A 117,306-nucleotide genomic window follows, 5' to 3' on the forward strand; every position below is an offset into this window, starting at 1 on the left:
TATAAAACCCCATTTGACTTTTAGTTTGGTTTTAATTATAAAACCCCAATCCATTTTGTCTCTCATATTTATGCATTTTTTTCCAAGATAGTCCTTCTAATAATGATAGTTCTAACCAACACACTTAATTAGTAAGGATATTTTAGGAATGATAACACTTATTTGTTACAAATAACTAACTTAACTTACTCCTTAATCTCCTCAAATTAGTCAACTGGGTCTTATAATTAAAACCGGAAGTAGTAGCTAATTACATAATTCCTCAATCAAGTTTTCATATCAGTGTCAGCATTTGAGCTCACAACGTTAAGATGACGACCATCATACTTATCCCTCCAGTGAGATACGCACTAATTATTCAGCATTATTTTCCATGTATGTACAGCTACATATAATATTTTAAAGTATTTTGTAATATGTCTAGTAGTTTGAAATATTTTTTGAGGTGCTAGAATATTTTTTTAATACAATTTTATCTTTGACGGTTAAAGGAGCTAAATACACCAAAAAATAATATAAATACTCAATGCATCTGAAAAAATATTTTAAGATACTCGATATATCAAAATATAATTTAAATTGTTAGATTATTTGAAAAAATATTTTATGGTACTAGATGTACTAAAATATAATTTAAAGTGTAGGACACATTTGAAAAAAAAAACTTCAAAATACTGAATACACCACGAAATATTTTAAAATACTAGATGGAATTAAATACTTATGGATGCTTAAACACCTTAGCCCAATTTTTTTTTTAAAAAAATTATATTTAAAAACTTACTACCAACAAGTAGTTGAGTCAAGCGAAAGGGATTAATCACTCACCTCATAGTAAAAAGACATATGTCCATATTTAATACCCGTCAACATCTCAAACATAATTGTCTCCAATAAAAAAAAATTGCGCCTAAAGAAAAAGATTATTTTTATTTACAACGTCACACACTAAATTTGTTTTTTTGTCTTAATGGGACCGAAGCCAGCTCCCGGGATTAGAGGGATCAATCTTTGGTTTATTTATGTTTTTGGGCCAACAGCATTTGAATTTTCTGAAACGACCTCCAGGAAGGAAACAGCCACATACCTTCCCCGCAAAAGCCTAAACTAACTCGGCACCAACTTTTAGGCGTAAGCTATTGGATACGGCGGCCACCCATGCTGTTTGCGTCACTCCTTGAATCTGCACCGTTCATCGCCTTTGAAATTCCCGCCCTCTTATCTGATTGGCTCGTCCACGGTAAGCAAGTTACCACACATTTCAGAAACAGCTGATGCTTCGTCGTACTGACACTTGTCACCATCTGAAGATTCCTTCTTTCTGGGACCCGCTCGCCCGATCCCAAGCTATACGTTTTTACGATCTCGTTCATTCTTACACACGACCTGAACATGCGCGCGACGACGGCGAGCCATCACGTGATTCTTCGTTCTTTCACTGCCATTCCTAGTCGCCGGCGTTTTCTTCATTGCTCCGGTTGCCGGAATCTAGCGTTCCGACTATGAATGGTTTATGCTTGAAGTGGTGTGTATTGACTTTTTGTGAGCAATCACGCCAGCTCACCGCTTCAGCCTCAGGCTCCTTTAACGAACCAGAATAACATCCCATACTTTCCGAGCATTTAAAGATTTAAAGTTGCTTTTCGTCTTCATTCTTTCTTTATTTTTTTCCCTGCACCTTTTTCTCTGGCTCTTGCTAGAGTGGTCGGAAACGATGTCGTTCTTAAGACGCAGAAAGGGTCCTGCGAATTCCACTCCTGATTCTGATCAAGATGGCGATAAGAGGGAGAAGGAGAACGAGAAAGAGAAAGAGAAAATTAAGAGGAAGGGAAAAGAAATCAGGAAGACAAAGAAATGGACTTGTGTTGATACTTGTTGTTGGTTCGTCGGTTTTATTTGCTCACTTTGGTGGCTTCTGCTGTTTCTGTATAATGCAATGCCGGCATCGATTCCTCAGTATGTAGCGGAGGCGATTGGAGGGCCATTGCCGGATCCACCCGGCGTGAAATTGAGGAAGGAGGGCTTGACGGTGAAGCACCCGGTGGTTTTCGTGCCTGGCATTGTGACGGGAGGATTGGAACTTTGGGAGGGTCGTCAGTGTGCGGAAGGACTGTTCAGAAAGAGAATGTGGGGTGGCTATTTCGGAGAGATATATAAGAGGTACTGGAATTTTTACGTTTATTTCTTTATCAATTCCAGAAAGCTACCGTTCCAGGTTAAATTATGAATTCGATGTCGCGCATATTAGTCTTGAAAAGCTTCAGTGGGCGGTTTGCTCAATGCGAAAAGCTATATTAATGCGTATCCTTCTTGATCTGGAAGTAAAAAGAGCCGTTCACGACAAGCGATAAATTTGTTTTGGTTTCTTTACTGACATAACAAGAATGGGAAATGTGTTTAGGGAGTAACTTCCACTGACTCAAATGAAATAATTTGTAAGAGACAAGCGACATCGGCTGACAATTTTTCTTCACTGTTCCAGAATTGGTTGTTGGTAAAACTCTGTAATATAGGGGCCTTCAAGATTTACTTGTCTTCATTGAATGATGATGGCACAAAAAACTGATTACGACCTTATGTTGTCTGTTGAGCATGTTAGTACGACGCATTACATAGGCTTTGATGATAGAATAATTGTTTTTATAACCAAAAAATAGAATAATGTTCATATTGCGACTTGTTCATCATTTGGTAGAATAAATTAAGTCCTGTCCTTCATGCCTTTGGTTGAGACTTGGGGAACTTGTGGAGATGTCCCGTTGTCATGAAAGTTTACGAGAATTTAATCAAATGTTTCAAATTTTTGATAATATCTAACATTTATCTTCCTGTGTAGATTATTGTGTATTTCTCTCGCCATTTTATACTTGTTTCAAATTCCTGTTTTTTTGTTGTTTAAGGGCACTAACACAATTTTTCTTGCTAAATTGTAATCTAATCTAATTCTTGAATTTCTGCAATCTGCAGACCATTATGCTGGGTTGAACACATGTCACTTGATAATGAGACGGGACTAGATCATCCAGGCATAAGAGTTAGGCCTGTATCTGGTCTTGTAGCAGCTGATTATTTTGCACCCGGTTATTTTGTCTGGGCTGTTCTAATAGCTAATTTAGCTCGCATTGGTTATGAGGAGAAAAGCATGTATATGGCTGCATATGATTGGAGAATCTCATTTCAGAATACAGAGGTAATTTGAGTTTAATCAGTCCTAGTTGTTGTGTCTACTTTATGGACCCGTTTCTTGTTCAAATTGCATACAAGGTTTTATCATTTTCTGTTTAACTTGACCAGGTCAGAGATCAAACTTTGAGTAGAATGAAAAGTAATATAGAACTCATGGTGGCTACAAATAATGGTAAAAAAGTGGTTGTTATTCCACACTCAATGGGTGTTCTGTACTTCCTTCATTTTATGAAATGGGTTGAAGCACCAGCACCAGTGGGTGGAGGAGGTGGATCAGATTGGTGTGCCAAGCATATAAAAGCAGTCATGAACATTGGAGGGCCGTTTCTTGGTGTTCCAAAATCAGTTGCTGGACTTTTCTCCATAGAAGGCAGGGATATAGCTCTTGCCAGGTTCTTGTTCTAACCACTTTAATGTGAATGTGAATTCTTGATCCTATATTTGCTTTTTCTAAAATAAAAAGAAATTTCAGGATAAGTAGGTTTTAAATGCTCTCAAGCAAGTATTGTCAAATTACAGGAAATGTGTGGGTAAATCTTACTTTACCTTCTGAAATGGCAATGGATTGAGGAATGAATAATATGCATGAGATGGGCACGTCACCATTGAGTGCCTTTTTTCCATTGGCCCTTGAAAGCTTTAAAGTTTTAGTCAAAGCTCACTGTGATAATTCAATTTTTGGTTGATGATAAAATTATGGATCAACGAAGCAATTTATCCAGATATATGCTTTCATTTCTTAAGTTATTCTTAAAGAATTTATCTGTGTGTGTGTGTGTGTGTGTCAGAGGGAGAGGGAGAGAGATTCATTGTATTTTATGTATTTTATCATATTGGCTTGGTGATAACCCCCCCCCCCCGGGGGTATTGCACTCTTTTAACTGTAAATGCCTTTTTCTCTTGAATAAAGTTATTCGCGAATAGAAAACCAGTTGCTTGATCTTAATGCCTTCCCTCATTTGCTAGAACACCTAGAATTGATTCCTCTGTAATGGAAGTCTAAAAACATGGTTGTTTCCATCATTCTTTAGCCAGTAAGTGGACTGCTAATTCTTTACAGGGCTATGGCACCAGGCTTTTTGGATAAGGATGTTTTTGGACTTCACACTCTACAACATTTAATGCGGATGACCCGGACATGGGATTCAACTATGTCAATGATACCAAAAGGTGGAGACACCATATGGGGTGGCCTTGATTGGTCTCCTGAGGGTTACTTTGACTGCAGTTCAAAGAAGCAGAAGAATAATATTACAGACAATGTAGTTCAAAATGGCAACCACCCTGGACGAGCCAAAAACGTGAATTATGGAAGAATTATATCATTTGGGAAGGATGTAGTTGAGTTACATTCCTCCAGGCTTGAGAGGTTGGATTTTAGGGTAATGTTTCTTATAATGTTTTCTAATATATAAGTTTTATTACTTTGTTTGCCACCTCTTGAATTGATTACTTTTTTTCCCAAATGATTAAATAATACAGTATTTGCGATCTGTGCTGGACATACTTCGATAATAACTTGGCTGTAAGTGTTAGTTAATCATTCTTGAATTGTGCACATGGAAATCATTTCATGGTGCTCAACTGATCACCATCGCAATGCTACTGTTCTCTGAAGTTATTCTGACAGGTAGCATGGATTCTCTAACATGCAAGAGAAACAATATTAGTTTCAGTTTGCGATCATATTGTTACTCTCAAATTTGATCTACTTTCAAGCAAAATTTTCAACGCAATGCTTAGACATCGACATTTAAATATTGCTCTGCATTGTATATTGATATTCACCAATTGTGGATACTTGCTACCCTCATGCTCATGGAATCAGTTGCTTTTGTGAATAGCATTGTCATATTTCTTCGTTCATTTTTTGTTGTAATTGAAGGGTGCGCACAAGGGTAGAAACCTTGCCAACTCATCGTACTGTGATGCCTGGACGGAGTACCATGAAATGGGTGTCGAGGGAATTAAAGCTGTATCAGATTACAAGGCTTACACATCTGATGAAATTATTGATCTGCTCAATTTTGTTGCTCCAAAGATGATGAAACGTGGAGATGCACATTTTTCACATGGGATTGCTGAGAACTTGGATGATCCAAAATACAAACATTACAAATATTGGTCTAATCCCTTGGAAACGACGTAAGACATTTTATTCATATTTATTCTTCTTGGTTTCCCACGAAAGTTAGAAAGCAAACGTTGTAATTTGTTTTCCTTAAACTAAAGTCTTCCATGAACAAATCGTATGCATATTTTTTGAAACGAGTACACCTATTTAAATTTGGCAGGTAAAAGAGTCCCACTATTGTGATACGCTTGACGGCTTCTTGGTTATTTCATTACCTAGATTGATGGTCCCAATGGATTGCCGCATGCTATTCATCCAAGTCTTATAATTTTTATTATTAGATTTTGTTTATCATATGCTATCCTGATATGAATGTAAAATTCTTCTTTTTCCTACTATTTCTGATTATAGTCTGTTTTCCTCTTCCTTCTGCTGCAGATTACCAAATGCTCCGGATATGGAAATCTATTCAATGTATGGGGTCGGGATTCCTACGGAAAGAGCATATGTCTATAAGTTAACTGCTCCATCTGAATGCCACATTCCCTTTCAGATTGACACATCGGCAGAGGGTGGAGATGAACATTCTTGTCTGAGGAATGGAGTTTATTCTGTAAATGGGGATGAAACTGTTCCTGTTTTAAGTGCTGGCTTCATGTGTGCGAAAGGCTGGCGGGGAAGAACACGGTTCAATCCTTCAGGAATCCGAACTTACATAAGGGAGTACGATCATGCCCCTCCAGCTAATCTTCTAGAGGGTCGGGGAACTCAGAGTGGCAATCATGTTGATATATTGGGGAACTTTGCATTACTTGAAGATATTATAAGAGTAGCGGCAGGAGCCACTGGTGAGGACTTAGGCGGAGATAAAGTGTACTCAGAGATCTTCGAATGGTCTGAAAAGATCAACTTGAAGCTGTAGATTCGCATTGTGAGTTACTCCCTGGACTTTCTAGCATTTGAATTTTAGGCTTTGGCTTTAATATAACATGACAGTTTCAACTCCTATGGCATTACTGACGTGATTTAGATGACAAATCTATGTTAAAATCAGCTTGTTATTATAATTTTAATATCTGGTGCTATTAAGTATTTGGCTGAAGCACGCTAATCAGAATCTTTGGTTAAACTGGTTTTGTTGGCCTCTGGACTCTTCAGTAGTTTTGCATGTCTATGAAATTATTCTTGGGGCTCATATACATATTTTTTATTGACATCATTATCCAAGAATTTCTAATTGTACATATTTCAGTTGCTTCTTTTTATTCCTCTGAAAAGATTCTTTTTTATTTTTTGGCCTTGTCATTATTTCAGAAGAAGCCATAATCCAGCTTGCTTCCACCATATTGCTTTGAGAAGGAGCTGGTGGTATGGGCTGCAGAGGTGAGAAAAGCCAGCCTAGCCTGCTTTAGCCTTTAGTTATTCTCTTAGGGAATGCCGAATCAGAAAAAGTAAAACGAAAAAAAAGAGTAATTAAGGTCCTAGTTTGATAATTCCATGTAGATTTGGATGACAAGAATTTTGTTAACTCTATTGTTTCATTTATTTTTTTTCCCACTTCTGTTAATATTATTATGATTGTGATAGTGTCTTGTGTCAGCTGAATGGCTATTTTTCCATATGAAATGAATTTTTGTTCTTAAAATTAGGAAACTAAAGGTTGCACTAATAATTCAAAATATTTTTTGTGATTTAAATTTGAAATATGTTACTCCTCCGGTTCTTAATATAAGACCCATTTAACTAATTTGATTAGATTAAGGAAGTTAGGTAAGTTAGTTAATTATAAGAAAAGTGACACATTTTTTCCAAAATACCATAATCATCTTTCTTAATACCCCCTCTCCCTCTTCTACTTGATTATGGTTGAGAGAGTATCTAGAGGGGTAATTTAGAGAAAATTGATAAATATGATAAATGAGTCTTATATTTAGGACCAAAACCAACTCAAGAATTGGGTCTTATATTAAGGACCGGAGGAGTATTAAAAATATATAGATTACTATCCATAGATATTTTGAAAGTTATTTTGGCCAAAGAATTGAATAAAACATGGATAATGTGTATCTATTTGCCGGAGCAAAGAATCCTAATTGACAGATTGAAGTAATATGTTTCTTCACAAAAAGAAAACCAAAATATGAACAAAGATAAGACCACAGATTTTTTTTTCCCAAAAGGAAAAAAAGTATAGAACAGAGGAGCAGAAAAGGCAGACAAAAGCACCATTAAAAAATATCAAAACTGAAAAAGCCACAGACTTATTTAATTGGCTTCAAATTATAATCCGATGTTCTAATTGATTCCCAATGTGAACATCTGTTGCGTTTATCTTTTCATTTTCATGTGCTTTGGGATAAAGAATTGATCAATGATTATATTTTGCTAATCTGCTAATCTAGCCTCGTTTGTTTAGCTTTGTGACAACCGACATTCTTGTACTAACCCATTTCTTAATCTCTTTATTTAACTTTGTTATAGATTCCTTCCAATCTGCTAATTAGTGTCACTCTTATCCTCACCCCTTTTTTTTGGATATTACTTTACGATTTCTATATTTAATGAAAGAATCTGGCTTGTTTGCTACCTAAAATAAGATGGAATGGAAAGAGATGGAAAGTAAAACAATTTTTTACCTTAAAACTATTTAATGCTTCTTAATTAAGTTAGTTATTTTAAACTTGTGTTAATTTTCTCAAAACATTCTCTTTAGTAATTTATATTGAAAACCATATGAAAAATTGTGTAATAAATGTAATTGATAAATTGTTTGGAAAAAAGATTGTATTATTTTGTGAGACAAAGCGAAATATTTAAGATTAGGATTGGAGGGAGTATTTAGTAATTTCAGCTTAAATTTGAGTATTATTACTCAAATTAATTATGATAAAATTAAAATTTAGTCGTGCTGTAAAAACTATTATATCTATTATTTAATTTTATTAATTTCAAATTTACAAAAATTATTTTCACTCATAAAAGTATCTATCATTTTTATTTTTTATCATGTGTCTCACCTAACATCCACTGTGATAAGATCAGATTAAAAAAGATGATGATGTTCTATGCTTCTCTTAAAATAACAAAAATTTCTTATTATATTATATTTTATAATGATTGTGAATAAACCGAAATAAAAATACTGTTTTCACTTCATGTAAACCGACCCTAAATGTAAAAGTGTTAAATATTTGGGAAAAAAAATTATCTTAGCCCTACTATTTGAAAAAAAAATTAAAGAAATTTCTCAACCAAATCAATCAAGTGATAAGAATCGGCTTCTTGCCTCTGGAAAATTGCTTATTATATTTTATAAGATTATAATTATAATTAACCCGAGTTAGTGGGCAAAAAAAAGGTTAAACCGGGTTAAAGATACCATTTGTTTTATTTTAAATCATCAAAGTCAATTCACGTACACATCCACTAAATGCAAATGGGTTAAATATTTGAAAACATTATTAAAATATCTTAGAATCCTATTATGATAAGAGTTAATAAAATAGTCTAAAGCATTGGATTACTCCACATGAGATAAGCTTGACGCGCTATTATATTACCAAGTGCTATCCAATATGAACGCTTTACATCATTAGGTTGAGGAAAAAAAATTAAAATATTTTATCACCAAAATTAATCAAAACGAGAGTAAGAAGCTTGAATCCCACTTTTATTAAATATTTTTATCGCTCTCGTTTTTAAGTTAGGAGACCCCTAATAAAATTTCAATTCAATTCATCAAAATTTTTATTTGCATGCTCCTTTAATTTCATTTACAAAGTAGAGGAATATTTTTTGTTTTTAATGTAAGTCATGTTATTAAATTTATAATATAAATTACCTCTAATTTATTATTTAGGTTAAGGTATGTCTATTAGGTATTTTGCAATACATCTAATACTTTTAAAATATTTTTTCATATGCATTTAACACTAAGATATTTGGGGGTGAAATTTTGCCATTAAAATATTAATGTTTTTTGTGCAATTATGTCTCGGAAGTATTTTTTTCAAAAGTAATTTTAACTTTATTATTGACTTTTCAATAAGTCCATTAAATAAATGTCCACCAAATATTCCAAGATATTTGTTTCAATATTTTAGATGCATTTAAAAAAATATTTCAAAGTACTAAATAAATTATAAAATATTTTAAGTTGTTGGATTTACTTAAAAAATTAAACATAGATACTAAATAAATTATTCTTCTGATTCTAAATATAAGACCTATTTTGTAATGTAATAATCTATTTTATAGTGTAAATTATATTACAAAATAAGTCTTATATTTAGAACTGAATGGATCACAGCATCTGGCCGACATGAGGAAATACTTAATCAACCTCAACACTTTATTGTTTTGGGGGTAATGATTACTTTCAAGAATATATATATATGTTAAAGAGAAGTGAAATTAAGACAGAGTTAGTGGCGTCAAAATTTTTTTTCTTAATTTCAGAAAAATATTCGAAAAGCATCTTGTGAATGAAATTAAAAGAGTAAAATGATAGCGTGTGGGTAGGAAAAATCCAAAAGGAAGAAAAAGGAAAAGGGTTTGTTTTGGTCATCCCTAGGTCTTCGCTTGTCACCCACAATCCCAAGGTTCACATTAGTCCGTACAATAGTTTAAACTTTAAAGATTCCGAGGACAACCATAAATCCAGTAATTAACAACAAAAGCCAAGGGCAAAATGGGTATTTCGATATTCTCAACCACGTGTCACACACAGAGACGAATACGAAGGTGGCGGGACGTTTTCGGAATTAAAGCAGCTAATATGGTTAAATTGTAAGAAACTCAAGACATCTCGTGGTTTTATCCAATGCCCACAGGGACCTTCCCGACTCGCCAGACGCGCGTGAAAAAGTTGTTCATTGAGAGGATGAATCGGACGGTAAAAGCAGCGAGTTGACTCCGTCTGAACTTCACGCATAGGATTGGAAGGTGGGTAAAGAGTGAACAGTCAAGGGCGGCTGGAGCAGAGTGAAGAAAACGAAGGCTCTAGACCCAAGGGTTGAGGAAGGTTGGTTGTGGGCCCATAAGAAAGAGACCCTCAGTAAAAAAATTTTTAAATATGCAATTCAATAACTTTAAGAATTTAACTTGTATTTATTAACTACTACAGTCAGTTCTTAATATAAAATCTGACTTTTATTTTAATCATAAATATTATATTTTAATCTATTTGGTATATTATATTTATTTATTTTTTAAGATAATTTTTGTAATAATAATAGTTTTAATAAATACACCTAATTAATAAGAATATTTTAAAAAATAATACTTATTTATTATAAATAAATAATTTAATTAGTTTCTTTAATATTTCAATAACAACATCACGCATATGATTAAACGAAGTTTTACTTTTGAAATTTAGTTGGTGTTAACGTTTTTTGTGTACTTAGATTTTATAAACAAAGGAATCTAATTTGTATTTTGTCCAGAGAAATTTAATTTATATATGTAATATTAATTATATTATATTATTGTTTTTAATATAAAAATATGAGCATATCTGTTTTTTTTCTTTTAACCGGCAGCATTCCTTTTTCATCAACGCCTATCAACCAAGGCACGTTAATATAATGAATACGTTTGTGCGCGTTTTTCTAAGTTGAGAAAAAAATAAAGTAATACTATGAAATTTTAGTCATTAAAAAATTATAAAGAAACCAGGTGGAGGAAAGAGAGAGAGGTGGTGACAATGGTGGACCTGTTGCTGGTGGGTTTTGTGTGATCTCCTCATTGGCAGTATTTATAGGCTGAGTGAGTAAGTTCAGCAAACCCAAAGACTCATCAGAGAGAAACAAGAGTGAAAGCTTCTGTTTGTGTGTGTGTGAGAGAGAAAGAGATATTGGCTTTGGGGCTAGTGAGGGTTTCAACGGAGGAGACATGCCCAAGCTCAACCCAGCAGCACTATTTCTTGCTTCTTCATTCCACCACTAACCAGATCCCAAAGGTATATTTCTCATCCTCTCTCTCTCTCTCTCTTTCTCTATATCTGTATCTTCATCCTGCCTCGTATCATATCCTCTTCCCACACTGGTCACCTTTTCCGTTGCTTCATGGCCTCTTCTTTTTTATTCTTCCCTTTATATCTCTTTTACTTTTTGTTTCTTTTTTCTTAGTATTTTTTTAAACTTTCTATTCCTTTTACATGCATTGTGGGTGTCTGTGCTTTGTCTTTTTCTCTCTTCTCCAGTTATTTGTGAATAACATATACATGGGATCCGAAAGGTTAGGCTTATGATTGTTGTTTACCGTTTGCATGTGAAGCTTAAGGTCAGCTGATGTTGTTTAGGTGTCTGAAAATTTTATTGTTAAGTTAAAGTTGTTACTGTCGTTGTTCTGTTGATCTTCTCTGAAGAAGATGGGATTTTGATCTGCCATTTGAGAGTTTTTTCTTTCATATTTTTCCCTTTCTTAGGGTGTTCTGATTTTTTGGTGATCTCATGATTACAACCATGTTTGACTTTTATGGTCAATCCTTGCATTTTGGATTTGGGATTCGTAGGTCTCAGAGTGCTTCATTAGTATAAAACGACGATATTCAGATACTTTAGCGGTATATGAAATGGGATGTTGCGATCGATTTGATGCTCTGTTGTGATGATTGATTTATTGCTTTTGTATTATATCACAGAGGTTTATGTTCTATACGGATTTCATATGTTGTACATTGTCTGTAAAGGCATCTCTTTCTATTTTAGTCTCCTAGTTCATTTCTGAATGATGAAAGAGGGAAACTTGAAAAAAATTTGTTCTTGGAATCTTTTGAATGCTAGCTCATAACTGGAGACTTGGTTGCTTCCATTTACCACAGTTAGAAATGTTGATAATCTTCTGGGGCCAATATCTGGCACAATAATTTTATGTCCTCCATAAGAGTACGTCTTTCTGCAGTTTTCATTGTGTTTAAGTTTCTGGGGATGTGTTCTTTTTGTAGAACTTGATTGGAGGTTTCAAGAATCAAAGGCTGTAACACTGTATTCTTTGTACCCAACACATGGTAAGTAATAGGCCATCTTGAAAATCCTTTGATATGTTTAATATCTTCTGATGTTGCTGTATTTTACTTTTTAATGTTCAACATCACCATACAACATTTGTTAATGGTGATCATGTGGGGAATCCGCATACCTGCAAATTGTTCTAAATTCCAAAAATAAGAAACATTAGACTTCTGCATTTGCTGGGACTTTTGAAATTCTTCAGATTTCAGATTCAAGTTTAGATTAAATACGTACTTTAACTTCCATAGTTAATGCTCTGACTTCACCAATATCTGATTTTTTATATGTAAGCTTGTATGTTTTGTTACATAAACAAGCAGCTATATAACAGAATCCATAATGTTTTGACTTTCCATGGCAACTTGGTTAGCGTTCAAGAATTTCTGACCTTTCTTTCGTTCATGTTTGTACCTTCCATGACTTAGTCGTATTTGATTCTTTGATCTTGGTATTGAAATTTGAATATAGAAAGCTCTTATGGGTCTGGATGTAGCTTATAGTCATCTTTGATTTTCGTACTTTCCATGAATTCCTGTTTGGATGCGTTTTCTCTAGCTAGAGATAGTTATGTGACATGCAGAATGCCAAATCTACTGTCACTTCATATTCAAGTTTTTTCACCAAATCATTTCCCACATCCGCAACTTCTATAGCATGGGTATGACCAATATTTCTTGGAATTTTTATTTGTATATACCTGAATAGTAGGAAACATCAATGGCTGAATCCCTTTTGCTCTGAGTTTTTTCTTCTTATGCTAGAATTTCATTGCTGATCCTTCTGATGAGTATTCATCTAAGTTCCCTCATCAATTTTCTCATTCCCAGTTAGAGAGAATTCCCTCCTTGAAAGGAAATACAAGACTTCCTATGAGGTTTTGTCGTATATTCATAAAGCTCACAAAGACCTTTTTCCCTAATTGGGTGTCATATGTTCTCATCCAGAAACAGCTGTCCAATTGAGTTTAAACTTCTGCCACATCTCCATATGGAGTATCCTTTTTGCTGTTCTTTGGTGCATTTGGTAGAGGAAATGTATATTTGATTAGAGTAGAAGAAAAACTGTCCTATTTGTTACTGAATAGGGATGCGCTTGTCTCTATGGCTTCACATTAAATAAAATTTTATTCCTTTTTGTTGCTAAGGATTAGAGAGAGGGCAAGAGGTAGAGACCAGTTGCTGGCAATTACTTGTTTTTGGTGACTCCTCAATCTATCATTCCACGCTTGATTTAAACTGATTTTAGGTGTAGGAACTCATGTTCGATGCAGTCTTCTGTGTTGTTGCCCTTACCTGTCAAGCACATAATAAACTTTTTGTTTTAAAGTAACGATATTCCGTGCATCACTTTGCCTCTAGCCTGATCTAACATGAATCTATTTTTACTGGTCAAGATCTTTGTAATGGTTAGTGGAAAGCTCAATGAAGCCATTTCTGTCATTGAATCATACTGATACTGACGTCAATTGTTCACACCTTGATTCTAGTCACTCAATGGTAGGTGAAATTACTGTTCATTGATTTCTTGCTTGTTCATTAAGTCATTAACAACTTGTCATCCCATCTCAGGCTCGTGTTCCTTATCCGTATGGTGATCCTTTTTATGGTGGCTCTTTAGTATCGTATGGATCACAGGCTATTGTAAGTTCTGTTCAATACATCTTTAGGATTTTTGCATGGTTATAATATCACCAAGTAATTTACGTCACTTTGCTTTTGTTTGTGAAAATTTTATCTTGCAGTCCTTTAATGTGTTAATACTTGGAGTTTGATTTTGTTATTAATTTTACCAGAATCAACCCCAAATTGTTCCCCAACTGCTGGGGCTCACATCTACTAGAGTTGCATTGCCACTTGATCTTGCAGAAGATGGGCCCATTTATGTCAATGCAAAACAATACCATGGAATACTGAGAAGGCGACAGTCACGTGCAAAGCTGGAGGCTCAAAACAAACTTGTCAAAAGCCGTAAGGTATGTTCTGAGAGTACCAGTAAAAATGTGCACTTTTCATCAGTCTGATACAAAATGTGGAAGTTCTGCAACCATGAGGTTACTTCGGGAAGAGAGTTATTTTTTGTGGCCTTTAAGAATGGCGTTTGTTATGTGAAAATCTTTATTTCTCAAGTGCTTGGATGTAACAAATCATACCAACCTGAGATTTATAAGTTGTGTATACTAAACTATATAGGGATGCTGATTTTCTTAAATAACTTTATAAGTCAGTCAAATTTGTATGAATAAGTTTCTAACAAGTTAATATATGTCAGTCAAATCATTTACCTAACAAACCGGCTGTAATTGCATTATTGTGTGAACATGTTAGTATTGTGTTATAGAACATGTAGAATCTGTTTTGCAAAGCTGTTGCCTACTTATCCATGTTTCCATTGCACAAGGGAAAAAAGTGATTTTGCCTCACTGATTTTTGCTCCTTTTGAAAATGATTGCAGCCATATCTTCACGAGTCTCGGCATCGCCATGCTCTGAACAGGGTTAGGGGATCTGGAGGACGCTTCCTCAGCACCAGACAGCTTCAACAGTCCAATGTACAAGTTGTGACTAGTGCCAATTCTGGTTCAGACTCTGTCAACTTGTATCAAAAGAAAGACATATCAGAGGTGGAGATTCGTCCCTTAAGAACCGGCACTGGTGAAAATGCATCTTCTATCTCGACCTGCTCTGACATGACAAGTGGGTCCAGTAACAATGTGAATTTTAGGCAACCAGAGTGCAAATTCTTGGGGAACTCTACAAACATGGGCAGTGCATCACAGTTTAGCGGTGGACTCACCTTTGGTGGGACCCAGCAACGTGCACCAATCGTCCGGTGAGAGTTGATTAATGAACAATATCTACTCTCCACGGGGCAGGCAAATCATCCTTGGCTTCATCACTTTTACTACTACTTTTGTTTTAAGTTGTCACAGGAATGGTGTTTTATGATCCTAGACTCTGCTAAAAAACACTCAAGAACTTTAGCATCACTGCTTTGTTGTGTATCTTAAAATTGCTGTTACTTACACGAGACTGCTTTAACAAAGTTTGTGTTTGGAACTCTTGCAAGCTTGTAACCTACCACCTGTGGTTCCATGAAATATCCCTACTTTTGTGTTTGATGTTAAACTTCTAAGCAGCCACATGAATATGTTGATTCTTCATCCTTGGATTAGTTGCAGTACCCTATGCTTTGCAGTCACTTGAGCGAAAGGAATAAGCAAAGGCCTATGGTCTTGCTTCTTTCTATTAATAACTACTATACGCAATATTGTTGAGAAATTTGCTTTGCTTCTATTTTATCTAACGAACTTTATTATTACTGCTTAAACCCAACAAAACTATTGTTTATGTCTCGGATGAAAGAGGATCAAGACATTTGGAAGATGGTGAAAGATCAAAGCTTTGAACGTTTCTTTAACCACGAAGGAAGTAGTGATGTTTGAAGATGGTGAAAGATCAAAGCTTTGAGTTTGAGCTCACTTGTAGTTGTTAGCTTCTCAAGTGTGGTGCAATTCAAATTTCAGATTTTGTTATAAGAAGTCTCAATAGCGCACAACGGTAATGATTATGTATTATAGGCTTTTTGATAATTATGGTTGTTAATTCAATTGGTAAATATTTGACACATTATTGTCAAAAAGCCTACTGTTTGTCTTTGACGATCACGAGAAAGTAGGTTTGAATTCTGTCTTTAATGTGTCTGGGGCAAAAAAAGAGGGAATTCTGTCTTTAGTGTAAAGTCTTATTGATAATTAATTTGTAAGTATTTTGCTCCTTTTTTCCCCTCCCTCTAAAAGCATTAGAGGCTTTCTTTTTGGCATTGCTTGGAGTTGTAGGTGGAGTCAACAAGACTGAAGGGAAGGTAAAGGAATGAGAAAATGAAAGATAACAACTTTGTTGCTCTTTGTTTTTCAATATTTAATAACTTGTATGAAAATATTCAATAACAAGTAATTAATTTCTTCTTATTAATTAAGAAAGGATTAAGGTGCAAATTTACTAAGAAATTTAAAATTGTGATGATTTTGTGTCTTGCTATTAAAAAAAATATAATGTTGATGGTCAAAATAGTAAATTGCTAAGATTATAAATTTTCAAGCAAATTTGTACCTAAATAAATTTTTGAGTGCTTAGTGTTGCTGAGTAAAACTTTTCAGAGTAAATTTACATCTTAACCTTTTTAAAAATTTCCAGTATATGAGGACTGAGATTTAAATTACATTTTTTTAAACCATGAATTATCAAAAGCACAAATAATTTTTTTCCAGAGAAAAAAAGGGTCCCCATCACACACTTAAAAAACAGTCCCAATTTTTACTTTTATCTGGGTCTACATATGTCATATTTATTTTATTTATTCTTTTTTGGGGCCACATTTATTTTATTTAGATTTAGAATGAGAATTATACAAAGCTTTTTTATTTTTTTCACCAGAGAATTCTATTAAATGAGAATTCAGGTAAGCAGCCGGCGCCGCTCTTAAACAGAAAAAGATAAATTATGTTTTTTAAAAGATAATTTTATTGGTAAGATTTTAAACGTCGCTATAAATAACTCCCTCTTATCCTGAACAATGGGTCCTTTTGAATTTCATAAAACTACATCCATTTATCTCGTATTAAATATTTTTTTCATTAAAATACCCTTAATTAATACATTTTCTTAGAAAATAAGTCATTACTAGGTAAAACATCACATTTAGTACCACATGGTGCTTAAATTTTTAACTATGCTTCTTCTCGCATGATTATCTCTAATAAAAAAATACCTGTGTAAAAAAAAATCACATAAAATGCTAGGAATAATTGTAACCATGCAGCACAAATATTTAACATATTATTTTTTATTTAAATGTAAAAAAATCTCATTAAAATATGTTATTTTTTAAAATATTATTTTTCATTTATATTGAAAATTACTCTCTTCATGAAAAACTTTCTTGATAGGTACAATTAAATAAGCAGAGTTTTATTAAAAAAAATTATAATTTTGGGAGATTAACAAATATTTAAGTCCAGAAAAAAAAATCATTTCACTAAATTTTATATTTAGAACCGAAAAGAATATATTTTTAGCCAACTTTTAGTGTCTTCTGAACCAAATTTATGTTTTGTGGGGAAAAGAGTCCCTCCAAAGTATATTGGGAACTATTGAACCACATATTTTCAGGCTTCAAAGTATGAGATGATTAGGAAGTATTCATATGGATTAAGTTGTAAGAAAAAAGAATAAATAATTATAGGATAAAGTGAACTAACTGCATAATTTTTAAGAAATAATAATTAATATTCACACAGAAAGAAAAGAAGTTTAATACTCCTCCGGTCCTAAATATAGGACCCAATTGTTGAGTTAGTTTTTATCTTAAATATAAAACCTATTTCTTATATTTATCAATTTTCTCTAAAATACCTCTATAGATATTTCTTCAATCATAATCAAGTAGAAGCGGGAGATATGGTATTAAGAAAGATGATTATGGTGTCTTAGGGAAAACATATTACATTTTTTATAATTAACTAATTTACCTAACTTTCTTAATCTAATCAAGTTAATTAAATAGGTTTTATATTAAAGACCGAAGAAGTGCTACGTATAATAATCCTTTCTTCCTCGCAGAAAGGCATCGCCAAATAATGAGAAAAGAATATTAAACATAACAACAACAACAACTCTATATTCTTAAGTCATATTCAAATTAATAATTAACTATAGTAAATTCTTCAAATCTTACTTGCATGAATGAATTATTCTTGATACGGTCCTAAACTTCATCACTAATAAATGCTCCGAATCTAACAGCTTTGCTAAATACCTCAATTTATTTTTTTATTGGTCAATAATTTTTTATTTTAAAACTCCTTGGATTCTAAACTCAACCTAATTTATAAGCAACATAAAAGAATATGCATGTATTTAAATTCTTTGTATTTTCTCTGGCTCTATATAAAATATAAAAATGAATCACATTATTTATAACTTGTGGATAATATAAAGCTCATTATATATATATATATATTACTTTATTACAATATTCTAAACATTGATATTAACTTGACGTGACGGTCTAATTAAAAAAGAATCAAGAACTTCACCGGAAAAAAAAATTCAAGGAATGCATAATTACCGTCTCAGAAACTTATATATTTAGAATGATTTATTAAATTGTGCTAATTAATTTATTACCATTAAATATAAAATCTTATATTTGACTAACTATTATAGTGTCAGAAAATCATGCATATAATTTCCCAAAAATAAGGAACATAATCCTATGAAATGTCAAATGGGTAAGAAGTTTTCTCCAATTACATTATATATATATATATATATATATATATTCAAGATCATGATTTTTTTTTAATTTTACATAGTTTAAACTTTAAACCTACATACGTACACAAATATAACCTAGGATTTCATCTAAACATAATGGCTGGCATTGCTGCTGGAGCAACTTATCCTCATTTAACTGATTAACAACACATATCATTACTTTGAATGAAACTAAACAAAGTTTTATTTTGGAAGATCGAAGAAATTATAGGGCTTGGATCAAACTTTTTAAATTGTTTTTTTAGTTGATATATACTTAAATAATCTCTTAAAATGAGGATAATGCATCGTGAATGGTCGGGATAGCTCAACTAGTAGAGCACAGGATTGAAAATTCTCATGTCACCAATTCAGATATGGTTTGTGACACATGATTAATTTGTATGATTATCTATGAACATGGGTCAACGTACATATTTCTCAATAGAAGATCATCATACATATTTATCTGTCTAGGTGCCTGGAGATATACTCTTTCTAGATGAATAAAGAATGTGTATGTTCTATGTATATAGAAAGTATGTCAAAAAATAACTTATTCCTTCCCCCCCTCCAAGACTCCCAAAAAGAATGTTAATACTTCTTCAATAATATTCAAAAAGTTAAATTAATTGGTTGAAAAATCCAAAAGTCTAGTTTAGGGAAATTGAGGGGTAGAACTAGCCAAATTGTTTGCTCGAAAATTATGATTTTAATTTTGTTTAGAAATTTTTTATGTATTTAAAAATATATGATGAATTACCTATTGTACTGTGGGTTTAGCGATTAAAAAGGATTGGACACTCTCACAAAAAAAAAAGAGAATTCAATTCCTAAAATTGTAGCTAACATAGCTAAGCGAAGCGAGAGTACTACCGGCATGAGAATTAATGATGTAAAAAATACATGATGAATTGGTCTTTTCACAAGCTGTGAATGAACTCTTTTTTACAAAAATTGGGAAATACATTTTATAATTAGATCAAAACTACAATCAATAATTCTCATTTGAAATGCACAAACATGTCAAATACTACCTTCGATCCTAATTATAAGAGCCAATTGATTAATTTGAGGAAATTAAGAAAAGAAGTTAAATTAGTTATTTGTAATAAATATTTATTGTCTTTCCTAAAATATTCTTACTAATCAAGTATATTAGCTAAAACTATAATTATTAGAAGGACTATCTTAAAAAAATTAAGTAAATATGAGAGAAAAAATAGATTGGGGTCTTATATTTAAGACCAATATAAAAATCAAACAAGACTTTATATTAAGAACCGGAGTAGTATAAGATAAATGAATATGACAGTTTGTATTTTCGGCTTTCTTGCAGCAATCGGTAAGCTAATTACTCCTCCGGTCCTTATTATAAGACCCAATTTGACTTTTTATTTGGTCCTAATTATAAGACCCAATCCATTTTCTTTCTTATATTTATGCATTGTTTTCTAAGATAATCCTTCTAATAATGATAGTTTTAGCCAATATACTTAATTAGCAAGGATATTTAGGAATAACAACACTTATTTATTATAAATAACCAACTTAACTTACTTCCTTAATCTCCTCAAATAAATCAATTGGGTCTTATAATTAGGACCGGAGGAGTATTTATTACATTCTTTAGCCCCAGAAGAAGAAAAAAAATAACTATTTCATTTCATTCATTTTAGAATCAGTACATTAAAGTACCAACTAGATCTCAGTTTAACATGTTTAATTGTCGAAGTTAAACATGTTCTTCAGTCTCACCATCAAAATTGAGCTTTTCTTCAATTCACAAACCTTAAAACTATTTAAGAAGCTAAGAACTTTCTCCTTCAATTTTTTCTTTCATAAAAGAAAGTGTGACTTTATTAATCTTCTGCCGTGAATTTTGATCCTGCGAGGCCACAAATACCATCGAATTCGCCCTATTCGCTTGACGTTTCCCGAGAAATCAGCTTCAAACTCCAATCCCTCTCAATTTCTTCTCTCCTCACCTTGCTTTCACAAAAACACAAACACAGACGCCCTTTTTTCCCCCCCTTCTGCCACAAAACGAGGTGAGAATAAAGTGCGTGGTTTACGACGTCGCCATAGACTGGAAAGAATCAGAGAATGGTTTCCTATGTTAACATTCTGCTGTACGGAGTTGGGGGCTTAGTGGTGGCCGGTATGGCATTGCTGGTGGCGTTGCAGGAGAAGCTTGTGTACGTGCCCGTCGTGCCTGGCCTCACCAAATCCTACGCCATCACTCCCGCTCGCCTCAGGCTCACTTACGAGGACATCTGGCTCAGATCCTCCGATGGCGTGCGTCTTCACGCCTGGTTCATCAAGCTCTTACCTGAGTGTCGAGGTTTGATCTGACTGACTCACTGGGTTCAATTTTTTTTTTTTTTGCCAAACCTTTTGTTTCGCCTTGCCAATTTAAGTAATTTCGTTCTGATTGGTTTGGTGAAGAAATGAATGTTCTTGACTGAGGGAGTTAAGATGTGGATTTTGGCCCTTCTGGGGATACGAAGTTTAGCCTACTTTAAATTTGTCAGCTTTGAGCTCAATTTGGGGCTAGGATACAGGATTTAGGTTGTTTCGCGCTCGACTAAATTAATACAAATCGATTTGGATTTACATTTTTCTGAAATTTGCTTTGGGTTAGAGATATCTGGCTTATTTTGTTGTAGTTTTAGCTGGGTAAATGATTTAGCGTCTGCTTTGTTTTGGGCGTGCATTTGAAACTTAGATGTGCTATTTGGCATTTTATTTCTCAGAGTTAACTGAATATGGGGAAGTCAGTATCTTCTTGGAATGAAAGTTTTGGGGTGGACTGCTGTTGATTAAATGAAGCAGGCTGTGTTGCGTTTGGTTAAATGGAATAATCTCAAATTGGATTCCCTTCCCTTTTACATGTGCTTCTTTTAGAATTTAAATAATACTTACTGTGTCAGTGACCTATGGTCTTGGGTCACATCTTCTCGTCTTATGCATCAAAAGACTTGGTTGAAGGTCTTATTTTCGTCACTTTTATAACTATGCAGTCTAAACTTACCGCCTTGACTGTTCTAATTTAGTTTTCTTCCCTCTTTTGGATAATGCGGTGCTAATTTAATAGGCTACAAACTAGTCATAGAATAATAGGCCAATAGTGATCAGAACAACAGAAGGAACAAATTAATGTTCAACGTTTGAAAGTACAAATTCTTGGATGTAATTAGATCTAAATGCACCATGATGCAAGCTTTTGCGTTTGGTATGTTTTCTGTTAATTGAACCATTTGGTACTTTCTGTATGTTCATCAATTTACTGTTATAATAGATGCTGTTCTTAGAGGTTTTATATCCTCATGTTTCATTTACAGGTCCAACCATTTTGTTTTTCCAAGAAAATGCTGGAAGTATCCTTCATATGCTTTTTTATTTTTAATCTATACATCTTCACTTGATCAGGTTCATTATGCTTTTTAGAGGCCTTGACTACTGGCTTTTAGATATTGCTCATCGTCTTGAAATGGTGCGCATAATGTTGCAGCGGTTAAATTGCAATATTTTCATGCTTTCATACCGAGGGTATGTGCTAGTACCTCAATGTTATTATTTCATCACCTTATCTTTAACAGATTGATGCCTTCTAAAATGCACATGCAACTTTCTCTCTAGATTGGTACTAATATATCATTGGACTAAAACAGTTATGGAGCAAGTGATGGCTATCCTTCACAGCATGGTATTACTATGGATGCTCAGGTGTGCACAGGCATGCTTAATTTATTGATATCCTTATTTCAGTTGTCAATCTATTTCTCATAGATGTTTGCCATTGTGAATAACCTCTTTGTTCTCAGGCTGCATTAGACCATCTTTCTCAAAGGGACGATGTTGACACATCTAGAATAGTTGTATTTGGAAGGTCACTTGGCGGCGCTGTTGGAGCTGTGCTAGCAAAAAATAACCCTGATAAGGTATCTGTCTAGTAAACTTTGCACTTTTCTTTTGTTGTAGCCATTTCAGGATTCGTGAGTTTTTAGTTTACTTTTTTGCCATTGACAGCAATTTGTAGTGTGGGAATTTGGTCATCACTCTGAATCTCGATATGTTAAGCTACTATTTACTTATACCCTGCTAGATTGACAAGGGGAATTGTATGGAAATTCTCTATCAAGTAGCTCCAACCAGGTTTCTGAAATAGAACTGCAAGAGTTTTATAGCTGTATATGGATTTATAGCAATTCTCTATCAAGTAGGTCCAGCCAGGTTTCTGACATAGAATTGCAGGATTTTTATAGTTTTATATGGATTCATGACTTGTTTAATGATTATCTGAGAAATTTTATTCCTCTTACCCTGCCACTCTCCCCCCCCCCGGGGTGCCAACACCCACCCTGCAATAAACTAACAAATGAAAGAGTTGTACGGGCACTAACAGTATCATCTTTAAATGTCATTCATCATTCTGTTGTTTAAAAATATCATTTTGCCAACCAGTGAGCATTTTACTTTATGATGGAGTTTTTATCATGACGTATTTTACTAGCATTTTGGTCTTTAGGGAAGTATTCATTTTGAACTTTACTTTCAGAATATATTCAACTTGAGTAGTTTAACATACAGTCGTCATTTCTTTTTTTGTATTCATTATATTGTACTTACCATTGAGCGAGTCATGAAAACAAAGGACTGATGCAATCTTGGATCCTACCTTTTTAGATTCATCCCTCCTTGTTATTATCAACAAGAGCTTGTTCATGCCCCTGTAGTTTACAAATATTTTTGGCCTTCTTTCTGCATCATAGGTTGCGGCACTGATACTGGAGAATACTTTTACATCAATATTGGATATGGCTGGTGTTTTATTACCTTTTCTGAAGTGGTTTATTGGAGGAAGCAGCTCTAAAGGTCTTAAAATTCTCAATTTTCTTGTACGCTCTCCATGGAATACTGCTGAGATTGTTGGCCAGGTGAGGAATACTTCCATTTTCATATTTCTCCTGTATGTATAAGATATGCATTTATTCACTTGCTTTTGCGAGGTTTAGAAGTGAGGTTAAAGCCCCTCAAGTCCATGGAGGATGCTGATTTTCGATTTTAGAATTTCTTATTTATCTCAATAAAAAGTATCATTCAATGTTTTGCTTCCAAGCCATTTTTCTTTTATGTGTCTCTTGCTGGATTTGCAAGTTTGGGCCTCACCTTTTTTCTAAATACTATGTTAATGCCAGGTTAAGCAGCCCATCCTTTTTCTCTCGGGGTTGCAAGATGAGATGATCCCACCATCACATATGCGAATTCTCTATGCCAAGGCAGCTGCTCGTAATAATCGATGTCTCTTCGTGGAATTTCCTACTGGCATGCATATGGACACATGGCTAGCTGGTGGCGATAACTACTGGAAAACAATTCAGGACTTCCTTGAACAGCATGCTTCAGGGGAAAGGGAAAGCAGTTCAACTACAAACAGTAACGGTAATATTTTCCTCAGACTATTTTCATTTTCAACCATAGGATGGATTAGGAAATCAAGACACCTTTGCTGAATACAACAATTAAATGAATTTTACCCAATCTTCCCTTTCAAAAGACTTTACCATGTTTTATGCTCTTATTCAAACTTCATGAAACTGAAACCATTCTTGTGAACAATAATGTTGCTCCATTTTAACACCAGCTCTAAACCAACCACCATTGTTGCATGCTTCCCTTTTGAATTCTCAATCAATTGTTGTTTACACTGCTTCCAGATATTGGGGCGAGGTGATTGGCTATAAGTAGATTATTTCGATGATAGTAATTCGCTAACTAAGGATTCAAACAGTTTCTGCCCTATGAAGTTATACCCGCCTTGAGCTCTCTGTGATGCCGGTGCCTGCCGCTCCAAGTCAGACTTTTTCATGTCACAATTTGGGTTGTGGATTACAGAACTTGGAAGATGTGAGGCAATTTATGATTCCTTTTTCTTTAATGTACTGCTACCTGATGGGGTCTGGATCCCTGCTGAACTCTGACAGATGACAATATTATATATAAAATTTTGCCAAAGGTAATATGTATCTTAGCCTCATGTTTGTCTATATACCTTTTGTTTTCCTTACGTTTTCACACTATAGATTCCAAAGCACACTTGGGCTATTATGGTGTCTACTATTCAACTTAGATTCTAATGCAGGCGCACCCTGCCCCATAATGTCTATTTTGTTTGTTTCATTTGATTCTTATGAAAAAATTTTGAATGCCTCTGTTTGAATCAATATATAATCTTACCTGCCTTGAGGATATGAAAACTCTGGTTTGTGAACCGCATATGAGTCTCATGAACGTTGCTGTCAAATGATCATTGGACCCTTTGGTGAAGTAATTCACAAGATTGTTATTGTTTCCTATTATTTTAAAAAGCTGGAAATTTCATCAAATTTTTCCTTGCTACTGATGCTTGAATGCTTATTAATATGCATATGGACCCATGTATAAATACTGCATGCTTGTTGTCTGTAATCTATGAAACATAAATTGATTTTGATTTGTCTTCAAAATAGAGGCACCCATGTCCAGGGGTAGAAACTCCACTTATGATCCATTTAAATAGGATAGTGTAAAATATATTGCAATCCTGACTTGATCTGAAGATTGGGTGGAATACCTCAATTTCTTAAAACATCTGAAAAGAGTACTCTTGCAAGGTGTTTGATGTTAGGATTTTTCCCCCTAGAAACACTATATAAGTGGAAATTGCTGCAAGAGTAATATTTTGGTTTGATCCAGTATTGCTATTGGCTTCCGAGTTGAGTGGGGCATTCTAACCTAACCCTCACTTGGAATAAGATGGGGATGCTTTAATATTTTAATAAAAAAATAATTGCAAGGGACCAAATTATCCTTCAAGTAAAAAAAAAAAAAAAAATTGAACTAATGAGAAGATTAGGTTAGTTGTACCAGTTTTTTATGGAGAGCTACAGTACTTTTCCCTCACCTTAACAATGGAATGATATTCCCCAGTTTTATTGCCAAGGAATGAGCTTAGAGAGTGGGCCTTCATCAAAGCAAACGTTGGCGATAATGGCCCCACAACATATTCATAATTAGAAAAAAAATCTTTTAAATGTATTTTCTTTTCGGCTTAATTTTTCTTTTTGGAGATTATTTTTCTATTGCCTTGAGCTGCTTTTTAATTATTGATCAGATCGTAGTTACGACTATGACTCCTCTGAAATTAATCCTACTAAAAAGACCATGGAGGAATCACTAATCATTAGAGCATGCCAATATTGCAGCACCATTTTCTTTAGTGTGAGCGAAAACGAAATAAATTGATTTATTTATCAATAAACATTTATAATTTATTAAATTAGATTTTAACCCTCCGTTACACGATGAATTGGAGCTAGAAAAAAAATGTGTTGTTAGCATATAAGATGGTTTGTGAAAATTTTCAACACTTTGGCGAGAGTCATTATGAATGTTGTGCAATTTAAAGTAGTAATGTTTTCTTTTAAAGAAATCGTTATTGTATATTTTCTATCATTAACTCTGTCTGGTTATTCTAAAATTAGAATGAATAAAATTATGACAGAACAATTAAAGGATAAAAAAAAATCTTCAAATGCCAAGGTGTTAAAATTGGACTGACCGTTGAGTCGGTCAAAGTACTAATTTATATTTCAATAGTTGGTCTATAGTTCAATCGTTTATGATTAAATTAATGTTTTAATTATATATTAATTAATAATTAATATACGGAAAAAAGGTAACAATAAAATGTATAATAACAAAATAATTATAAGTTAAATATATAATGTATACATCCTTTTTTTTTTTCCTCCCCAAAAAAGATATAAACACGTTACCCGCTGTATCATGGAGAAGCATACTTTTCCCCCAAGATCAAGAAGCCTAGCTTTCCAAAACCAAGAAAGGAATAAAAAGAAAGCAGAAAAAGGCTTGATACTATGAGCTCATTCAAACACTTCCTTTACACTGCGCATTGGACTTTCTTTTCAAAGCAATATAATTTAGCCAATGTGTATAAAATATACACACGCTCCTTTCGGAGGACATAAATACAGCAGATGCAGACAAAGGAATCTTACAAACGGTTCTATGGAACAAAAATGAGCCTAATTCTGATTTACTTCTGTCTACATCCCTCATATCTCAATTAGTCTTGTAATTTTTCAAGGGAAGGTTGCTTTATTCGTGATCTGACAAGGATAGGACCTAACCAAGAAAAATCCGAAATGCAGATTCACTTCAATCTAATGGTTTTATCTGATATAATGACGTTGGGGTTTCTGATATGCGGATTTACAGCTGCCAATTCCTTCCATTTTGATCCCGAACCATAAACACGAGATGATATGCTCCACAATGTATCACCAGGTTGCACTTTTGTTGTAGAGAAAGCACCAGATTTGGATGCAACTTTTGACTTCATTATCGGATGCTTATTGCTCTTCCCCATTCCATTGGCAAGTAGCCAACGGGAGCCAGACTTTTCATTGGTTGAAGTACCCCAAAGCTTCTTCTTGCGGGGCTCAGGTTCGGTTGACAGACCAGCAACATGGACTTCAGTTATTTTAAACTGAGGAATGCCCTCCTCTTCAGAGATTTTCTCTTCTTCCTTGTCATCCTTTGACTCCAACTTGGCGCTAGTTTCACGCTCATCATCTTCGTCATTATTGTTCCTTATCTCGGACACATTGCAGTAAATTCTTGGCTTTGGTGGGACAAACACCCTCTCAACTTGTATCAGAGCAAGCATTGGTGTTCCAACAGGCTCATAGTCGCGCAGAGGATCACGCAGTTGCACCATCAAAGCTACTGTAAAATTATTTCCCAATAAACCACACTTTCTGCCATGGCCTTTGCCTCTTTTCTTCTCTCCCTTAGAGGTCCCACGAATGAAGTCAAAGGAGTTTGCATGATGAGCAGCAAGAAGTTTAGAAGTATGATCACTGATATTCTCTATATCATCAATATCACCAGAATCCAACCTCATCCATTCATCCAGAGTTAACGATAGGCCCATTATCCCATCAACAGATTCAACGCCATCACTGCTGTCCTTTAGATCCAACAACTGCAAACCTGCAGCTCCATCCAGGCCAAGAGACCCACTGATATCAGCCCCCCTGCCCTGGAGAGCTGAAACATCCCCAATGGATTGTGCAATGATGTTTGATGGTGCATCCTGGTCAGACATCCCAGACTGTATTCTCAAACCCTCCATTGAAAGTGCTTCAATTTTATCCATAGCCAGTGGAGCAAGATCTTCCAATGAAGCGAATTCTGAACTTGTTTGATTGCCTAATGAACTTGTATTAGACTTTGCAGTCTTTGGTCCCGATGATGTTCCTTTCGAGCCCCTCTGTGCAGAACTAGTATCTTGCCCTGCCACCAAATCATGCTGCGAGAGACATTGCCTACATAGATGAAGCAGCATTCAATAAATGAAACATGCATGAAGAAACGGCTCTGTAAGAATTCTAATTGTAACAAATTGATTGAAACATGATTGACAAACCTCTCTGTTCCCTCCAAGAGAGGCATAGCTTCCCAAGCCACTTGCTGCATTGTTTTCCCTGTGATGTCCTCCAGAGGCATTAACTTATTCGCCTGCATTGAGAGCTTTTCAATTCCCAGTGAAGCCAGACGCTGCAAAATCTCCGTTACACCAGAACCCATTTCTGCAGGTACCACGACAGGATTGGATACTTGCATAATCAAGCTTCCACCACTTTTAGCATTCCTGAAAAGTGAGGGATCCATGGTTCGTAAAAATCCCCCATCCTTTGTCTGAAGAAAAGGACCTAAACCTTCTGCAAGAGGAGGCAAAGTAAGAGGTTCTTCAGGTGATGAGTGGATGGGACTTCCAAAACCAGTAGGGTCTTTCGGTGGAGAATTCTTGAAGGCATCCTCATTCAAACCCCACTCACGCATCAAGGCTTCTGTTTCCAAGTCTTCTACCATCTGAGCCCTCTGTTTGCTCCTCACATCCTGTGTCTCGGTTGGATGCACCTCCTGCAGCAGATCTTGGAACGGTGATGAAGATCTGCAGCCCTCAGAGAAGTTCCACTGCTCAGATCCAACAGGAGCATTATAGTCAACTTCAACTTCATCATCACCCATTTCAAAATCAAATAAAGAAAAACCCTCGGCTAGAGCCTCCTTCTCAAATTGCCTTAAAAGGCGCTCTCTTGGGGACTCGGATTCACTTTCAGAACTCAAACCAAATGGGCTATGGTCCGCACCTATCATGCTTAAAAATTCACTGGCGACTGATTCAGTAATATCATCCAAGCTATGTGATTTTTTCATTTTATATTCAGATCTGGTTTCAACATATGCCTCATCTTTGGGAGATTCCAGTGCAGCTGTCTCCAAATCAGAGATACTATTTAAAGCTGATTCTAATTCCTGCATGAGCAGCTCTTTAGTGATAAAGTCATCATCTTCAGAAGTGAATTTGTTTGGCGTAAACTTCTCCTTAGAATCATCATTTTCCTCACCCAAGGAATCACATTTAATAGCATGTTCAGAAGATAACTGGATACCAGCAATATCATGGGTATCAACATCAGAATCAGGAGCCTTTGTGGTGGATGCCTCCAAGTTAAGACGTTCATTTGATGACGATTCTATGCCTTGATCAACAACAGAAAATCTACCTTGGCATTCTTCAGGGTTTTCATTAACATCACCATCACCATCAGAATGGACTGGTTCCAGGTTTTCTTGAAACACACTAATTTCAGGATTGCCAGGAACTGGGCTGCATTTTTCATCATTGCCAACACATTCTTCAGATTTTTCTTTCCCAGAATCAGTCAAGTGAGACTCATTTGGTTTGCTTTCTTCAAGATTCTCAGAGCACAAATCCAGTTCAGGTTTGTCATGCACGGGAGCATTTGTCTTTTCTTCATCAAATTTCTGATATAGAATGTCTATTGAGCTGGCCAGTGCCGACTTTGATGTTGGCAAAACCTCATGAAGATCCTTTACCTCATCTATAGTTCGAGGAGAATACTGCTTGGCAAAACTAGGCACACTTCCAACTCGCCTAGAAGTCAAAGCATTAGGAACAGTATGGTTGTCCTTGGTAGCATTACTGTTATCACCAACCACCTCATACCCAAAACTGACATTCATTACAGCACCCCTGGCAACTCCAGATAATCTAAAACTAGTAGTCCACTTCCCTGAGTTCTTCTCCTCCTCAAGTTCTTCCAGTGTAAGAGGAAGCAACCTTGTGAGGTCTACCCTATGCTTCCCCAAATCGAGTTCTGGCGCACTAAGAATACAAGCATAGAGTAAAAAATGCTTAGCTTCATATTTAGCTGAATGGTGAGGTCCACTCCTACTACCATACACTGAGCAAGTGTAGGTCAATTTCTCTTCAAATTCTGCCACGCCTTCAACTACCTTGGCTGGACGGGTCACCAAAACCCCATCCCGCCTCTTCCAGTATACACTAAGGCTAGCATCATTAAAAGTTGAAGGTAACTTCTCGATCAAATGGACTTGGAGAGAAAAACTACAGTCAAACCTCCGATTGCGGATATGGGAAAAGGCCTTTAACGGTCTCCAATTCCATATGGACTTCTTATCCTTGCGTGAAGGATCTTCATTACTAGCTGCAGGGTTCGATCTGGGATCAGGCAAATGAGACTTCCCGGCAGACTTGGATCGAGAATTAGCGGAAGAAACTGTTTTCCTCGGAAATTTTTTATCCAAATACAAAGCCTTGCTAATAGTTTCAATCTCTTTTAACAGCTTCCCATCCCTCGAACTTTCGCCAGTCTTCTTACGAGCTTCAACTTTGGACAACATCATCTGTAGTTCAAAAACAAAAACCAAATTGAATCGAACCAGCGAGGAAAAATCCCTCATAAACCAAGAGGAATTAACATATACATATTCGTAAACATGTGGGGAAACAAAAGAAAAACCAGCAGATTCCATCAGCAACCCAAAGAAATCACAAAATTGATTTACCGGATGATGTTAAAGATGAACCAAAGCATCAGAAGAAGCTGCAGCGAAAACCCTAGATCACCCAGCCCGAAAAACCACCACCCTCATTCTGAAATTCAAAATGGAAACTCCATGCCAATCAAAATAATCCACCTTTGACTCCAAAAGAAAAGAGCGAAATAGAGAGAGAAACTGAGCGAAAGAGATTGGAAAGAGATGAGAAACAGAAAATTGATGCAATAGGCAGTGAAAATGAAATCTTACAGAGTGTTCACAACATTTGAGCAAAAGCTTGTTATCTTCACGACTTCACCAACCCCTCTCTCTCTCTCTCTCTCTCCCTTCAATTGCCGCTCCCTCTTTCAAAACGGAATAAAGCATAAACTTCCAACCAAAAAAGCAAAAGAATTTTCAGGTGTAAAAAAATATATATACTCTATATATATATATATATATATATCACATGTTACAATATACTAGTATTATATATTTGTTCTCACTCCCCATAAATTCAATACATTTTCCTTGCAGTCCTCATAAAATTTAGATATAAATACTCTTAAGTCTTAACAGATTACTCCTTTTGCTTCTTAATGTAATAATTAATTAACTAATTTAAGTAGATTAAAAAGTTAGTTAAATTAATTAATATGATATATCTTTTTTAAACCCCTTAATCATCTTTCTTAATTTTTTCCTCCCTTTCTTATTTGATTATTATTATGATAATATCAGTAAACTTAATTTGAGAAAAATTGATAAACATGTGAAATAAACTTACATAGGATCAATATTAACTCTTCAATTAAGTCATATACTAAAGACCAGAGTAATATATTATACTATTCATAATAAATCATAAATAATACTCCTCTGATTTTAAATATAAAACTTAATTTTTAGTATATGGAGGATCAGAGGAGTATAACTTTTTTCGCTGATTTTACAAAATATGCAAAAATCACACACATTTCAGATTGGAATTATAAAAAAAAAATGCATATGACAAATATAGTGGAAATAAAAGGAAATGATGAGTGTAATGATGATATTTGAACCTCATGTCTGTTTTTTTTTTTGTTTACTTCTCTTTGGATATGTAAATATATGAATTTTATTGGCCAATTAAATATATAAATATTGAAAATTCAATTTATAATTTTTCTTGCCTCTTCTTTTTAACCGTGGGGCAAGACTTTATTTGTAGCCTTGACTCTTGATGAAATATAATGATTTTCTTCTTTTAATGTTTATTGATGGGTATCTTTGTATTTTTAAAACTATTTAGCATGACATTGATTCTTAATATTAAAGATACTAAATTTTTATCCCACACATATTAAATAACAAGTCAGAGAATATGAAATGCACAGTTTATTTGATTTTTAACTGTGTAGACTTTAGAACATTTTTAATGAAATGTAGTTATAGTTAAAACTATAATATAACTGCGGCCAACTCAAATTGGCTCGAGTGATGAAAACTTTTCTTATTTAAATAAGTCATTAGAAATCCGAATCCTAACCCTGCTATATATATATATATATATATATATATATATATATAGAAAATTGTAAGGAAATATAGTTAATTAGTTATATAAGGAAATGTGATTCAGAACGCAGAACATTCATATGCCAAATATGGAAAAATGTTGATTGATTAAAATATGAAATCCAATGTATCAAAAATTTATCAAAGTCAAATCATGAAGAAATGATGTAAAAAAATTTTTTATTAAACAACTAGATAGAGTTAGATGAAAAATAAAATAAAATTTGAGTATGTTTTTATAATTAAGTTGAGAGATCACAATATGATAAAAATTAAATGATGAAATAAAGCATCAATCAAAAATAAAAAATTATGTGATAAAAAAAATGTAGTTTAGCCTCTAATCAGATTCAAGAGACAATATTGGTTGGTCCGCCGCGGGAGACAAGGGATAAGATGAATCAAGCCTTAGCTGTCTCAAATGAATGTGCTTTTGTTCTATTGGCGTCGATTCTCTTTTACGTGTACATATCAATCTTATTTAATTTCTTCAATTTTCTTTTTGTTTTTTTAATTAATTTCTTCGATTTTATTTTTTTTAATTGTCTTCTCATAATCATGTCTCGCCATGCCGGTTTCCACAAGCATTGGAAAAAAAATTCTAATTTAATTGATTGATTTTCAATTTAAATATTACATTATTTTTTAATATTTGTTGATTCCCAATTTATATAAATAGCTCTCATGCTATAGTTCATGTCATATTTTACTGGAAAATTGACTCATGCAAAGTTAGTTGTATGTGGATTAAAGCAAAAGAAATTATCTACACATAATTTAAAATTTAACGAGATTATACGCACATCATGGCTAAAATATATATTTAGTCCTTTATTTTTATACAGAATTTTAATTTAATTTATTAACTTTAAAAGATATATTTTAAGTCATTTAACCCTAAATCTTTTAACAGAAATATTGACATTGGTATCTTAAATATTGATAAAACATTCTTAAATACTAATATGTTAATTTAAATTTTTTAAATAGTCATGATTGTTAAAAAAAATCATTTAAACTTAAAAATTTTAAAGCTAAAGGACTAAAAATATATTTTTTAAAGCTAAGCAATCAAATTGAAACTTTATATAAAATTAAAGTATAAATATATACTTTAGTCTAACGAAAAGTGATAAATTAGACCCCATAATACGAATATGATATATTGAATTAAAAAACGACCAATAAATGACAAGAAATCATCAGCATAATTAAAAAAAAATATTGTCAAGTTTTAAAGTTTGAAAGTTAATTACGTACAATTCAACGTTTAAAAGTTATATATAATTTTTTCCTTGGAGTCTCTATAATTTGACTTGACTTTTTTAATAAGATTTCTATAGTTTTTTTTCTTTTTATGAGGTTTTTATAATCTTATATGATTTTTAATTAGATCCTATAACTTAATAAATTATTCATGTTATTTATAAGTCATGAAAAATACAATTTGTTAAAATAATTTATTATATGTAAATATATAGATAATGTCTTGTTTATTTCTGTTTTTTTTCTTAAATAAAAAATTTCTATTACTTCTCTTTATAGTTTAGAGACAATTCTATTTAAGACACAAATACAAATTTTAAGCATTTTTTTTAGTTGATTTGTGGGTAAAACTCAATGGGTTGGAAAGAATATTTTCTCCTGTTAAGTTTAATATTTTCTCACATGAATACATATAAAATACAAACACAAATTTTATTACTACCATCCTTTCTCTTTTTACCTAAGTTACCATTTTTAAATTTGTAAAATGGAAAAAAACAAAAAGAAAAGAAGATTAATATTTTATATAAAAATTTTAGATGGGGGTTTAAACTCGAACCAAAGTAAGGGCGGAGTGTTTGATCCCACTCCTCTTAAGTGATATCATGTTAAGTAGGATGAACTTATAATAGACTCTTAGGGGGTATTCGGGAAAGAATAAAATCATAGTTTTATAAGTACTTTTACAGTATACGAAGTAAATATGTGGAGGAGTTTATCTCTATTTGTAAAAAAATACTTCCGAGAAGCACTTTTGGGGTTAGCCAAAAAAACACCCCCTTTTATGGTTTGCCTAGGCACTCTTAGATCCAAATGCCTTCACAGGTGCCAGAATGGAAAATCAAACCCTATTTTTGGGTGAGAGGGTTTAATTCTCAGGGTTCATTTGAAATAGTTTATAAATAATTTTTCAATTATGATTTACGAAATATAAAATAACCATATAAAAAAAATTTATCTAAATTTATATAAAAGGTATTTATAAGTTATTAACGCCATGTCAAATAAGGCCTAAAAAGGTCGAGAATGATGATTGATTCGTCGTAGCTGTATAAGAGGCAAGAGTTGGGCCCGCAGGTGGCCCACTGCGCAATTTTCAAATTGAGGCGCCGCCGAAGCGGGCAAATCTTAGAGTTCAATTGCGCAATAATTCATATTTGTAATTTAAATTTTAAATTTTAAGTATTCATATACCATTTACAAATCAAATATGTGGATTTTTTATATGAAATTTGGAATGGAACACATGATTTATGAATTATAATAATATGACGTTTTTACAATATCAATATATAAAATATGTAGGAGCCACGTTATTTCTAAGCAATAAATATAATGATTCGTAGTTTTCATGCAGCTTATTCTATTTTCCTCTCAATTTTGTTTTACATTCAAGAAATATTTAAAATTTTAAAAATGAAAATTAAGTACTTGAACTTGCATACTTAACTAAATTTTACGTTCCGTATGAAGGAATTAATTTCGTGTTTAATTGGAGGAAAATGAAGAAGAACAAAGATTTTAATTTCAATTTTAAAAAAATGGACAAGTGGGTTATAATACTTTGATTAAATAAAAACAGATGACGTAAGAGGAAAAAAATGAATAATATCAATTAAAAGATTTTATCCTTATTTCTCGATGATGAAACTCAACCAAATTTTTTCTCCCCTCCTCTCTCTTTCCTTCAAGCCAAACAAATCATAAATATTAAATTGATAATTTGATTAAAATTAATATCAACCAATCATTATTGAACTTTATACTTAAAATCTTGTAAAATCTGATTCAATCAAAAGCGGGCCAATTCATCATACAAATCAATAAGCATTTTCAATATCACTAATTATACCTTGCTTCTTTTTTTGTGGCCAATACGGCACTAATTATACGTTATTAATGATTATTCCCCCATCTCTTTTATCTATATGCCTCAAATGAGTATTTACGAAAGAAATTTCCTTCTAAGGGCATGAGTTTTTAGAGTATTTTCAAAATTCACGGTTCTGAAATATGATTATTTCACTTTTGATTTTCCTTCAAGATGTTGACGGCCAAAATTCTTCCACTAACCAACGCCTATTGGTAACATGATTATTTCTCTTAGAGGGTCATGAAATATCATTCTCCCTATTCCCATCTGCATTAATTGTTTTTTATTGTATAAGTAAAACAATTACATTAAAGAGCCCAAGGCGACTGGAATACTTGGGCTTGGCCCAAAAATTTGATCCCCCACCCCCCAAGCATTATCATAAGCATAACCCCGGGATGTACAAGTGTGTATGTGTGTGTTAATAATTAGATACTAAGACCAATAGGGATTGGTTTAAATAGTAAGCAGCTTGATACCGCTTAAGCGAAATCTTGAGTTCGAACCTCAGCATATGCAGAAATATCTGTTGGAAGACTTACCTACTACAGTCAGGTGTGCGACGCGAGTCGGGTCCAGATGTAGTCGGAGCAAAGTTTCGGTAAACTGGATGGGCAACAAAAAAATTAGATACTAAGTTTTATAGTTGAGATAGTAAACAGTTTCATATTTATTTTTTTAAAAAAAAAAGGATTGCAAAGGGGCAGGCACGAAACTACATCACAACACACTCCGCACTAACACTTGCTCAATTACCACTCGGCCGAACGGCCGGTGGTATTGACGGCTTATTTTTAACTACAGTAGTATTGACAAGTTATTAAAAGTGAAGTTTATTATCATTATTTTCTTTTTGCCGGAGAAATTTATTTATCACTATACTAATAAAGTTACATAACCTGCTATTACACACACATTAATTATCTATAAATCCCCCAGGTTTCCGCTGGGCAGATATGTTTCCGACAAAATTAGTTAGTTAAATTCATTGATTTTAAATTTTTATTTTTTAAAAAATAAAAAAGAAAAAAATTCAAAAAATATCTCTAAAATTTCAAAATTTTAAATAAGTAATTGTTAAAAAATATGTTGTTATTTACTTTTTCAATATAATCAATTGTTATTAAAATGTAGTAAACAAGATTGATTTCAAATTTTAAAATTCAAGAGGCTTTTTTTTTTTTAAATTTTCCCATAAAAAAGTCAGGTCATTAATTAACAAAATATCAAGCCCAAATCAAATATATCAAACCATAATATCACTTACTAGTCAAATAAATTACATCGGCTTCCTGCCTATTACCATTATGTTGACAAAGTGGTGATGTTTTACCTAATCAAAATACTACCTCCGATTCTAATTATAAGAGCCAGTTGACTAATTTAAGGAGGTTAAGAAAGTAAGTTGAGTTAGTTATTTGTTCTAAATAGGTATTGTCTTTCCTAAAATATCCTTCCTAATCAAGTGTATTGACTAGGATTATCATTGTTAAAAAGGCTACTTTGAAAAATATATATAAATATGAGAAACAAAGTGGATTGGGATCTTATATTTAGGATTAAAATAAAAATTTAACAGTGTCTTATATTAAAGACCGGAGCTAGTATATCACACAATAATATCACTTGCCAGTCAAATAAATTATAATGACTCTTTTGCATGTTTTTCTCGAGCCTCATAAATTATTTTTAAAGGTTAATCCAAATACTCCTTAAATAAAACTCGAACAAAAGATATTTTCTAATTCCACTCAAATATTTATGGATGTGGAAAGGCATCCTTAAGATCAAAATAATAATTGATAACATTTGTTGAAAAATTCAGAATGGTTGTTCAACTCCTTTTAACCATCCCTTATGGTGACCATGCGACATCTTTTTTTAAGCAAATTCTATTAATTATCTCATTTTGCAGAACACCAGGCAAAAGACTTGGAGATAATATTCCCGAGAATATGTCAAATCCATTTGAGATGCCCCCTCGCTCCTTCTTTCTTTCTTTTTCTTTCTTTTTTCTTTTCCTTCGACAATATGATAAATTAACTGGGAAACTAGAAAAGTGTTTAGATAAAATTAAAATTATAGTTTTAAAAGTACTTTTATAATATACTAAATAAATGTGTAGAGGAATTTATTTTGATTTTTAAACAAAAAAATTTTGAAAAGCACTTTTTATGGTGCCCAAACCACCTCTAAAGCCATGTGGCCAAGATTTTGTCCAATTAAAATACGGAATTATACAAAATTGATTCATAAGTTAATTATTCCTCCTTTCAACCCTATTTAAGTTTTAACTTTCAAAAAGAATATAATCCATCTTATAAGCTTTAATTTGGTGGGTCTTAATATTTAATATATTTTTTCAATGTTACCTTTAATTATTTTTCCCTTATCATAGTTTCTCACACATTCTCTTTCATCCTTTTTTTATTTATTATAAAGACATATTTAAAAACAAAAGAATATTTTTAAGGGAGAATTACATTCAAGTCCCACATAAGAGAAATAATCACTACAAAGTCCCAAGTAACAACCTGAGCAGCCTGTAATAACAAGTCCTACAGTGAGAATGACAACCTCTGGGACTTGTTTTTTAATTACGTGGGACCTCATTGTAATTCTCCCTATTTTTAACTTGTTTATTATTTTTAACTAATTGTTTATTATCCGTAAATTAGTTGTTTGAAATTTATAATAAGAATTGGAGGAAGTAATTAATATAATATACCCCTTATGATGTTTTTAGTCACATTTTATAAAAGATGTATTATTCAAAATATAAATTACTCTGAATTTATAGTATTATTACCGATAATAATAAAAATACAAAATAATTTTTTTTAGGTCATTTTAGTAAAGGCACTAATTTTTTTAAAATAACTTATAGTGTAATAAAGCACCGACCCAATAATTTTATACTAACATTTGGCAGTCCCCAAGATGGTTCACACGTGACACGTGTGTGTGTGTGTGTGTGTGTTGCGCATCTGAGAGAAATGGACAAGACGACAATGACCAGATTGTTTTATAATCCGCCTATCCGCGTCGAAGGTTAAAGAACATTCTGGTCTTTGGCTCAAGAGTCTCCTTCAATCCATAGACGGAAACGGCATTGTTCTTCTGATTCTTCACCTTCACGATCATCATCATCATCATCATCATCATCATTCTCTCTGTGTGTTGTTTGTGGATTGAGAACGTAGGTTTGTTAGTGTGTAGTAAAAATGTCCGATAACGAAGATCACGTGGAGTATACAAACGGCGAATCTTCTGAAAAGGTGAAGCAGAGATTCAGGGATAGATCTAAGGTATGCGTGAATCGAGATTTCGATTTGATTTTAGCCGTCGTTTGTATCCGTCTATTGTTTCTCAAGCTTTGGTTGTGATTTGGTTTGGCTCCAATGAAGGTGTTGTCGCAACAAGCTGTTCAGACGAAGGAGATGATTTCGAAGCAGGCGGATAAGATCGCTAAGCGAGCTGAGGAACATGAAAGGTTCATTAACAAGGTTTGCTTCTTCTTTCCTTCTTAATATGAAATTGATAATCCACGGGTTTCATTTTTTTTTTCCCCCTTTTTATTATGAATATGATACCTACTCTTGGCTATGTTAACAGTGAGTTTCATATGCATTTTCAGGTGACGCATTTTTTGGGGGTTCTAGGCTTTGGCGGCTTTTGCTTCCTCTTGGGGGCAAGTAAGTTGATAACTCTGATCAGTGGAACCATGTATAATGCTTTCTTTTTTTATTTCCCCTTAAACAAATCCATGGTTATCTTTACTTTTCTTTTTCAATATTTCTTTTATGTTTACCAGGACCTCAAGACATTCCGTATGTATATTGTTTCTTCTACGTCACCTTTGTTCCTCTCCGGTGGATATACTATAAGTATAAGAAATGGCATTACTATCTTCTGGTAAGATGTAATATCTCACACTTATCTGATCCATCTGTTAATTCAATACGTGCTTCTGAAACCGTGCATTGATTTCTTGAATAAAGTTCGGTGCCGTTGGTACTTCCTGTGCCATGTTACTCGGACTCCGAAGGATAGTACTGGTACCGTTTGGTAGGCATTTATTGAGAAGACAGTACAGGCGAAAATCTGTTGCTATAAAAAACAGACGGGTGGACTACTGGACTGCTGAGCAGGCTGATATCTAACTGACCATGTAATCTTAGAGGGGGGAGACGATAGATTTTATTTTTTGGGCCGAGTGAATTGACTTTGAATTCCTTGCAGCTATCACCGAATAACTCAGATGACGAATTATTTTTATTCTAACTGTTTGCTTCTTCTTCTTTTTTCCAAAATAAAAAATAAAAAAAAATCACCAACTCTTTATTTGGTTATGTACATAGCTGATGGGGATGAGAGTTACCAAATTCCATTTAAATTGTGAAGTTACTAAATATTGGCTTGTCTTGAGGTTTAAAGATGAAGTTAAAAGGATGATTTTCCTAAAGTTTAATTGTGTAGGTGGGATTTCTACATAAACATGTCCCACTAATAGCGAAGAGAGCATAATGGCTGTAAAAAGAGAGTAATATGAGCTTGCTCAATTATGTCTACTTGCCCTGTAGTTACTTAAATTATGAGAGCTGGATAGATATTCTTATTAATATCTTTTGAGTTGCGTCAAAAATCTGAGCAAGAAAATAAAAAAGTAACTTGATGTTTTTTTTGTTCAGGATTTTTGCTATTACGCCAATACAATATTCTTGGTTGACCTGCTGTTTTCTCCAAAGAATGAAAAGCTTTTCATGGTTTGCTTTGCCTTTGCGGAGGTAGGCTCTCAGTTTCTGATAGTTTGACACGTCGGCAGAAGAATGTTACAAGTGTCAACCTTGTAACTTATTGAAGTGTGGTTGCAGGGGCCATTGGCATGGGCTTTGATTGTGTGGCGGTGCAGCCTGGTTTTCAGTTCTTTTGACAAAATTGTTAGTGTTCTTATCCATCTTCTGCCTGGTAAGTTTGACCTCTTATGTTTTAGAATCTCTAATCTTAGTAGACAGGACAATTGGATTTTGGAACATCAACGGCTTCTATGATCTTAATTGTTTGCTTCTTTAATATTGATATTTTTAAATGTGTAATACGGAGTGCATATCAGGTATGTGTTCATGCACTAAATTTTAGGAGATAGAAATTGTGATAGAAGTATTATGGTTGATGATACTCTGCTGGCTTTGTGTTGGTTTTATCATCCCAATGATGATTTTCCTATTATAATATTAAAAGACTCTGGAACGTTGTTAGATTTGTTCAAATTATTCTCGTTGTTTTTTTTTTGGGCCCCGATTTTGATCTTTACCTGATGATATGGAATTGAGAAATAATCTTACTGTTCAAACACTCCGTAGTAGATATAGATTATAACTTAGTTTGCTGTCAAATGTTAGTAAATCTTATCAGTTATGATGGCTATGAGTTTTCTGAGCTAGAGATATGAAGCCAGACAATTTTTTTAATTTTTGGGTCGACATTTGTTGTAACATCTTACAATGGAGAAATTAGGGAGCACGGTTGAAGTTCATATTAGAGAAAATAGAAGGGAGAAACTATAAATGCCAAACTATTTTGCTTGCTAAGGAAATAGTGTAAATATGTTATAACGAAGGTATTGAAGTAAACTTCAATTCCATTTATCTGGGATAAATATTTACATGTTAATTGCCAGTGTATTCTGAACTTTTGATAGTAGGCCAACTTCATGTTGCTTAATGTATCTAATTTGGTTGCATTTCGTTGTCTAACCCAATAATTACTTTCAGGATTGGTTTTCTTTACCATTAGGTGGTGGAACCCCGCAACCTTTGAAGCCATGCATCCAGAGGGAAGTGCTCGAAGGCCTACATGGCCTTATGTGGAAGATAAGGCCTACCTCTGGACATGGCTGTTTTTTGTTCCTTTAGCTGCCTACACTTTGTGGCAGGTCCTTTACTTTCTCATTGTGAATGTTTTACGCCGACAAAGGCTTTTAAGAGATCCTGAGGTCATGACCTCATACAGGTAACTAACAGATTCCTTCTCTATACTTTCCAACTCTCTTTCTCAAATTAAAGAGAATATTTACACATCCGTCCTCTTTTGCCAAGAATCAAGATTCTGGCGCTGTGACGTGTGTGTTATTAAATGGACTGTTATATTTATCTGCGTGTTTCTTAGGGAGCTCTCCAAAAAGGCTCAGAAAGCAAACAACGTATGGTGGCGCTTAAGTGGGATGCTTGGAGATCAAAATCGCTTGTTGATGTACATTGTTTTGCAAGCCATGTTCACTGTGGCAACCATGGCACTCGCCGTGCCCATATTCTTGTCGTATAGGTTGCATGTAGTTTTCCAGTTACTCAAGGTTTCTGCAACTGTATGGAATGGAGGGAGTTTTCTGTTAGACGTAATGCCTAGGCAGGCGATTATGAAGGAGAAAAAGAAATCAGAGATGCAAACTGATCAAAACCATGAGGAATAATCTCATTCGTGGTTTCAGTGAAGTTCTAGAAGTTCAACAGAGCAGTCAGGAATCGCAACTAGAGATGTGGAAGTAGTTGTACAATGTAGATCAAGGTTTTTTTTTTTGTTTGGTTTGTTGGGGGTGATACTTCCAGTCCAATAGTTCAGGAAATGCTACTGATGTGAATGTACGCGTATGTTACAAATGCATATTTTGTAGGACGGTGTCGATATGTGCGCTTTGTAGTGTTCTCCCTTTCCTATGAAAGCTGCTGAAATGATATTTTTACAAAATGTGTATCAGAGAATCCTATTTTATTTTATACGCAAAACAATATTAACATGCTAATTCGTGTTGTTAAATGAGAATTGTTTCCTTCTCGCATAATTGCATATTGAATTATTAGAGTTCATAGCAAACTGCATGAAGTTTCTGACACGGTAACAGCAAAAGTAAAGGATGAGGGATGAAGCAATAGGCGTTCCCATGATAACCGCAAGAGAAGCAATTCAATTTCTACTCCCAATAAAAAGTTTTAATCAGATGTGTATGATAGACATTTTAAACAAACACATTATATTACGAAAATAGGCACTTATTTCCAATTTTATACAAATTAAGAAATTTAGTTTTAAGTAGTAAAATTTTAAACCTCCCAGGAAGAAATGTTAATTAGATGTGTATGATAAAAATTTTAAACAAAAACATTATATTACAAAATAAATTCTAAATATAAGAATTAGTTTGGAATGCAATTTAGGACAAGTTGGCTAAACTTTTGTCTGAAATTAGATGTTAAAACCCTAGAATTTTTTTTGGGGGGGGGGGGGGGAAGCATGGCGATTCATTTGCACTGAGAGGAAACAGCTGCTCATTGTCCTGAGACTTCGAGGAACACAGCTCCTACTAAAGCTGAAATTGAAGCTGTAAAGTTTAAACAAATAATGGGGGATATGTACAGTTGCACTGAGTCATTTTTAATGATAACTCAGCCCATTCAAAAAATCCTATCTGATATTTCAGTTTAACCCCAAAAATATCATAACAAATGCAAATTACATCCAAATGATCTAACGTCACTAAATTTCATCCAACTATAACACTAAGAAGCGACCAACAATATGAGGAAAAACAAAATATTTCCCCCAAAAAAAATAAACAATAATTAAGAATAAAAAGCCCTTGGGCAAGTGTGACAGACATGCCTGGACACCAGCCCTTACCTATAATCGCCATGAATTACAACCCTTGTAAACATGGCTTTCACAAAGGAAAAACCCTCTTGTCGATGAAACTTGAGGGGTAAAAATGAACTAACCCAGACAACAACCCAATATCTGAAGCCTGGGTTGGTGAAAGTATACTGTACACATTACTACCGAAAAAAGATCATATAAACAATTTTTAGAACCTGCAACTTATGTTGTACCGGGAGAGCCAAATGATGAAGCGTCAGAGGCAATAATTGACATTAAATATTTTGCATCACTCTGACCGTGCTAGAAGGAACCCAAATCCTGAGTTATCGCGGATTAATGGAGGAGGATCCACATCAGATGCGTCAACTTGTTGCATGGATTTAGAGATGTCATCTACTGAGAATGGAATACTGCATTCACATTTAACGATTGAAGGCTAAAGTCAAAACCGAGATAGGCCATCATATATTAATGAATAAACTAACACCATGACACTTGAACTGCTGTCTATTCAAATCTAGTATTAGAATAAAAAATTGTGAAAAGAGAAATGCAACAAGTTGATTTCATGAGTTCAGGCATTTACAAATTTTTGGATATGGAAGCAAGATGAGGTCAACAATTGAGGAGGAATTAAATTGTCCAGTATACTCAATAATCAAAGCTTTTGCAGTACCTTGAATCATCATCCAGTAGGAATGAGCTGCTAACAGCGTTGCCAGAGTCTTCAGACATCATGACTCTCATTTTTGCAATAACCTGTATAATCAAGAGGACGATCCATGCTAAGACCAGTTGAAGGAGTTCCGAGAGACGCAACTATTAGTGACCATAAATATAGTAGACTATTGAAACTAGAGACATTAGCTTACATCTGTAGACACACTGTGCGTGCCATATTTATCATCCCAGTACATTGTACTGATCCTGTATAACTGTTGTATGCTAAGAACCTGCAGCACCATAATATATCCTCTAGATGTGAATCGAAGAGTAACTTAAGCAAAGCACAAAAGAAGAAAAAGGCACTTACAGGGCAAAGCTCCTTTGTTATTTCGTTCAAGGTCTTCTTGGGTTTTTGATGTATCACCTAAATAAAAGAATAGCAGACGATTGGTCAAGAGGAAAGCATCAATATTGAAGCCAAAATTCAATTTCTATGAAAAATGTCCGGTACCAGGAACCCAACAGCCTGCCTGATATGCTTCAGTTCCTCCCAAGCTGAACCAGCATACTGCAAGTAACAGAGTTCAGGCGGAAACCTAAATTGGAAAAATATATATAATGAAAAAAAAAAATGTGCTCAATGCTCACCTCTTCTGTCGCCTCAGTGCACCACTGTTCTAATTCAGCCAAACCTGTCTTTACGTACTCCCCATTACTGAATGAACAACACTCCCGACGCAACAGAAGACTGCAGATGTGATCATATCAAGCCCATGAAAATGACTGCATTTTTCTTGCAGCGATATGATATATATGCAATGCAGGTAGACAAAAGAATGGGAAGAAAGGAGTGGAAGGGGGAAGAAAGTACCTGTTGAATAGTTGGACATTAATGAATGAGAATATTTGAGTAAACACTTTACAGACCAGGAACGGGGGCACCTAACAACAAAGGACTTCAGTAAATACTATCATTGGACGACGACGGAAATGCAGACATTTTTCGTGGAAACATTAGAACTCACATAGTTTGCTTTCATAATCTTCAGAGAGTTGTTTAAGCCGTTCACAATTTTTTGCCAGTGAGCAATTAAAGTTTGTTGTGCAACTGCATTAGCATGTGAGCGTCCCTTCACTAAACCTTGACGTGAAGTCCTTGGAGCCTGCATTTGTGTTATCCAGATGAAAATGAACTCAGAACAGTGCTTGTCAATTACATTGAAGTCTAACCCACATGCGACTGCTTTCCTACACCACCGACATACATATCAACCTGCTAATAATGATTTGGGGATCGCTCATAGGTGCAAAGTAGCATACGAAGATTTGTCATCTACATGATGTTATTTAGAAATTCTCCTTTAAAGTGGGAGAAAATGTTTTCTTTTCTAGGTAGCAGTCACTAAAAGCATATTGTCGTATCACACCCCCCCCAACACACACACACACACACTTTTTATACTGTGATTGATATCCTATGAAAAGTTATAATGTTAAATTTGAACACAACATATAATTTCTCTTATTTTTTTTTCCGGACTTCATAAAATACCAGTTACAAGTAACGGACAACTTTGTTGTTTGCTAACAACACAAAAGAATGCCAATTGCTGCAAAACCTTGATTATAAAGAAGCACAATCAAATTTTACTTGCCCTTTTGTCATTAGCATTCATAAAATGGTAACCTGAAAAATCTACCTGGATACACAATCCGAGTAATGGAGATATCTCCTTCTTAAGGTTGTCTCTTATCATTCCATATATTTTTTCCAGGAAGGCAGTAAGCTGCTGCTTGAACAGCAAAGCGGGATATTTTGCTTCCACTTGCCTTAAATCATCCAATCTACTGAGCCCTCTACCATTTAGAAAGGGTAAACCAGCACTTTGAGGAGATGCCCTTAGCCCCTAATATCACGGAAAGGACAACAATTTCATAAACTGAGAGAAGTTTCTGAAGAAAGTATATACTGACAAACATTTGCTTCATACTTGAGACATTCTTCCAAACAGAGATGCCGAGGCAGTTCTCCTCCTTTGTGGTGTTAGGCTAGCTGCCCCACTAGCTTTGAGAGTTCGTTGGAGAAGCAACAACAGAGTTGATGTATTAGACAACCAGTAGGCTAATATATCAGCATTATCCTGCGCCTTTAATGTTTCAGAAGTAGCTATTTATCAGTAAAAAGTACTCCAGGATTCATATAAGCATTTAATAATGCAAAAGCTAATTTGAAGAATGCTCAAATAAACAAAAAGTGGAGGTTACCTCAACTGCTGAAGATATAGTTTGAATAATACGGTCAAAAACACTTGTTCTTTCGACTTCAAATGATCTCCAGTGAAGAAGACATTTATAGATCATGCACGCAGCAACAGGTTTGCCCCCAGAAAATCCCAAATCTTGTGATATGCACTTGATCAACAAGTCCTGGTTTTCCTGACCCAGAAAATGAGATAGTAAGATATGGCAAGATTAAGGAAAAGGGGTAAAAAATGAAGAGACAGTTCAAAATATTCAACAAAATTTAGATTGTTCAGAGCATCTAACGAGCCACTCACTTGCTGTTTCTCATTCAGAGATTTTTGTGGCTTCCCCTCAGATTCAGGTTCACGTGCATTGGATACGGCAAGTGTCATGTCCTAAGAGACACAGAAGGAAAGACTTTTAAACTAAAACCTTCCATTGCGAAAAAATTATTGACATGCATTCATGAAAAGCAAGAGTCCTCTTACTGTTCCAAGTTTTGATTCTCCATTCAAAGCATTTCCATTTTCCGGTGTCCTCTGCAAATTGTGCACAAGATCTTACTGTAAATTTCTATTCATGCATTCTAACGCAGGCAAATAACCTCATTTTCATTCCTAGCCTTTACCTGTATAATCACAGTTCTTGGTCTTGCAGATAGAGCTTTTCCGGTTGGGGATACAGCCAATGCTTGCTGGCGAAGAACTTGGTTTTCTGACTCTGAATTGGATATTTTCTCTTCCAACCTAATACATTTTGAGAAATATTTTTAAGAACAATTTCAAATTAAGGAAGTTGAAGATGGCTGATTATGATGCAAGGAAGAAGAAAAAGACAGTTTCAGACAACTTTCAGTGACAGCTGAAAGACAAACTATACAACTCCTTAGATTTGGATGCATAGGAGGGGGGAGCTTAGGCAATAGAAGAAACAAATCAAAGTAAGTTGCAAATGAACTGAAGACATTTGTAGACTCATCAGGTTCTAAGAAATGCTCACTTTATTTGAAAGGAGATATTAATTGTGGGGCTACCCAAAATAGAAAGGGGTACATTACTTGAAATAAACTGAACCCTCAAGACACCAAAAATGCCTACAGCACCAGAAATTGATCATACTTCACTGCCATGGCAATAAGTAAATCAAGTGGATTTCTTTTATCACAACTTTATTTCCTTCTCTTGGGGCCCATGAGCAATGTTGGTGTATGTAGTTGGAAAGGAATGCTAAGAGTTTTAAAGGTGCTTTGACAACTTTAAGAGATGGTTTTTTTTCTTGCTTCCCTTTGCTGATATATTCATGGCAGCTTAAAGTGTTTTAAGTATTATAATTTTTCCCAACTTTCAGGTCCTTCTTATAGGAGGATGTAGTATCCGACCCTTTTGTAATACCCCTTATATAATAAAGGCTTTTTCTACCAAAATAAATAAATAAATCATTGAACTTTCAATCCAATTTATGAAAAGCAATCAAGAGTACAGATGGGATGTAAATCTAAGCCTGTCGGGCAATATAGTAAGCTGGATGCAATTGTGGAACTGGTAAAAACTATAGAGCTGTCCCCCCCCCCAAAAAAAAAAAAAACAAAAAAGGGGGAAAAAACCCACAACCCAACCCCCTCAAAATAAAAAAACAAAAAAGACAAAAAAGGCTTTTTACTGACCTCTGGACGAATTCCTGAAGTTGATCCACCTTTTGACTAGAATCTTCTACTTTCTTAGCCAGCTCTGCATTTCTAGTCTCAGCATCTGCATGAGCTTTCCTGGCCTCTTCTTTAGCTTCTCTTTCTGCTATCAGTGACTCCTGCATGACAGGAAATTGAATCAGGCAATAAATTTGTTTTACGCACCCTCTGAAATCATAACCGAAGAACAAACTAGAAAAGGGTTAAAATATAAGTCAAAAATCAAATTGTCCCAATCCAATTATCGTGATGCTTGAATTATAATGAAACTATATATTTAATTTCAAATCAAATCACCCACTGAATTCCAAACATTGTCTGCATAAGCATAATTATGATTGTTTGCATCAAAATATCTCCTGAATGATGCAGAAGTAGGAAAATATAGTTTAAATATTTGTGTAACCTCAATCAATAATCAGATGTTTCAGTTAAAGAAAGTATCCACTAGTCTATTTTATCGAACTCTTCCATATAAAACTGTGATAATTACCATGACAGAAAATATGAATAAATTATTTATAAGAATAATGATTTTATACCTTCAAACTATTGACTTCAGCCATTAAGGAATTCAGCTTTTCTGTATCCTGAATTATAACAGGAGTCTCCTTGATAACTGGGGGTGCTTCTTCAATTGCTTTCCGAGCAGCCTCACGTTCTTTTAGGACTTTGGCATTTGCTTCCTCTACTTGTGTTTGCATCGCATGCAATGCATCCTTTAACTTGGCAATTTCGTGTGCTTTCTCCTCTTCCAAGTCACTCTGTTAAAAGAAAAAAATAAAATTATAGCATGAGGTTTGCAACATTAATCTGACAAATCAAGCAAATAATTTGATAAATATAAAATATGATAATATAATTACTCTCAAACGCTTTTCAATTTGTAAACGCCATGTAAGTTCTTCAACACGCTTTTCTAGTTTGTTCTTTGCTTCTTGAAGAGCCCCTGTTTCTCTTGCAGCCTAAATGAAGTTAGACAAATTATTAGATCCTGAAGTCATCTTCATATGCAATACAAACAGCATTAAAAACAAAATATTATTTTAACCATTTTGAGTTTTCTGAGTTCCCTCCTAGCAACTCTTCGCCTCCAACCACATTGAGTAACAACTGCAGCCTTCTGCAATCTTCTATAATAAGAATGTGCAATATGTTGACGCACGTGAGCCTGCAAGATTTTTTTTGAGATTAACACACGGCAAATAAAACAGTGTTCATGTCTTCTCAGCTAAGTTTACAGATGATAAAGATGATAGACAAGAGAACCTCTATATAAATTGCAGCCTTTGTTTGCTTTCTAAATCTATATTCATCACGAGCCTTCATAGCCCTTAATCCTGTCTGTAATGTGATGGCAGATGATCGTGCTGTTAGGTAAGATTTCCTTGCAACGTATCCTCTGAAGTTCTTCTCTATCTTCACAGCTGCTGCTTCACGCCGCAACTGCTCATACAGCTTCCGAGCCAATATGCCTACTCGTTATCAAATAAAATCAAAAGAACATCAGATTAAGAAGCAGTTTATGCAGATCAACCCATAGGGATAAGAGAGCTACGCCAGAGATATTTCAGCATTTTATAGCAGCATAAATTTTAAAATGGTATGATGAAATATAGACTCAATGACCAAAGAAACAAGACAAAAGGCTATTTGATAGTAATAAGCCTATTTTTTGTCATTCTTTATGCTTCAAAATTTGAGTATTCACGAGTTCAAATAATTTTCACACTTGGTCCACGTGAGCTTTGCAGACAGACCGTTGGACCTTTCTACAAGGTCCTAGGCTTCACTTCAGCTCTACTAGTTTCCATGTTATACAATTCCAGGCCCCTATACCCTATACAATTGCTACAGCTGGAATTCCTCTAACAATCTTCTTTTTATTTTGCTTTTTGACCATCAAAAACCCTTATCTTGTGCCAAGAAAGACTTCAATCACCAATCCATAATCATGCATCCAAAACATAGAAATTGACAGCTTTTTACTTGTGGCTACTGGCCACGGCGACAGGTCCACAACTGTCCTATTTTAGTCCAATAGAACACAGCTGCATGTTATCAGCAATATTGTTTTGTGACCATAAAAACATTGACCCTTTTGCAAGAGCAGCAAGGAGTGACTCAAGCACCAATTCATGATAAAGACACCAATACCATGTTAAAAATCATTTCATCATGAAAGCCCGAGCTGTTGAGAGAACAAAACTAGTTCTACTAGTGCTTCAAACAACTTCCATACTAGGCTAGAGCTAACATGCAAAATTCTAGTAACAAATATGCTACCATATTTTCCACAATCAAGCAGCATAATTCATCTGTGACATGCCACACCTACAAGCAGTAAAAACCAGGGGACATTTTATGACTTAATCCCCCAAGAAGCATGTATATTTAATGACTAAGCACAAACACACGGTTATACCACTGAGTAGTAAGACTCCCAAAATTCTAAATTGCATTTCCTCATAAGTCAAATAGAAATTCTCGAATGAAAAATCTGATGACACCTTCAAAAACTAGGAAGATTTACAATCATCTCTCAGTACCTAGATACAAAAAACTGACCAGTGGACAGAGTGGCATCAAACTCAGAGAGACTGACCATGTTGGCCAAAGGTTCGAAATTTCCCAAACAATGAAGCAAATGAAAATTGAAGGCATCTTTTAAGACCGAAATCTGGATACCTCGCAAGTTAGATTGCAAATGAATTGCCGCTTGTCGCACTTCAATGAACTCCTTTCGTGCAATATATGTGCGTATTTGTCTTTGGATGGTTCTTGCAGCATTTCCAAGCACCACGGCTCTTCTTGCATCCAACTCAGCCATCTGACCAGCTCTTAGGAAAACCTTTGTTTTGCCTATCTGTCAAAGCATCATAAACAGTGAGTTTGGAAGTGACAGAGCACATTAGCATAAACTTCCACAAGAAATGATAAAACAACTCGATGTGAAAGCAGCCTTTCAGACCAAAACAAACAGATAAATAAATAAATCCGTCCAGGAGTTCCTATATACACCAACCAATATCAAGAAATACTGGAACACACACACACACAAAAATTGTGGAGAAATTATAAATATACAACTTTAAATTAAGTCAATAAGATATATTCTCTATGTTTGTGGTTTCTTTTTATCACTTTTCTTCTTTTTAATTCTATTCTGAGGTAAGCCTGCATGACATACTGAAGGATTAAGTCAAAGCTTTGCTTCTTTTTTTTTTTTAATGATGCATTGTGATCTTCGAAGTTTCCTATTAGTCCCCAAATTTTCAACCCCAAATACATCAGCATTATAATAGTGCACTCTTCTAATCAGAGATAAAATTTTGCTGCTGACCTCATCCCCAACGCCTCAATTAAAAAACGATTCATGGATTGTTATGTGTTGGAATCCCATGATTACATGCTCATTATCATCAGATCTTTAATTTTCTGATTGCCCCTCGTTTACCACATGAGACTTTCGCATCAGTCAGCTTGTTTCCTTCCTTTTTTTATTTTCATGCATCATGTGATTTTTTTTACACCTTTTTTTTTTTAATTTCCCCCCCTTGATTTATGAGATTGAGTGGCTAAGTCATAGTCAGCTATCTCCTTAATATGTAAAGTTCCAATATAAATAAATTAGAATAAACTTCTGAACTAAAAAATTCCACATTATGTAGAGTGTAATCTATTTAGGCAAATAGCAGTCCTTGGCTTATTCTCAAATTCCAACTTTCAAGTCGTGTCCCTCCCATGTGCAATTATTAACATATCAAGCCACAAGAAGAACCTAAATCACCTGGTAGCCTTTCAAACCCATTTTATCTAGGATAATTTGGCATGCGACTTTGTCATCAGAGCTGGAAAGGAACAAGTAGAAACAGTTAACCAGTATAAAGATGAAAAGCAAGAGCAAGAATTAAACTTAAGTTAAAGCAGTCCATCAGATGCAGAGATATGCCAGACAATAAAGTTCTTCATGGAATAAGGAAGCAATTAACCAAGTTAAAGACTAAAACAACCCATATATAAGGAGACTTACTTTCCTTCCAAAGCTTCAGGGGCAAGAACACCAAATCGGTTAAGAAACTCATAAAAGGTCCGTCTAGTAGGATATCCAGCACAGCTGATTCTAATTGCCTCAAGCACACCCTGTAGTAAAAGTAATGTGATAACCGATCAACAACCATAAATAAATGTCAAAAATATTGTCACTTTGCACGCTTAATTATTAAAGCTGAAGACAAAAAGAGATGGTAATATACTCACACCACACCGTAATTGCTGGATAATGTTGACATTTTCCAAAATAGCAGGCTTGAGGACATTGTTTGGCTTCACACATCTGATATAGTGAGGCTCTGTTGAACTTAATGTCTCCATCAAAGATTGAAGTTGTAACTGCATTTTTTAGAAACATAAGCCACTCGCTTGTTGAAGAATAAAATGGCCCAGACACAAGTTGATAAAGAGACAACAGCGACTGTATCATTAAGGCCAGAGTTGCAAATAACTACCGTGCAAGATGCCAAGCAACGCCATGTCAAACTAAAAGTAGTGCAAAAGTTTGAAGCACTAGTGAAATCAAATGATGATATCAGTATGACATGTTATGGCCGCCAGCCTTGTATTTCATGGCTTCTCAGTATAAGCATATACAACATAACCACTTAACAAGTAAATGAATAAGACTTTCCTAGATTATGTACTGTCCAAAATGATTTCTGCAATCAGCAAGAGAAAAGCTGTACTTTATTATCATATAGACAATTAATCAGCATACCCTACTTCTGTGATTGCTCATGTATTCATACTTCATTCCAAGGAAGAAAAATACATAACTAGGGAGAAAAGTCATGATGGCCATCAAATCCCAAGAAATCAGGAAAGAAAGTGAATCAAAATAGAGTAACTGAACAAAAAGCAAAATAAGTGGAAAATAAAATCTGAACAGAGCCAAAATAATTTCAGGAAAATAGAATGCGAGATTGCAATTTGCAAATGATAACCAACAAAGATAATGATTTAATTTCTATGTAGAATGTGACTCGGTCATAAGTCATAACTCTCCGCCGGCATTGGATATATAGACACTGGGCTAATAATTTAGAAGATATAATGGTTAAGATTTCAGTAGCATGTCCGTCTTGGATACCTTGAATGAGTAACGCACTTTCACAGCTCTAGAACTACTATAGCTTGTTTCTAAATCAGTTTTTTTGGGGGGTGACGAGCTTCTATATCAGTTATTTGCTTGGGATTGTCTGGAATAAGTTATTCGGAATCTTCAGAAAATGATGGGATTAATTAATATAGTGCTTGATGAAAGATAATTAGATTTAAAGATTACAGCTATAACTAGGCAATATTATGAAAAAGAATGATACATGCATAGATTTGGAGTATTTGGTTTTACAGAATAATTATGGGTGTATAATGATAGTGACACCGTCCATGGGCCTGAACTTAACACCTTTAGCTCTTGGGTTGGAATGATTCTTAATATGACATCATAATAATTGGAAGAACAGTCTTTGCGGCTCCCAATTCTCTCATTTATATGTTAAAGTTTCAAGAAGATGATAGATTAAGTTTGGAATTTGTCCACTCTTCAATCCCAGGGAATCAGTTTGAAGAGAGGATTATAGCTAAGGATCAAATTGCCAAATCATATTTTTAAAGACCGCTTGCGGTAAATAGTAAATAGTTATTGTTCCACTTGTAAATTTGTGTTGCTTGAGTGGTATCTTTTTGGTTGTAAATTTGTATTATGTGAATGCTAAATACTCAAAGTTCGATCATAAATTTGTAATATGTGTTTGATAAATTTGAGGGCCCTCTTACTAATTAATTTTTGAATCTGACCCTTCTGTATAATTCTTCGTATAATGAAACCACCCGTTAGTAGCCTAAGATATTTGGATGAAATGATCCTTGAGGCCTTGGCCATGGGAAATAGTTTTTTTCAAGGCAATGTTTCCGTGTTGCACAGGATGAATATCTCAATATATTACCTTGCAACGGTGATTAGAGATTGAAGGACCCTTTTCTACGTTATCAGGCATATGTCAATTTCAACATATCACCGTCTATTTTTTCATTTTTCATCCCAAAGCAAGAGAAACATGGAGTGTTCAGCTTTTGGCAAAGTAAGGAAATAGATACCTCAAAGTAGAAGCAAGTACGAAAACCAACCCTTAAAACTGGCTTGTAATGGGCAAGAACCATGCCATGTAAGGACCAGAAAACTACTAGTGGCTGTCCCAATGTGAGACCCCATCATACCTTTATACATTTCAAAAGAGACGGAGGGATAATACCTTAAAGCGTGATCCAATTGAAGAGAACTTGGACGATTTTGATGACTCCTCTTGAGAAGGTGGGAATAGACCAGCCACAAACGAGCATTTTGAGGCTGTCAGTAGAGCCTGATGTTCTGCAACCACATAATCCTTGTTTTTGTCAAGAAACATGTCCGCCTGGTACAGTACCTGGCAAGAAAAATGGTAGACAATAGGTGAGAAGAAAGATGTTGTGGAAAAAATTTATAATCAAAAAAGAAATCAATGAAAACATGTAAAAATGAATGTGCAAAATATACCTACCTCCCCTGCATAATGACATATGGTGAAACTAGTACGAGAAAGTTTGGGTTTGACAAAGCGCTTGTTATTTTTGAATGTCTGGTACAGCTTCTGAGCAAATGTTTCATGTGTGGACTTGGGAAACATACTGTGTCAAGCAACCAAGCAAATAAGTCCAGCCAAAACAGTAAAATCAGGCAATGCATGATTCTAAATCCATAACAAACCCTTCTCTTGACTATGAAAATAGCTCGTGCGCAAAAGCAGTGTCAAATAAAATGTTAAATCTATCTCAGTTACATACCAGGCTTCATCGAGGAGTGCTATTATTCCTCCAGGTTTCTGAAAAAGATTAAATAAGATAAAATAATCATTGCTACCTCTATAATTTTTCAGAAAATCCAAAAATTTACATTTCATACCAACAGCAGATGACAAGTAAATCATATATTTCGGTCACATAGGACAGATTAATAATGTAGCAACAGCGACAAACCTTCTCAATTAGATCCAAAACATCTTGGTTGTCAACAAATTCAATGTAACTCCAATCAATCTCTTCTTTGGTGTATTCTTCTTGTTCCATTTTAAAGACATGCTGCAATCACCCAGTCAGGGAAACCTTAATCATCAGGATTAAAAGCAGAATTATGGAATATGGATCACAACCCACAAATAGTTAACCAACCTGATTAAAATGTTGTTGCAGCTTTTCATTTGTAAAATTTATACAAAACTGCTCAAAACTTTTAGAAAAAGAAACTCATTAGATATAAGGCTTAATACAATAACATGAAGCCACTTGAATGCACCGGCTTACCTGTTGAATTTAAAACTTTCAAATCCATAGATATCAAGAACTCCAATGATAGATTTTGAATTTGGATCTTGCCCTATGGAAATGTTAATTTTTTCCACAAGCCTGAAAGAGGGGGAACAAAAATTTGTAAAAAGGACAGAACATAAAACATTGAAGGAAATAAAAGCTAGAAAAATGATGATTCAACCATACAAATTTTTATTTTGCCTGGAGAACTACTGATAATAGTAGTTTCCCTGTTCATCTTACAATTGTGTGTAAATATGCAATTTATCACACTAGATGCCCAATACACAGCCAAATTCAAATGTCAATATTCAGCCCTCAACCAATAATGAACTTGTTCAAGTATGACTTTATAAATATGTGAGTTATTGTAGTTCACATGATTGCAGGGAGAGGATCTTTATGAAGGATATGCAACAGACCATACAGAAATAAAGTTATAGCCTGCAGTTCATTACCAATCAAATAAGCGAGAATAAATGGTTTTAGCCAATGCATCCCTGCTACCAACAGCTGCAACTGGATCTAGGGTTCTTGTAATAACTTCCTCCGGTGTTACCATCACACGTTTGATCAATGCATCTTCCAAGCTCTTAGCATCACACCTAAAGTAATTTTGTACATTCAATGCACAGGATACAGAATATGAAACTATAATATAGCACTATGAGGATCATATTGCACATACATAAGAAGTTCAGCTGTCGTGTTAAGATGGAATCTAGATTTCTCATCTTTGATGACAGAAGAGTCGATCTCCTCTCCTTTTGAGAATTCAATATTTCCAAGGTGAAGAATTGCTGCCACGACTCTAAAAATTGCTTCCTGGAATATGTTATCATTTATCATAAAAGCAGCTTCACAAGAAATCACTTAAATTACATTAGGATATAGGACTCAGAAAATCAACCTGCTCTTCCTCACTAATTCCCACAATATCCATTGCCCTTCGAGTAGCAAGATATTCCTCTGCATCATCCACTCCATCCAATTCATAGTACTTTGATTGGTTCAGGTAATGGAAGGAACTAGGACTTTCAAGCTTATACTTCTCTTTTACCTGCAAAATAAAGAGTTTGGCATGGTATATATTGTGCAACACAATAGTGCCATGAGAAAAAGAACATGATTTATTTCAATATCAAGAATAAGAAATATTACCTCAGCTGGTGCAGCACAAAGAAGGTAAAAGCAATGGTAATTCCTTTCAGGATCTGAAATTTGGCAAACACGAGACCTCTCAAGCAAGTAAGTACGTATGGCTGCCCCTGAGATTCTTCCCTTGTGGTCAAATTGGATCTCAACAAATTTACCAAAACGACTGCATTTCAGCATGAGGATGGATATAAGAAAAAAATTCACACTAATTACAGTAATGTTAGTCTAACTTGATATGTATGGCTGTCAAAATGCACCTAGAGTTATTATTTCGAACTGTTTTTGCGTTGCCAAATGCTTCAAGAACTGGATTAGACTGCAAAATAAGAATATACAAAGAAAAATAAGGAAATAATCTTTTGCCTTTTTAAAATCTGCAATCTAAATAAAATAATATGAAGTAAAGGAAGCAACATTTAGTCGCCCCATCCTCAAAGACACGCACAAAAAAGGAATAGCTAAGAAAAAGAAAAGAAGCTTCAACATACCTCCAGAACTTGCTGTTCAACTGTTCGCCCTTCTACTCCAGATCGGCCCCCTAGGTATGCAAGATATCGCATGAGCATCTTTGTTGTCTCCGTCTTACCAGCACCACTTTCACCACTAACCAAGATTGAGTTGCTTTTACCCTCATTGATCATTGCTCTGTAACAATTATAACCACAGAAGTAAGTTAACCATAAGAGATCATAAAGGAAGCATGTCAAATTAACACCACTTGGTACCTGTATGCAACATCTCCAACTGCAAAAACATGGGGACTCAACTCTCCAAATGCAGCTCCTTTGTACTGTTCCATCATATGAGTATCATACAGATGGGGTAATCTTTGAAATGGGTTAATGGCAATCAGGATATTTCCAGTATACGTCTGCAACAATGTTCGAGGAGTAGAATGGTTACATTATTAGCAAGTTTCTGTTGTTAAAAGCAAGTCAATGTGTAAATATCTTACATATATTTCATTTAGCTCATATCTGGTTGCCAAGTTGTGCAGAACTCCAGGCTCATGCAGATATGACAGTTTTGTCATGTCATCAACACCCCCAGGAAGAGCTTCATCATCCTTGGGAAAAACCTTTGACATATTTGTGACAACCTGAAAGCCGAACATCATACTGTTAGAACCAATATTGAAAGTTGCAACACTCTTCATTAATTTCAGTCAAACAGAAAAACATGCAGATAATAATCAAGCAAGAGTGTGGAATTTTTTGTAATTAAAGACTGAAAAGTAAAGGTTTGGCTCAATCAGTTGGATCAAGTTGCATCAACCAAAAGGTCTTCAGTTTAATTTCCATTGGTGACCTTTGATTGGTAGGCATCTCCCAATTGCTGTAAACCCTGCATTAGAGCTAAAACACCCGATCTAACTCCTAGACTTTCTTATATGAAGTCTGAAAGGAATTTGAGGCAGCTATAACTTGCAAGGGCCAAGAGACATTTCCAGAATAAAGAATCAAAGCAAACAAGCTAATAAATTTATAGAAAATCTGATTTGCATTCAAAATTCAAAAGTTTACAATAAAGAGAGAAGAGTTTGACTCACTTTCTTTCCATCTGTGGTGCGAACATGGACTTCTTCACCATTGATTTTGAAAACTTCTCCATCAATCCATGCTTGTGCTGCATCTTCAACCCAGACATGAGAGCCAACAATAATGTTGACAGGAGCAGACTGCAAAGATAAGCATAGAGTGCTCCATCATTAAACAGTACCAACCATGAAGGTTAAAAAGAGAAGAAAGATAGCATGATGTACATATGTTCAAGATATGAAATGTGCTAAAAATTTTAAACTTTCACATTATGCTTAAAATTTTAATGAGTCATACACAAAACAGTAGAGACCAACTACATGCCTGCAGCATAGCCGCAGTAATATATGAAATTAACGAAAGTTGTTACAATGAAACAGGAGGTGAAGACGCAAGCAAATGTGCTCTAGGCCATAGGTGTCATAGCAAACCCTAAAACTTTAGTGTGATGGACGTAATTTTGACATCAAGAAACATGGTAAGTTTGGCAATGAGAGAAGATGAGAGACAAAAAAATGCTTATATCACACTTGTTGCATTAGAGAATGAGAATTTGCCATCATATGTTCGTGATCACATGTCAATCTTGATAGATGATGTACATATGAGTTTCAACATTTAGCATTGTTAATGTCATCTGCATACAAATTCATCGATCGTTATGTGCACATGCACACAACAAACGGGCATTCAATGATCATCATGTTCATGTCACTGGACAGTCCCACTGTTTTGATCTTTTCTGGAGAACCATTGCACATGAAGCAACAGTTCCCTAAGGTTTTGCCCACATATTCACAACTATCAATAATACCATGCATCAACAGATTTGCAGAAATACATGCAGTGGATGGATTCAAATTTTTTTCATTTTAGCAAGATGGATTTGTTTTATATTATCCTGACACTGAAAAAGACTCGCCCCTTTCCAAGTAAATTTTAGACAATTTTACTCTTCAATGGAATTTAAGGAGAAATTGAACCAAAAAAAAAAAAAAATGAAGCGCAAGCTTAATCAAGTATTTATCCCTTACTGACGTTTTTACCTCGTTTATAAAATTATCATGATCAATCAGCATAAATGAATAACATAAATAGCCACTTCAGGTTCCAAACGGTTCCTTCTACAATTTTAAGTAGATGGGAAGAACATGTCGTAAGACCACTAAACATTAGTATAATATTTATAGGAAAATGAGCCGAAATTTGTATGCCTCTGGTATCTCCTAATCTCCCTCTAATTGCTACTCGAATTTACCCGAACATTACTGAGTAACTATTTATAGCCACCAGCCTCCACTGCGCACGATCTTTTAGAAATACATGGATGGACTACCACAAATATGCAACCCACATGGTGGCCGCCCAGCAAAATTCAAAATTCATCTAATAAATAAATAAAACTGGACGGCCAAAAGACTAAATTTAGAAACCAAATTATATCCCGAAGACATAAATATCACAATCGAACGAAGCAACCAAAAAACAACTCCCAAGTCCAGCAGATTCAACGATGCAGCTCAAAGAGTCCAAGCTAAGGAAATCAAACAAACAAAGGCGGGACGCAATCAATACGAAACACTTGGTCCAAGGTTACCATGGCGTTTAATGCGCAGCGATCCTCGATGCTAGCTCATCCGAGGCAGGACCGAGTCAAGATGAACCAGAACTCGGCGGCTCGGATCGGAGAGAGGCCAGAACGGTGGCCACAAAGCCTCAACGGAAATTCTGAAGGAAGCAAGTAAAGCAACAAAATGGTTCAAATCTTGTAGAGTTCCCCTCCGTCTTCTCTGTTGGGAACTTTTTTGTTTTTGGTTTTTCCCTCACTACGGAAATGGAAGGCTTTATATACACACACACACGCAGAAAAGCTAGTTGAGCTGGTTTCTCTCTCTCCAAAGAGTTGTTCTGTCTCTCTCTCTTGCTATCTTCTATCCTTCGTTGTAATGGTTAGAGAAAATTAAGCTAAATGAAGAAATAATTAATTAATTAATTAATTAATATTATTACTGTTATAATAGAGTTTGCTTGAGGGGAAGAAGAACGGGATTGAGTATTGACTGGGGAGGGTAGGCGTTTCGTGGTGTCCGCAAAACGGCGTTTTGGGAAGAACGACGTCGTCGGCATGTTCTCAGCCCTTTTTTTTTTTGTCTCAGTTTTAAGGGCGCGTCTTTGGTTATATTTACAAAAATACCCTATTTGTTTTGGGGAGTGTTTGGATAGAAACCAAACCATGGTTTCAGAAGTGCTTTTACGGATTACAAAATAAATATGTGGAGGAGGTTACCTCGTTTTGCGGAAAAGTGCTTCTGAAACCATAGTTTTAGAGCACCCAAACAGGCCCTTGGTTTAGTTGATTGATATAATACGCGCATACAGGCGTCAGGCGAACGTGTATGAGTGCAAAAGCACTCCCCTGGATGCATTTACGATTACGGTTTTTGAATGTGTAGAGTCTTATTTAAGAGGTAAACTTTAAAAAATGGTCCAAAAATTTTTATTTTATTTTATCTCCTTTAATTACATTACTGAATTAGTTATCTTTCATGTATTTTTTCCAATTAATTTTTTCTCATCTACACTCTTTTTTTTATATATAAAATATAGGAATCCTTTTGTTGAAAATTTATTCAATACACTATTCATTATCTGGCACTAAATATGAATAAACTCTTACATTATACCTGTCAAACTCAAGGCTAGAAATATATAATTCCTTTAGTACTTTTTATAACATCCAAATAATTAAATTCTGTAGTTTAAGAATCCTGTAAATATTAATTAAAATAATAAATATATCAAAAATATATTTTTTCAATTATGTCCGTATTTAATATTTATAAAATCCAGACAACGACAAAATGTATAGTGTAAAAAGATCATACTAGATTAAAAAATTGAACTTTATAAATAAGCTAGTTTACCGAATTGACTTTACTCATATTATTGTTTCATTACCTTCTAAGCCAACAATAATAAGCATTTTTTAAATGTTTATTAAGTGCGAAGTGGCGACTTTAACCCAAATCATGGATGCATGAGGTTTTTTGATTGGGTGAAGAACAAAAAATATGTAATTCAAACAATTATGAAGAAAAAGGAAAGAGAAGTAACTTACCTTATCCATTAATTAGTAATAACTCCGCAATGGAAAGCAATAAATGACGTCACGTTCAGCCAGTTTAAAAAAATAAAACATAAATAAGTTAAAAGCAAAATTTTGAAATTACTTTAGTGGCCAAAAAATAAGATAATTTGTTTCAATCAGTGGCTGTTTCTTTGAATTTTGGCCTTACAGTCAAATATGTAGTTTGTTTTCACTTAACCAAAGAAAATATAGGTTATTTGTTTTTGTACGAAGAGATTTTTTTTTCTTTTCATGTCTGTCTTGTTCAACAAAGGATATTATTGAAAATCACTGGTAAAATGATTGTAGTTATTTTATCAAATTTCAAGTTAAATATATTAATTATACAATTTACATATATAATATGAAATATATAATTCTCATTATAATTTCTTTAATAACATGGTAAGTTATGTATTTTAGTCACCGTATTTACCCCGCCTCATTATTATTATTAATTGAGTTATCTCAAGGTTAACATGTATTATACACTTACTCCAATTTTAGACATGGGAGCTAGCCGAGTTGAGAGCATTCCTCTTAAATATAATATTCTAATTCATTTTATTTTTTTTAAATATAAGACTTTAATTCATTTTATTTTTTAAATTTATAATCTTTTTCTTAAACTACCTCTGCTGTTACACACATTAAACAAGAAATTATATCAATAGAGTAGTTTCCAATATAAATGATTAAAAAAGTATTTGGGTTAAGATTTATCCAACATTCCAAAATATTTTTTTGGGTCCATCCAACACACTAAAATATTTTGTGGTGCATCCAGCATGTTGAAGTATTTTTTTTAGGTACATCCAACACACTAAAAGATTTTTTTTTTGCCTTGTTATTGGATGTACAAAAAAAAATTTAATGGTACTAGATACACCTGAAAAAAATATTTTAAGATACTGGACATATAAAAAAATATTTTAAAATGTTAGACACATTTGAAAAAATATTTTAGAATGCTAAATATAGCACAAAATATTTTAAAATATTTTAGAATGCTAGATGTACTTTAAAAAAATTTTGGGATACTGGAAACATTTTATTTAACCCAAAGTATTTTAGAAAAACTAACACACATTTTTTATAAATAAATGAATTAATTAATTTATTAATATCTGTAAATTAATTATTTAGTCTTTATATTTATGATCGGAATGTGCACTTTATAAGATCCTTTTAACTAGATTATGTGATTTAGATAGAATTAGTTAAAAACAATAAATATGTAAAAATTAAACATTATTTTTCAAGTATGTCCTTATTTAATAAGGAAACAAACAAGAAAGAGAGAAATATTAGTAAATAACTAAATTAGTCATGATATAAAGAATTAAAGAGAATATAATATGAGAAAAAAATGATGAGATAAAATTAAAAATTAATTACTGATAACATTGGTAAAAATACATTTAATATTTAGACCTTCTATAAAAAGGACCAGATCAAATCAATTTTTAGGATCCAGGATATGCTAAAATTAAAGAGAAGCAACAATTGTGTTTACTTCTGGGCTATACTTGAAAAAGGGAAAAGTGGAAGAAAAATAAGAGGAGGCAATATTAGAAAGGAAAACTTCTAAAAATAGTTTTAAGAAAAGTTTACTATTTTTGAAAATTTTTCCCCTCAGTATTGTTTTTTGAATAATTTTTTTTCCATCCAAGCATATGATCTCTGAAACTCTAGTTTGGGGCAGAGGCCTATTTGTTCAACAAGAAATTGTGCCAACTAAGAGGTATTTAAGCTTCCAAGCTTAATGAGAAGCGCTAAGCAGGCTCTTTGTTTTGTAAACTTAAATTTGAAGTTTGCAAATTTTAGTATAAGCGTCACTTATTGGGAATAAAATTTTACCAATTCTCATCGCTCATTTCCTCAGGTTAAAAAACAATTTGAACACTTATTGGGAATGTACCTTTTGCAACTTTTATTTCCATATCACTTTGGTAAAATTAGTGTTTTTGTGAAACATCAATAAATTTCTAAAAAACACATTATATGGTGATATAATAAATTAAAAAATATTTTTGTCATCCAGCTATCTGCTGAAAGGTACTCAGTATAGTAAGCACAACTTCATTTTCTTATCTACAAAATTCATTCTCTTGACCTTTTTTCATTTTTTGTCAACAGTTATGTCTTTTGTTTAACCAACATTAATAATACTATATCCGATCCTTCATGTAAAAGATAGTTAACTAATTTGAGTAGTTTAAAAAGTTAGTTATGTTAGTTGTTTGTAATAAATAAATACTCGTATTATTTTTTTCTAAAATACTCATACTAATCATATATATTAGTTAGAACTATCATGTGATGAAATATTTAACACGTGTACCTATTATAAGGATTATTTTGAAAAAACTTAATAAATATGAGAGATAAAATTGATTGTGATATATTATTTAAGACTAAATTAAAAGTCAAACTAGCTCTTATATTAAGGATTAGTAGTATTACAATAGTTTTCATAATTTTAAGAGTGACATTGCTTTGCTTATGACTTCAAAATACTTCCTCCAATTCTTATAACTTGGGTAAATTAATAAATTAATTGTGTTAGTTATTTATAATAAATATGAGTTGATTTTTTCAAAATATTATTTTAATCATTATTATCCCTTAATAGAAGCTCCTTCAATATATGTAATTAACAAGAGTATTTTAAAAAATAAATTTTAAATTTGAAAATCAAAATAAATTGATGTCTTATATTTAGAATCAAACATAAACTCTTAATTAGCTTTTACATTAAGAACAAATGGTTTTCTGAAAATAGCTGAAAAATAAAAATTCCCATTTACTTTTAATAAGTTATGAAAACTTGGGCTCCTGCCTAGGCATATGTGTTTTGGCCGGTCATCCCTAGCCATATATACTTGGGGGGTGTTTGGATGAAGCAAAACCATGGTTTGCAGAATAGCTTCTAGAGAATAGGGGGTGTTTGGATAAGGCAAAACCATGGTTTAGAGAATAGCTTCTGGAGAATAGATTTTGGAAAGAATAGATTTTGAAAGAATAACTTTTCTGAAAAAGTGATTCTGATAAAGTGAGAGTGTTTGGATAATTATTGTCAGAAGTGCTTTTTGATATGTAGAAATTACTAAAAAGGATATAAGTTTAAATGATAATTACATGTAAGATATATTTCATAATATATGTTTATTTGAAGTAATAAATTTGTTAATAATATATATTTTGGCAACATAATAAATAAGACATAAATAATATAAATAATAAAAAATTAATGTGTATATATATTAATAATATAATTAAATATGTTTTTAGGAAAATGATTTATTTTGCCAAAAAAATTTATTATTTCTTAAAGATGAAATCCCATAATTTTTTTTCACAAAATTAAATAACCACACAAAAAAATTTCATATTAATTGTCTTAATAATAGAGGTTGCAACGAAATATATCTGTCCAAATAGTTTTTTTTAACAACACATTACAAAAATTAACACAATATTTTTTATTTACATGATTGACTAATTCTCACGATTAAAAAAAAAACACCATGTATAATCAAGTAAAGAGTATAATTTTTTATTGCAAACTTGAAAGACAGTTTTAGGCCAAAGAATTGTGGTTCCATCCCTTCCAGCATCGCTGGAACCACCGTGAACCTCGTCAGAATCACACCTACCACCCTCTTCATTTGCAAGTACGCCATCTCCTTCCCTAGGCAAATCCTTGGTCCCGCCTGAAACACTGGATAGCTAAACGGATCTCTCGCCACGTTCCTCCACTTGTCTGAATCTTCACCACTTCCCTCTCTCTCTAACCATCTCTCCGGCTTATACTCCGCCCACTCGCTCCCCCACAGCTTCTTCATCCTTACCATGAAGGACCGGCGAGCGAAGGACCGACGAGCGAAGTACCGACGAGTGAAGTTTTCTTCAGAGCGAAACGCCGAGAGTGAAGGACCGAAGCTCCGTTTTCTTCAGAGAGAAACCGAGGGTGAAAGAATAATACCTGACGCCTGCTCTTGTACCTGGGCCCACCTCTAGCTATCAATAATATGAAGGAAGAAGCTAGCTCCGGATAGCTTTTTTCTAAACCAAGGTTTTGGGGGCCAAAACCATGGTTTCCCCCAAAACCATGGTTTCAAATTAAAATGGGGTGTTTGGCTAATTTCTCCCCAAACCATGGTTTGGGGAGAAAGCCAAACAGAATAGATTCTGGAGAGAATAGATTTTGAAAGAATAGATTTTCTGGAAAAGTGATTCTGATAAAGTGAGAGTATTTAGATAATTATTGTCAGAAGTGTTTTTTGATATGTAGAAATTACTAAAAAGGACATAAGTTTAAATGATAATTACATATAAGATATATTTCATAATATATGTTTATTTGAAGTAATAAATTTATTAATAATATATATTTTGGCAACATAATAAATATGGCATAAATAATATAAATAATAAGAAATTAGTGTGTGTATATATTAATAAAATAAATAAATATGTTTTTAGGAAAATGATTTATTTTGCTAAAGAAAATATTATTATTTCACAAAATTAAATAACCACACAAAAAAAATTCATATTAATTGTCTTAATAATAGAGGTTGCAACGAAATATATTTGTTCAAGTAGGTTTTTTTAACAACACATTACATTATCTGAAAAGAAAAAAGAAAATAAAAAGAACATAACTATTCTTGTATGTAGTGAACAATTTGATCTCTTATAGAGTCACGAAGCCGAGCCATGTGAGATGAAGAATCTACTGATGAAGGTATATGTGAAGATCCAACTCCATCATCATCATTTTCTTTTACATAAGAACCTTCTTGTTCAAACTCAATGAAACCAGGATCAGAAATGGATGTTGATCTAATGAAATTATGTATGGCCATCGTTGCACAAACAATTTGAACTTGTGTTGAAAAGTCATAGCTCGGCATGTTTCCTAAAATTGCAAACTTACTCTTCCAAACTCCAAAAGGTCTTTCGATAGTGCTCCGTAGACTTGAGTGCAAATAATTGAACGCCTCATTATCATTTTCAAGTGCAGATGACCTTCGAAAATCAGGAAGATGGTAGCGTTCACGTCTGTAGGGACCAAGGTATCCCATGGGTGTCGGATAGCCAGCATCCACCAAATAATATTTGCCTACATGAAATATATGATTGGTGTCAATAAAATTTGTTTTCTAACAGTGAAGCATAAATAAATTGTAGGAATTTAAAATATACCTTGAGGCGGATGGGGAAAGTTCATGGAAGGAGTTGTGAGGGCGTGGTCAAATATACGAGCATCATGCGCACTACCTTCCCATCCGGCTAATACAAAAGTGAAGCACATGTCCCAATCGCAAACCGCCATTACATTTTGCGTCACTCTTCCTTTCCGGTTAATAAATTTTGTTTGCTCAGTTGCATCAACAATGCATGAAATATGTGTTCCATCAATTGCTCCAATAGCATGTTTGAAAAAGGGCCAGTATCGACCACCGGGCCGTATTTTTGTATGCAAATGCTGAAACGTTGGATCTTTTGGTTTGATGTTGGTAATAGCAAGTCTACAGCAAGCCAGTAAGACATTATGAAAATGTCTACTAATTGTCTCCCCTGAATGCTGAAATCTTTCTTGCTGCATCCTACTACTAAGCGCATGGCCAACGGTATTTAAAAACATTGCAACCATTTCATGTATCCCAACATTTCTAGTTTCTCTTAGACCGTGTTGTTGCAATTCTGTGCAAAGACTAAAGAACACTTCCCTTTCCATCCTAAACATGTTATAACAACGATTGGAATGGCCTTGTAAAACGTCCCTTACCCATACCTTGCCTGTATAAATACTTGTATGCTGGGGCTCTTTACACAAATGAAGAGAAGCATATCCACCAACCGCTACTGCAACTTGATTAACCCGTTTGTTCCGTCGTTTACGATACTTTTCCGCAATTTTAATTTCATCAGCCATTTTTTGTCTTGTCCTGTGCACATAGACATAAAATTCAGAAACCCTGATAAGAAATTACTTAACATTTAACAAGAAAATAAGTTGTTTAATTCCTACAGAAATTAAGTAGTCACATAATACATAAAAATAGATACAAATGATCATAGTCATCTTCTAAGTCACATAAAAATAGATACAAATTATCACAGTCATCTTCTAAGCAACATAAATGAAGTCTCAATCCTTAGTTGCATGCTTCAAGAAGATCAGTAGTTTTTCCCTCTTGTTCTTCAGAGCCACATACATCTCCCTTGCAGCTGGCTTATCCATAAGAAGTGTTGTGCACCGGCCAAACAGATCAGGATCATCAACAATTTCATCAACTTCATTAAGGTGCTCCATGACTCCCGCAATTGACGTCTCATAAGCACGTGCTTCTTCTTCTAGCTTCCTAGCACGTGCTTCTGAAATCTCTTCATGTTCACGCTGAGAATCATTTTCATTTGCCTGAGCTATCCTGCTTAGTGCATCCGCTATTTTCATAGTGGTAGTAGATTTCTTCTTCATGGATTCACCCTTTTTTTCTAACTCCTAATGAGCTACTAGGTCGACTGCCACCTGTGCTTCTACCCCCACGAATGGTTTCCTGTCTCATTCCAGTGTTGCCTCTACTTCCTCCACTATTGTCATTGAATGTGACTGAATTAAACTCCCCGCTTATGCCAGTTGGTGCCCCTAAAATTTCATCACTATCTCCAGATCCTTCTTCCATATCATTTTCAGGAACTCCTTCGCTTGGAAGTGTCATGGAAGAAGGTGCCCATGACTGTGGTCCAGTCGCAGCTACAGACCCAAAGAGTTGAGTCAATTCAGCCCGAAATTGAAGCCCTCTTTCTCTAAATTTCTCATAGCCTGGAACTTCCTGCGCATTCAACACCAAAAATATTATACATTATACAAAAAACGTTAACATGGGAGAAAATACAAGCTCAAATAAAATTAAATGATTACCACTATTTTCTTCTCCCACCAATCATCAGGGGCACTAACAGTATTCCTTTCGGCATCCCACCCTAAACCTGTCTCACGGAGCAGCCTATCCCATAACTGCCACTCCTTTCGCAAGGTATCATATTTGTTCTTTAATTGGATTCTCGTATAAACTCTCCCAGTCTTTGCAGTAAAGTTCTCCTCAATACTTGTCCAAGCAGGCTTTGTCAAGCTAGTTCCTCTTCTTCCCCCCTTTTCAACTTCTTCAATACACAGGTCAATAAAGACCTTTGTGGCTCTTATATCCCATGAAGCTTTGCCATTTTTTTTATTCATTATGCTATAAACCAATTACAACAGTTCAGTTATCACAAATTTAACCCAAAAAGCATACCATTCAGTCCAGGAGATATGATATAACAGGATAGTATTTAACAAGTATAGCGGCGTGTTCTATAATCCAACGGTATACATACACATTAATAATTATTTTTTTCCCAGCATCCAGGAGAATTCATTTCGGTTAACTGACCCAATTTGGCTACAACCAACGATCAAAATCCCATACATATAACACTGCAAAAGCAACCATCAAGCACAAAAGAAAAAAATTCGACCGTCCTGTCTCCGAAATAAAATCGACCAAACGGAAAATTTGATCAACACCCACCAAATGCTCTGTCTCTCATACACACACACGAAGCACAACCAGTCACAACCGAGATCTTTCCCATCGTATACACACACACATGATTACCATCAAACAAAATCAGCCTCTACAAGTGAACATAGCATAGGCAACCGGTGAAACCAACATCTGATTCGGAAGAAAAAAACGACACTGACAGAACCTCTGTTTCGGGGAAAAAATGACGCTTCACAGAATTTCTAATGCACCAGATCTCCAGCCACAATGACCGACGGAAGAAGACAGCTTACCGGAAGGAGTTGGATCTGACCGACGGAAGAAGACACGGCGACCAGAGCTTCGGAAGGGGCGACGGTGGAAGAATGAACTGACTTCAGATGAACTGACCAGCGACGATACCGGAAATGGAAGGCTTGGATCAGGCAACCCAATACGCGATCTTCTTCTCGGAGGCCGAGAAACACCTCGTCGGCACTGAAATTCCTCAGCGGTTCACGATCTCATCGATGGGATGAAGAGGCGACGGCACAGCACGAATGGGACAAAAGGCGACGGCACAGGAGAAGGGAAATCTTCAGAGCAGTGGGAGAAGGGGCGACGGAATGGGAGAGAAGAGGCCGAAGAATGGGTCTTGACCGTGAGCTGAATGAACCCCGCGTGCTTGTTCCCTTCACCGTGGAGCTGACCGTTGAGCCTTTGTTGGGGAGAGCCAATAATTGAAGCCAATAAATTATTCCCTTATCTGGAAACCGTGAGCTGAATTGAACCCCTGCCAAACACCCCCTTGCTTGAAATTAAATAAATTATGCATGTTCCACTTATGGGGGCAAAAATGTAAATTCGAGCTCTAAAATTAAAAAGATAAAATTAAGGAAAATAATTAATTCTGAAGGAACGGGCTTCGAAAAGTAGAATGAAGACAACACACTCAGATGTCCGCCAAAAATTCGCTGGCGTCTGAATATTTTAGTGGCTTCAAATGTGGGAAAGTTTCACGTGTAGTCACAAACACGTTATTGTTTTTGGTCAAGTCAACCTTTTTAGCTGATGTGGCACCCAATGTCTAGGATGGCTTCGACACAAAAACAAAATCCATTTCAAGGATAAGTAACCTTAGTTTTATACAGTTTTTTTTTTTTAAAAGCACGTTAATTATTGGGTCAACAAAAAAAATTAATACTTACATGAGTTACATCATTATGTTTATTATGTTAGGTTCTCTAATCACACACGATCATATGTTTTATTTTTAAAATATTAACATTTAATAGTATTTAATTATAAATTTATATGAAATAAAAAAGAACACATATATTGATAGTGTAATTACAAAAAAAAAATTACTAGTTTAATCCTTTGTAGCGTATGAGTTAATTCCATCAAGTGAAGAATTGATTTAAAAAATATTATTATTTCTACCTTGCTAAAGTTTGTTAAAAATTGTCATGTAATGCGATAACTTTAATTACTTTTTTTTTTTTAGCTGAGCAATAACATTAATTACTTGGTTTAGAAGGAATCAACCACGAGCTATCCCTAGTACTGCTCATCATGTTTTGATGGAGTCTTGTACTCAGAGGTTGACTTATTTAGAGAAAATTACAATACAATCTTATATAGGAGAATTAAATACAAAAAAGTTTTTTAAAATCACTAAATTACTCTCAAGTCCTCAAGAGATCTTATTACAATAAATTTGATTTGTTTAATTATCAAATTGTCTTTTTTTTAAGTTTGTATTGACAGCAACTGTTGACAACTTAGTGTAAGGATTAACAACTATCGCGGCAGGTATTGACAATATATTTTTTCAGCGTAATGTATATGTTATTAATACCTGCCGTAATAGTTGTTAATCCTTACACCTTAAGTTGTCAACAACTGCTCTTTTGGTTGTCAATGCAAACTTAGGGGAAAAGGACAATTTGATAATTAAACAAATAATATTTATTGTAATGAGGTCTCTTAGGACTTGAGAGTAATTTGATGATTTTGAAGGATTTTTTATATTTAATTCTTTTAGGTGGGACCTTATTGCAATTATCCCACATATTTATTGTATAAATGAATTTAAATTGATTATAATTTTTTTAAAAAAAGAGAGGAATAAATCTATGAGAAATACTCAGAAGTGCAGAGAACAAAGCAAATTATTAAATTCCAAATTCTTTAAAAAAGGTAAATTGAAGAGTAAATTTTTCTCACTATTCATTTGATTCTAAATATAAGAATTAGAGAAGTAACTAAAGGATTACAAGATATGCATCTCAAATACAACCAAATCACTAAGTGATGCCCACTATTACATTTAATATGCGTAACTATTATAAGGACTACTTTGAAAAAAATTAATAAATATGAGATATAAAATTGATTGCGATCTATTATTTAAGAACAAATTAAAAGTTAAACTAGTTCTTATATTAAGGACGGGTAGTATTACAATATTTTTCATAATTTTAAGAGTGACACTGCTTTGCTTATGACTTTAAAATACTTCCTACAGTTCTTATAATTTGGATAAATTAATAAAATTAATCATATTAGTTATTTGTAATAAATATGAGTTGATTTTTTAAAAATATTATTTTAATCATTATTTCCCTTAATAGAAACTCTTTTAATATATGCAATCAACAAGAATATTTTAAAAAATGAATTTTAAATTTAGAAATCAAAATAAATTGATGTATTATATTTAGAATCAAATCTAAACCTCTAACCAGTTTGTACATCGAGGACAAGTGTTTTTCTGGAAATAGTTGAAAAATAAAAATGTCCATTTACTTTCCAATAATACTCCTCCGGTCCTTAATATAAGACACATTTAACTAATTTGATTAGATTAAGAAAGTTAAGTAAGTTAGTTAATTATAAAAAATGTGACACGTTTTTCCTAAAATACCATAATCATCTTTCTTAATACCTCCTCTTCCACTTCTACTTAATTATGATTGAGGAAGTATCCATAAAGGTAATTTAGAAAAAATTAATAAATATGAAAAATAGGTCTTATATTTAAGACCAAAATTAACTCAACAATTGGGTCCTATATTAAGTATTAGAGGAGTAATAAGTTTTGAAAACTTGGGCTCATCCCTAGGCATGTATTTTTTGGCCAGATGTCCCTAGGCATATAGTTGCTTGAAATTAAATAAATTATACATGTTTCGCTTATGGGGGTAAAAATGTAAATTCGACCTCTAAAATTAAAAAGATAAAATTAAGGAAAATAATTAATTCTGAAGGAACTGGCTTCGAAAAGTAGAATGAAGAGTGAAGACAACACACTCAGATGTCCGCCCAAAGTTCGCTGGCGTCTGCATATTTTAGTGGCTTCGAATGTGGGAAAGTTTCACGTGTGGTCACAAACACGTTATTGTTTTTGGTCCAAGTCAATTTTTTTAGCTGATGTGGCACCCAATGTCTAGGAATAGCTTCGACACAAAAACGAAATCAATTTCAAGGATAAGTAACCTCAGTTTTATACAGTTTTTTTTATTAAAAAAAAGCACGTTAATTATTGGGTCAGCAAAAAAAATATTAATACGAGTACTTACATCATTTATGTTTATTATGTTAGATTCTCTAATCACATATGATCATATATTTTATTTTTAAAATATTAACATTTAATAATATTTAATTATAAATCTATATGAAATAAAAAAGAACACATATATTAATAGTATAATTACAAAAAAAAATTACTAGTTTAATCCTTTGTAGCGTATGACTTAATTCCATCAAGTGAAGAATTAACCAAAAAAAAAAAAATATATCTATCTTGCTAAAGTTTGTTAAAAATTGTCCTGTAATGCAATAACTTTAATTACTTTTTTCTTATTTGAGCTGAGCAATAACTTTAATTGCCCTTCTTTTTTTTTTGTGCTGAGCAACAACTTAATTACTTGGTTTAGAAGGAATCAACTGCGAGCTATCCTAGCACTGCTCATCATGTTTTGATGGGGTCTCGGACTCGAGGTTGACTTATTTAGAGAAAATTGTAATACAGTCCCATTTAAGAGAATTAAATAGAAAAAAATCTTTAAAAATCATTAAATTACTCTCAAATCCCCAAGAGATTTTATTACAATAAATTTTACTTATTTAATTACTAAATTATTTTCTTTTTTAAGTTTGTATTGACAACTCAAAAAGTAGTCGTTAACAATTAAAGGTGTAAGGATTAACAACTATCGCGACAGGTATTAACAATATATTTTCTCAACACATCACAAAATGTAATACATGTGTTGTTAATACCTGCCGCGATAGTTGTTACTCCTTACACTTTGAGTTATCAATGACTGCTCTTTCAATTGTCAATACAGACTTAGAAAAAAGGACAATTTGATAATTAAACAAATAAAATTTATTGTAATGAAATCTCTTGAGACCTGAGAGTAATTTGATGATTTTAAGGGACATTTTTAATATTTAATTCCTTTAGGTGGGATCTTGTTGTAATTATCCCACATATTTATTGTATAAATGAATTTAAATTGATTATAATGAGAGAGAGAGAGAGAGAGAGAGAGAGAGGAAGAAATCTACGAGGAAATACTTAAAATTGAGTGTGCGAATGGATGGAAATGCGTAAAACAAAGCAAATTATTAAATTTCAAATTCTAAAAAAAAGGTAAATTGAAGAGTAAATTTTTCTCTACTATTCATCCGAAAACCTCAAAGGATTACAAGATATGCATCTCAAATACAACCAAATCACTATAAGTGGCGCCCACTTTCTTCCTAAGCATGATTTAAGAGGATCTATCTTCACGAGCAAAAATAAATACGCACATATATACATATATGGGTTGATAAAGACAACGACCGTGATGGCAATATTAGCGGACATAAAAGCCAGGGGCGAGTGAGGCATGAATTACATAAAGTGTAAAAATTGTAAAATCATGGACAATACTAGTTCAATTAAACTTAATTACCTCAATAGGGCAATTAAGCAGGAGTTTTGAAAGACAAATGAGATCCTATATATATAGATTTAGGATCGAAAAGAATATATGTTGATATTATAAACGCCCTCAGGTTGAAATTACCTCTCCTTGTGCAATTTAAGAGAAATTAAAAAAAGCCTTGAAACATTCCTTGCATGTCAAGCGTTTTCCGAATTTTTATGTTGATTTCTTCTGGAAAATAACAATTAAAAATGTATTTTATTTTATATTCTACTCCTATTATAATGAAAACATTTAAATTATAAAATGAAAATAAATTAAAATTTGCATCATTTAGGTCTATAATTAACAGTCTGAAACTCTACACGAAGCATGGTTAACTGTAAGTGAGGAATATAGCAATTGACGAAAGGGGGCTAAATTGCAAACAAAATATGGGTCAAAAGGTCAAAATTCATCTCAATGTTTTCAAGTAAAAGTACAATTTTTTTCCTAAAAAAGTCATTGAAGTTTCAAAATTTATATTAAAAAAATAATTTTCTAATAAAAATAGTATAGGAGTACCACATTAACTGATTTCTTTGACAGAATTTAAAAAAAAAAAAAACTAGATCTCGCCCCTTAAATATCATCTTGTAATATACTATCTCTAATCCTAATTATAAGACCTTATTTATAGACTACAAATAGAATTTTATAATTAAGACAGGAGGTAGTAATTCAATTCGCACTAATCCAATCCGTGTCAAGTTGGGCCCCCTGCATATACGGCTGGCTGGCTTTCATCTTTAAAAACACATCCAGTATTTATATGCATTCATATTCAAGGTTTTAGCCAACAAAAATTAGTCCAATTAGAAATGAGTCGATTCATGATTCTTTAGATTCTGAGTTCAAATTCTGCTACCGATCTATAAGTATTTTTATAAACACTTTTGAAGCGTGAAGGCAACAGTAAGTCACGTAAACTAAACTATGTGTATAAAAGAAAAAGAATTCAAGACTCCAAATTAAGTCAAGTCCTAGGCTTTAAGTAGATCATATGTATGGTATTGTAAGTTGGTGACCTTTCTTGTCTTTTTTTTTAATCCTTTTATTATTAAAACTTAGAAATAAAACGAGGCAGGCATGATCCATGAAACAAATTACACTGTTTATTTAACCATGGTCACTTGTCATCTCAAAGAGAAATAATTGTTACTTAGATCAAAACACTGATAATAATATTGCACGTTGGGCACAAAGCACATAAAAAAAAAGTGCAAATTAAAAAGGTAATGATCAGTATGATTTCATATGGCCATTTTGGAGCCTTTTTGCTTTTAACTGATAGTCACGTGATGCTAAATATACTAAAGAGGTCTTAATTATCATTTTCTTTTTTAAATAACGGATAGAGATTCTCAATAAAGTTTAGAGACAAGCAGAAGTTAAAAAATGTTTATCATTACATTTGCTTTATAAAACTCTTTTTACCGTTGACCATATGTTTTATGAAGCATTTTTTTTAGGACACGTGTCCTCTAAATTAATAGCTATATATAAGTATTAGAAATCTCACGATGTCATTATAATGGAAGACTTATAAATACATCTTATCATACTAAATAAATATACAAAGCAATAATTTTTCGAATATTTTGAGCTAGGGAACTAAAAGAATAAAAAGAAGAAAAATACTTAAGTCAAGCTTTTTATACTTATTATATCAAGTTGTCCAATCACACATAACTAAGTGTTTTTTTATATAAATTTATAATTAAGTGTTTTTTATATAAATTTATAATTAAATATTATTAAATGCTAATATTTTTTTATATATATGATTAGAAGACTTGACATAGTAAATATGAGAAATTTAATGTAAGTTTGTTCTAAAAAGAAAGGAAGAAAATAATCTGGAGAATAATTAGATGAAACGAAGAGATTGATCCCGCAAAAGAAAAAAAGAAAAACAAAGATTGAAAATTTTTCTAAGCAGCATGGGGAGCAACGACGTTAACTCAGAATTCTGCCGTCACTGGCCAGGAAATTCTTTTGGATCTGTTTGATACGAGGGACACGAAGGAAAAGGAGTGGAGGAGAAATTTTAATGAATTCATTTTAAAAATTTTTGATAAAAATTAAATATAAGATAAAAGAGTAAGAAAATTTTATTAGAAAATTTTAATTCTACTTTTTTAATTTTTTAAAACGAGTTCATTAAAATTTTTCTTCTCTCTCCCTCCTTTCAATTTCCCTTGTACCAAACCGACTTTAATGCTGTGTTTGACTCGACGGAAGAAAAAGAAGATGAGGGATTTTAATCAAGAAAAAGAGAGGGGAGGGATTTTAATGATCTCCTGTTTGGATTGATTGGAGGGGAGGGGAGGAAACAATTTTAATAATATCTTATTTTGTTCTAATAAAAAAATTGACTATTTTAACCTCAAAATTTAAATGAATTTTTTCACTTTTTTATTTTGTTAAGATATAACTATATATAATGCAATTCACCAATTTTGATTTACAAGACACAGTCACACACTTATAGAATATCAAGATAAAAAGTCATGAGTGATAGATTTCAATCAGAAAAAAAACCTTGAAGGTGAAAGAAAATACCGAAGGCCTCCTAGAACTAGAAGAAGAGGGAAAAAAAAAAGTTTACAATGCTCACTAATTTTGAAGACAATTATCTCCTCAACCTCTTGCTAGATGCTCAAAAGAACTCTTTTATGTAGAAATATTTACGACTGATTAGGGGTTAACAAATCGAAAGGATATATGAAGAATTAAATTATTATCTCTCATCTCTCTTCCAAAAAATCTTACTTTTGGAAGGGAGGTTAGAAGAGAAGAGAAGGGGAGAAGAGCTCTCCTTTTTTTAAAAAACATTTTAACCAAACGAGGAGAGGAGAGTTGCTCCCCTCCTTTCCTAAAAAATTGCACTAGCCAAATAAGGGGAGGATAGCAACTTCCTTTCCGTTCTTTCTAAAAATCCTGTACCAAACATAGTGTAAAGAGAGTACAGAAACATTTTCTTTTGTAAGTCTGCCGTTATCTAATTAATTATAAAACCGGACTCGGTCAATTGGCTTTAGGACCACAGAAGGGATACGCACACAATATTATTAAGTTATCCAAAATCTCATCGGAATATCCGATTTAATCCTTATTCAATTATTCCAATAGTTAAAATATAATTAAATATAAATTATATCCAACATGTTTTTTTTTGCCATAATATTTTTAAGGCATGATTTATTTGTGAAAAATATTTGGGATCAATTTTGTAAATGTTTATGTTATACAAATGTGATAGGTTGAAAAACATTAGAACGAAATGAAATGATTTATATATAATCCTACTTGTGTTTAATACAAGAGCTAATTAAGAATTAGATTTGATCTTAAATATAAAATGTTAATTCATTTTATCTTCCAAATTTATGATATTTTTGCCAAAATATCCTTATTAATTAGTTTAGGTGCCTCCCACATGATTAAAAAAAGGTAATAGAAATAAGTCAATACACATTTTTGTTATCAATGAGAAACTTAACTAATTTTTTAAATTTTTTAAAATTAATTAACAAACTTTTATATTAAGAATACGAGAGAGTGTGTTTTTTTTTAATTATAAAGTATATATACTCCTTCAGTTCTTAATATAAAACTCACTTAACTAATTTGATTAGATTAATAAAGTTAGGTAAGTTAGTTAATTATAAAAACGTGACACGTTTTTCCTAAAACACCATAATCATCTTTCTTAATACCCCATCTCCCTCTTCTACTTAATTATGATTGAGGGAATATCTATAGGTGTAATTTAGAAAAAATTGATAAATATGATAAATGAGTCTTATATTTAGTATTAAAACTAACTCAACAGTTGGGTCTTATATTAAAGACCGGAGGAGTTCAATATAACGGTGGCGTCATTTCATTAATTAGCCCCACACAAACGATGTCTTGTTCTTGTTGGCTTGATGTCCCGGAATATACCCACAATGTCGCCAAATCCGAAGTGTATTCTGGTCAATGGCGTGTTTGTCTTATCATGATTAGTAAGTCCACATTTTCTTGGCCCTTTTCTACGTTAAAAGAGAGTGTGTGTGTGTATGTTTATATATTTTTGCATAAACAGCTAGTATCCTGAGTCAAGTTATCTTTCAGGCACAACAACAGGTTCAAATTAATTCTAATAGAGGTTTAACAGGAATTATTAAGATTGACCTCTTGACCCCTAAGATGTTGCATTCCCACATCTCAAATTTAAGACCCGTTTAAACTAGAACAGTCCCAAGCCAGTTGATCTAAAAGAGTATATATTGAGTGTCCTCAACAATAATAATATGTGACGTGCATAGGCATTTTAAGTTGTGATTAACACTTTGATCTCTCTCTCTCACACGTGTATATATATTGAGAAGGTTCAGATTCTCTCAAAATCTCTTCCTCTCATTTCTCTCTCAGAATCACATTCGACCTCTTGTTTCTCGAAAGTCTTCGACGGTGGTCATAAACATCAACCCTTAATGAGAATATCAATGTTATGAGCACAAATTTAAAGGGAGAATTTCATCTCAAAATAAATAAATAAATAAAAGAAAAGAATAGCCTATTTAGAGGGACAGGCTTTTAAACTTATAAACCATACTACGTTTGTAAGATTTTCAAATGCGAGACTCATAACAAATTGCATATATGCTTTTGAGAGGCGGATAACAATATGTTCTCTGAAATTGACTGATAGATTTTAAAATTGACTTCCTCAATTTCCTCAGGTCCTAGAAATCAATACTCAATTGGTGACGAGAACTGCATGAAATTCCATGTGAAGAGAACACTTCCATTGATGAAAAGTTCACTATGCCAACTGGAATTGCATGGGGGATTTTGTGCACGTTTGCGTGAGAAGGGTATTTATTTACCCGTATGATTAGAACAGTCGTGGGTCATTTTCACCGGATTATGGTAATTATATGGAATTTTCACACCATTTAGGTGGCTATGTGTAATTCCCACATCAGTAGGGTACTCAAATAAAATTCTTGTAAGATCATACAGCTACTCCGCTTGTTCGAAAATTAGAAACAACACCCGGCTGAAATTTACAAGTTATATATAAAGACCCCATTGGCACCCATGTGAAAACGAAAAATAAAAAGAAACCAACGAATTACGGTGAGTAAAATTTTTAAACAAGCGAGTATTAATGCAGCCGAACCAATTTTATTCCAAGGGGATCTCCCACTTTATTTGTTCTATCAATTATCACAGTTTGTTTGTTGAAAATCTCAGTTCAATAACATCTCACGTTCTCAGCTCACAAAAAAAAAAAAAAAACCATCTCGCGTTCTGTAGCCTTGTAAAAACGGGTGAGTGGGTTCCTTCTCCCCATAAGAGACGGTGGAATTGTTCAGCCCAACACAATTATTACTACCTCCGGTCTTTAATATAAGATCCTGTTTGACTTTTATTTTGATTCTAAATATAAGACCTCAATTCACTTTCTCTCTCATATTTATACATTTTTTCCAAAGTAGTCATTCTAATAATAAGAGTTCTAGTCAATACATTTGATTAGCAAGGATATTTTAAAAAAGACAACACCTATTTAGGACAAATAACTAACTCAACTTACTTTCTTAATCTCCTCAAATTAGTCAACTGGCTTTTATAATTAGGACCGGAGGTAGTATTACTATTCACCACCAAAAAAAAATCCAAATTTTTATGAGGTATTGATGAATGCTGATTGATATTGGCGATATAGATGATGGTTCTTCCAATTCATGGGTGGCCTCCCCACATAACCGACAAATAGTAGAAGAGCCACAAGATTTCATTCATACAAGTTTAATCACTTAAGACTTGTTGATAAGAATTAAAACACCGTAATTTTACTTGGGAGAATTGCAATAGAATCCATATGAAAAGAAAATAGTTTCTAAAAAGTCTCAATAACAAATGAAAAATTATCATTTTTTATTAAAAGTTGTTATTACATACTACTCTCTTGTCATTGAGATTTTATAATATTTATGTTCCTTTCTTGGAACCTAATTGCAGTTGTCCCATTTTATTTTGTTCAGGATTTGTATCTTCAATATGAACCCAACAGATGACTGCTACTTGTACAATCTCACATGACCCACACACAACTTAATTAAACCCTGCAAAAATGAATGCTTCTTCAGAACAACTTAATTATAAAGTGCTTAATTATAAAAACTAAAGCTGTTACATTACAGCAATATAAAGTGCTTAATTATAAATTGGAAAGGGAGCAACGGGTGAAGCCAAAGAACAAGACTATGATAACTCAATCATTTTTATCTGTAATGCTCAACAATACAAAACTGTCATACTGCTTAACTCCACCCAACAGGGCCATCCACAAAGCATACATTTTATTGGAAGCATATAGATATATTGCTACACAAAAAATACCAAATCGGTATTTGACAATCACACTAGTTAAAAGTAGAAAAACCTTACATTCATTCCTTGTATGGTCAACTAGAACAAGGAATCTCACGCATGAACACACACACACACATCACTAGACACACTTTCAACTTTTCTGGCTAGCAAAAAAGTATTCCCTATTAAAGGCAATCTTATTTTAGGAACTATCGGGCACTAAATGCTAAATGCAAGCACCAATCCCAATAGAAACTCAAACACTTCCAACTTGGTTTGTTATACTGGGTCGCCTGAGGCTCAAATTGGATCTCAAAAAGCTCAATCAGAGCCCCTTCTATAAAGCCTATGTACAAACCGATATAAACCCAAATCCAAGATTCCAACTTTTTCTTCAATAAGCTCTAGAAGTTCAGTTCAAAAAATAACCATAATTAGAGCCCTATATGAGATTGTATAATCTAATATACTGCCATGTGTATGAATGATTTGATTTTCTTTTCGTTACCATTCGTGGAAGGAGATGGATCGCAGAAATAGATGTGATCCCTCCCAGTTCAGTCATATTTTCTCAGTGCCAACTTCAGCTGGGCCCTCTCATTGGGCCTGGGCCGTAAAGGCCCAAATTCTGCTTCTCTTTCATTGAGTTTATCTTCTCCAGTTTCCATTCCCCTCTCAGCCTCGCAATGAAGGTCGCAGCTTTCACGTTCACATCAGGGCTGGGACAGGAAATGGTCCCACCCATTTCCATTTCGGGCGGGTCTTCCTTGGGTTTCGGGTCATTTGGGTCTTCTTCGGGGTCGGGTGAGCCGCACCGCGAGCTGTTAGTGCTGCGTATCCTCACAAAATCCCCGCGAACGGTGAACTTCATCTCCGGAATCTTAAACGGTGGCGGAGGTGGTGGAGGGATCGGGATCAGTGGTGATTGATTGCCGCTGTTTAGTAATGTCTCGTTGTGGAAAGTGCTTGTTCTCGCGGGCAATGGCGGCCTACCGGCGTTTCGACGCCGAAGGGGTTCAGCTGCTGGAGGAGGAGGCGGTGGGGGTGGCGGCGGGATCTTGGGCTTTCGAAATGACCATCGCTTCGAAGATGTCAATGGCGGTGGAGGTGGGGGAGCAGGAGGTGGAGGCGTTGAGACAGAATGAATTTTCTTATTCTTGCCTCCTCCCATCTTGAACCAACTGTGGAAAACTGACGGCGGAGGAGGAGGAGGGGGAGGCGGCCGAGGCTGTTTCGCACTGAGGTTGTCTTCATTGTGAATATGGTCGACCTTTGTTGTTCTCTGCGTTCTCTTCCTCTTTTTCTGATTGGACAGTGAAGCCCACACCATTGCTATTTCCCTCTTCACATTACTCTTCCTCCGTTGATTCCTTCCACGTTTATGCTCCCATTCTGTTTGGAACGACGGTGCCGGAGGCGGGGGCGGGGGCGGGGGCGGAGGTGGTCGTGGCGGAGAAGGATTCCTCGTGATATCATTATCATCGACCTTCACATGTTCCACCTTATTCTTGCGCGGGACTCTCTGATATGTTCGCCTAGATTTGGGCCGAGCAGTAGCTGGCGGATGAGGTGGAGGCGGCGGCGGAGGAGTAGGGGGAGGCGTCGGTGACTTCGGAGCCGGTTGAGGTGGCTGCGGCGACGAACTGCGAATTTCAAAGGTATCAACCTGAATTTCCTTCACATCAGCCTCTTCTCCAACCTTCTGCTCAACATTTTCCGGCCGCATGCGGATGTCCACCGGAATCTGCTCCCTCTCCGGCGATCGAAACCTGTCGATTTCAAAATCATCAAAGAAACGATACCGATGCCTATCACTCTCAGTTTCCCACAACGACTCCTGCCGGAGATCGGGATAAGAGCTACTGCTTCTCCTCAGCCGGGAAACTCCAGTCATCGGAGACTGCAATCGGATGATCGGAGGTGAATCATAAATCTTATTCTCCGGGAACCCATACCAATGCCGAGAAACAGGCCCATCTTCCTGTTCCACAGTTTTCTCATACCCTACCGCCCTGACCCTCACAGTTTCCACCTCTTCCGACGATGCCGAATCCTCATCGTTCCTCTTGGCAAAAACGCCACAAAGAATCGCGAAAAGCACAAACAGAATATTGATGGAGTCCCAGCTTTTCCTGACGGAGGTAGGTCGAAGGAGGTTTGAGGTAAAGGAGAGAAAAGGAGGAAGTGCGAGGAAGAGAAAGAGAAGGATGATAATGGGTAAGATAATAATAAGCAGAGGTGGACTCAGAAAGGGAGACGACGAGGATGACCGCGGGTGAGGCATGGAGGTTCACGGTGGTGGTGGTGGTGGTTGTAGTTTGTTCTGTTGTGTTGCGTTGTTTTAGCGATTTGGCTATGGCTGGTTGCTTTGCTTGTGCTGAAAGTGAAGTGTGTGTCTCTGTGTTACTGTTGGAGTTTCATTCATTTCCTTCCATGACGAGCTTTGCTTCGCAGAAACATAAACACGTTACTTTTAGTGGGGAAAAAAATATTCTGAACTCTATCAAAAATAAATTCTCAAGTTTAAAAAATTTCTTATTATATTTTTAATTTACAGCATAATTTAAATTTTTAAAAATATCAAATACTATATATCTTAAAATACTTTGACTTTTTTGGCCAATAAAATAAATGAAAAATTACTCTTTCATTGGTCAGTAGTAGCAATTATCTGATTCTGCCAACTATGTTTACTCTTAAGTATTGCTTTCTCTATTAATAAGATTTTTTTTAAAACCAAAACTATTGATAAGATTGATTTTTGTTTTGTTTTTTTGCCAGCATTCTATTGATAGGATTTGAATTTTGAATTTTGCTAGAGAAAAATTGAATTCACATTGATATAAGTTTTTTTAAAAATATACTCGTATATTAGGACGAGGCTCATGCGTTTGCCAAAAAACGTGTAACAAATTCCCTCAAGCTTCAACTTTTAATATTAGAACTAATTAAAGGATTGAATTTCATTTAAATAAAACATATCAATTCTTTTTGTTTATTATATTTATTATTTTTTTAAATTAACTTACCTAACTTATAAGTTGATATATAGTTTGATAATGTCACACGAAATATTTTAAAGAGATCATGTAACATTTCATATTTGTTATAAATAATCAATTTATTTTTTTTAATCTACCTAAATTAGTTAAATAGTTTTTATATCAAGGATAGATTGTAATATAATAATTTTAACTTATAAGTGAGTTTTTTTTTTAGCATATTTTCCCTAGTTGCATGACTTTGTATATTTTTTTTATGCTTTATATTAATGTTGATTTAAATTCTAAGTCCTTCTGATTTTTGCTTGAAAAACATCAATAGTATATCTTGTAAAAAAGAAATTAAAATTTATTATATTACTCCTTCGGTCCTTATTATAAGACCCCATTTGACTTTTTATTTGGTCCTAATTATAAGACCCCAATCCATTTTGTTTATTATATTTATGCATTTTTTTCCAAAATAATCCTTCTAATAATGATAGTTTTAGCCAATATACTTAATTAGCAAGAATATTTTAGGAATGACAACACTTATTTATTATAAATAACCAACTTAACTTACTTCCTTAATCTCCTCAAAAAAGTCAATTGGGTCTTATAATTAGGACCGGAAGAGTATATCTTTAATAGCTACAACATTTGAAATTGATGGTGGATTGAAATTGCTATTTTGACCATATTAAACAATGCCTTTTTAAAAATTGCTTTTTTGGCTCCACAAAATTGTATTAATTAATGACTTAATAAAGAGTTGAAAAATATAAGTTTGAAAAATTAAACATAACAATACACTCAATCAAATTAAAAAATAAAAATAATTCGTGTTGGCATTGGATTTGAGATTAGGCTGAAAGGAACCCAATATTTTAATAAATATCATACCAATCAACGAAATTCACGTTGATTGGGTCCCCATTTATCAATTCCCTTGTTTTTTTAATATTTAATTAATAATATTTTTAATTATTGAAAGCAACTTTTGAAATGTGCTATAATGCATTTGCCACAGCAATTATGCCCAGCTACAGTTTTAGGACCTGCATAAATTTATATTAAATTTTCTAATTTTAAAATTATTTCAAACACTTTATGGAAAAAAAAAAAACTTCACTTAAAACGTAAAATGGTAGGATTTTATGTCATTTAATTTTTTATATTCTGAATCCTCAAAATAATTTCAAAATATATGATTTTTATAAACGTAACTAGAAATTTTGAATTATGATTTTACCTTAAAGTTATAGTATCAGCCTATTTTTTCCTTAAAAGAATTGGTATTTAAGTAATATTTCGAGCGAAATCATTTTATCCCAAAATATTATTTAACAAAAATGAAAAATAATTTTGACAGAATAAAATAAATTGTACAACTCAGTGAAAGAAATAATTGGTGAAGAATAAAAAGGGAAAGAATAAAGATGCAGGCAAATAGATAAACAAAAGCAGAACCGTCGACAGCTAGATGTTGAAGTATCCATTTCTTTGTTTGTCAGCAAGGAATGCTTTATTATGATTTATATATTACTGTGCCACTATTATATTTCATTCGATTATTATTTGTATTTATTTTAATTAATTTGACTTTAGTTTGGGAAAAAAAATTTGTTGAGATAAGCATAATTCCATGTAATTCCATTTATACACAAACACACATGCACGCACGCATGCATGCAACGCTTACATATGACAGCATTTAATATGCTTCAATAATAACCGTGATATTCAACTCTTCTTTTAATAAATACTTCTCCGGTCCTTAATATAGAATCTAATTATTGAGTTAATTTTAGTCCTAAATATAAAGTTCATTTCTTATATTTATCAATTTTCTCTAAATTATCTTTATGGATACTCCCTCAACTATAATCAAGTAGAAGAGGAAGATGGGGTATTAAGAAATATGATTATAGTATTTTAAGAAAAGGGTGTCACATTTCTTATAATTAACTAACTTACCTAACTTTCTTAATCTAATCAAATTAGTTAAATGGGTTTTATATTAAGAACTGGAGGAGTAGTTATTAGTCTATTTAATTTTAACATTTTTGTCAATTATTTGGGGACACCCAAAAAGTGAATTCGACTGAAAATTTAACTAATATGCATCCGATCAAATAGGTGAACCTTGGGCATTATTTAAAAAAAAAATGTTGAAACATAAGAATACGAATGTCTTTCAGTCAATATAATTTAACATCACAATACGTAATACATAAATTTTACAACATACCACGTCCGGTTCTAATTATAAGACCTTATTTATAAATTATAAATAATATTTTATAATTAGGACCAAAAGCAGTATTATCTTACTCATAAGTTATAAATAATGAAACTCATTTAGAAGTTTCTTATAATATTATCCATCGCATTCAATTATAAAATATATAAAAAAATTTATTGTCAAAATGTACTCAAGGGCTTAGGTCATTAAGCGAGTGAAACTGTTATTTAATTATATACAACATATTTTTAACTACATAAAAATACCTTTTGTTTTGTAAACAGTCAAAAATAGATTACACAGCAACAACAACAATACTCGGACGAAAAATATATTGCACCTCCGACGTTAAAAAAATTTCAAATATACTTAGATAATAAATTTTGTAATGGGAAAATTTTTAAAAAATTTACCAAATATATAGTAGTAAAAGACAGTATTGAGAAATTATAATACTCTTCTAATCCTAAATATAATTTATACTACAAAACAAATTTTATGTTTAAAACATAACAAAAAAATTATAAAATAAGTGGGAGGAAATTAGGAAATAGGAAGACGGAAGTGCCCTTTTTGAGGAGCCTGAATCATTGGAGCGTGACAGCAATCATTGAGCCACATGTCCCCTTTCCAACCACACAGCACTTTTCTTCCCTTTTTTTCCTCTCTTCCTTCCTAAAATATCCTTTATTTATAATCATTTCCTTATTTTAATACTCCCTCTTGTCCCCCATCCAAGCAATTTTTAAAGCAAGCTTTTTGTTTTTGTTGTAGTTTTTTATTTTACAATATAACCTATTTTTACAAGTAATTGCTTTTTGTCCAAAGATCAATTTAAAGAACATTGATTTTTTTAATATATATATCCAAAAAATTTTTTGGTAAAATTAACTTTTTAATAAAATATCATTTAAATATAAATAATTTATCTTAATTTTGATTTGCACAAGTCAAGTGAGATATAAAAGTTAACCTTGTCAACGTTAATTCAAATAAATTCTCAAAAATTTTTAAGTGATCAAAAGGACTGGAAAAGAAAAAAAATATTTAAATTGTTTTGTTAACACCTCCTATGCATAAGTTAAATAGTTAGTGAGACTAACGGAGCAAAGGTATTAAATTTAAAGACGTTAATAGAGCAAAATTAAAGCATTTAATTAAGAGAAACAAACATAAATATGAAACTAAAAAATGAGAGAAAATATAGATAGTCACAAAATAGTTTTTTTTAATGTTTTTTAAATAAAAAAAGGGTTCCTCCTTCCACTTGGGCCTAAAAGAGGAACCCCTTTCAGTCTCATTCGAGTGAAATCGGGCTCAAGTGCAATACAATTCATATGCTTTATTGCTTTATGGGGACAAAATGCGCTCTTTTCCTGTTCATCATGTTCTGTTTCTTTAGATATATATATATATATATATATATATATAATAGATCATATTTTAACTACCTATTTTATACGTGAGAATGAGCCTTGAAAATTAGACATTTTAAGCATAGAGGGTTAGCCTTGAAGCTTTTGTTTCTCTATTTTCAAGTTCCTTAAAAAATTAAGGTTAAAATGCAGCTCCCTCTTTATGGACTAAACCCTACAAAATCATGAAGATGATGATTAAGGAATATTTGATTTTATATTTACAATTTAGACTTTAAAAGATTTATCTCCTGTCCTTTAAAGTTTAGGTTTGTATTATTCAATTCGGATTCTAAACTATTTTAATTTGGTCATTTAGAGCCTAGACTTATGTTACGCAAATCAGACTTTATATACCTATTTTTGATTATTTTACGATAATGCAAGACTTAAATTAAGAAATTTATTCAAAATTTTCAGATCTAACCCCAAACACGAACAATTTGAGCCTCTTAAGAAAAGTCATGGAAATTATGGAACTAAACTTTCGGCCTTCAGCTCATTTAAGCTAATGTGGGTCAGGTAGACCCGTTTTTGAGACAGTCATAAATCCCAAATTCAATCATAAATAAGCTTTCATATATAATTAACAAGTAATCAATGAAGGCTGAGTGTAAATATTTTAAAAAAATAGTCTGGTTACGTGCTAAGATAGGAAGGGCCGATATGGGACCAAGTCTCCCATGAGACGCAGCCAAGCTACCCCAGTGAGCAGTGCGTCACGTTCAAGATGTCGATCATGTTCATATCATCTACTTTAAGCCTTTTCTTTTAATTATTATTCAAAATTTACTCTCAAATGGAAAGATCAACTATAAAATATAAAACATAAAGTTGGAGATAAAACCATAAACATATTGCATAGAAAACCATAAATATAAAATATATTATCTACAAGCAAAAGGGAAAAAAAAGGGAAAATCCCTATTTAAAAATATTAGTGAGGATGACTTAAATTAGAGATAAAGTTTACAAAACAGATATTTTTGTTATGTATACATATTTATCGCATGTTCAAAATAAAATGGTTTCATTACTGTTCGCCTAAGTGGTTCAATGATTGCATGAAATTTTCTAAAAATCAATTATCATATTTTTATTAGCTAGTAATTGATTGATAAATACATTGGTGAGCGCTTTTCTGAGTTTTGAGGTTCATCTTAACTTCTTTTTTTTTTTTAAATATTGTTATCTATCTAATCCAGTTCGGGGTTCATGATTTTCTTTCCCTACAAAGATTTCTTTTCCGGGACTCGAACTTGAGACCTAAAAGAATCTAGCAGGACCTTACACTATTAAATTAACTCTTTGTTGGTTGAGATCCATCTTTAGTGAGGGGGTGTTTGGATATCCTGAAAAGTGCTTTTCAGAAGCATTTTTTCTTAAATCGAGATAAACTCTTCCACATATTTACCTTGTAGACTGTAAAATCACTTCTGAAACTATAGTTTGGTTTCCATCTAAACACCTCCGGAGCCTTTAATATCCAACTCACATTTGGTTTTTGTAAGGTTAAAAAGAATGGGAAAAAAAAAAGAAGTAATGGAGGAGGTAGAGACTAGAGATCCAAGATTGGGACATTGGGATAAAAGGAGGACTGAGGCCAACCATAAAAAGCAACCAATCTTCTATTCTGAACCACTTCATGGCATAGGCAATCAGACAGCTGGGAGCTTACGTTCAATTTTGTCTGTCATTTACGTGATCTTCATCGGGCACATATGCTATTCTTAAATGTGTTTTTTGAGACCATACATACATACATACATATTTCCTACAATGTCTAATTACAATGATCATAGTTATAAATGTAATATATCTATTGTTGCAAAAGAAAAATATTTGTGCATGTTTTGATCTTGGCAATGAAAAATGCAGATTATTTATTTATTTTTCCTTTCAAATAACAATATCATCTCCGTGATTAGTGTCATTAAGTGGATATACTATAGCAATATTTAAAAAAAAAACATATAAACTTGTATCACTTCTGTCCCAAATGTAAATCACTTGTAAAGAAAAATTTTAGTTATAAATAGAAGTTATTTATATATTTAATTCTTATTTTTCAAATTTATCTTTATTTAATTCTTATTGAAAAGTGAGAAAGAAGCTAGATATAAAATGATTTGTAAATATAAAGAAAAAAATCCAAAGAATAAAAAATAATTTTTTATCAATTTAATACATTTCTTTTTTTCCTGCTATCACGTTATGTGAAAATGTGTATTGGCCAAAAAAAATGAAAATGTGACATGTGACTTGTATTAGAGGTGTTTGGATGGAAACAAAATAATAATTTTAAAAATATATTTATAATATACGAAAAAAATATTTATTTTGATTTATCAAAAAAACTTTTTAAAAAAATACTTTTGTAGATTCCTAAATACTTCATAAATATATCCAGATAATAGGTGGGAGCATGGAGACATTCTGGAGTTAAAAGACAGTTAGCAAATGCTTAGACGCAAAACGCCACGTTTGGGGCGGGCGGGTGAAATAACGAATTGGAAGACCGAGGAGTAGGGATACTTCCGTGGCCTGTGGGACACAATTTGGATTTTGGATCCTTCCGAAAACCCTAGCTCCGTTAAACCCTGAATTGGCTGAAACGGAGTCGCCGAGGCACTTGGCATTTGGCAACAAAAAAGTCAGGGATGGTTTGGTTTCAATGCGAGGATTGTGGTGACAATCTGAAGAAACCCAAGTTACCGAATCATTTCAGAACTTGTTCCGCTTCTAAGGTTCTTTTTCGATCCCACTTACATTCTTGTTATCGATTGACACACTGGTTTATTCGTTTGCTAGATTAGATTAATTTCGTGAACGCAGCATATAGTTGGGAAATGAAATGATGAAGCCACTTTGGTTATTTTGGTACACCGACCCTGCTGTTTTGCTTAATTAATTTTTTTTCCCTGACTATATATTGCAGTTGTCATGCATCGATTGTGGAGAAATATTTGGGCAAGACACCGTTCAGCAGCACACACAATGTATTACGGAAATGGTACGCCCCTCTGTATCATAATATTCTTATTGGATCAAGTCGGATAAACAGGAGTCTTTCAGCTACTTCTTTTTCGAAGTGGATTATTGTTCTATGGCAATGAATGAGAACGAAAGATGGTTTTGAATTTGAACCTTTTTGTCCCTTTCCGATAAATTCAAAATCTGGGCGCCTCAAACGGGGTATCTTTAGATTTAGAGTGTCTGAGGATTAGTTCATCTTGGATTTCTCCAGCGTGTGGTCAGGGACGCTTCTATCAAGTTTCCTTTCTCTAGTGATGTTTATTGTTGGTTGCTCCATGGTTGTCCACTATGTGCTCAAAGATCATTCACTCCGTTCTGATTATTGGCATTTGAATTTTTGCTCATGTTTCACCACAGCATTGCCTCATTTTATTCTTTTTGGGCTTTGTTTACTTTTGTCAGCTTATTGATTGAGGTTTGGTAAAGCTTTTGTCCCCCCTTTCTTACTTTTGGCGGTCCTTGGCTTTGATAGTTTTGCTGCGATGTTATTAGTAATTTGATTAAGTTTTATTTCTGGTTTGCCCTTGACCCTCTTAGCTTATAAAGGTAATTTTTCTCACTCTTTAATCCAGGAAAAGTATGGTCCAAAAGGCCAAGGCAAAACTTTGAATGTTACAACTGCCAAACCTAACAATAATAACAAGCAAAAGCCTGAAGTTGATATTCATGTTGGGTTATCAGAAAGACCTCCGTGGTTTTGTAGGTATGCTCTATTGGTTGCACTTTCTATCACCGTGCTATTCAGGGTGTACGTATTGAATAGTTTGTCTACTGAAATGACATTTTAATGTTTTAAAGTATAATGATTTTCCTGGTCTTTATGTTTCCTTGGGATGGGATTCAGGCTTCCTAGTTCCTGTTCTCTGCATGAATTGGCTTGCTACTTATAATTTATTGCACTTTTGGGTTTATGGGATCGTCAAGGTTATAGTTTGAATTGTTATGTGATGTAAGCAGAGAATGTCAAAATGGACAGGAATAGGTGCTAGTAAGTTCAAGGCATCTAATCATGTGCGCTTTTTGTTGCTTTAGGAAGTATTTTACAAAAATCTATGTAAAATCATTTATTTATGCCTATCTTATGAACCAATGCTCTGTGCGAGGTATAGCTCTTTTTAATAGTAGATTTTCAGCCACTAAGGTGGGACCATCTTAGCCAAATAGTAGTTTGCAATCCCTGCTGAGTTGTAACTCAAGGGATGTACGTTTGAGTAGATACCAAGTATACTTGTTGGAATTATGTTTTGTGAATTGATTGCTAGTAAAATGTTGAAATATCTTTTTTAGTACAATTGGCTTCATTGACTTTCTCTTACCTCTTCGTTTAGAATCCACGCAGTTATTAGTTCTATTGCAAAAAACAACTGATTATCTGAAATACCCTTACAGATGTGTCATGTTAATAATTGGGAATTGAATTGTGCCTGTACTTGGTTCCCAGAATCTTAAGTTATTAACTAAGCTTTGTTGCTGGCTGCACTGCTACCAAATTCATTCTCCTTGATTTATTTGTTGCTTTTCAGCCTCTGCAACACAAGAGCTACGAGTAAGCAAACACTTCTTCTCCATGCCGATGGAAAGAAACACAGGGCAAAAGCTCGGGCATTCCATGCTGCAAAGCAACAACCAACTCAGATGGACGCATCTTCTCCGGATGCAAAGCTTCCAGTGGAGCAAGCCTCCAATGATAAGGTCCAACTCAACAATAATGGACAGCAGACAAAATTGCAAGATCCATCTGAACACAATAACTTGAAATCGGGGAATGAAATCTCTCAATCAAATAAAAAGAGGAAATCTGATGTGGCGGAGGATGACCCTAACAGGAAAAAGGGCAGGGATGACAATTCAGGTGAGTTGGGAAATGGGGAAGTAGTTCAGGCTGAAGGAGCAGAGGCTGGGAGAAAAGAAGATCGTTTGAAGAAAGAAACGATGGTTAATGACAAGAAGAACATAAAGTGGAAGAAGTTTATCAAATCAGCGTTGAAATCTGTAAGTATCTGTGGATTCAGAGTGATATGTGTGCTTATTTTGTGTTTTATTTTGGACGATGCGCAGTTCTTATCCTCATAGTGAGCTTGAGATTGTATGCATGGACCTTCTGTCCTCTCCGATGAATTTCCTTTAAATATGCCTTTTCCGAGTGAGGGGTAAATTTTAGCTAATTTAGTTTGCCTATGTTTTGTGCGCCTGTTTGTGCACTTACATGTGCTTTCTTTTTCCTGGGAAGCAGCATCCTGATGGAAAATTGAAGATGAAGAAGTTGAGAACACATGTCTTGAAAGCCTTGCAGGAATCTGGCGTTGAAGTTGATGAAACTGAACTTAGTGAGGCACTTGAGCATAAGGTTGGCCCATTCGATTGTATTTATGTTCATTTATCTCTTCCCAATTACATGTGTTTCTTATGAAATTTCGTATGGTGACAGATCAATTCGAGTTCCAGATTTGCAGTTGAGAAGAAGTATGTGCGGTTGGTGGCCAAGGATGGTGACTAGTTGCAACCTTATAAGCTGGAATCCCTGGCTTTTATTTGGTGATATTTTGCTATTGTTTAGACGTTAATTGATATCGTTTAGAATTGAAAGGAGGCGGGTCCATTTTTGCGTCTAAACCTACTGAGGAAGTGAAGGAGGACGAGGTTGTTTTAATTTATTTTTTAAGCCTCCCCCGTCTCCCTTTACAAAATTTTTTTGCAGGAACAAATTGATTATTATTACGCAATTGTATTCAGTTGTTGTATAAAATGATTTTGAATCACTGAAAGGAAATTTCCTTTATTGTTTATTGTTTATCACCACCATTGTTATGATATTTTTTTATTTTTAAATTCAGTAAAAGTTTAAGATGATTTTAATTAAATGAAGAGCGCAAATAAGTTAAAAAAAAAAAGTCATCATGGCCAGGATATTATTAAATTCTTATCGACTTTTTTTTGGGGGGGGGGGGGGGGGGGGATCACTCATGACTAGGCAAATCATGCGCCCTTGAAATTGAGTTATTGCGTCTTACGCCTTGCGCAATGGCATGCTTCCAAGGGATTACTGACTTGGCCGAAAGTTCCTATATCGATTCTAAAGAGAGAAGTAACATCCGCGTCTTAGTTTCGCTTGATGCATTATATTCCTCTGGTTCTAAATAGGGGATACTTTTTGTAGTGTAATTTTACACTATAAAAAGGATTTTATATTTAAGATTAGAGGAAGACATATTTTTACAAGGATATAAAGTGGAATGAAGTGCTACCGGTAGATATAAAACTCATTTGATTTTTATTTTAGTTTTAAATATAAGACTTCAATTTATTTTTTCTCTTATATTTATTTAATTTTTTTCAAGATAGTACTTCTAATAATAATAGTTTTAGTTCATAAATTTGATTGATAAGGATATTTTAATAAAGACAACACATGTTTATTATAAGTAATTAACTTAATTTATTTTTTTAATTTACTTAAATTAGTTAACTAGATTTTATATTTAGGACTGAAAGTAGTAATAGATATCGTTTCGTCTCGGTAGAAAAAGGAAAATGAATATTTTTCTCCTTCATATCAGAAATAATTAAGCACGAAAAAGCTTTTTGTTTTTTAAATTGAAAAAAGCAGAAGCCTCGATGTAGTTTTCTTAATTCTACATATTTTTCACGTCAACAATATAAACGGATAAACGGGAAAATGGCATGAAAAATGATTGTTGAATTTAAAATTTTCAAATTATGACCTCAAAATAAGAAAAATTCTCCTCTTCATACATGATTAAATAGAGATTTTGGTTTTTTTAAAAAAATTATAAAAATCCCCCTTACTGCCCTCCGGCATATCCAGCATCTTGAACTATTTTTTTCTAGTGTATATCCAGCATCCGAAAGTATTTTGTGATGTATCTAGCATCATAAAATAGTTTTCAGGTGCTTTGAAAGTATTCTTTTGCCTTAAAATGCATTAAAAAGATATTTTAGGGTATTAGACGTATTTAAAAAATATTTCAAAGTGTTGGATGTACTTGAAAAAAATATTTTGGAGTATTGGATGAACCTGAATCCTTAAATGAATTTAAAGGTTAGACTGGTCAACCCGCCATAATTTTTCAACAAGTTCATGCAAATTTGAAAAATGCAATTAACTGTATCAAATCCACAAAATCAAATAAATAATATAGCATAGATGACAAAATACTCCTCCGGTCCTAATTATAAGACCCAATTGATTTATTTGAGGAGATTAAGGAAGTAAGTTAAGTTGGTTATTTATAATAAATAAGTGTTGTCATTCCTAAAATATCCTTGCTAATTAAGTATATTGGCTAAAACTATCATTATTAGAAGGATTATCTTGGAAAAAAATGCATAAATATAAGAGACAAAATGGATTGGGTCTTATAATTAGGACCAAATAAAAAGTCAAATTGGGTCTTATAATAAGGACCGGAGGAGTATGAATATATTATCTACAAAGTAATAATAAAATACAGATGAAAATCATTAAAGTAATAATTATATATAAATAAAATTAATATAAAATTTAACACGGATAAATAACAAAATATTTGAATATCATGACCTCCATATTTGATTAAAAAATACAAATTAGAAAGGCGAATCCACAAGTTAAGTGGGTTGGGCTAAACTTGGTTCATTTTCGAATGGGTTGCAATTTTTACAACCAATCCAAGTTAAAAAGTTAGGCCCATGTACGTTGAAAATTCTATAAATTTAAGTGAAAATATCTTGATATGGAAAACACAGATATTAATTTTTTTTACATATTTTAATTTTTTTGAAATTTTATTTTAATATAAATAATATTTTTGTTTCAATTTCTTAAACTGTTGTCATTGAGAGATTATGAACAAATTCCTTCAAAGACGGCAGTTTCCCTTTTCTATGAATAAGTATAGCTTGAATAAGATATAAAACAAATTAAAGTTGAAAGAACTAAATTAAAACATGAGCCAGAAGACCAGATCTACGTAAGGTTAAAGGGTGTTCTGTCAAAGTGGATTGCAAATCAACAGACCACTTACTCCGCAAGAATACAAGGTTGCCAAATATCTCCTACGAAATCAAGAGTGAAAAATTTAGCATCAAGCATTGTAAATATTGAGCGATACGTCCCAGGTTTTTTTTTCAAGTGCAGAAACCTCAAGACCAGAGTGGTAGGATTTATTCTCATAATAAAATATATTAATTTTTTTTTTGCGAAAAATTTGGAAATCCAAAATAAATGTTTGATAATCAAATGAATATATCTCACAGGAAGTACATGATGTGTGCTCAGCCACAAACTAATGCATGTGATTATTTATTACAAATGTCATATAAACATCTTTGTTTTTGTTGGTTTTGAAATATGTCTTTCTTCTTCAGCTACGCAATGAAATTCATGGGATTCTTAACCAAACTCAGTGGGCTGGTGATACATGAATATCTATACAGGCTGGAGACTTACGAGAGAGAGAAATGGACCCCAAGGCCCAGACATTAGCACTTGTAGAGCAAGGCAAGGAGATGACACGCCTTCCTCTGGGATCCTACGTTGTGTTTTTTGAATCCCATGTCTTGTATTAATTACTACTTATGTTTCTTATTATACTCTCTCTGATCTTAGATATAAGATCTATTTTCACTACAAAATAAATTTTATATTTAGGATTGGAGGAGTAAAAGTTTATTTAACTTTTAATTTGATCTCAAGTATAATACTTTAATCCATTTTTTTTCATATTTACTTATTTTTTTAAAGTAGTCCTTGTAATAATTACACATATTAAAAGTTTCATCAAATGGTAATTCTAACTAATATACATGATTAGTAAAGATATTTTAAGAAAAACAACACCTATTTATAACTAATAATTAATTTAACTAATTTTTTTAATCTTTCTAAATTATTTAATTTTTTTAATCTTTTTAAATTAGTTATCTAAGTTTTATATTGAGAATATGAGGTAGTATTAAGTAGGTAATTGGAGACTCCATAGATACGATTTGATTGCACGGTGATGGTGACGATTCAACGTCAAACAGCACCCGTATTATCTCGCTGCGGCCGCTAGATTCCACAAACTAATGATTATGAAAATCTCCTACCAACCTTCAAATCTGTGGCTGGGTGTTTGTCCCCCACAGTCACCCCTTCTCAACTTGGTCAACAACTTAAATTTAATTAATTACTTTTAAAGATTTTTTATTATCATATCTTGTCCCTTAATACTACTTTTAACTAATTTTTTTTAAAATAAAAAATACAGCAGCTTCTTACATTAAATATAGAATTTTTTTTTTTTTTTGTAAAAAAGTGCTTGAGTTTAGAACTTAATTATACGGTTGAACCGCTTCATGATGTCTGGGTATAGACTTTACGCGTTCTCTCTTAGCAAAATTTGTCCAGTCAACATCCGTTACGCGTTTTCTCTAATTGTTACAAAAAATTGTCAATACAGAGGGGAAATCATTTTGAAGGTATCTATATTTTTTTAATTTTTAATCTCGTACCTATGTGTTTTTTGATTAAATACTACCTTCAGTCCTAATTATAAGAGTCATTTAACTAATTTAAAGAGATTAAGAAAGTAAGTTGAGTTAGTTATTTGTTCTAAATAGGTGTTGCCTTTCCTAAAATATCCTTATTAATCAAGTGTATTAACTAGAATTATAATTATTAGAATGACTATTTTGGAAAAAAATTGAATAAATATGAGAGACAAAGTGAATTGTGGTTTTATATTTAGGACTAAAATAAAAGTCAAACATGGTTTTATATTAAGGACCGGAGGTAGTATTTAATTTTGCTTTATTAACATCTTTAACCCTTGCATAGAGACTAAAAATGTCAATAGAACAAAGTTATAAGAGCTAATGTTGCTAAAAAAATTTAAATGATTTAATTAAGAAAAAAAACACAGATACCAAATTAAAAATTAAGAGAAAGTATAGGTACCTTCAATATAGTTTTTCCAAAAATTTATTTAAAAATAAGGTTAGATTATACAAAATTTTCTGAAACTTTATGTTATATGTGAATAATCTGATTAACTTTTGAAACTTTATCATAAACATGTCTCAATTTAACAATTATGCAGATAACTCGGGTACTATTGGTTTATGTTCATTATTTATCTGTTAATAGTGACTTAAATTTTAAGAAAATTATCTAAACATAACTCAAAATTTGAGAAGATTATATTCATACAGAAATAACATTTAAGAAATATAAAATTAATAGTTTGGGATTACATGTATATTCTTGAAAGTTTGGAGATTCCTTACTATTAAATTTTAATTAAAAGTTATTAAGAAAAATTATATACACCCGAGAATTTTATGCAATTTAAAGCTTCAACTTTCATTGGTCTTCGAAGATCCTTTTTCCGATCAAATAAGGTTAAAGAAAACAGTGATGCCTTATAAAATAGGAAAAAAAAAGAAGCAATAAAACACCCTAGAATTTGTTAAAGGACAAATTAGTGTACTCAAATTTCAAAATCCCAATTCAGATCTCTTTTATCATTTCAAAATTTTCAAATCTTACAAAATTACACATATGTCCTTCATTATTTTTTCTTAAATATTGCCACCGTAGCACCCTTAGTTGTTTTTTTGCCGCTGGAGCTCTAACATGGGTGACCTTGTCGGTGGCTAGCTGCTAGAGTCCGCTGACTACTCTTTTTTATGTTTGACTTTTTTTTTAAACTAATGACTACATTTGTTTTTAGAACTCTAATGACTATTCTTGTTTAGCTATTGATTATTCTAGCATTGTGATTGGCTACTTTTATATATTTTTAAAAATGTGGTAACTACTCTTATTTATCTATTGACTCTAGTTTCGCTATTAACTACTTTTGTTTCAAAAACTCAAAAAATACATTAAATATTGCTGGAAATCTAGTGATCACTTTTTGTTTAGTTATTTATTACTCTTTTGTATGTAGTCAATAATTATATAAAAGTAGTTACCAGAACTTTAAAAATAAAAGTAGTCAATAGTTAAATTAAAATTGTCAATGACTATATAAAAGTAGTCACCGGAAATGAGGACCGTATTGTCATTTCATAATATTTTAAAATTTACAAGGAGTCCGATTTGGAATTTTAAAATTCACTCACTTTAATTTGTTCTTTAGCATTTCTGAGAGGATGTTGATGCCTTTTTCCTGTAAAATACTAGTACTAACGAGAAGGTATCGTATACGGTGGGCCCATCTCTCTCACAACATGATGGATTTTTCTAGACCTGAGATTATACCTTAAAATTTTTTTTAAAATATCTATTTTGGCCAAGTCTGTGCATCACATTTTTTTAATTATGTTCTAGTTTCTAAACAAATTTAAATAATCATCATCACGTTGTTCCCTCTGAAACAGGCGGTAAAGGAAAAGATTACTTTCCTTTAAACACATCATCACATTTGATTAGATAACTTGACATAATAGATATAAATAATTTCACGTTATTATTGTCCTACTGATATTGATGTGTTGGTGATATTAATTCATCTTGGGGCAATTGACACCTGAAGAGCCTTGTAAGATATTATTATATTTGGTGACCACAAGTTATTGAAATATCAATAAAAAACCATATTTCTTTATGAAATTTAAAATGATTTGAGTTAACTGAAATGCTCTATATATATTTATTAAAACATTAAAAATTAAGTTCCGAACTGGTTCTTCACTCTCCATACATTATTTCTAGTGTATCTTTGATGTTTTCAATGGCTATTATAAGTTCATAAAATTTGGTTAGAAATTTTATTAATATTAAAAAAACAAAAATAGGTTAAAAAGACAGGAAATATGTCAAGGGGGAATAAAAGGATAACTTTTTTTACAAAATTTAAGCTGCATATTTAAACCAGTTTATAATTATCAACTTAAATGATGAATACAAAAAGACTTGGTTGAGAAAAAAACTCTTAATACTCCCCCGGTTCAATAATTTTTTTTTTGAAAGACAACCCGTGTGTGTAACAATCATTACCATGCACGTGAAACACGGCACCACGTGAATTGGCGTTCATGGTTGCTGGGATGTTTTAGGGGGGATGACTGTGCTTTAATTGTTTTTGACCTTTTCCATTACCTTCCCTTTCAACGACATATCATTTCTGATTCTGACATAATTCTTGTAAGGAGGAAGGAAACTGATCCGCGAGGAATACCTTGTCGGCAACATATGAAAAGATCACATGACATTTTGTTAACGTGAAGTTGCTCCAGCGGCAAAACCACGAATATGATACCGGAACGAGGTCAAAAGTGTAAGTTTGACGATGATATATTTGTGTGCATATTAGTGTTTAAATTGTATAAAGTTAACTTATATATACCTGTTCTTTAACTTTATACAAAGTTTCAAATTGATCCCTCGTTTAATTCGAAGATTATTAGATTTAAATAATGATTTTTTATAACCATTATGATTGTTTTGAAAATTAAACTTAATATATTAGTATTTGAAAATATTTTATAGTTAACATCTCGGTGCTATTATTATTATTTTTTTTGCTAAAAATTTTATGATTAAAAGACTAAATATTTTGTAAAGTTAAGGGACCAAATTAAAAATTTATATAAAATTCAAAGATTAAATGTATATTTTAACCATTATAAAAATAGAAAAAAGAATATGGTATTTTATGTTTTCTATAGTGAGTTCTAAAAAAAAAATATAATCACTAAAATGTCGTAATAATAAGGGAGCATCACCAATCTCATCTCATTTTTTGCACTGAAATTTGTCATTAAACACTACTCACTGGTTGTAAGAATTTTTTATGATTAAACTATTTTCTTACAATTTCATAGTGATTATTTTTTTAAAAAAAGGGTAATTACTTTTTTTCTAATTATTTTTTGCCACCATCAAATTACTTTTTTTTTTATGCACACATGTTAATAAAAGTATGAAAAGATTCTTACAATTTCGAGCTGGGTGTAATCGCACGAGTATTTTTTTTTTTTTATAAAAAATTTTGAGTTGGGTGCAACCGCACGAGTTTTTTTTTTTTTTTAAATTAAAAACCCACGAGTACTTTCTTTAGTGAATATAGTTACATCATGACAAACATCGCATGCAATATGACACGTAAAGTTTTAAACTTGACACGAATCTTCACTTTTCTGCGGCAGAAATTATCGCCTTGCGTAATTTTATTTATAATGCTGCCAACTGCAAATAATTAATTTAATATGTTAGTCTTTGATCATATATGAATGGAGTACGAATTCGTCAACAAATTAAATTGTGCTTTTGATAAAGTGATTTCCCGTATCTATTAAAAATTCTCTTAAATACTACCTCCGATCCTTAATATAAGATTTTGTTTGACTTTTATTTTGATCATAAATATAAGACTTCAATCCACTTTGTTTTCTATATTTATGTATTTTTTTTCTAAAGTAATTTTTCTAACAATAGTAGTTCTTAACAATATACTTGATTAAAAAGGATATTTGACAACACATATTTATTAAAATAACTAACTTAACTTCTTTCTTAATCTCTTCAAATTAGTCAACTAACTCTTATAATTATGAAAAGATAAAATAAACAAAAGCGAAGACCTTTTGCAACTAATGGAAGACGAAGAATTTTCGCATCATTAAAGAAAGACCATATGTTGTTAGTCCAGTTGTTTCCATGTGCGCATTATATAAATTTATTTATTTATTTATAATCTCCTCTCAAATATATATTAAGTAATTCACTCTACTACCTCTCCCACAAATCAATAAAATTAATTTAAGATAGTTAACGTAATTAAATTTGTAGCAAAAATACTCCCTCCATTTTTATTGATAGGACCCAATTTTGGACGATGATTTGTTTCTATTCATAAGACAAATTACAAAATTTTAAGCGTATTTAATTTAAGATTTTCTTGCAGGCTCACAAGACTAAAATGAAAATATCTTCCGATATAAAAATCTAAAATATCCTTAATGCGAATGCAAGATGTTGCCTTGCAACTTAATTACAACTAAGTGTTTGCATATTAATAAAAGATTTTCATTTTGATAAATAATTTTTTTATATGGTTATTTATTCAAAATTCGCATATTGACAGTAAATAGAGTATTATGAGAATGAAGAATTGTTCTTGAGGATGTGACTCCATGAAATTTACAAGAATATTAGAGTCTTATATAGAAATGTTTAGTTGACCAAATTTTTCCATATAGATGTCTCGATCATCTCTTGTCTCTATGTCACAAGTTATTCTGACTTGAAATTTCTGTGAATTAATCTTATTATATTTCCCACACGCCATTATTACTCTTGCTGGGAACTTTGATATCCTTATTAATTAACATCCTGTTTCCTGAGGCGTAACATTAGAATTTACAGTATACGTACATTTTAATAAATAGCTACTCCTCCGTTCCTTATTATAACATCCACTTAACTATATTATGTGGTTTAAAAAATTTATTAAAATTAGTTAAAGGTAATAAATATGTTGAAAATGTATTTTGTTTCCTAAATATGCCCTTATTTATAAGTGGGCAGGTGTGAGTGAGGGGAAAAAAGGGGGGAGAATATATGACAAAAATAATGACAGCTAGTATATTAATTAATGGTAAAGCGGGTAAAAATATATTTATTGTTTAGACAAACCCAAGGAGATCTTATAATGAAGGACGAAAAAGTATTAGTTAAATTATCTATAGTAGATAACTTTTATAATATAATCATGTCTTTTTTTGTTGAACCCAGGGTATCCACTGCTAGCAGTAATGACTAATCTCTTCGCACTATAAACTTTTTGAAAGGATTTTAGTGCTGGCCACGAAACCTTTTACGTACACACTATTAGGGATCAAATCTCTAGCTAGATGTTTAAAAAACCTAACTAAGCGTTAACTGTGTCAGGTCTCATGATTATAATCATTTCATATTTAATAATTGGTATCAATAGTTAATTTTTTTTAAATATCGCTATATGATTGGATTGGATTCAAGCATTATCAGAGTCAATTGTGAATAACTCTCCTAAATCTGCATACATACGAACTCAAACTTAAATTCAAGACTTCTTGCTTTAGGTGGCCTAAGCCTCTTCTATAACCAGCCTAAGGCCATCTCACTAAAACCGATGTATATTGCTCATTTTTTATAGGTAGTTTAGAATATTTCTTATTTAATAAAGAAATTTCACAATGTCTTACAATTTCCATGAGATTTCTTTATTTTTTTACAATCTAAAATAAATAAAGAAATCTCGCAAAAATTAATGAATCATTAATGTTTGATTTTCGTACATATCCTATATAATTTAGCTATCTCTCTCGGAATAGTAGACGCTGGACAGGATATGAATAAAATCAAATTTAATTATCTCTACGCAAAAGTTATGTTTAAATATATAAGCATTAATTAATTTTGTGAGAATATATTTAGGATAATTGCATGAAACAACACTTTTTCCCCCTTAATTAGAGGGTCAAATATTAATTAAATTACCATCACAAGCAGATTGAACCCGATCTCCTATTTACAGGAAAAACATTCATGTTATTAAACTACAGGGCGATTCGAGAAGCAACGCGCTTTGGATTGCCACGTGAATCCAATCAATTAGTGTCCTGTAACCATCAGTTTTCCTATCTTGTTTGGTAATTGGTATCTTTTATAGCTTAAAGGCACAGTGATGCTCTGAGACTTCACCCCGCGCATCACTCTCTTACAAAAGAAGAAAATTAAGAGATATGGGAGACGACTAAATTTAATTAATTACTTTAAAAGAGTCTTTATTACCATATCTTGTCCCTTAATATATAATACTTTTAACTAATTTTTTTAAAAATAAAAAATACAGTAGCTTCTTACATTAAATATAGATTTTTTTTTTCAAAGGAAAAAAAGGTGCTTTAGTTTTGAATTGTAATGTAGGGCGGAAGCGTTTCATGGTGTGAGTATAGACTTTACATGTTCTCTCTGAGCAAAATTTGTCTAGTCAAAATCCGTTTGTGCGTTTTTCTCTAATTGCCACAAAAAAAAAGGTTAATATAGAAAAGAAAAAACTATTTTGGGGTACCTATATTTTTTTTATTTTTAATTTGGTACTTATGTATTTTTTTCCCTTAATTAAATATTTAATTTTGCCTTATTAACATCTTTAACTCTTGCATAGAGACTAAAAATACTAATAGAACAAAGTTATAAGAGCTAATGTTGCTAAAAAAATAAAATTAAATGATTTAATTAAGAAAAAAACACATAGATACCAACTTAAAAATTAAGAGAAAGTATAGGTACATTCAATATGGTTTTTTTTTTCCAAAAATTTATTTAAAAATAAGGCTAAATTATACAAAATTTTCTTAAACTTCATGTCATATGTGAATCATCTGATTGACTTTTGAAACTTTATCATAAACATGTCTCAATTTAACAATATCATTATTTATTTGCTAATAGTGACTTAAATTTTCAACAAAAATTTTCTAAACATAACTCAAAATTTGAGAAGATTATAGTCATACAGAAATAACATTTAAGAAATTATAAAATTCATAGTTTGGTATTACATGTATATTCTTCGAAGTTTGGAGATTCCTTAGCATTAAATTCTAATTAAAAGTTATTAAGAAAAATTATACACCCGAGAATTTTATGCAATTTAAAGTTAGAATAATAAAAAAAATGTATGCAACTCTAATTTTTTTCCCTTGGCTCGATCACTTTCCTCCAATAAATAATATAGTCAGATGCTTTTCGGATCAAATAAGATTAAAAAACCAGTGATGCTTTATAAAATAGGGAAAAACAATAAAATACCCTAGAATTTGTTATAGAACAAATTAATGTGGGTAAATTTCAAAATTCCAATTCAAATCCCTTGTACTATTTTGAAATTTTCAAATTTTGCAAAACTACACAAATTTCCTTCACTATTTTTTTTAAAAAATATTTAGGACTAAATTGGATATCGAACTAGTTCTCATATTAAACATAGAAAGTGACATATTTAAAGGAAAATAATCTTTTCCTTTACGGTTTGTTTATGAGGGAACAATGTAATGATGATTATTTAAATTTGTTTAGAAACTAGAACATAATTAAGAAAAATTTATGCACAGACTTGGTCAAAAAAGATATTTTAAAAAAAAAAAATTTTAAGGTATATTTATTGATCTTCAATGCATTTCTTAACTTACATGAAATCCTCATTTGTTTTTTATCATGTAATTCATGCATTTATTACCTTTTATTCCTCGTTTGGTGTGATGGAAGAGTTTTTGATAGAAGTGGAAGTGAAAATGAAAGTAGAATTGGAAATGGAAGTGGGTTCTAAAATATGTTTGGTAAGAGGGTGGAAGGGGGGGTATAATTTTTAATTAAATTATATATTTTAGCTAATTTAATCTGCCTATGTTTTGTATGGCCGTTTATGCACTTACACGAGCCTTCTTTTTCCTGGGAAGCAGCATCCTGATGGAAAATTGAAGATGAAGAAGTTGGGAAAACATGTCTTGAAAGCCTTGCAGGAATCTGGCGTTGAAGTGGATGAAACTGAACTTACTGAGGCACTTGAGCATAAGGTTGGCCTAATCGATTGTATTTGTGTTAATTTATCTCTTCTCAATCACATGGGTTTCTTATGAAATTCGTATGGTGAAAGATCAATTCGAGGTTAGAAATGGCCAAGGATGGTGACTAGTTCCGACCTTATAAGCTGGAATCCCTGGCTTTTATTTGGTGATATTTTGTTATTGTTTAGACATTAATTGATGTCGTTTAGAATTGAAAAGGAGGCGGTCCACTTTTGCGTCTAAACTTACAGAGGAAGCGAAGGAGGAGGAGGTTGTTTTAATTTATTTTTAAACCTCTCCCGTCTCCCTTTACAAAAAAAAAATTTGCGGGAACAAATTGATTATTATTATGCAAAGGTACTCAGTTTTGTATAAAATGATTTTCAATCACTGAAAGGAGATTTAATTTCTTTTATTGTTTATTGTTTATTATAAACATTGTTATAATATTTTTTATTTTTAAATTCAGCAAAAAGTTCAAAATGATTTTAATTAAATGAAGAAAGAAAATAAGCCAAAAAAAATCATCATGGCCAGGATGTTATTAAATTCTTATCGAGTTGGGAAAAAAAAATCATTCGTGATTAGGCAAATCATGTGTCCTTGAGTTCTTGCTTCTTGCGGTCTATACAATAGGCCAATAGACTGATTTAGGCAGGAACGAATCTCACATCCGCAACCATGTTCTTTCTATATGATTGAAAGAAGAATTGTAGCTTGGAAATCTCGCCTTGTCTCGTCTGTATCACTACAAAAAAGGAAAAATAGTGAATTACCAATATTAGTGCATCTGATCGAGGTTATGGATTTTGTGGCAAAGCAGGTACTTAATTACTGCTGCTGATTAATTAAGCCTGTACTGGTGGACAAATGCACGCGTGTAACTGTGTATGTAGAGAGACAGAGAGAGAGAAGAAAAAGGGATGAGAATTTGGCTTATAGTAATTGAATTTTCTCACTTAATGATGTTGCTGGGGGAACCGTACAAGAAAGTCAGACAAATAAATGCGTGCACATATATATATATATATCTCGATATATAGGGGGAGAGAGAGAGAGAGAGAACGGATGAGAATTCGGCTTATAGTAATTGAATTTGGCTTACCAGAAAATCAGACAAAATATTGAGAAGGGAATTAGTTACTTGTGCCATCTCTGCTGCTGCTTCCTCCAAGTTGTGATTAGACTCATAATTACGGGCACAAATCAGTCACAGGAGAGATTCTGGCTGTGAGTGGGAGAGGGCAACGTGGCAGGAGAGAGAAGGGGTGAAAATGATGGAGGGAATAATGAAGTCTTCTTTCAAGATTTGCAGATCCCAAATTTCTACTTCTTTCTCAATCTGGTATTATAAATTCAGATCCCTGAATTGGGCTTTTGATATTCTAATCCTAAGGGTCTTTCACTGGGGTTTTGCACTATCATTTTCCAAGAAAAGTACCAAGTGAAAAGATGATCTTTATTGTTCAACATATCCATGCAAATAAAGGAAAGAACTTATAAATTGCCATCAAAAGGGAATTCCTTTTCTGCTTCTCTCTCTGGGTTTTGGACTCTTCCATTGATGGAAGTTTATATGGCAAAAACAAGTTTTACCAACATCCTTTAGGCCTGATCTGAGGCAAGCTGAGCTGACTATGACACAGCTGTACATTTCTGAGGTTACAAGAGCACAACTGTGTTTTAATGGACTTTGATTATCCAAGTTAGATGCTTGAAAAGTGTTCTGAAGAGAAAGAAAGATGAAGAGAGAAAAGAGAGAGTTGGTGGAAAAAGAAGAAATGATGCGTCTGAATACTCAAAACCCAAGGCCCTTCGAAAGCTTTACAACTTCAATAACATGATTGATCTCATTCTAAGGCACACGAACAGACAAAGAGAGTGGGGCATGAGAGAGTGTACAGCGATACCAGATGGAGACATAAGTACCAATTGAGAACCCCTCATTAATTTCTCCATCAACCAAAGTACATAATATAAAGCGTGATTTTAGGATCATAATCCTGTAATTGTGTCTTGAAACTAATGGTATGTGTGAGCGTGATGATTATTTTTATAGTTAAACCTAAATATTTTGTCCATTTTAGTTAAATTATTTTAATCATGATTAGTCTAATTTCAGTTTGAACAATTTTCAATATCTTATTCAATTTATAAATTAATACAAGAATATTTTAGAAAGATATATTAGAATTAGATACTACCTCCGGTACTTAATATAAAAGCTAGTTTGACTTGTAATTTAGTTCTAAATACAAGACCTCAATTCATTTTACCTTCAGTATTTATCTATTTTTTCCTTAAATAATCTCTATATATGTTGCATATGTTAAGGAGTTACTATCAATTGGTAATTTAAACACATATAATTAATAAGATCACTTTATAAAAGATAACATCTATTTGCTACAAATAACTAATTTACCTAACTTTTTTAATCTCTCCAAATTAGTTATCTAGGTCTTATATTAAGGGTAAGAGATAGTAATTTATTTAGTTTTTTCTGATATGTCAAAGCCAGATACATAGCTGTTACATTTATTCATAGAAAAATATTTCAAAGTACGTTGCCAAACGGTCATCCAAATAAACGCCAAAATAGTTTCCACCTTATTATCGTTCACCTTCAAGTAGTAAAGTAGACTGCCTTTTTTTTTTTTTTTAAATTTGTTTGGTGTTTTACTTTGACCCATTCACACCTTTTGATTGTTTAGATTGAAATTGCAGTTGTTTGGGGTCTTTGTTGTTTATCATTTGGCGTGAATGAGAGATTGCAAACTAAATTAATTCTCGTGATATTTCTTTTTTGAATAGAGAAAATTACCTCCGTTCTTGTGAATATTTAGAGGATAATAGAAGGTTAAAAACTGCACATCTACATATAACGGGCTACATTCTAGCCATCAGATATTAAAAATGAGCATATGTGGAGAACATAAAGGATATATGCAGCATAACTGGATTTGTGACCTATCCCTCAGTAGTCTTGCACGCTCTCTGTTATTACAAACTTAATACCAAAAACATAGTAATTAACTACTTCAACAAACTCAACAACATTCATACACTTGAAGGATCCATTTTGGTTCATCCTCACTACAGCCCAGCTGTCAAGCTTTGAAAGCAACATGTGTGGAAGCCAGAGTAGCGAATCTTGTACAACCTTGGCTTTTCTTGTATTTGCCGAACATGCTTTGTCGCCCTACAACGTTGATCATTCCTGTATATGCACCACCAGTATTTTCTGCCAATACAACAATCCCAAATATATGAATCCATGAGATTGGTTAAATGTTTATACATTTCACATTAACAACTAGTCGGGAGCAATAAATTAAGGTAGATAGGTTTATTATCCCAGAAAAAATTGCATTTATATAAGTCAATATAATCCTTTAATCTGTACATTTTATGAAATTACCTTGGGTGTGTCCAACTGAGGATCGTCTTCTCACCATACTCCTCCCATTCATGAAAATCTTTTGCACTCGGTAACACCACCGTCCATGTTGGTTGAATATTGCTGCAACAGATTCATCGTACAATCAGATTATGCTTTGATATTTTAAGAAAACCAATAGGAAAATCTACGAATGATTCTGGGTAATAATACCCAAAAGGCCAAAACACACACACGCACACACGCACACTTGTTACCTGGGGTTTGTGTGCTCGTCTTTTCCCAGAAACAGCTGGTTTATATGACCGTCTATAACTAGGACTCCGAAATCTCCAGTTTCGACATCATTTAGGAACTTGGTCATGAATATCTCATGGGCATGCAAAATGGTTCTCCTCAGTGAACTCGTAATGATATTTCTGAGTTGATCATCAAAGATAACCCATGCAGACTGGTTTTCACAAATCTTCTCAAACTGCGACTTAAAGAGCTCAAACCTGTCGCTCGCGTATTGGGATTGAACAAGTGACTCATCAGAGTCAATGCTTAACAGTTTGAGCAGTCTATCCCATGAACTTTTCTGGTAAGTCTCATGGTATTGGTTCACTTTTAAAAAGTGTTTGTCTAGCCACTCGCCACCTAACAGGTCTGCAAGTTCAGTGTTCATGGTATTTTGGACTATGTATCTTGTATTGTTCATCATGAAAAAAGAGCCCAGAGCCGGGTCATTATCATAGATCTTAGAGTTAGCCTCCAGATTGGTCTCCAGCAAATCCACAATCCGAAGCATTTGCTCAGATAAAGAGGGAGACGAGGACGATGATGGCAACGATGAAACATGGGTGCCTTCGAAAACTCTTACGAGTTGCTTCCGACATTGACACGCAGCTCTTAGGTAGTTCATCACATAACGGTTTGTCGGATGAAGCCCATCTATGCTGGCTCCTGTTAGCTGCGTGCCATAGAATGAACGAATAAGAAAATATTAAGGGCATTTGATATTATGATATAATAATTAGCATTTAATTATTTAAGAGCTTAGGTTTTTTTTTTTTGTTGAGGTGATTCAACATTAAATATTGCGTGGGCAAGTTTGATTCCTAATGTATTTAAACTGGGGCAAAAATGCCAACGATATTCCCACACCCAATTCTTCCCTCTCACAACCAACGTCACCGTCTCACAATTTCACGGCGATGATCTGATCAGCTCGGAATTCCTCGAAGCAGTAGCCGATCGAGTAGAGATGGACCACAACATTGGCGAGCAGCGGGACAACTGGATCACCCACCTTCTCAACTTTATCAACGCGATCACCCTCGCCTGATCTACCATGGCCGGAGTCGTCGCTGCCAACGGAGCAGGGCTTCCCGCTTTCAAGCTCTCCTCTGGCCTCCTTTTCGCCGCCGCCACGAGGATGCTTTTCATAATGAACAAGACTCAGCTGGCGAAGGAGCAAAGCAACACAACAAGGCTCTTCCGGCAGCTCCAGAACGAGATCGAGATGAAGCTCTGACGATCGGAATTAAAAAGTCAGGGACAAGGACGTTAAGGACACGATGGCTAAGGTTCTGGCTCTTGATGAAGCTTGCCCACTTCCTCTTTTGGGAGCAATGATGGAAACATTTCCAAACACGTTCTAGCTGGCAACATGGTGGCCATCTTATTCGTCAAAGAGAACCACCTTACGATCCAAGGAAGCGAAGAACGACCGGAGTGAGGGACTAGAGATGGAACCAAAGGATGATGGGAGAAGCTCGTAATTTTACGCTTCATTATACACAAAACATATAATTTCATATGGCGAAAAAATGATCAGAATTGGTAAATATAAATCAGGCATGGAGACTCGGTGTATTTACCTTTGCCGGGTCTTGACGAATCAGATTCTCGAGCTCTTTGAAGACTCCTGTGATTGCCTCTCCTAGCCTTTTACTCACTGCGATAGCTTCATTGTAGAGAAACTCACAAATCTTATTACGGAACAGTGATTCCATTTCAGGCAAAATCTCCTCCAATGTGTCCAAAACGTCGACAATTCTGAACAAACGCTCCGGCGACAGCGTTGTAGTCGAAACGGCTTTGGCATAATTCAATAGCTGTGTCGTTATTCCCCGACAAACCTCCATGAAAGACAGTTCGTCCCGAGGAGAGAGCGCCGAGAAGACGACACTGCAGGCACGCCGTTCCTGAGGAAACAGCGTCTTAACGACCAAATGACAAGCTTTTGTCCATTCTTCGATGTCGTTTTTGAGAGTTTTCATCGGCAACCGGGGGACTTCATTGATGGTGAGATTCTGAAACCCCATAGTAGTCGTCTGGTCGTTTAGGAGCTGTTTTCGCCAAGTGATGAAAGCGTCGTAACACTCTTCAACTAACCCAGAAGCGATTGCGTCATTGAGTCTAGACTCAAAATCTGAAGGGTAAACGAATCTCTCGGGATTTTCACTGTCATTCACAATTCCCAGCTGAGTGGAACACAATTGTTTTCGGAGATCGGAAGCACGAGTATCAATTTTTATTGCCACGTTCTCTTGGAGGGCAGTAATACAACTAACAGTCTCCAATGGAGAATTTAAACTCCAAGGAATTAGAACGATGGCGAAGTAACACAAAGCTGCTCCCACCAAAGCGAGAAGCAAGTTGATCTTCATGAGTTGGACGGTGAGAAAACCCAGGAAAAATTTGAGAAGATCATCCTCAAATCCCAGTTGAATATTCTGCCTTTTCAAGCTTAAAGACGTCAAAGCAAATGAACCAGTAGAAAGGAGACTGAACATGTCCGGCTTTTCCTTCACGAATTTGTCATAGAAATAAGAGTAAATTGAGGAGAGGAGCAAGAGCAGAAATGCTAGGTGAGATCTGAACAATAAATTCTGAAAAGGTTTCCATGTCTTCACGAAGACGATACCGTAGGGAAGGATCAGACTCAAAAAAATATACAGAAGAGTCTTCCAAGTGTTCAACTCACCAAATATAAAGTGAAAAGAGGAACTCAGAAGATAAGATAACAGGCCAATGATACCCGATAGGAATCCCAGGTTTCTCCACCAGAAGAATTCGACCTCATCTTTATCTGGGATTAGGTTAATGGACATTGTCGATCATGAAGAGTTTTCACAAGAAGGAAAGATATGATTTGGAGAGAATAAGCTGAGGTATGGACAACGCCACTCCAAGTTGGTAAGTGACACACCCTAAAAAAGCCACACCCTTGCCCTTGTCCTTGCTCGGGTGATTTAATACAAAACAGTTTGATTATTGGGTTAGCGCACAGCTCGATTATTAAAATTGCAACTTGCATGGTAATTGGTAAGTGACACGTCTTCATTTTGAATAGTTTTAAACAATATTTGAGCATGTTTTTAAGAGTTATCAATTAATTTTCGGTGATTTCTAAGAGTTCATTTGAGAAATTAATTTGGGGCATTAATTGGGAGCTTTTATTGTGAATATCATAGAGTCAAAATAGAATTTAGTTTAGGATAAAATGATCAAGTAATAATAAAATATACTAGTTCTGAATTTTAAAAGGAAAAATTTAGTATTAATTCCTTTTACTTCTTCTACAATCAGGTGACGTAGTTTTCTTCAATGGATGAAAAAGAAGTTTGAATGAGCCACCGGGACACACTGTGTGGAACTCTAGGGAGTGTGGGAGCTAGAATCTCTTAAAATATTAGTTATCAATAAAATCTCTCTTTTCACCAAAAAAAAAAAAAGAAGCCAAAGTATAAATTTAGTTCTTTAACTTTATGTAAGGTTTTAATATGGTCTCTTAACTTTAAAAATGATACATTTGGTCCTTTAACCTGAAAATCATTAGGTTCAAATGATATTTTTTATAACAATTATAGTTATTTTAAAAAATAAACTTAATGTGTTAGCATTTGAGCATGTTTTATCAACATATGTCATCATTTTTTGTTGATGGTTGCAGGGTTAAAAGATTAAAAGTATACTTTTTAAAGTAAAGGGACCCGATTAAAACTCTCTACAAAGTTAAAAGACTAAATGTATATTTAGCTTAAAAAAAAGTAAACTTCTTTTATTGCTTATTATTCTTAAAACAAGGTTATTGGCAGGTTGAAAATCGAGTTCTTAAATTCACTTGAGATTTGAAGAATTATTGTTAATATTTTTTTGGTAAAAGAGTTATTGTTAATATTATTATAATATTTTTTATTTTAAAATCATTGAAAAAGGTTAAAATAATTTTAATTTTTTTATAAGTGATAATTTTATTAGTAGCTAAATAAAACGACTTCAATAATCAACATATGTCATACAATGGTAAGCACTACGCAGCTGCGAAGCCGATCGGTAGAAAGCGGCGTTCTTAATATAAAAACGTTGACAGCGGGTTTGAAAAATGTCGCAAGGAACAAAAATAATAATAAAAGAAAGGGATTAAGGTGGAATTTTAACGAGAATAAAGTACTTTGACTATTTTTTGAGTTTAGGACAATTACATTCTATTTCTAAAACACAGTTTAATTTAATTAGTTAATGCGGCTAGAAATATTTAAAAAAAATTAGAAAAATATTATTTTTACCTAAAACTATTTGTTAAACTAACTGGATTAGGTCTAGTAGAAAGGACTAATTCTTCACAATATGATGAATTAAGATTTAAATCTTTGCTGGGAGAGGTACTTACATTTAGTGCCCGACAGTGCTCGAATAGGATTGCTTCCAATAAGAGTATACTTATGTTTAAGCCAAAAAAAAAAACTATTTGTTGATTTTATAAAATATATTTTTTGAAAAATATAAAATTTTAAATTATTATTTTACAAAAAGGGCATTTTGGTTAAAAACTTTATTTTTCTTTCTGCAGAGTTATTTTTTTTAAGTGCATTTTGATCTTTTGTATTTTAAAATCAATGTAATTGATATACTGAAAAAAATTTTCCCATTTCTTACCAGATTTCAGTGACCAAGCCATATTGTTTACTTGATTCCATGGCCACATGCATGAACCTAGAGGAATTGTCGGAGAAGAAACACAGAAGAGAGAGAGTGAGGGAAGGGTGGAAGGGATAGAAAGTCGACGTGGAGGAGAAACATGGGGACTGCCCCAAATAGATATAAAGTAACGGCAGTTTGTTCAGGTTAACGGTTTGACTAAAATGGTCCCATTTTGAAAAAGCAGCGTGCGGTTCTTTTTTTGATTTTGGTGATAAGCTCCGCGTAGTTTTGCACTCAAACAAACTTGATGGTGACCGATGTTCACATGCAAAAGTTTTATTGTTAAAATTATATTTTAAACCTCAAAAAAAATATAGTGGGGTATTCTTAATATATACTACTTCTAGTCTTAAATATAAGAATTAGTTGATTAATTTAAGTAAATTAAAAAAATAAATTAAGTTAGTTATTTATAATAAATAGATGTTATTTTTTTTTTCTAAAATATCCTTACTAATTAAGTTTATTGGTTAAAATTACTATTATTAAAATGACTATCTTAAAGAAAAAGATAAATATGAGAGATAAAGTAGATTTAGATCTTTTATTTAAGACTAAAATAAAAGTCAAATGAAATCTTATATTAAGAATTTAAGCTAGTATTCCTCCAATCCTAAATATAAAATCCCTTTCATAGTGTAAATTGTACTACAAAAAGGGTTTTATATGTAAGACCGGAGGAGCATATGTTTTTGCTCTGATTAGGTATAAGGCCTAATTAACATGATTTATAAGTAACTTTTAAATCATGATTTACAAATAGAAAGTAGTATATGAGAAAAATGTTACCTCAACTTATATAAAACATGTTTATAAATTATTTTAAATCTAATTTGAGCCTACATGTTGTGTTGAGCGAATGAGATGATATAATCCTTCTCCTTTTTTAAATACAATAATTTCTATTAATTTTTTTTATTTATGTAGGTTAACTTGTATCTAGTACTTTAAAATATTTTTTCCAACACTCAATATTCTAAATTAATTTATTTTTAATTTAGTATTGTGAAATTTTTTTAGTATACCTAGTATTTTAAATTAATTATTTTTCAATGGATCTATCATCCTGAGGTTTTTTTTTTTTTTTTAGTCGCAGCTACCTAGCATCCTCAATTAATTAATTTTCAGTACATCTAATATATTAAAATATTTTATAATAATACCCAGTATCCTAAATTAATTATTTTTAGTGAATCAAGCATCTGGAAGTAACTTTTCAATGACATCCAATATCCTTAATTAATTAATTAATTTTTAGTGCATTTAATATTTTAAAATATTTTTCAGTAACATTTAATATACTCTATAAAATTAATTATTTCTTCATGAATCCAGCATTTGGAATTTTTCCAATAACATCTACTATTCTAAATTAATTTATTTTTAGTATATTCACTGTTTTAAAATATTTTTTTAATAACATTTAGTTTTATAAATTAATTACATTTTAATAAATTCAGCATTCGAAGTATTTCTCAATAACATTCAGTATTATAAATTAATTGTTAGAGCATTCAATATATTAAAATATTTTTCTAGTAGCCTTACTAACTAAAAAAACACTCTCGATACACTAAAAATTAATTAATTTAAAATAATAAGTGTTATTAAAAAATATTTTAAAGTGCCATATACAAGTTAATTGAAATAAATAAAAAATAGTATTACAAAAAATTTTGGAGGGAAAAAAAGAGAGGAAAGGATGGTATCTCATTGCCGTTGGGGCATGACCATTCGATGAGGAGGGAATACAGATTCATGCTTCAAATGGAGTGCTTGCCTCTTCCTCTAGCTTATTTTAGCATTGTTAATTCTCTTTAAATTTAATACTATCATTTTAATTTTTTTTTGGACTCTACTATCATTTTAATTTTACTCCTACTTAACAGTTAACACACACTTTTTCCACAAAAATTAACAGTATATAATAAATAAATAAAAGATAAAATTATGCTTTTATAAAAATAATTTAATAAAATGATTCATAACAAGACTGAAAAATGTTGTTTCTTTAATTTATAAATAAAACAAGGATTTTTTTTTGTCAAGATCATTAATAGGTTTTCTTTTTATCATTAAAGAGAAAACATCACGTCTTTGTTTCGCTTCATGCATTGGAAGTATTTTTCGGGTAGAGATTGGATTGAAATTTAAAAAAAGCAATAAAAAGATAATGTTTCCCATCCATGATTAAAGGAAAGCAATTTTTTTTTTTTGGCTTGAGTGATAGAACCGGGAAAAAAGACCCTTTTTTGTGGGGAAAAGGCAAAAACCTAGAAGTACTTCTCTTAATTTGACACTCATTTTTCACACCAACAATCTAAAATGACTTGGTAAGAGCTAGTAATACAAGTTGGATCCATGAGTTCAATCCGCCAACATGTCAAAATCAACAGGTTCAGGTTAGCTAAAAACCAACTTACTTGAAAGCATACTTTTTTCACACTGTCATGCCTGTAAGACCACCGCCCAGATGAGTTAGACAACTAATCCCAAAGCTAACCTGCATTAATTTGGTTTTTTTAAATTTTTTTAATTATTATAATTATATTATTATATGTCACGTCTCATCTGATTTTTTTTCCAAAAAATGTCTATATATTTTTTTTTTGGTGTTTTCCATAAGTTCTTCAATCAAAAAATAGTTTTTTAAAAAAAAAGGTAAATAAATATGGTAGGCTCAGGTTGGCTTTCAATCAATCCAACTGTAAGTGGGCCTTTCTGGCCCAAAGATGCTTCGGGCCACCCGCATTACCACCCCACTAGAATGCCAATAGAAAAGCTTTTTCCTCACACCAAACACAATTTCAAGGGGATCCCATAACTTATCTCCCCGTTCAGAGCCATATCATAATCAAATCCGAAATCCCAATTATGTTATTGAATGACAGTCTTCTCTTGGTATCACCTACCAGTTAAGAAAATATTTTTTCGCAACATCATGGCAGGTAGCAATATCAGCAATGATTGTTATTACATATATATATATATATCATCAAAATAATTAAATAGATAAGAACTAATATAAGGGCATGAGGAAGCGTCACTTGTTGATTTGTCATTCAGGTCACTGAGGTGGAACAACAGGAGAGCAGCTCGAAACCCTACTTTCACATACACATAATAGAAGGATTTTTATGATGGCAATCTTTTGTTTCACTCCCAAGCATAATATGAAAGCCGTTTTGATCCTATTATATGAAAGCTCACCTCCTCTCGTCTGTATGACTAAAAAAAAAAGATAGTGAACTACCAAAACAAATTTTGTCACTAATTAGTCATGAAAAAATATTTTGTACCTAATTCCGTTGCCAAATTTTTGGACAATTTTTTTCGAGTGAATAATACAGGACTCAAGGGCCCAATTTTATTAAATTTTAGACAAATTTAAGTCTTAATTCTATTTACTTAAGATGATAATTTAATTGATACCTTCTTTGTTTAAATATTATTTTCACAGTTAAATCTAAATATTTTTTGTTTTTAAATTATATTATATTATTTTAATTATAACTGGTCAAAACCCAGCTTGAAATACTATCTTGACTAGTTCAATGACCTATTCAATTTTTGATACCTTGATTTAAGTTATAAATTGATATATAATCTAGTGTTACATAAAATTATTTTAGAAAGATTTTTCATATTTATTAGAACTAAATTTATTTAGTTTCATTACTATGTCAAAACTAGATAAGTAGTCGTTACATTAAGAGATTCATGCTTGGATGTATGTGTTTACTTTGGATGTGCACCAATTCCTACCATTGTACCATAATAATCTCCAAAGTGATTTCTCGAGTAAAAATGTAAATTGAAGGTGTTAAATAGAAGTGAAAAAGAACCGTCATCCACTAAGTCAACTTTTAACAGGCATGGAGTAATACTCTGCGTTTTTTTTTTTTAAAACTTTCATGTGCCATTGCCAGAAATTTAGTAAGTGATGATCATTGAAAAACAAAAGAGAGGGATTAGTATAAAATAAAATAAAATAGAGAGATAATTAATTTACCCTGTGACTTGCCTTGACTCTAGCCATTCTGCTATTGACCTCAGCTCAAAAGAAGGTTACTTTCCTTTTTTCACCCTGATTTTCACTAAGTTCAAAAGAAGGCAATATTCAATTGAAAAAAAAACTATTCATTCTTACATTTTTTCCCTTCATTTTCAAGAACTTTCTTCTTCATTTCAAGCACACGATGCATTAGTATTGTCCATAATTGAATATTTTAGCTTACTTCTTGACTCCAACTTAATCGTTGCTTTCACCTCAATATCTCTGCTTTTTTTGACCAGCACCTCAATATCTCTGCTGCAATATTAAACAACATTTTTCGTGACGTTTGGAGAAATATAAGGTCTTAACGTTGGAAATGCTTCCGATACTAAAATTCTAGAAAGAAATGATCTCTCTCTCTCTCTCTCTCTCTCTCATTTTTCTTTAATTTAGTAAGAATAGAAATCCGTTACATTCGTCCAAGAGTTGCAGGAGAGATTCCTCGCCTGCGCTGGCGTGAGGGGGATGAGGAAGGGAAGTCGGGCTACTGTGGCAGGAGAGAGAAAGGGTGAAAATGATGGAGGAAATGATGAGATCTTTTTTCAGGATTTTTCTTTATTGCATTTTTCTTATTTTTATCTATTTTTTTATATAGTTTTTATTATAAATTTTTATATTTCATGTATAGTTAGTTTTAAATTAAAAAATAAAAAAATTCAAAAAAAAGATGAGATGTCCCTTTCCTGTATCTTGCTGATTATCAGGACATGAGCACCCCTAACTATCATATTTACAAGACTGCAACCTAGTTCGACCGCTAATCCCAGCATTCATTTTTTTTATTTTATTAATTATCATAATTATATGTTAAATTTCATTTAATTTTTTTAAAAAAATGTCTATTATCATTTGTTTGGTGTTTTGAATCAAATATTTTAAATAAAAATAAGGATTTTATTATATTTTTTACGTTATATAAGAAAAACTTGAAAAAAGATCATTTTTTTAAAAAAAAAGTAAATACATGTGGCAGGCTCAGGTTGATTTGTCATAGAAGACACTGAGGTGGAACAATAACGGAGCAGCTCAAAACCATACTTTCATATATTTGTGTGCA

General features: G+C 33.1%; 10 protein-coding genes across 16 annotated transcripts; 5 read left to right on the plus strand and 5 right to left on the minus strand.

The window, feature by feature from the left end:
• The first annotated feature begins 1,275 nt into the window (after positions 1–1,275).
• Positions 1,276–6,846, plus strand: LOC114713127 (phospholipid:diacylglycerol acyltransferase 1). The gene is made up of 7 exons (XM_028897706.1): positions 1,276–2,160; positions 2,968–3,190; positions 3,295–3,578; positions 4,247–4,568; positions 5,072–5,331; positions 5,699–6,191; positions 6,575–6,846. The coding sequence occupies exons 1-6, from the start codon at positions 1,715–1,717 to the stop codon at positions 6,180–6,182; spliced, it is 2,019 nt and encodes a 672-aa protein (XP_028753539.1). The 5' UTR covers positions 1,276–1,714; the 3' UTR covers positions 6,183–6,191; positions 6,575–6,846.
• A 4,190-nt stretch (positions 6,847–11,036) lies between these two features.
• On the plus strand, positions 11,037–15,400 carry LOC114713175 (nuclear transcription factor Y subunit A-3). Of its 4 annotated transcripts, none has more exons than XM_028897763.1 (6): positions 11,037–11,222; positions 12,210–12,272; positions 13,670–13,772; positions 13,845–13,916; positions 14,069–14,248; positions 14,728–15,400. In XM_028897763.1, exons 3-6 carry the CDS (start codon positions 13,698–13,700, stop codon positions 15,106–15,108), a joined length of 708 nt encoding a protein of 235 aa, XP_028753596.1. In that variant the 5' UTR covers positions 11,037–11,222; positions 12,210–12,272; positions 13,670–13,697; the 3' UTR covers positions 15,109–15,400. The 4 variants fall into 4 exon arrangements, with proteins under 4 accessions (XP_028753596.1, XP_028753599.1, XP_028753598.1 ...); XM_028897764.1 differs by lacking the exon at positions 11,037–11,222 and adding an exon at positions 11,810–11,828; XM_028897766.1 differs by lacking the exon at positions 13,670–13,772.
• A 5,058-nt stretch (positions 15,401–20,458) lies between these two features.
• LOC114713119 (alpha/beta hydrolase domain-containing protein WAV2) lies at positions 20,459–24,697 on the plus strand. 2 transcript variants are annotated; one of them, XM_028897699.1, is made up of 8 exons: positions 20,459–20,933; positions 21,934–21,969; positions 22,063–22,141; positions 22,264–22,318; positions 22,417–22,533; positions 23,365–23,529; positions 23,791–24,034; positions 24,384–24,697. In XM_028897699.1, exons 1-8 carry the CDS (start codon positions 20,696–20,698, stop codon positions 24,395–24,397), a joined length of 948 nt encoding a protein of 315 aa, XP_028753532.1. In that variant the 5' UTR covers positions 20,459–20,695; the 3' UTR covers positions 24,398–24,697. The 2 variants fall into 2 exon arrangements, with proteins under 2 accessions (XP_028753532.1, XP_028753530.1); XM_028897697.1 differs by having other exon boundaries at positions 20,464–20,933; positions 24,310–24,697.
• Positions 24,698–26,488: 1,791 nt separating this feature from the next.
• Positions 26,489–30,893, minus strand: LOC114713132 (protein PLASTID MOVEMENT IMPAIRED 1-RELATED 1-like). Of its 3 annotated transcripts, none has more exons than XM_028897720.1 (4): positions 30,800–30,893; positions 30,557–30,644; positions 28,086–30,394; positions 26,489–27,984 (listed from the first exon to the last, which is right to left on the minus strand). In XM_028897720.1, the coding sequence occupies exons 3-4, from the start codon at positions 30,392–30,394 to the stop codon at positions 26,808–26,810; spliced, it is 3,486 nt and encodes a 1,161-aa protein (XP_028753553.1). In that variant the 5' UTR covers positions 30,557–30,644; positions 30,800–30,893; the 3' UTR covers positions 26,489–26,807. The 3 variants fall into 3 exon arrangements, with proteins under 3 accessions (XP_028753553.1, XP_028753552.1, XP_028753551.1); XM_028897719.1 differs by having other exon boundaries at positions 30,557–30,694; positions 30,800–30,867; XM_028897718.1 differs by lacking the exon at positions 30,800–30,893 and having other exon boundaries at positions 30,557–30,775.
• Positions 30,894–38,269: 7,376 nt separating this feature from the next.
• LOC114713118 (uncharacterized membrane protein C776.05) lies at positions 38,270–42,041 on the plus strand. The gene is made up of 8 exons (XM_028897696.1): positions 38,270–38,536; positions 38,636–38,734; positions 38,866–38,923; positions 39,043–39,143; positions 39,920–40,015; positions 40,103–40,196; positions 41,003–41,240; positions 41,397–42,041. Exons 1-8 carry the CDS (start codon positions 38,453–38,455, stop codon positions 41,695–41,697), a joined length of 1,071 nt encoding a protein of 356 aa, XP_028753529.1. The 5' UTR covers positions 38,270–38,452; the 3' UTR covers positions 41,698–42,041.
• Positions 42,042–42,565: 524 nt separating this feature from the next.
• On the minus strand, positions 42,566–59,467 carry LOC114713121 (myosin-17). Its single transcript, XM_028897702.1, has 39 exons — positions 59,167–59,467; positions 57,581–57,709; positions 56,987–57,130; positions 56,757–56,902; positions 56,520–56,676; positions 56,289–56,347; positions 56,035–56,194; positions 55,784–55,933; positions 55,562–55,698; positions 55,332–55,478; positions 54,868–54,969; positions 54,736–54,793; positions 54,544–54,645; positions 54,352–54,389; positions 54,069–54,195; positions 53,784–53,954; positions 51,733–51,864; positions 51,506–51,615; positions 51,263–51,323; positions 50,161–50,338; positions 48,742–48,947; positions 48,524–48,643; positions 48,339–48,437; positions 48,015–48,236; positions 47,452–47,591; positions 46,417–46,534; positions 46,277–46,327; positions 46,103–46,183; positions 45,810–45,980; positions 45,536–45,691; positions 45,245–45,451; positions 44,570–44,707; positions 44,416–44,486; positions 44,193–44,292; positions 44,056–44,112; positions 43,912–43,968; positions 43,751–43,831; positions 43,555–43,637; positions 42,566–43,288 (listed from the first exon to the last, which is right to left on the minus strand). Exons 1-39 carry the CDS (start codon positions 59,167–59,169, stop codon positions 43,165–43,167), a joined length of 4,593 nt encoding a protein of 1,530 aa, XP_028753535.1. The 5' UTR covers positions 59,170–59,467; the 3' UTR covers positions 42,566–43,164.
• Positions 59,468–67,193: 7,726 nt separating this feature from the next.
• On the minus strand, positions 67,194–80,162 carry LOC114713154 (uncharacterized). The gene is made up of 6 exons (XM_028897742.1): positions 80,106–80,162; positions 79,883–80,001; positions 68,552–68,735; positions 68,145–68,188; positions 67,634–67,952; positions 67,194–67,544 (listed from the first exon to the last, which is right to left on the minus strand). The coding sequence occupies exons 1-6, from the start codon at positions 80,160–80,162 to the stop codon at positions 67,194–67,196; spliced, it is 1,074 nt and encodes a 357-aa protein (XP_028753575.1).
• Positions 80,163–80,180: 18 nt separating this feature from the next.
• LOC114713155 (formin-like protein 5) lies at positions 80,181–81,881 on the minus strand. The gene has a single exon (XM_028897743.1). It carries the CDS (start codon positions 81,879–81,881, stop codon positions 80,181–80,183), a length of 1,701 nt encoding a protein of 566 aa, XP_028753576.1.
• A 6,925-nt stretch (positions 81,882–88,806) lies between these two features.
• LOC114713123 (UBP1-associated proteins 1C-like) lies at positions 88,807–91,955 on the plus strand. The gene is made up of 6 exons (XM_028897704.1): positions 88,807–88,988; positions 89,180–89,254; positions 89,850–89,980; positions 90,801–91,269; positions 91,511–91,624; positions 91,706–91,955. The coding sequence occupies exons 1-6, from the start codon at positions 88,902–88,904 to the stop codon at positions 91,772–91,774; spliced, it is 945 nt and encodes a 314-aa protein (XP_028753537.1). The 5' UTR covers positions 88,807–88,901; the 3' UTR covers positions 91,775–91,955.
• A 17,101-nt stretch (positions 91,956–109,056) lies between these two features.
• Positions 109,057–110,319, minus strand: LOC114713156 (uncharacterized). The gene has a single exon (XM_028897744.1). It carries the CDS (start codon positions 110,317–110,319, stop codon positions 109,057–109,059), a length of 1,263 nt encoding a protein of 420 aa, XP_028753577.1.
• Between the last annotated feature and the right edge of the window lie 6,987 nt (positions 110,320–117,306).

Source organism: Neltuma alba, unplaced genomic scaffold (genome assembly GCF_004799145.2).
Source record: "Neltuma alba isolate B1F8T4 unplaced genomic scaffold, ASM479914v2 tig00011419_pilon, whole genome shotgun sequence".
Classification (NCBI taxonomy): Eukaryota; Viridiplantae; Streptophyta; class Magnoliopsida; order Fabales; family Fabaceae; genus Neltuma; species Neltuma alba.

Coding starts and splice junctions, on each gene's coding strand:
- LOC114713127 (XM_028897706.1), top strand. CDS start 1,715: ATGTCGTTCTTAAGACGCAGAAAGGGTCCTGCGAATTCCACTCCTGAT. Junction 3,191..3,294: donor TCTCATTTCAGAATACAGAG/GTAATTTGAGTT, acceptor TAACTTGACCAG/GTCAGAGATCAAACTTTGAG. Junction 4,569..5,071: donor TTGAGAGGTTGGATTTTAGG/GTAATGTTTCTT, acceptor TTGTAATTGAAG/GGTGCGCACAAGGGTAGAAA.
- LOC114713175 (XM_028897763.1), top strand. CDS start 13,698: ATGAAGCCATTTCTGTCATTGAATCATACTGATACTGACGTCAATTGT. Junction 13,917..14,068: donor CGTATGGATCACAGGCTATT/GTAAGTTCTGTT, acceptor TAATTTTACCAG/AATCAACCCCAAATTGTTCC. Junction 14,249..14,727: donor AACTTGTCAAAAGCCGTAAG/GTATGTTCTGAG, acceptor AAATGATTGCAG/CCATATCTTCACGAGTCTCG.
- LOC114713119 (XM_028897697.1), top strand. CDS start 20,696: ATGGTTTCCTATGTTAACATTCTGCTGTACGGAGTTGGGGGCTTAGTG. Junction 22,142..22,263: donor TTCATGCTTTCATACCGAGG/GTATGTGCTAGT, acceptor GGACTAAAACAG/TTATGGAGCAAGTGATGGCT. Junction 23,530..23,790: donor CTGCTGAGATTGTTGGCCAG/GTGAGGAATACT, acceptor TGTTAATGCCAG/GTTAAGCAGCCCATCCTTTT.
- LOC114713132 (XM_028897720.1), bottom strand. CDS start 30,394: ATGATGTTGTCCAAAGTTGAAGCTCGTAAGAAGACTGGCGAAAGTTCG. Junction 27,985..28,085: donor CTCTTGGAGGGAACAGAGAG/GTTTGTCAATCA, acceptor TCATCTATGTAG/GCAATGTCTCTCGCAGCATG.
- LOC114713118 (XM_028897696.1), top strand. CDS start 38,453: ATGTCCGATAACGAAGATCACGTGGAGTATACAAACGGCGAATCTTCT. Junction 38,537..38,635: donor GATTCAGGGATAGATCTAAG/GTATGCGTGAAT, acceptor GCTCCAATGAAG/GTGTTGTCGCAACAAGCTGT. Junction 41,241..41,396: donor GAGGTCATGACCTCATACAG/GTAACTAACAGA, acceptor CGTGTTTCTTAG/GGAGCTCTCCAAAAAGGCTC.
- LOC114713121 (XM_028897702.1), bottom strand. Junction 57,131..57,580: donor GCACCACAGATGGAAAGAAA/GTGAGTCAAACT, acceptor TTCGGCTTTCAG/GTTGTCACAAATATGTCAAA. Junction 43,969..44,055: donor GGCAGGCTGTTGGGTTCCTG/GTACCGGACATT, acceptor TCTTTTATTTAG/GTGATACATCAAAAACCCAA.
- LOC114713154 (XM_028897742.1), bottom strand. CDS start 80,162: ATGACTGAACTGGGAGGGATCACATCTATTTCTGCGATCCATCTCCTT. Junction 80,002..80,105: donor TCCATCTCCTTCCACGAATG/GTAACGAAAAGA, acceptor CTGAACTTCTAG/AGCTTATTGAAGAAAAAGTT. Junction 68,736..79,882: donor TTTGAGCCTCAGGCGACCCA/GTATAACAAACC, acceptor GAGGAATTTCAG/TGCCGACGAGGTGTTTCTCG.
- LOC114713155 (XM_028897743.1), bottom strand. CDS start 81,881: ATGCCTCACCCGCGGTCATCCTCGTCGTCTCCCTTTCTGAGTCCACCT.
- LOC114713123 (XM_028897704.1), top strand. CDS start 88,902: ATGGTTTGGTTTCAATGCGAGGATTGTGGTGACAATCTGAAGAAACCC. Junction 88,989..89,179: donor GAACTTGTTCCGCTTCTAAG/GTTCTTTTTCGA, acceptor TATATATTGCAG/TTGTCATGCATCGATTGTGG. Junction 91,625..91,705: donor GTGAGGCACTTGAGCATAAG/GTTGGCCCATTC, acceptor GTATGGTGACAG/ATCAATTCGAGTTCCAGATT.
- LOC114713156 (XM_028897744.1), bottom strand. CDS start 110,319: ATGTCCATTAACCTAATCCCAGATAAAGATGAGGTCGAATTCTTCTGG.